The sequence below is a fragment of the Rosa chinensis genome, chromosome 2, assembly GCF_002994745.2.
Source record: "Rosa chinensis cultivar Old Blush chromosome 2, RchiOBHm-V2, whole genome shotgun sequence".
In the NCBI taxonomy this organism is placed as follows: domain Eukaryota; kingdom Viridiplantae; phylum Streptophyta; class Magnoliopsida; order Rosales; family Rosaceae; genus Rosa; species Rosa chinensis.
Window position 1 is genome coordinate 50047763 of NC_037089.1, and position 143600 is coordinate 50191362.

A 143600-nucleotide genomic window follows, 5' to 3' on the forward strand; every position below is an offset into this window, starting at 1 on the left:
ACATAATTGTGTACAGGGCAATGTCGCGAGCTACGGTTAGATGAAGGAACTCGTTTGCGTGGTTGCCAATAGTACTGTGAGTGGACTTTTGTTTTCAAACAAGTGATGCGTGCGTTTATTTATTAAAGCATGTTTTATTTTATTAACGTATTTACCGAGCATATAAAGATAATTGTGAATTATCTTATGGAATTACTTTTAAATAATGATTCTCATGAAGTATTTAAGTTTTATACTGGTTGTGAGTTTTGGTTATGAAATTGTTATGCTCGGATTCGAATTTATAAATGATGTTGATTTTCGACGAATTATTTTCCGAGGTGATTTCCGGAACTTCATATTATATTTTCATTCGTCGATTTGAGTTTTTTTAAAGGATTTTTGAAATGGGATTTCGATGGAGTAAGTCTCCATATTTATTTACCGACTTTCGGTTTGGCATTGGGAATGCCTCATTGACAACTTATTCATTTATTCAGCGTGGGACATGGGGAAGTCTAAAGGATTTACTGGAATTTATCGGTTTTTAACCACCATACCCAGGGTCGTTCTATATATATTATATTACTGGCTAGCCTATTATTACTCCTCCCTACTTACTATGTGTTCGTAGGTGAGTAGAGGAGAGCATGGGATGCTCAAGAGTGTGGGACACTCCGACCCGAGCCAATAAGGCTCCCTTCTTTCGTATGGTGAACGTCCTTCCCCATATTTTATTATGATTTGACTAGCGGGGCTATTCCGATTTATTTTATCCAGCGGGGCTGGAATGGTTTGCACGAGATTTGAGTTTAAAGAAATACGTTTTATAAACGTTGCATGCATCGAGACTTTATATTGTAAACTTGTGGGAAAGTATGAAATCCTTTTTCCTTTAAATTGTTTATTTTTGTCCACTCACGCTAACGTTTTTCGTCTACTTTCCCCTGGGCTTTTCGGTTTCTAATGCCCAGTTTGCAGGCGAATTAGTGGAGGTCGGGCGTACATGACATTTGAGGCATAGTTGTTACTACTTCCGCAGTGTAGGATCACTTGATCCTTTACTCATCTGTTATATCCCTGTGTAGTATTGCTCTGCATAACCTTGGGATTAGTATTTTTGAGTTTTGTGTTTTGTGAAAGTGGAGTTGTTGGTAATTGGGAGCAGGGTGGCTCCAGGAGTATAAGGTTGGTTTGCTTGAAGTGTTTAGTGTGTTTTACAGGTTTTTGGGTAGTCCATTTTAGAGGTGACTCTGCCGAATTTTTGGTAGAGTTATCCCTAAGGTGGGCCCCACAGGGCCACCTCGGATTTCAGGGTGTAATTCGGGGCGGGTCCTGTCAAGTTTGATAACATACATCTAGAGTACATTCCTCGCGAGCGAAATTTTGCAGCGAACGAGTTGGCCCAACTGGCAACAGGGGTAACATTGAGATATGGCGTGCGGGAAAGAATCCTTAAAGTCGAGCGTCGCACACTTCCTTCATGGATGACGAGAGAAGAGATCCTCCAGATGATACCTCAGTCGCGACCCTGGAACCCATTGACGTGGATTGGCGCATCCCTTTGATCGCTTATCTCAAGCAGCCAGATCCCACTGCCGACAGGAAGATTCGTTTTCTTACACTAAATTACTTTCTTAGAGGTGACGAGCTGCGACGACGCGGCGAAGATGGCATAGACTTCAGATGTGTTTATGGCTGTGAAGCGAAACAACTTATGCGCGAAGTTCATTCCGGCATTTGCGGTGCTCACCAAGCAGGACCAAATATGCGATGGTTGCTCAGACGACATGGATATTTTTGGCCCAGTATCTTGAAGGATTGCATCGCATTCGCTAAAGGTTGTTTGGACTGCCAAGCTCATGGGCCGGTCCAGCATGTCCCTAATGTTCCAATGCAACCCATTATTAAGCCTTGGCCAGCAAGGGATGGGCGCTAGATTTAATTGGGATGATTCACCCACATTCATCACTTCAGCACAAGTTCATCATCGTCGCGACCGATTTCTTTACAAAATGGGTCGAAGCAGAACCTTTGAAAGAAGCATCTGGTGGTGCGTTGCGACAATTCCTATTTAGGAACATCATATGCAGATTTGGTATCCCAGAAATTTTTGTTTCAGACCGGGGGTAGCTTTCATGGGTGGTGAAGTTGATAAATTGGCAAAGGAATAGGGAATACAGTTTGTCCATTCCAGTCCTTATTATGCTCAGTCTAACGGTCAAGCGGAGGCCAGCAACAAAATCATCATCACTTTGCTGAAGAAAATGTTGGAAGCTAATCCGCGACAATGGCATGAGACCCTTTATAAGACTCTTTGGGCCTACCGCACATCGAAGAGAAATCCTATCGCGACTACACCTTATGCTTTGATGTTTGGCCATGACGCAGTCCTACCTTTGGAAGTCAACGTCCAATCATTACGAGTCCAAGAGCAACATCATCTCATTGGAGAAGACTACGTTCAGGCTATGTGGCAGGAACATGAAGACCTTAGCGAAAAGCGCTTGGAGGCTTTAGATAGTTTGGTCATGGAAAAGCAACGAGTCGCTCGAGCCTATGACAAGCGAACAAGGGGAAGGAATTACAGTGAAGGAGAGTTGGTTTGGAAAGCAGTTCTCCCGCTTGGCGAAAAATTAGATGGTCGAGGAAAATGGACTCCAAGATGGGAAGGCCCATACATCATTCATAAAATCTTAGGGAAAGGAGCTTTTCATCTCAAGGACCTGGATGGAGATGTCCATCATAACCCTATCAATGGGAGATACTTGAAGAAATACTTTCTCAATGTCTGGGACTCAGAGGAGTCGTAGACAGTTTATTCGCATAAGACATGGGGGACAATTCTAGTGTTCCTACTCTTGCAAAGCCCATTCATGAAGGCCTGTTTTTGAGGCCCATAATCATTTCTTCGCTATGCCTAGCAACACTAGGGGGCAACACTATACAATACTAAGGCCATTTAGCAACAAAAAAAAAAAAAGTCATAAATACAACTCTTCGGGGGCAATTCTAAGTGTCCCTACACTCGCGAAGCTACTAAGCCGAGTCAGCGGCTCCGGAAAGTTTTTCTAGCTTTGCCCTCGCAGGAAAGGCTGAGCTTAAGGGAAATGTAAGAGCCACCACCGTGACCACCACCTCCATCGGAAGTAGTCTTCATGTTGCCAAGATGTCCTCACTTGCATGGGAAATAGTGGAAGGGTTTTAATCTCCTGGTGATCGTCCCCTCGTTGTTCCATTATGGATCCACCAACACCAGCAGAACTAGTTGACCCAAAATTGAGATTATTGGATCCACCAACAAGCTCTGATCTTTGCTTGGGCACTTGAACATCCGAAGTAAGCTTATTGTTCTTCAGCTTCTCCCGAGCCCTTTGATTCTGGAACCAATAAAAGACGTTCTTGTTCTCGATCTCTCCGTACCATTTTAGCTGGAGAGTGATCCTCTGAACCTGCTCTACAGTGGGGACTTAACTCCCTTGTCATCGTAAAGCTCCTTGAGGATTCTTATCTGATCTCTAGTAGGAAGCCACCTGGTATTACTCTGCTTGCAATGCATGTTAGGACTACTCTCGGCTGCTTTGTTGCTTCCTCCATCCTCGGTTGGATGCCGGTTTTGTGGTTCCATTGATGATGGATTGAGAGAATGTGAGAATGGAAGATTGATGATGATAAGTAATTAAGAAAGATTGTTGTTGATGAAACGATTTTGGGATTGGAAATTTGGGTTTATAATGTGGAGGGAGATATAGGCATGCAAATGTCCACCCTTGGATGGACGGTCAAAGAGAAGAGTCAAATGTCAGTAAAGTGTGATTAAAGTTCCCTAAATTTCGGAAAAGAAGGAATTATTGGCGCATGAGAGAACCGAACGGTTTTCGAGGATGTAACTATTCCATTTTCAATATTATCTTCTCACGGTGGAGTTTTCAATAGCTAATTAATGCGAATTGAGTTGGGGCCAGTAAGTGGATCCAAAAGATAAATATTTTCTCAAAACCCTCGTCGCGAGGCTCGATTTGACGCAGAACATATTTTAAAAGTTCTTATTTTTCAATATACAACTATGGGGGCCATATTTGAGGCTTTGCGAGACACAATTATTGGTTTCTCACGGATATTTAAAATAAGAAAATATTATTATATTCATAAAGTGGTTGTGCGGCCAAAAGCAGTACATTCATTACAAAGCCAAAAGTGGCTAGAATACAAAAAGAGCCATCGGATATCTTCTGAATCTTTTCTCAAGTGGAAGTAGCTATGGAATCCAACGTCAGGTTGAGCCGCGCCATTATCTCAAGGAAGGCAGACTTCAGGGAAGGAAAAAGAGGAGTAACGGAGCCCCCGCGCCCCTTTACATGGAAACGGCAGAGGAATACAACATAGGCTTGGCCAACGCCAGTATCCATGAGAAGGGGAGACTCTAGTAAAAGAAAATGGAGCCTCCAAGCCCCCTCAATTGGAAGCAGCTATGGAATCCAACGCCGGGTTGAGCCGCGCCATTATCTCCTGGAGGGGCAGAGAGTGAAGGAACGAATATCAGCTTGAGTCTCTGCACCCCTCTAGCCTTGGTAACCACCATTAGCTGGACATGAAGTACAGGAACAGCCATTCTGTAGCTTGAACCCATTCCTTCAAAGAGTCCATCCCTTCTCATCCCTCCAAGATTCTATCAAGAAGAGAAAGGGGGAGAAGGAGGTGAGAACCAAAGCCTCTTCCATCTGGAGGGCACAACACGGGCCTGGTCCAGAAGGAAGGAAACAGAGGAGGAAAGACGAACCTCAACTTGGCTTCCCTCCCTTCCCCGATTTGCTCCAAGTGGGGGATCCTAATAAAGATGATCTCGCATGATCGTGGATCTCACACTCGGAGCCCCCTCGTGTTTCTAAACCAATCTGAAGCCTGGCATTGTTGTTGCAAGATTCCAGATTGAAACAAGGGGTTGCCTAAGATTACGCCATAAGGCCTAACCCAGGCTTAAGATTACGCCATAAAGCCTAAAATTTAGAGGCTAAAGGTCATTTCATGAGGGGAAGATTTGTGAAGAAGGAGAAAGAGAAGCAAGGACTGAAAGGCCATTTCTTGAATGTTTCAGAAAATTTGTGAGTATTCCTTGCCCAAAATACAACTATTTAAAGGGACTTCAGGAAAATCCCCACCCTTGGATGGATGGTTAAAGAGTCAAACCGATGTCAGTAAATCGAGATTAGTGATTCCAAATCTCGGGAAAAAAGGACTAGTAGCATGTGAGGAGCGGTTTTTAAGGAGTTAGCTATTAAAAGAAGAGATTATTGGCATTTGAGGAGACCGACCAGTTTATGAGGGGGCCTACAAAGATTGGCCTGCAAAGCTCAATTTCAAACAAAGTTCCTCCACGTGGCGTTTCGCCTCAATAGCACCAGCTTCGGCCTGAGTGGCCCGATCTCTGATACGGGCCAGGTTGCGGCCCATTTCTTCAGAAGCAGTCAAAGGCTCATGAGTTGAGCTTCTTCTGCAACAATCGCATTCTCAACAAAGGCTAAATGGGCTTGGAGGTCCTCGATTTGAAGTCTGAAGTCGGACCTTTGGATTTGTAGTTCCCGCAGGCGGATGGATCGTTCATTTAAAATATCGCGGGAGATGTCCATTTCTCGAGAGACACTATTAAAGCCTCTTGAGCATCCCGAGCCTGGGCGTTCGCGGCCGATTGACGTCGGCGGGCCATATCAAGTTCATTCAACAGATCATCAATAGCACTAAATTGCTGCAGGGTCAATACCTTCTCCTGGCGAAGATACCTTAAGCTTCCAAGACTCGCGGGAGGATGTCAGTCTCCAATACCCGAGGACCCAGATGTTCGTGAAGCACCATCTTAGCCTCATCCACAGCAGAAGGAGGAGTTACCTCCAACACCCTCATCAATCTCTCGAATCTGGTAGGAGGAGGTGGTGGATGCGCCACAGGATCACGAACCACCAATGCAAAAGGGTGGACAGCTCTTCAGTTTCTTCATCTTCAATAGGTTGGTCTATCCCTTCATCCGCAGGGGAATCTGGAAACTCAACTCGCGGTTCACCATGGGCATGTGGAGCAGATTCAAGCACAGGCCCTCGGCTTCGACGGTTGTCTCATTTATTTGCGAGACTTGGGGGAACCCCCACCGTCAGTATCATTTTCCATCTCTGGGCGACTGTCCCGCTGATAGGACCCTCAGTGTTTGTTGCCACCTCCTCGATACAAACAGAATCCTGATCAGGTTCAGAAATGTCAGAGAGCAGGGTTGGATCTAAAGGGAAATGGAAAGTATTGGCCAAATAGTGGCTTACCTCTCGAGCTGTCGGGTCAATATCGGTACGTAGTACCAAGAGGAAGAGGCCATGCCTCATTCACCTCTTGAATCTCTAGTACCGCGAGAATCTCTGTCGTCATCAGTTCCTCATAAGCGGCAGAAGTCTCAGAGTGGCTTTCCACGCTTTCATCCTCCGAGGAGTCGTCATCAGAGATCGTTATAGAATGGTAGGACCTTGCAGATACTCTGTAGTGGGAGATGGGAGAGGTGCCACAGGGTTAGTTGATGCTTGAACTAGGAGAATTGGCTCTTTTGCAGTGGCTGAGGGTCCAGCCTCGCTCAGGTAAGAAGGATCAGTGGTCCTTTGACGGACCTGTCAAAAGATACATAGTAAAAATCCTGCCCAGATTTTAAAATTTAAATAGGATAAGACGGGGTCGGAGTTTACCAGTCGCATTCCCAGAGGTTCGTCATCTTCAAAACTCTCTTCGACGAATTGAGCTCGATCGCGTTTGCAAGCAAAGACAGCAGTGGCCTGTACGAGAAAAGAGTCATAACTCAAAAGGGGGAAGCACCAAATATACAAGTTTGGGATCGTTCTTAACCAAATTACCCAGCAGGATCTTCATCATGTGAAGACTCTCCCTCAGAAGTCTCCTCTGCTATTGCCTTTTGTTTCCCGGCCTGAACAGAGGCTGTCCTGCTCCTGGTAGTTTGCTGCAAAACACACTCAGGAATAAGAGCAGGAAAATCAACACAAGGAAATGAATGGTGAAGAAAGACAAAAACTTACTGTTGCCCTAGGCTCGTGGATTTGTATCCCTGGACGCAATAAGCGAGAAGGTAGAATAGGTCGCGGGGTTGTTCTGCAGGTTTGGAGAAGCGCTCAAGAATCTCGCGGTCCTCCGGACCAGGCTACTCATGCCACGAAAGATCAGGACGAAGAGTTCGTCATGGCAGGTCCCAACAGTTCACTGACACTTCTTTCCACCAATCAGCATAGTCATCATCGACATCGTTGAGGGGTATAGCGCTCTGACCCAAGGGGAATCACTATCAAAGTAAACTGACTCTGAAAGGGGCAGACCCAGGCGGGGCTAATCTCCGCCAAGAGGTGTAGTAATTGGCAGAATCAACCAGAGGTCAGGTACCAACTGGGCCAACCCAAATTGGCGAGCAAAGTGGTTAGGGGCGTAGAGCTCATAACTTACGATCAGTGGCAAGACGAATATCCAAGCAGGAGATGGCGCGACGAAAGGCCAGGAGGGCTCTTTCACTATGATCCCGTCCATTGGGCAGAAAGCCATCATCAAGGGGAGGAGGGAATCGCCTAGAAAGGACTATTTTTGGGTCCGGCATCTCTCCCAGCAAGTACAAGTAAATAAAACACTCGGAGTAGGGTGGAGCTCGATACCTTACATTGCGGCAAAGCCAGTTCCCCAAAAGGGAATAACTGGAGGTTCCTTTGGAATATCGCCGCGACGGAAGAGAGTGAAATAAATCTGCAGCCAAAAGGCAAGGATCCAGAAGGGCCACTAATGTCGGTATCAAATGGGCACATTACGGCTCTATAAAGAGAGCGATATAACGCACCCAATACAGGTTGCCCAAGGCCAACGCAAATACCATTGTAGAGAGCAGTGGCCAGAGAATTCCAGGGCCCAGTAGGTTTGTTGGAAGAAGTGCAAAAGATAAATTTGCAAAGCCAGAATTCCAGGAATGCGATACCTCCTGTATGGTCACGCTGGGTGCAGTAATAGTGCGCCAGAATGGGTAGGATTTGCTGTGATGCCCTCGACCAGTCATATCCATTCTCAAAGAAAATTGAATGCCATCAAACTGACCATGCACATAGGGGTCAAAGTCAATGGGCAACCCCGTGATGGTAAGAACATCCAGCAGAGTTATGCTCATCTGCCCAAACCGGAAATCGAATGTATTGCTGGAGGTGTTCCAGAAGCAAAGAGCGGCGGCTAGCGGTGCAGCGCTAGTATTATGGGGAAGACAGAAGCATAGATCGATGGTTTGGGTGATACCCACCGCATCCCATCGGGCCAAATCTCTCGCTCGGACCTCCTGATACCAAACCTTTTCCTCGGGACGACGGTAGGCCAGAAGCCCACTTTCTTCCTTGGTCCCCAACTGCTAAAATCACCAGGCACCTGCCGAAGAGCCACTATGGGACGGCGGATGGGAAGCCCATAATAGGCCATAGCATCATCTGGCAAACGATCGCGAGGTGTGGGACCCAGACTGCTTGACTATCATCGCCACCAAAGCCCATCAGTCGGCTTCTCTCCTCTCCGGTCTGACGTCTACATCGAATACTCATGTTAGTCCGCCAGTTGAATGCGGCTTTCTCAGTGATTTCATCTGCCTGATCGATAACGAATGGTTTCTTGGATGCCATTTCTAGGTCGCAAGGATTACTTCTCCATTACACCTCGATTTATAGCTCAGATATTTTGGTGATTAATTTATTAGTTGGGCCAGTGAGTGGCCCTGGTTGATAATTAATGAATCATTATTCCATCTTGAGAATCGCATCTAAGGCGACAGTGAAGATATTCCACCTTTTCTTACCACCGCAGGGCCAGCATAGTGGCTTGATGTTTTTTAATTAAAACATGATTAAAACCGATGCGGTTTTAGATGCTAAAGTTGCAGCAAGTATGGTGGTTTCACTAGGTCACACGTCATGATGTCGATAGCCATGATCCAATCATCCTCTTCGGCATAAGACTCGCAAAGGATTAAATGACAGCAAACAGTTTGCTATTTTACATCTTATGTCGCCAAGTACTATAGGCCTTGATCAAGCCAGGAAAGCGGCTCCAACTCCAACATTTGAGAAAATCAACAGAGAGCCAGCGAACAAGGCAGATACTTGTTGCTATACACATGGCGAAGCAACCACCAAGGAAGAGAAGGATCCTCATTCGCGATCAAAAGCAGTCTCCTTCACATGAGGGCAGGCTAAAGTTCTGATCTCCTACAACCTGTCCAACTTTCACCAATTCACTGCATACCAGAGATCAGATACATGGGGGCAATAAAGTTGGCAAAGGAAGCGTCAGTTCATGACAAAGGCAATTAGTAGTGGCATTCAAGCTTTATGGCCTATTTAGAGGCCTATATGGAAACAGTCAAGCAAGTACAAGTGGCTTTGGAAACAGTCAAGACAGTTATTTTAAGCCGGTACCAAGCCTGTTGCGGAGACCTTTGAATAGTGTTGATTCAACAACATTATAAGAGTAGTGCTGATTCAAGACCTCTTCAGTCAAGACGAAGACCTTTGACTTCGAGGTCTGGGGGCAATGTTTGGACCCAAAATGAGCATTTTGGCCTGACAAGGCACGTCTTGGAGAAATTGAGCCAATGTCAGTGGCTCAAGCTATATATTGTCGACAAGTTCGAAATATATATTTAGAGGCTAAATAAAGCCTACTATGGAAGTATGAAAAGTCAACTTTAGCACATTTTCCTACTTCGGCTAGGAGAAACTGAGCTAAACAAGGAAGGAGCTAAAACTAACCAAATGAAATCGAAATGAGCTAAAACTTTCCAGATTAAATCTAGAAAGCCCAATGATCATTTCTTATGAAGAGTGCCAGAGCTAGATTTGAGTGGAAGGCCTTCAAACAATCAGTCCAATCTTTTACAGAAGCAAAACTGGAAAACTGGACCTGTAAGAGGTCCAGCAGCATTTCCGGCCCAACCACATGGAAATAAATTCTGAAATTTTACCAGGATGATCTAGACTCATAGTGGAACATTTTTTATGAAGAAGTCGAAGGCTCATTTTGAAGTCTTGTTGGATAAATAATTGAAGGAATAAAGGAGCCGAAAGTGATTCAAAATCACTCCAAAATTCATCATTTTTACCTCCATTATCTCCATTTAGTGCTCCACCTCCACCTCCACTATCTCCAATTAGTGCTCCACTATCATTTGTTTAATGCCAACTGCTTTGGCATGGTGGCCTATAAATAGAGGTTACAAATTCATCACAAAACACACATTCACAACATCAAAACATCTCTAAGATGATCTAAGTTCTCTCTAGAGCAACCTCTCTAAGAGCAACTCCTCTCATTCTCTTTCTCTTACCGGTGATCACACTCCTAGTCCTAGTCTTCTCAGAAGCCGACTTTCAGTGCCACCAAACCCAAACCAGCCAAGCAAGGACAACGCCCTAGCAACCCAGCCAAGCTAAAGTCACGCTTTAGCAAGTTCTCCTCACTTCCTAGTGGTTCTCGCTCTGCTCGATCTACAACATCGAGTATCGATTGTGATTTTGAAGAAGCTCAGCAAAAGTCCTCACCATGAGGCACAAAGAATCCCACGACGAGGTTGGTGCTCTCCTCGTCCACAATCGCTTGAAAGAAGTCAGGTCAAGGGACACCCCGACGACCGCACCCGAACGGTGCTGGCACGCCCGAGCAGAAAAGGACTGTTGACCAGCTACAACAAAATTGGAGCCAAACAGCACGATTGTAAAATTTTCATTTGAATAGAAAATTAATTTGATTTTTTTTTTTATCAGATAAACAACTCAAATGTTATAACTAATATTTCATGAGTCGAACTCATAAGTTATAACTGAAAAAATGGTATTGGGTAATTGATTTTATTTTAATTATTTAAAAAATTAAAATAAATAAAATTCTATTAGTTTTTAAGATTATTTCAAATAATTTTTTATATTCCACTATAAAAAGAAAGAAGAAAAAACTCAAAAAATATTTTTTTTCATAGTTAAATAGGTTCATAAACTCGTGGAATCTAATAGGCTACTCCTTACTATTCACCATTCTATTGACAAAGAATGAATAATATTGATCTAATTCATTTTTTCGGCCCCCATGTCAGAAGTTTCTGCGTCTGTCACTGTATGAAACCTCTTCCACATTCTAGTCCCTTTCACTCCATTTTTCCCTTATTCCTACGTCATGAAAAATAGTGAAGTATTAAGAAAACATTCTGAAGATTTAAGGAAATATGTACAAATTAAGCGCTACTTAAGGAAATATGTACAAACTACAAACCTTTCGAAGAGGCCTCATGAGGTACTGTAGAAGAGGTAGCAAGAGGAACAAGGCTCGATCATTAGTTTGGATCCTACTCCTTGTCGTTTGTAGAAACAAGGCAAGAAGTGGATCTACTTCTTCCGTCCGAGGCTGGACTCTACAGATATCTCTGACGGCTTGAGTCGTAAGGCTTCCACCCTTTGGCCAATGTTTCCAGAATAGAACGAACTTGCATAGGCATTCTTCTTCTCCTTCCACACTTCGATGCTTCTTACATTTCACCTAATGATTCAAAATCACAATCAATGTTTTATGGTTGTTCATCAAATTAATTTGAGAAAACCGTAGAGTATATTAATGAGCGTGAAATCCTCACCCGGTTCCAACAGCATCATAGAAGCGGCAATTGTCGGGTGTAACAGAAACGGCGGCACACACGAGCATGCCCTCCACCACGTTCGGGCATTCCGAGTCCTGCACCTGAATAGACACAAGCCTGAACCTCGACAGGAAGTTCGTCATGTGGTTAGCTGACGTTAGGTCCTGGGCCTCGTACACTTCGTCGTACTCGTCTTCAAAGTTGCAAAACTTCACTGTTAGCCGTTCCGCACTATTGTCTTCCGTATAAATTTTGACGGCATACCATGCGTCGTCCACTCCAGACCTGAACTCCATTTCCATAGTCATCTCTCACTTCAGAAATAAAAATAATATATATATTAGGATATTTCTCAGGTGCGGACGTTCATACCGAAATTTCGGTACGGATTCCTGTTTTCGACCACTTTCCGGCCACATTTTTACATCTTAACCGTTCAGTTTTTAGGTCATAATGTATAGATCACCTCTGCAAATTTTCAGCCAATTGGTGATCGTTAAGGCATCCAAAATTGCAATTTACACAACGGACCGAATCTGTCAAACCGGAACCGTTCTATTATAATGGTAAATTGCAGTTTTGGATGCTTAACGATCACCAAATTGGCTGAAATTTTGTAGAGGTGATCTATACATTATGACCTAAAACTGAACGGTTAAGATGTGAAATGTGCCAGAAGTGGGGGAAACCGGGAAATCCGTATCTAAGAAAAGGTACGGACGTCCGTAGGGGAGACGGACTGATATATATATATATAATATTATATATATATATATATAACTCCCTTACTCACAAAAGATGCTAGTTAAACAATTGGTTTGTTCTGTGAATGGTACAATTCATTTACAGGGAGATGAATTAATAGGGCAAGGAATGAAGGGTGGTAGGTCCGAGAGGGTTAGTGGTTGATGTTCTAATTAACACTAGCAAGATCGCCCACGCGTTGCTGCGGGTTGACTATTATGAATGAAATGGAGAAAAAGTGATGATTGAAGTGAAGCAGATGTTTGGACTTCATATTGAATCAACTTCTCTATTGAGACTTTCCGGGAAGATCCAAAGGCTTTAGTATTGGACTTCATATTGAATCAACTTCTCTATTGAGATTTTCCGGGAAGATCCAAAGCCTTCAGTATTATAAGCGCAAGTACCCTTCATCGACGAAGGAGAAATTGTTACACAGAGGTCTTTCGCACCTAATCCAAACCTAAACTATCAAATCTTCAAACAACACAGAGGTCTTTCCTCTGTTCTTGCTTTCACCCTCCAAGAATACAGCAGAAAGTTCATTGGACTATTAAGTTTATGTCTAAAATAGGATTGCTTTTTCTTAATCGATTTAGATTGAATTGATTAACAATATTGTCTAAAATCATGATGATTTTTGGACTATTAAGTTTATTCAAAATTAGGATTGCTTTTTCTAGAAAACAATCAACTTGAGAGATTAAAAACAAAATAAACAGAAATTATCACGATCAGAGTACAGAACCCTCACCTGGTTGGTCTAGCACAATTCTCTTCAGTGACAAATTCCTGTAGAGAAGAAATAGTTGTATGAGGAGTTAAAAATAAAATCCGACAATGAAATTTCAATTTTTATCAGTTGATCACTACATATATTTTAAAAAACAAAGTTCAACTTTAATTTTAATAAAACAGACCTGTTATACAAAAGTGCAGCCTTAGAGCACAACGAAGTTTAGAACCTTAGCCTCTTTCGTCCTAACTTAACAGTTAATCAGCTGAACCTTCACTCTAACCAGTTGCAGATCAACCGATGACAGTTCCATACACACAGTTATCAAAACAAAAACCAATACAACAACATGAACAACAATGAAGTATTTAAAGCTTAATCAAAATAGTATTGATGTTCATAATTAGATTCCGAATTCACATATTTCAAACAAAAAAGGATCTTTAAAATGAAATGATTCATACAAAGAGATAGTTCAATTTTAAAACAAATAAAAATTTTGAAGGATAGCCCTTATAATTTTTTTGGTATTAATGCTGGCGGCTGACCTTGATGCTCTGGACAAATCCTGGCTCTTATAATTATATCGCATTGTTCAAATCACGACTCTCAGAATAAAACCATCACATTGTTCAAATTTGACAATAGCTACCTAGTTACTCAGCTCTATATACTGAACCTTATTGTTCCTATATCAATAAAATAAAATAAATAAAATAAAAAAACTAAAAGCTCCACTGCAGAAAACTAAACCAATCAAAGAAACTAAGAAATTGTAAACATATAGTTTTATCTCTAATTGCATTACATATAGGTTTATAGATGAATCGTTATCTTTTGAATGTATGATAGTAGCTTGGAGCACAGAATCCATCATTATGAAAGCTGAATCTGAAAATTTATGTAATAATGATTAAGTAATGTGTGTTACAAAAGAATTGAATTAGAATTTTCAATCATGCTGCAATAAATGGTTAGAATGTCAGCAAAGTGTTGTTTAGAGATTGCTATGAGTGAATGAGTGCATTGGATATATAAAAACAAAGGTATATAATTGAATTTGATGGTTAGTTTAAATGAGTAGATATGGAAACAGATGATGTGATGAATGATGAATATATTAGACTGTTGTAGAGAGAAGAATGGAACAGAATGGAATATCAATATTTGTAACTTGAAAATATATAAACAAAATTTAAAATAAACAGTGCAATGAAATTAAAGGAATGAAATCAGAAATATAATGTGTCATACATTGTTCGAAGAGTAAAAGACATTTTACAGACATATATTACATTGAGTTTCAACTTTGCTTAATTGGAGTTATAACAAAAATTGCTAGTTTTGTAACTTAGTCTAGCAATTACTCCAATCGTACAAAGGATTTTGACTGATCAGTTTGCTGCATTTGTCCAAAAAGTTAAATTACAATAGTTGCAGATAAACAAAATGCAGTGAATGACATTCATTCAGATGCATTGAAAACTGATCACTCTGTTGCGTGTCCAAAAAGATACAAAAGAGAGTGAAATAGGTTCACTCAGTCGGTTTTTTTTCATATTGTTCTTTCTCTGGGAATAATGATGTTGATGAGGACACTACTGTGGTAGTGTGCTTGTTCTGCGCATCACTTTAACCAGAAGTAGATGTGGTTAGAAATATTGGGAAGCAAATTAAGGAGAGAGTATTTAATGTTCACGATAAGGTACGTTATATAATTTAGGTAAAGTATTATTTTAAAGTTGTTGTAAATTTTTAATAGATGAATGAATAATAAAATTAATAATTGTAGGGATTAAGAAGGCGTAAAATAAGTTATTTAAAATTTGATAGTGTAGGTAGGATTTAATATATACCTCTTCATCCTTTTTTCAGAATCTGAAATGAACAATGCTCTGCTGCTTCCTTCAGTCATTCTCTTTCTTTGATATGAGAGGCGATCTGGTGTGGCAGTATTTGGTTCAGCTTGTGTTGATGATGGAGCAGCTTGGTCATTTGGGAAGATGTTTGTTACCAGCAATTGACCATAAGAGTTCACCTTTATCAGAAATAGGTAGGTTTGGTCAATAACTTTTTCCATTTCTTCTGGTACAGTTTCATGTGTGGGTAGAATCGTTTGTTAACCAAATTTTACAGCTGATCCCAAACAGTTGCTCTGCTTCTGTTCCCATGATCATGACTGTAGCTTGATTAGTTTTGTCATAAATTGTCATCTCCACTCTATACCTGTAAAGAGAGCAGAAAAGGTATTGTACATAAGAAATGAACGACAAAAAAGTAAAAAGACAAACAAATGGGAAAAGTATCTAGCAATTTTGTCCAGACATAATTTAAATTATAGTCCATGGTCATAACCATTCCTCACATACTAAGGTTATTTTTCAGTTAATCCTTTTGGACATCTTCACACTAAGTCAAATTTGAAAATTAATCCTTAAGCTGTCAAAAACACAACCAAGAGATCATCATTTAGTCATCACATTGTTACATAGCGATTTGTAGATTTTGAACAAAACTGCACAATATCTCTAAACATTAACAATCAATGTCCAAGAACAGCCAAATAACTTCTATTTATTTCGTTAATTAGATTTCTATACAGTCATCCAATCGTATCAGATTATTTCGTTTAATGAAAGTTAATGAGATCTTTGTTTCCAAATCCGTAATTTTCTTTGAAATTTCTAATACTCTGTTTCTAGCGCTCATGTATATATAGTATATATTCAAACTGACCAACCAGAAAGAAAAAAAAGAACATAAAAGGAATTGAAAATTTTTAAACCAAAAAAAAAAAAAAAACTGAAATCTCTATCTTTTAATTTTTCAATCAACCATCAAAATCGCAAAGTGCAGGACAAACAAAGTACTCAAAAGATCACAATCTGTATCAATCAAAAGACAAAGTCGAGAACATGATGCTAAACTCAAAACTATAACCAAAATTGGAGAAACCAAACCTAAACTCAAATTCAAGTTAGAAGACGTGACTTGAATGAATAACATGACTAAACTTGACAAAGATTGCCTCTTTGGAAACACATTGCTAATAAAAATTTTGACACACTGTAGATTGCAGATAGTGAAAATCTTTGCTTCTTACAATAGTAACAATTAATATGCTGCTGCTGCTTATAATATCATATTACCAAATATATATATATATATATATATATATAATCCCACCATCACATCCCTATACGTTCTCATTATGATCGTCATATAACACCAAAGTTGATACAAAGTTCTTAAGTTACCAAAATTGATAAAACCATTCCACTCAAATACCTATATCTCTAACCCCAGCACAAACAAAACTAAAAGAAGAAGAACACAACAGCAAAAAACACAAATTTCTGAACCTGCAATCCCTACTCTCCAAACCAAACTCATATCTATTACTCCTTTTCTTCCTCTACCATTTGAACACACCACTGAATCACATTTGGAAAAAAATTATATTGCTATTACAATACTTAAAGGCCTCAGCAGATACTAAATCTTAGCCAACTCTTGAAGTAACCATTATAATAGCAATTTGAAAACTAAGAAAATCATTTACACAAACCACCTTTAAAATCAAAAGTATAGATGGTGACTTATTTCAATCAGATTGGTTAACATTGATTGGGATTGATTTTCAATTGGCTAATGTTTAAAACACTAATATTTGAAATTGCCATAAAATTTAGACTAAGCAAATTATACCTAAAGCTTTAAAATTAAATTATGGAATCAGATTGGTTAATATCGATTGGCATTGACTGGCATATATCTACTATCTTAAACAGTAATGTCTGAAAATTATAATAGGATTACCATGGAAGAGGAATCTGTGTGTCATGGTCAATACAGCTTAATGCAGTGGCATCCTCTCTTTTTTGAGCTGTTTATGACAACTTGAGCAACCCTTGTACCACCAACCACTATGCATGGAGAATCTACGGATAGAAGCCGTACAGTAGACCTCCTTGTACAATATAAATTGAAGATTAGAAGCTGTGTGATTGTTGAAATGAAAACGGAAATAAATGTTGTCTTTTCATACCGTATATACATCTGGATCCAATGCATTGAGTTGTGAGACTGTCATTGTTGTTTGTTGTTTGGCTTGTTCTGGTGTTAATCGCTTGGTTGGAGGAGGAATTGTCTTTACCCTGTCTCCTGGCTTGGAGAACCTGGAATTTAGTGACTGAATTAAAACACTATTGTTTTGTGTGAGAAATATAGTTGTTTAGGTGTGGTCAAACAACTTACTCAGCTTGGTATTTGAAGAGAAATGGAATTGCTTGAATTGATTGTTGTATTTGATTACAAGAGTGAACAGGTATTTAAACTAGAGTACAAGCATAGAGAAGCCAAAACGCATGGCAGACAAGATTGAGATGCCAAATACAAAGTGTGGTAGACAAGCCTCATAAACATGCCGAATACAAGGTGTGGCAGACAAAAGCTCTTGGCACGTAGCTCAAGGATTCTTAAACTCTTGGTAGTCACTCATTACTGCTATTACGCCACCGCAAGCTGAAGGTCGGTAATCGAGCTATCAGATTGGAACTTAGTTGATAAGTATGCTCCGTAAGACTCTTGTGAAATATCTTAGCAAAGTTTGCTGCAGAGGAGATATATATATGATAGAGGTGGACTGAGATAAACAGACTACTGTCAGGGACGAGAAGATACGAACAAAGCAAAGTGAGGAAGAGACTTGAATAAAGCAAAAGAAAAAGTAGGGAAGAGAAACAAAAACAACAGAGAAGCAAGGGAGGAACATCATGCACCGGCTGGACAAGAAAAGGAGAGAGATTGGGCAAGCATGGACTCCAGACCCAAGAAGTACTGAAGGGAAGATTGGCAGTAAGTAGATGAGTTGCTAGTGTGCATCGCAGACGCACGAACCCAAAGGGTCCCTCAAATCTGCAGGCCACAGAATGGAGATAAAAAAGGAAATGTGAGCTCAATGAGAGTGGGCAAGCATGGACTTCCAGACCCAAGTAGTGGATACCATGAAGAGAAATGAACTTGCTTGATTAATTGATTGATTACAAAGGATAACAAATATATAGACTACAAAGCATAGAGATGTGCTAAACAAGCGTGGCAGACAACATTGATATGCCAAATACAAATTGTGGTCTTGAACTCCTAAATGTCTTTTGCATGTTTTGTCTGATCGTTGAGAGGTACTCTTATTATCCCCCGCAAGCTGATGCGGTGATGAGGAGCAAGCAGCTTGGAACTTGGAACTAAGATTTGCAAAGCAATGCTTGAGAAGTACTTCGGTAAAGATATCGGCAACAGTGGCTAGATTGGAGAGAAAACAGAGAAGAAGTAGACATAAACACAGTGGCTGAAAACACAGAGAAGAAGCAGCAGAAGAGTTGACACACTCCAAAGATGAGAGAGATTGAAGTAGTGTGCAACAGGTTGAATTTTGAGAGAAGAGTAAATCCACTGTACCGCAGACGCACAAACCCAAAGGGCCCCTCAAATCTGCAGACGATGGGATGGAGCTGGGATTGAAGTGCAAGAAAGAAAAGGGAGTCAGCTTGTTATAGTTCATCGGAGACGCTGCTCTGGCATGGCTCGGCATGGTTCATCGGGACGCTGCTCCGGCATGGTTCATCGGAGATTGAACTAAGTCATAGATGCTGCAATCAGCAGAAGAAGTTGATGAAGATATGAGGAGAAGGGTTGTTGGGATTGGGTGGGGAATTGAAACAAGATGCTTCTGCCATGATTGTGTTGAATTGAAAGCTGAACTAAGAAGAAAGATTCGGAGATGCTGCAATTGGTTTAGACCCGTGGGTGCATGGAGAAAAATTACTCCATACACCCAGGGAAGGTTTTGGAGATCAAAGGATCAAGAGCTGTTAAGCAGTAGCTCTGATACCATGAAGAAAATGGAATTGCTTGAATTGATTGTTGTATTTGATTACAAGAGTGAACATGTATTTAAACTAGAGTACAAGCATAGAGAAGCCAAAAAGCATGGCAGACAAGATTGAGATGCCAAATACAAAGTGTGGTAGACAAGCCTCATAAACATGCCGAATACAAGGTGTGGCAGACAAAAGCTCTTGGCACGTAGCTCAAGGATTCTTAAACTCTTGGTAGTCACTCATTACTGCTATTAGTATTCCTGTGTTTGTTGAATTTGTGGGTTTATCAGTATGCAAGAGTGAGTTGTACTTGATGCTTGAATTTGTTCTGCAAATTGTGAAACCAATTGTTTATGAAGAAATTGAAACAGTTTTTATCAATCGAACAGCACAAAATGTAAAGAACTTTAAACAAAGCATGGAACAAATATAAATCAGACTACTGCAACCTATAGCAAAGTCTTCTTTGGCTCTCGATCGAGGCTTGTAGAGAAAACCCTCATTTACACGCCTTGATCGAACCAAAAAGACTTTAGTATGAGGGAAATTGTTAAATGTCTCTATCAATCACTCCTTATTCCCAGACTTTCATTCCACTGTAATGACAAACAATTCCCTCCAAAGACTCCAACCCAACAGATAAACCTTAGAATGCAAAGTTTCTTCATAGAACTTATTTAGGATAAACAATTTCAATCACATACTCTAATACATTGCTAATTTGTCTTGCTAACTTTAACATGTATCGATGTAAATTATTATTTCTGTCGCCAATTAGTCTAAGAATTCGTAAAGAGTCTACACCCTTTGACAGAATTTTGGATTCACCATTCCAATTGCTGTTCAAATTTTAAAACATATGTACACATGTAAAATTTTGTTTGGTACTGACAATTCCCCATACCAGTCTTTTAAAACAATTGCTGTGCAGGTGATTCATGAACACAAAAAGATACAAACTGTCCTACCCAGTTCACTATGCACACATGTAAAACTTTGTTTGCTACTGACAATTTCCGATACCAGTCTTTTAAAACATACTCTAACCAACCCACCCACATAGTTAAACTGTACAACCATCGCAATGAAATCGAAAAGGCTAGCTTGAATCCCTTTAAATTGCAACCCATATTTCAAATGAAAAGAAATTAATATCTACATTATAACAATGTAAGCTGAAGTGAAGAAAGAGAGATATAATTGTTTTGAACACAGAGGACAAAAATTTTGTATCATGAGGTGAGATAAGCCAACCTAACAGATGATATTAGATTGTTTAAAACTAATTCGGGCATGCTCTGATGAAGAAAAGTAATGTGGTATATTAAATTCTTACGTCTGAATTTTGTCACTCTTAAGCTTGTGATCAGAGCAAGTATTGCTGAACCTGATGCTCCAATACTGTCCAGATTGAATTTTCTTGCAGCGTCACCCCATAGAAATATTTTGAGATCTTCCCTCCTACATTTTTTCAAAACATGAAGTCCACCCATCCAATGACAGAGTTGAGAAATTTATTTGTTGAAAAGATTATGGATACAATATACCTTAGGTTTTCAACAATGAGTTCAAGCTTTGATTCCATCTTGTCTGTGTCTTTTATAGGGACTTGGTATTCCGGAGTGGCTGATTTGATGCAGCCATAGATATCTACAATTAAAACAAAGAAAAAAAAAAGAGGGACAAAAAATAAAGGTTTTTAGTATGGTTTTATATTTGGCACAATGTATTAATGTAAAATAAAAGCGTTTTATTCAGTATTTGGAAATTACCTATGAGCAGTGGTTGCTGTTGAACCTGTGGTGCTAATTCATTGAACTCAAGAAGGTGGAATGAATATTCTGGGATTGGAGGGACAACGTTTTCAACCAGTTCAAATTTTGTTGATTCGTTGAAACACAGCTGGACTTCATGATTTGCAACTTTGCATTTGGAAGGATCCCTTCGTGTATGAAACACAGAGATGTCATATATTCCTCCTTGTTGCATTGTGTTGGCAATATGAGGATAATCAGATTCATCAATCTTGGCATGGATTGTATCTCCCTGTGTTAAATTAGATTGAAAGATTAATAATGATATTGGAGACGCATATTGGTTCAAATTTTCAAGTCATTGAACTAATTTTATATGGTTTGCAGCAAAGTTACCATTTCATCAATTAGAAGATAGTGGAGGCCGTCGTATATGTCACTTTGGAATCTTCTTGGTCTCCACATTCTGGACACTCGAACTCTAACCTTCAAAGTCAGGGAAAAGGGTCTTATGTTTCGGATCAACGTCGGTCTTGGATTTCCTTCATTCTGTAAAATCAAAAATGGTGCTTAATATTCACAAATTATTGAAGTTAAGGAACAAAGATAATTTAAAATGGACTTACTGCCATTGCTTCGCTGTTCTTCTTACAGCGACTTGATTACAACTGATTTGTTGTTTGTTACAATTCGGAGAAATAGTACTGGCTAACATGGTATGGTAAAATGAAACAATAAAGAAAATCAAGACCAATATATTCATAGGTTCCAACTATTTTTAGGGTAGAAAATAGAAAGAAAACAAAAAGCAAAGATAATTTATAAAATAGAATAAGTATGAACTATGAAGGTGAAGTTGATGAGGTAGATGGTTATAACAATGGTATCAGAAGATATATGATGTGAAATTTGAGATATTACCTCTTCAAGTAATAAAAAGACCAAAGAGAAAAAAAATTAAAAAATATTAATACAAATATACAAATGGTGATGTATAATGGTGGAAAAGCCGAGAGAAGGACAAAAAAATAAATGAAACAAATTCAAAGCCATGGATATGTGAAACTATCAATTATGATAGCCATAAAATGGCATGTTCAGTAAAGATAAAAATTGCAATAAACAATTAAACTGATCTAAGTAATAAGAAGAACAGCACGGCTGTCTTTGTATGTAAGAGTGAAGGCAAACACTCCGGTAAACAAGTGTATTGTAGATGATTGAAAAAGAAGGTAGATTGTCTAATAATCAAAACATGCATGTGTTAAATACAATGATGATTTGAAAAAGGGAGGAAGATATTTGTGAAAAAGGCATTGAAAGACAACAATGGTGATGGATAAGGATGGAGAGTTCTTGAACTGTGAAAACTATGGGTAGATGACCTTGCTGTGGGTTAACAGTCGTTATGGATAAAGATGGAGACTCCGAAATTGGACAGAAGTTGTGTTTGTGGTCTATATACTTGGGATTTGAGGGTAAGAAAGTGTTGGTACAGGAAACACCTTTTTGTTACTGTTTGGCAAATCTTGTTTTCTGTACCGTGTGGCATGGCTTCAGTAATCAGTATTCAGTAAATTTGTAGCATGCGGCATGGGTTCACTGATTTGTGCACATGGGTTTTACTGACTTTGAGATGATATGTGAATAGTCCTTAAACATGTTGGCCTCAATGGTTATGTATAATTCACGTCAGCACCATAATCGATCTACATGTCTGGTTTTCTGTTTGACAGCTGTAAGCCACATTGAATGTATACCATATTGTGGGTGTCCACACCAATGTGCTATTGTTTTGTTTTAGATGGTGTAAGATTTAGAATATATTTATAAATGTTTTGTCATGCTCCGCCATTTTAGCAATTGTTTATATAATAGAATAAAAACAATAAAATATAAACAAAATATAGTTGTGATGCAGACATTGAAAATTTAATGCGGAAAAAAAAAAGATGAAAAATCAAAATCCCAGATAACTTCTACCAAAGAGAAAAGGAAAATGATAATAAATAGAATAAACATGATTAGAAACACATGCATGAAGCTCAAAGTGATGGTTTTAACTTTTTCACCAATTTCATATTGTAGTCAGACAGTGAGGACAAAAAAATTTTGAACTAAGCTTTTTTATTTCTTGATCTGAGTGGCTGAATTCCAAACCCGATCCATATCCAATGCAGAGAAGAGCAAGGTCAGAAATGACCTTTCCGCCTTCTTGATATTATCCTGGAACAGTGAGGACAAATAGGGCTTTTCCGCCCCTTATAAGAAACAGTAAAACAGTATTTTTCATCCTTTATATATAGAAAAATGGTTGGATTCATTGGATATTGTTCGAATTTATTACCTTTTTTGTCCTTATATTTTTACTTCTTTGAGTGAATAACACATGGCAAAAAAGTTAACTACATAAGACCATCTCCAACGGTGGTGTCAAAATCTACCGTGGAGCTCCAACGGTAACATAAGGCCTGTGAAACCAACTCCAACAAATTTGTCAAATCCTACGTGTATTTGACATATCAACCCAATCTGTCAAATTTGACAGATCTCTCAAAACTGTCAAATGCCTCAAATAGCTCATCTTCATCCGTTCATCGTCTTCAAAGATTGCTTTTTTTTTTTTCTTCCAGAAAGGAATTGGTCTGTTCCCAAAAACCTGAACCGAAAAACTTCTTCGCGATCTCGATTTGAAATCCAAGATGGCTAGATTCGTTATTATCACGACAAGATCTAGAGCTTTCTCTCGATTTCGATATGAAATTCTCTCTCTCGATGTCGATCTAAAATCCCACATGTTGATATGTATCTGAAATTCTCTCTCTTCTCGACATTGATGTTGTATGTCGATCTCAAAGAAACTTTAGACTGCAGATAATTGAGATAGATGAGGAAGAGAAGATGGAAAAGAATTGTTGGAAAATAAATGAACAAGAACTCACCAGCCATGACGATCTTTCTGATCTCGATCTGCTTCCCAAAAACTCAAACTAAAAAACTTGTTCATGATCTCAATATGAAACAGAGGGAAAAGATGAAGAGGAGGAGTCGTTGGAAGACAAATGAAAAAGAAAAGTTGCGGTAGATTGCTGAAGTGAGAAGGAGAAAGATTGATTAATAAATAATTGATGATGGGTTGGGTTTTGTTTGCAAACCCAGCCAAAACGATGAACAAAGCAACAGTAAGAAGGGGAAGTTAAAAAAACAAGGGGTTGGGTTGGTGGGTTGGATTTGACAGATGGGTTGGAGGTGAAGTCCACAAAATGCTATTTGCCAAGTCAGCTGTCAAATTTAAATTTGACAAAAAATTTTGACATCTCTTATTGGAGATGCTCTAAAGAGGTCACGATCTACAGTCTTTTTTAGTAATGACATTTCTTTTAAGAATCAAAATAAGGAGATATGCAGCTTTTTGGTAATCACATTTCAGATTTATTATTATTATTATTTTTTTTTTTAAAAAGGAGTTTGAAACCTAGCCTAATTAGGAATTATTGTTTTGTTTATTGTGATTTTATTTATCAGCCAATAAAACATATAGGAAAAATGTTAACTGTAAAAGAGGTCAAGATATATAGTCTTTTCTGGTAATAACATTTCCTTATGAATCAAAATAAGGAGATATGCAGTCTTTTTGGTAATCACATTTTTATTTATCTAAATTAATTAGTTAAGTTGTATAATTTTTTTTTTCACACTACTCATTGAGTTAAAAATAGATGTATGTGGGGTTGCTAACTTGGTGTACATACGTGTGATGTGTATAATGTCTTAAAAATAAGTTTTGCCAGTAATTAAATTGCATCAATTATTATTAAAAGTTGTGAATTAATCTTACGAATAGAAAAGACTAAACTGAATTAAAGTTTAAAACATATAAATGAAAATCTGAATATATAGATCACGGATAAATATATTTGACAAAAACTTAGAAATACCCATAAAAATGAGGAAACATAAATAGAGAATGTGTTTCAAAAGAAACCCAAGATGACATTAAGTATTTGAAAATTGAAAATTAGGTAAACATTTTTTCTTTTTGTCTTGTGGAGAAAGGGTTCATCAATCCATGGTAGGGCTGTCAATTCCGACACGACCCGACAACACGACTCGAAACCTGCACGAAATAAAACGGGTTGAACGCGCACGATTAAAAAACGGGTTAGCCATGGGTTAACCCATTTAATAAATGGGTTGGCCACCGGTCAACCCACCAACACGAAGTGAACCCGTATAACCCGATTATGCTAAACTTCATCCTGAAATTTTAGACGTTGAGAGTATTTGATCATAGGATTAGACAATTTGAAATATTTTGCTTTATAATTATTGGATTTAATTATTTATAAATTATATATAATTATTTATATTATTCGTCTTGTAGAGTTTTTAGTGAATTTAATCAATGTATGCATTTTTTTAGTTAAATGGGTTGCATTGTTAACCTTAATTGGTCATTTTGTTAAACATGACACAACCCATTTATTAAATGGGTTAAGCGGGTTGGAAACGGGTAACCCGTTTAACAAATAGGTTGGGTTTGGGTTTAAATTTTTGACACGATTATTAAATGAGTTGGGTTTGGGTTTGTATCTTGCGACATGACAAATACCTTGACCCGACACGAACCCAACCCAACACGACCCATTGACAGCCCTAATCCATGGTCATCCCATGCCCCAAAATAGTTTAGTCATGTTAGCCAAATAGTAAAAATATCTAAACTAGATAAAGGCCGGTTCTTAAGAAATTTATTTTCCCCCAGTCGGTAGTTTGCAAATAGAAATATAGAAATTGTATTATCACAACGTGATAAGCAGTAAAAAAAAAAAATCAACAAACACAAAACAAAAACTTAATATGAAAATTCTAAAATCTTTTGAGGAACATGCACTAAGATATTATGGGTTTATGAAAGCAAGAAAAATCATAAACATGAGAGAACATGTACAGGAGATAAAGCGGTAGATATATATACCTCTGGTAAATCATTGATCCGATAAGAACAATAACTAAACTCTCCACCAGCAATAGTCATCTTCACATCTTGGCATTCCTCAAGATCTTAATTATCCGTCATGTATTAGAAGAATGAGATATGATATGTGCGATGTACGTACCAACTCGACGGTCTACGTTCATTTTATAGCTGGAGTGGAGGTTGGTGGAGGTTCTAGAATAGAGATTTTGAATATAAAAAATAATAATAATTAATGTGACATTCCAGAAGTAGACGAGATTTTGAAAACACTGTGTGCGAGTTGAAAACAATATGCGGTTTTTAAAAACATCCACATTTGAAAAAAAAAATAACTTTAAAAGAAAAAAAAACACATACAAAGGAAAAAAAGAATTGCTATGCTTTGAAATAAATAAAAGTGCCTTTGAAAATAGCCCAAGTGGTGAGAAGGGCAGAGAATTGAGTTAAGACTAGACTATATCAAGGGTTCGATCCTCCTTCAATGTTTGGGAATAGCCCAATTGGTGAGAAGAGTAGAGAATTGAGTTAGAACTAGACTATATTAAGGGTTCGATCATGCTCCAATGTAACAAAAAAATAATGGATAAATACTCATTACTACCCTAAACTTTAAAGGTAAAATCATTCAGTTTCTGCTATTCTAATTTCATTAGAAACATCCTTGCTTATTCAAAAAAAAAAAAAAATCCTTGCACTTTCAATTTTGATCCAATATGTCCAATCTGTTAGTCTTCCGTTAAGTGAGTCCGTTAACTTGCTGAAGTGACTCATGTGAGGTCCATGTTTTATGATGTGGCGATGAGATGACATGCTTAGTCAACTTAGGAGTGTACATGAACTTGATGGGCTCATTTTTGATGACGTGCTACTTTATGATTGAATGAGTTGATCCAACTACTAGAAATCTATCAAAAAAAAAAAAGTTGTCTAACAAATGACCATACCATATTCAAGTCGCAGATAAACCATCATGCTAACCTTGCATTTGTTATAAATTATCCTAAATTTTTAAATTTCAAACAAAAATTCATTAACCATTTTTTATTTTATGAGAAATAAAATACTACAAACCTTAGATTGGGAGTTGTATCTTGCAAGGCAGACATCCATGAAGATCTACAACAAATGTGTAGGGACGTATTTCTATCTTAGGACATTGCACTAAAGCAAGTCTCTTTGAAAATTCAACTCTATGAATTTGATTTCTTGATTTTCTTTCAATTTATTCATAGATATATCAGAATATATACATATAGTTCATATTTGATTCGTTGATATATTTTGGTCTATCTTTTTGTGATGTTATTTTTTGAGGATTGCACCATTACTTGCAATCCTTACCATTCATCTATTTGTCTTATATATATACATGAACAACTTTTACTTATTGAGGATTGATCCGTTTCTTACAATCTCTATTTCTAACAATCTAAGACAGAAACAACAATGGATCAATCGCTGCATGTTGTTAAGAACAACTCTCATGTTGAGAAACCAGAGAGGTTTTTAATGGAGTTGATTTCAAAAGCTGGCAACAGAAATTGTTGTTTACCTCACAACAACTTGAACTTTGCCCATGTGATTTCTCAAGAGAAACTTATGGCAGAAGAACTTCCAATCTCAAAGACCAATGGCGTTGTTAGCTAGGATTTTAAAATTGGGTGGGCTAAATTTTTATTTATTTTTAATAAAATTTTACTAATGCTTTAATTTTTTTTTTTTAATAAGTTTTACAAGTGACATGTTTTATTCTTTCCTTAAATTAAACCACATCATATATTAAATACATATCAAATAATCAAATTGCTAATTAATAATAAAAATCAATATTATAACGTTTGATAGAAATTAGATAACAAAAGTCCATGACAAAAGAACATACCTACTCAAATTTGATGCTGCACTCTTGAATAGAACTAAAAATATTTAATTATTGAATCCATATCATAATTCTCAGCCAACTCTTTTTCTGAACTAATTTATCTAAAAAAACAATCTTTTTATGCGAGTTTGCCTTTTAAAGCAGAATAGAAAAGAGTTCATTATATATAAGTGCATATTTGAATGTTTTTTTAGTCATAAGGCCACCAACTAATTTTTTCCCTCATAAGACCACTAGATTAAAAATAGTGTTATATTTTGGATATAAAAACCAACATATTTACATAAATGCCAGTAGAGTAAAAAGTCAACAACCATTCTCTCTTTTCTCTCCGGCGAGGTCTCCGGTCAACTTCGGCTGACCTCCGACCAACTTTCGACCGGACTCCGGCCGACCTCCAGCGAGTCTCATGCAAACTCCGGCAACCACAAAAACTACTGTCACTAACACCAAAAGCTACTATGGCTAGCAACAAAAACTACTCTGATGAGATTTCCGGTAACCTCCGGTGAGGTCACAAAAGCTACTATCACTAGCAATAAAAGCTACTATCACCAGCAACAAAAGCTACGCTGGTGAGATTTCCGGTGAGGTCACAAAAGCTATTATCACCAGCAACAAAAGCTACGTTGGTAAGATTTCCGGCAAGGTCACAAAAACTACTATACCAGCAACAAGAGCTACTGTCACAAACAAAAGCTACGTTGGTGAGATTTCCAACGAGGTCACAAAAGTTACTATCACCAGCAACAAAAGTTATTGTCACCGACACAAAAAGGTACTTTCACCAACAACAAAACCAATTGATTATCCATGTTGATAGTGTAACACAAATCTCAAACAACAAATGTTAGAGATATGAAATCACAACGTAAAGAAAACTGAATTTCATACAAAATCCTAATTTTCCAATTTGATAAACTATTGACATAAAAAAAAACTTAAAATCAATCAAAATGAAAATAGAAAAGCTACTGACATCAACTTGAAAAGATACTAACATAGGTACAGAAAGCTACAATCACTATGATAGAAAACCACTATAATAGTTACAAAGAGGTACTGATTTGAAAGCAAAAGCTATTGATATTAGCTTGAAAATATACTAACATAGACACATAAAGCTACTATCACTATATTGAAAAGCCACTAGAACAATTACACGGAGCTGCTAACTTGAAATAATGAAAATGAAATAGAAGCTACTAACATAGACATAGAAATATACTATCACTATGTTGAAAAGCCTCTATAACAGTTATAGAGAGTTACTAATTGCAACAAATTACATACAAGAAATGGTTCATTATTCATCAATCAAAATACATCACAACACAAGCAATACCAAGACTTCATATGCCCCCTCCCCGATTAGAAGAAGCAATTAAAAGCTGTGCAAAACACTAACAAAAAGAAAAGAAAAAGGTCTATACAAAACAAAAGCTCTGCAATTGCAATGACAGCAAAAATCAAAGACAAAATCAGAATGGTGGCCATTTGACTCCGTCTCCTTCACAACAAAATAATAAAAAACAGTGATAGAGGACCTTAGAATCCATCATTGGATTAAACTTTTCATAGTTATAGACATTAGAATCCCTCATTTCCAAGATACGTAATGCTCAATAGTTCAAGATCATATAATGAGGCTGAGACTTGGACGTCATAGATCTTGATTCAATTCATTAAATCCAGATAAACTAACTAAACCAAATCCAATGACAATTACGAATGGAATTGAAAGGCTTATCACCTTTCTTGGCTGGTGGTGTCCCAAATCTGGGCCTTGACGATCTTATCATTGACGTGGATGCTCCGAGTGGCAAACTCGACGCTGATGGTGGATATAGACTTGAGGTTGAACTCGTTGCAAAATGAACCTGGACAAGAGGTTGGATTTGCCGACGCCAGAATCACCGTTGAAGACGAACTTGAAGAGGTAGTCGTAGTCGCTGTCAGACCTATAGGCCATCTGGAAAAGCGGGAGAGACTTTTTGGTTGGGATTTTCGATTGAGGATGAAGAAGCCGAGGGCCCTATCGTTGTCACCAGATGTAGGTGAGGTGGAGGAAGAGGCGATATTGGTGGTGGAAGCCCTCATCAAAGTGCCAGAGACTGTGATGACATTGTTGTGTAGATCGCGTCGTTCAAGTCGTTACCGGCGATTGTGAGGTACGCAACGGCATCGTTTCGGTTACGACTTGCCTCTAAGTCATCTCCGGCGAGCTTGTGAGGTCTGCAATGACATTGATTTGGTTTGTGAGGAATAGTCACGCCATGCTTCCAGGTCGTCGCTGATGTCCTCGTGAGGTCTGCAACAACTTCTTGATGTGAGAGAGAGAGAGAGAGAGAGAGAGAGTGTCAGGACCCACCCCGGAATTACCCTCCTAACTCCTAGGTGGACCTGCGGGACCCACTTTTCGAGAAAATTCGACAGAACCTCCCCTAAAAATGGGCAACCCTAAACCTGCTGAAAACACTCCTCAATATAATTTAAGTTCTACGCTTGAAGCCGCCCTGCTTCCTAGCAACAATCCAAAAATTCTCCAAATAAAAACATCGAACTTCACAACCAAAACATCTTAACAAATACAACCCAGCAACTTAATCGTTCAACAACCTCCCAAAATAAACCACTCTCTTACACACATAATTATACAAATGTATAAATCCACTCTGAACAAGTATTCAGAGCAATCTAAGGAACAGACCCGGAATATAATACAATAAGTAGGTTAATCAATAACCTATTGAGAATGGATGACAAAGGTGGTACTAGCCTCCGCTCCTATGCCGGTCCGCAGCACTGTGATCTGGGCAATTTAAACCAAATGGCCCAGGGGGAAAGTACATAAAAACGTTAGAGTGAGTGGACAAAATAAATAAGTATCAATAAAGATAAATTTATACTTTCCCACAAGTTTACAATATAAAGTCTCGATGCATGCAACGTTTATAAAACGTATTTCTTTAAGTTCACAACTCGTGCAAAACATTCCAGCCCCGCTGGATAAAATAAACCGGACTAGCCCCGCTAGTCAAATCATAATAAAAGATGGGGAAGGACTTTCACCATACGAAAGAAGGGAGCCTTATTGGCTCGGGTCGGAGTGTCCCACACTCTAGAGCATCCCATGCTCTTCTCTACTCGCCTACGAACACATAGTAAGTAGGGAGGAGTACTAATAGGCTAGCCAGTAATATAATATATATATAACGACCCTGGGTATGGCGGTTTAAAACCGATAAATCTTTAAAGCTTCCCCATGTCCCACATATAAAGAAACTACGGGTACGATTCCCAACCGTACTCTGATTTTTCGTAAAAAGCCGTATAAATTAACAGCGTGTCCCACACGCTAAAGAAATAAATAAATCATCAATGAGGCATTCCCAATGCCAAATCGTAATCAATAAATAAACATGGAGATTTATTCCAACTAAACTCCATTTAAAAATAAAGTCTCAAATATAAATTCAAATCCGAGCATAATAACTTTATAACCAAATTCTCAACCGATATAAATCATAATCACTTCATGGAAATAATATTTAGAAGTAATTCCATAAGATAAATCACAATTATCTTTATATGCTCGGAAAAATACGTTAATAAAATAAATCAAGCTTTAATAAATAAATGCATGCATCACTTATTTAAAACAAACGTCCACTCACAAAGTACGGCTAAGCCTGCCGTCGATCCAAACCTCCTCGAGGAAATCCTCCTCACGTCCTGTACAATATAACGTTCGTAACTTTAATTTCGGGATGGAAAACTAAATTGGATTAATTAAAATCAACCCTAATATCAACTTTAATTGCCCAATTTCTCCCAATCTTCTTCAATAATATTATCTCCTTAATATATAGGCTCAAAGGCCAAACCGAGGAAATCCGATGGATGGATTCCTCATAATTCGTTTAATAATTTCTCCATTCTTTGAATAAACACCAATATTCATATCCAATTCACCTCCAAATCCATATCCAAGCTTCGATTAATCAACTAGACGTAAAAAGGATTAATTACAGTAACAACAAGTCGAAATTTCCGGCCAAAACGCCAACTCACGCCCCACCTACAGTGGCGGTGCGTGGGTTTCACGTGCCGGTGCCAACCTCCACCTCCGGCCACCAAATTTCAGGTGCAACACCTACTCAACACACTGATTCCACTTCATACCTACAACATTTACAAATAACAACTACAAACAGTCGAAATCGATCCAAGAACACAACCCAGAAAATTCAATAACCCTAATTCGTTCCGGCCTCTACACTTCAAATCGTGTTACAAGACCATAGGGGAAATAATCAGTGGTAAAAACCAAACCTTCGACAGAAAGATGGGACCGGAGGTGGCCGTAATCACCGGGAATCGGCAAAAGTATCAAACTGCAGCCGGAGGAGGTTTTTGCTTCGATCGGCGTTTTCCGGCCAAATCGTCCAAACCCCGGTTGCTAGGGTGCCCGGAGGGAGGAGGCGCTCCTCTGGTGACCGGTGGCACGCCGGTTGGTGGCCGGAATTTGATGGAAGAAGAAAAATGGCCGAACCGGAGGAAGAGAGATCGGGGGAGAGGAGAGAGAAAGAGTTGGGGTGGTTTCCGGAAATGGAAACCTACCCGGGTAAATTTCCTTTTTTTTATCAAAAGTTACCATGAACAGTAACTTTACAATTTTGGCCATAACTCTCGCATACGAAGTCCGATTTTTACGAACCACATATGCACGTGCTCGGTTTCACGTCCCCTACAACTTTCACGAAGAACATTTTCTCAAATTTTGACCCGAATAAAAAGTCAACTTTTAGGGCCACTAAAACATCCAAAAAGGTTCAAAATTGAAAATATTTAACAATTCACCGTCCAACACGAAAGTAACTTGTAAATTCTAGGTTCGGGACGCAACAGAGAGAGAGAGAAAGTGAGAGGTCAGAAATTGTGGAAGGGCACAATTCTCATAGACAAAATATTTTGAAGATAGAAGTGGCCTTATATGTATAAAAAATTTAGGTGGCCTTATGGCTAATTAAAGTTTCAAAATGATACTTACATGTAATTTTCTAAACAGAAACAGAAAATAAAATGACAAAAAAAAACATATATATGACCAAAAAATACTTCAAGTAAAGAAATAACATATATATGACCAAAAAAATAAATTAACATATGGGCCAAGTTTAAAATTTAGGGTGCGCTACTTTTTAATATTTAAATTTTAAAACTAAAATTAATCTACAATGAATGTTTTTTCAAAATTCCTCACTGGAACCCGTATATGTTAAAGACAACTTTGAATGCAATAGATTCATAGACACGCAGTGAGTTCTATGCAGAAAACATATCTTTAAGGGTGTGTTTGGATGAGAAAATTATAAAATCCGTAGGGCATTTATATGATGGAAACTTTAACTCCATCAATCTAAAATTCCATCAATTGCAATTTCTATTGTTTGGTTGTATCTATTTAGGATTTAAAATGTATAATAAATTAAGAAAGTTTAAAACAAATAAAAAAATAAAATAGAAAAAAGTCTTGTTTTGGAAATAAAAATTGAATACTGCAAAGGAATTTGTAAATGACACATATTTTGGTGGAAATTGAAGTGCTGAATTTAAATAATGAATTCCTTCATTTTTTTTTTCCACATAGAAATTTAAAATTTCTAATCTAATAATGCAAAACGAGGGAATTGACTCTTAGGAATTATGAAATCCTCACTTTCAATTAAATTCCATCATTTTTCCCTTATCCAAACACACTCTAATGGATTGGATGGCATCCTCTATGACATGTATCTGACTTGCAAAACTACAAAGGAACTATGGGAGTCATTGAAGAAGAAGTATTTGTCATAAGTTGCAAGTGCAGGCAAGTTCATCATGAGCAAGTTTAAAATTATAGGATGGTGGATCACAAGTTGGTTCTTACCCAAGTTGAAGAATTGCAGTTATAATTCATGAGTTTCACATTGAAGGCATGAACATGAAAAGTTTCAAGTAGGTGCAAGCATAGGAAAGCTTCCTCCATCCTAGAAAGATTTCAAGGAAACCTTGAAGCACTTGACCGAAGAATTGTTGGTGAAAAACTGGTTTTGAAGCTTTGAGTTGAAGAAGGAAATATGTTAGCCAAATAGCCACACTCAAGTATAAGGGCCAAGTTATAATTTAAGGATTATGAGTAGGGGATATCGTACCTAAGGGATTGGAAAACCCACTCTAGCTAGAGCAAACCTAAAGGGTGCTAGATGAATATGCAAATGTACAAATCACAAACAAGTGAACCAAATTCATGGTGAATATATGCAAGATAGTGTAGTGGTTTGTTTTTGGTTTTGGAGATGATTTGATTCGGAAATACTAAATGAATACTTGAAATGTAAACTAGGCTAAGCTAAAAGTTGTAATGAAATGGACGGGAGTTAGCACTTAAGGTTTTCACCTCCAACCTTTAATTCCTGCAAACAATGATGTTTCTATAGTGAATGATGATGCCATTTTAACTCCGAGGGTCGAATCCTATTTCCCTAACTTCCCTCACAAGCTAGCCAAAGAATTCAGGTCTTCTCAACACAAGATTAGCATAAGGCGTCAGCAACAAAGCAACACACTGTTGCGGCACTATGCCAATAATAGCTTCAGACGACAGATGATATCTGTCGTCTGATATGCAAATTATATGTAGTCTATCCAGCTGTCATCTCTTATGGCATCAGACGACAGATATCCTCTGTCGTCTGTTCTCACTCAGACTACAGAAGTTTCGTAAGGCTCTGTCGTCTGAACAACCCAACTTTGAAGGATTTGGAACTTTCTGTAGTTATTAATCACATACAACGACATATTAATGTTGTTGAAATGAGGTACAAACTACAGTTTTAATAAAACCTCTGTCGTCTGAAAACAAATAAGAACACATATATATGTTGTCTGACGTTACCAATATGCTCATCTGTCGTCTAAATAGTTGTAAGACTTCATTTTATGTCGTCTGTTTTGTATTCTAACCACAGTTTTAAGTTTTTATGTTGTCTGATAGAAAATAAACTTCGCATTTCTGTTGTTTGATAATCAATTGAACTTCAGTTTTATGTTGTCTGATAGAAAATATGCTCATCTGTCGTCTAAATAGTTGTAAGACTTCATTTTTATGTCGTCTGTTTTGTATTCTAACCACAGTTTTAGTTTTTATGTTGTCTGATAGAAAATAAAACTTCGCATTTCTGTTGTTTGATAATCAATTGAACTTCAGTTTTATGTTGTCTGATAGAAAATATGCTCATCTGTCGTCTAAATAGTTGTAGGACTTTATTTTATGTCGTCTGTTTTGTATTCCAACTACAGTTTTAAGTTTTTGTTGTCTGATAGAAAATAAAACTTCGCATTTCTGTTGTTTGATAATCAATTGAACTTCAGTTTTATGTTGTCTGATAGAAAATAAACTTCGCGTTTCTGTACAGTAGTCATCAAAAAGGTAGATTAATTATAAGATCAATTCCTCATTGCATAAATTAACCCACCAAAGTACATTGCATAAATTAACCCACCAAAGTACATTTCCAAAGTACATTTCCATCAGTAGCATAAATTGGATATCAGTAGCACTGCAGTAAAGAATAACCCTACATCTCCAATCAATATTCACATTGTGGGTGACAGTTGTAGGCTTGAAACTCCTGGCAACAGAGAGAAGTGGCATAAGTCCTTGTTGTGGAGCTACTTGATTCTGATTACTCATTTGAGGGAAATTGTACTGTGGGGGAGCAGTAGATGAAGGACTTGTACTGAACCAAAAAAGACAAAGGTAAAACAAGTATTAAAGAGAAAGACACAGACGCAGAATGTTACTAAAATTACTGCTAAAAGTTGAGCAAGAAAATAAAAGGAATGAGATGAAGTGAAAATGTGATACCTGTGTACATCTCCTTCCCTAAAATGTGCATTCACGGCTTCATTGAGATCGCCTCCATGTTCCTGTTGACAAGCAAAAGCATACCAGAACAACTCAGAAACTTAGTAACAAAGAAGTTACGTATAGAGGAAAGTACAATTCAATGTACACAGTGTAGAACATTAGGGTTTCATTCAGAGTACATATACATCCTGATTTTCATTCAAGGAATCCAAATGAACTAGTCTACCTCATCAGCTTAGCTCCCAACCTTACAACCAAGTCACACCAGAAGCCTTGGTGATATGACTTGGTCTAACCCAATGGTAAAGTCTATAGACAAAATAAAACACGCCACTGATGTGTGCATACTTCTACATGATGAAATCAATTCCATTTAAGTCAACCTCTAAAGTTGCCCAACAAATTCTTATACAGCCGACATATATTTAACTTCTTCTTCAGAAACTAAAATGATGATACAAAACTAGAGTAGCAGCAGCTGCAAACTAGTTACTATTTTTTTTCACACTTGAGCTGTCAAGAAATCACTCAATCAGTAAGACAATAATAGGAAGACAGTAAGCAATATTCATACAACTCTTCTCAGTTACCAATCATTCATTATTCATAGTATCATACACAAGAACTGAATACCCAGAAAGGCAGCAACTTACCAAGCTTGAAGAATTCGAAATCGAACCAGAAATCGAACCAAACTTGAGGACGTCTATGCTTTGCTGCAAATTGAACACATGAAATTGAAAACCCAGAAAGCAAGAGACCGATTGATTGAAGAATGAAGCTTGAAGAGTGAAAAAAATAAACCAGCTTGTAAGGAAACCTGGAACATGTGATTGATATAACTGGCTTACCCCTTACGAACATGTGCTTGGTTGATCATCTTTATTGCCATCATGTGATTGATATAACAGTTTTCCCTTTAAACTTGTGAGTGGTAGCATCATTGCAAACACCAACAAGCAAATAGGTGTTAGGAAACCTGAATTCAGAATTTCGACTTATAAGCAAAATGCAAACAAGGATGCCACATGGTATCAATTTCAAACATAGACATAGCAAGCACCCCATAAGGATATAGAATATCACATACAACAGCAAATCGCAAAACAAGAGCAAAAGTAACAAACCAAACAAACTTAATCCCTGCTTTTTTTTCTCTCTACTCTGCTTGTAGTCCGATATAATGCCTACAAACAGTATCTTACATGTTTCACCCTCAGAACCATCCCTATAATCTTACAAAAATAGCTTCAATGTTGTTAAAATCTAGAAATTCATACGTAATATAAAAGCAATTCTGAAGTGTGAGAAATTGATTGCGAAAAATTAAAAACACATAAGGAGCACTAGCTCCAAACCCAGCAGAGCAAAACCCATCTGCCCCAACCCAGAATCAAGAAGGAAAGAGAAAAACAAAATGATAATCACAAGGGCTTTATGTGAATACGGAGTTAAGAGTTCTTTTACATATTCCTGAACAGCATTTCATTTTCTAACACGAACAGAGTTGTCCAAACTCACTGTGAACAGTGTCAATGAGTACTCTCCAGCTCCACTAATTATGACTGGAAGCATATGGCGTAAAACCAGAAGAACCATAAACTGAAAATAATCAAATATGTAAATGTATGCTGTACATTAAAATTAGTAAAAAAGAAACAGCTATGAGAGAGAGAGAGAGAGGTGTTACAGTTATAGCAACTATACGGCAGCATAGCAAGCTTCTTGAAGAGGGAGCTGAATATTCATCATCAAGGTCGTTATTCATGTACTCAAGATCAGTAGTAACCATTGCTAGGAATCCAGGATTCTGCAAGTCTCTTCTAGAAATCTCCCAATTCCCCCTAAGATCACAATACCATATTGAAATAAAAAGAAATGCTTCTCAATTAGTTAATTCCAGAAGGACCTGTCTGTTATTGCAGCAAAATAGAAAACCTTGAAAATACGGAGAAATAAGTTGAAAGATACCGGAAGTTCATTAGAATACCACCGTAATGAAATAGAGGAGGTGGTGCCGTATAATTTGGCTTGAATTGCTGCGATTTCACATTCAAGCAAAAATAAAATTCACACTGAGTCAATAGTCAATTCATCTATTATTACCAGAGTCTTGATAAGTTCAAACTGAAAACCAGTATTCACCACCATATGAATATTGCCTGAGAAGATGATAAAATAGATACATATGAGTCAACTGACCTCAGATTCAACCTTCCTTTTGTCTACATAGAAGAAAGCTGAGTTCAGAGTAACTATCGCAAAGGCATGAACAACTGGACCGTAATCAACATCAGTCCCACGAATATTATACAAGCAGCAAACCTGCAGAGTCATGGCAAAATCAAAACCATATCTCTGTATCCTATGATGAAGTGATTAAAGTTATACAAAACAGAAACAAAGTAAACACACAGAAACAAAGTAAATATATTAATGTATTTACACAGAGGACACACAGGACACACACACACAGGACATAATGTATATATTAAGATAGCAACTTTCAAAAACTTACCTTGCACAGCAACTACCTGAGAGAAATTCACACTATCAAACACAGCAAGAATTCAAGATATCGAATCGAATTCAAGATACCCATTCCACCAAGTCAATACAATGAAAAACTTCAGTGCTATGCGCCATAAGAACTGTATAAATTAATCACAAAATTACTTCCGATTCTCAATTTTAAAGCAAACCAGCAAAGCTTTAAATAAAATACCAGTAAATTAATTTGAAGGTCAAGTCGGAAATGCAAGCCACCACGGGTTCTGATATCTCCATGCCCTTCTCTTCGCTGCTTGGAGAACTATAATTGAAAACTGAGAAAAAACCAGAAACGAAATCAAAAGCCGTCGAATTAATGAGTGTGAAGATTTTAGTACCTTCGGCATCAGCGATAGAGATGGTGGAGAGCTGAATCGATCTCTGAGAACCTCGCTCACTGGGTCGTCTTCTTTTCTCTCCATTTTCCTCTCTTTTTTCTGATTCTCTTCTTCTCGGACCTCGACTCGGTTTCACCGTCGGATCCTGATTCTCGTCGCTTACTGCGTCGGGCGCGTTTCCTCTCCCGCCACTCCGCCTTCTGTTGGACGAGAAGCACCAGCTTGCGGCCGGAGAGAGCTTGCCCGCAGAGGCGATGGCGCCGGTGAGGGGACGGAGGTGGTTAATGAGGGAGAGACAGTAGCCATGGAAATAGAGCATGAGAGGAAGGAGGCAAGAGTGAGAGAGAATGAGCTCAGGTCAGAGAGCGTGGAGGGAAGTGAGAGTTAGGGTTCGAGTGAAAAAATAACAAGTATGGGGGGAATGAAATTTTTAGTCCCCGCGTTTCTCAAAAGTTTCAAACTTAGTCCCTCGCGTTTTTTCAAAATTTTTGAACAAGACTTACACATCAGTTAATTTAACGACTGATGTTTATAATCACAACAGAAATCGATTTTTCACAAAGTGATGTTAGCATGTATTTTTTACATCGCGTGCAATTCCGACCGATTTAATAGTGGTGATGTCTTACGCCATAATTCTAGTAGTGAAAGATGAAAAAACTGAAATAGCCAAGGGAGGGATCGAATACTTTAGATTAGCAAATTAGCTATCAGTTTCCCGTTTACTCAGACTACATATGAATGTAGTCCTAATTTTCCACTTGTTTCCATTTACTCAGACGACATAATGAATGTTGTCCTAAATTTCCACTTTTCATGCAAATTTATTGGTTCTTTCAGACGACAGATATCTGTCGTCTGAATTTCTAACTTACTAAAAGTGAAATAGTATGGATTCTCATGCTATTCAGACTACAGAATTAATTTATATGTCGTCTAAAGAAGTTTAAAAGATTCAGACGACAGAAACAAAAATTCTGTCGTCTGAAATGTGTCGTCTGAAGGCATTATTGGCATAGTGCGGCATCCCCAATTCATTCAAAATCCCAATATTTGGCAACACATTCTTAGACAAATCTTGCAAGAAGATTCTCGAATTGTGCCTCAAAATATTGAGGACCCCTGACATCGGAGACCACGATTCCCTTGACGAAGTTAAAATGGCCATGTTAGACACTTGAGACTAAGTGAACCCCAGATTACTACACACAACAGTGAGGTTAATTCTATGCATTGCTGCTTACAAAAATTTGAAATTACATCAGATGGATGTTAAAAATGCATTTCTGCATGGATTACTAAATGAGGAAGTATATATGACTCAACCTGGTGGCTTTGTTGATCCAAATATGCCAACCAACTTTGTGTGCAAGCTGAATAATCTTTGTATGGCCTAAAGCAGGCCCCTAGAGCATGGAATGAAAGATTCACCAACTATCTACCTACTATTGGTTTTACCTATTCATATGTTGATCCAAGTCTGTTTGTCAAGCAATACAAAAAGTCTCAAGTACTGGCAACTGTGAAGATCTTATTCAAACAGTTAAAGTTGCTCTTCAAGAAGAATTTGATATGAAGGATCTGGGATTACTAGACTTCTTCCTTGGCATAGAGATAAAATACTTGCAGGATGGTATCTTTGTATCACAGCACAAGTATGCAAAGGACCTGACTTGTGTGCAAAGGACTTGCTACACAAGTCAGGTCTTGCAGACTGTCAGACTCATTACACACCATGCAAATCTAGTCTTAAGCTTCTAAAGGACACTAGAACAGCTTTACAGTCTCATGACATCTTGCAGTTTAGAAGCATTGTTGGCTGTCTTCAGTATCTTACCTTTACAAGACCTGATATTGCTTTTGCTGTTAACTCAGTCTGTCAATTTCTTCATTGTCCAATTGATGTGCATCTTACTATAGCAAGAAGAATCTTGAGATATGTTAAAAGTACTATCACTCATGGCATTAAGTACAGTAGAGGAAATTCCAGTGAATTGCCTCAACTTGAAGCCTTTTGTGATGCTGATTGGGATGGTGATCCCAATGACAGAAAATTCACCACAGGGTTTATGCTTCTACTATATGGATCACCAATCTCTTGGTGTAGCAAGAAACAAACAGCAGTCTCCAGGTCCTCCACAGGAGCATGGCAGACACCACTTTCGAGATCTTATGGCTCACTCATCTCTTGCATGACCTACATGTGGTACTTGCAGATGTTCCCATTCTTCACTGTGATAATATTTCTGCTATTGCTCTTGCTATAAATCCTGTCTATCATTCCAAACTGAAGCATATTGAAGTTGATGTTCACTTCACTAGAAATCAAGTCAAGGCAGGGTCTCTCAAGCTTCAGTTTGTCACCTCACATGATCAACTTGCAGATTTGTTTACTAAGGGACTTTGCTCACCCTAGCACAACTATCTCTGTAGCAGCTTGATGTTGCTTTCTCACCATCAAGCTGAGGAGGGCTGTTAGGGTTATAAAAGTCAATTCCTATGTAATCAATTAAGCTCGATGATTTGCTAATTAGCTTGTTAATTAGGTAACTAATTTCTGTTAAGCATGCACAGTTAGTTAGGTCTTGTGCTATTGATTTGTGACATGTGTCACTCATCCAGTATATTACCTCTAACTATATATAGTCTCTCCTCCTGTACATTTTCTAGGGCTGGGACATGTCGGGTTCTCGACCGCCGTTAGCCGGAACCGGCACAGAACCGATGTACTAAACTTTGGATCTGTTTGAAGGATACCAGTCTCTAGAACCGAGCAAAACCCGAACCGATAAAAATCGGTTCCATTTTTGGTTCTTCAGTTCTATTGTCTGTCTGAATCGGTGAATCCAATCTTGATCGATCTCAAATCAGTAGCTTCGAGAAGAAGAGAAACTCGAGACCAGTAGCTACAAAGAATAAGAAAGAATATCCTTGTCTTTCACTTGGAGATACCCAAGATTTAAGAGACGAGAGGAGCAGGAGCTTGAATTGCGAACATCATCGAAGACAAAATCACCATTGCCATTCTCGATGGCTGTTATTGCAGAGAAACAGAGACGAAAATTCAAAGCTAAGAAATGGAAAGCAAATTGGAATTGGATTTTGGTTAGCTTGGTGCATAAGAGAAACTATGAGATAGTGTTGACCGCCAAATTTGGTAGAGAATGGAGCTTGTTATGTTGTGAATTTGGGTATTCTTCGACATCTGTGAGCTTGGTGGAGTGGGAGGATGAGTTTGAACTGTTAAGAAGAAGTGTGGCAGAGATGGAAGAACTCAAGGAAGGTACATGTGGGCAAAAATTAAAGAAGAAAGTAGGTATGTGTGTCAGAGAAAGAGATGTATGTAAAGAAATCATAGCACATGGGCTCATCAAAGGATAACAATATAGGGAGCCCACTTAAAACTGACACCAACAAAGAAAATTATACAATATATTAGAAACCAACTCGGTTCGGGTAAAGACGAAAATTAATATGAGAACCGAAACCGAACCGATAGCTCTCAACCGAACCGAAGCAAAACAACTAAATTAAGAGATAAAACAGACCCGAACCGACCAGTTAGGATCGGTTTGGACTGGTTCCTCAGTTTTTCGGGTCTAAAGTCTCAGCCCTAACATTTTCTCATTCATTTAGTCATTAAGTCGTTGTTATTCTCAGATTCTCTTTGGAACTTTCTTCTTCTTCTTCAAGCTTTCATGGCAGCTTTCACATAGAATAGTCGACTACTCTTGTTAAATACCTGATTGATGAAAAATGGCATGAAGAAGTAATTTCACTGTAACAGGACATGGCAAATTAGAACTAACACTAACGAAAGAAAAAGAAAAATGTGAATTGAAGGCTGAGAAAAATGATTGAGAAACCTCTTTTTTGTTTAGCATTTAGAAGCTCCTCCGGAGATCAATAGCCTAGTGCTGTCACCTTTTCTTCGGTACACATCCAACAATTGAGGCACTTGGTCAAGATATTGATTTACAAACCTATAAAGTACTTTTCTGGAGTCGAAATGACAGTAGACAACTCAACTTCTCATCTTTTACCAATCCTTTCAAAACAAACTTATAACAACTAACACCTTGGGATGATGCTCTTAATCTGTTCCGCCGCCACCCCATCTTGTTCACTAACAAGCCCATTGCTTGCAATATTTTCTTCTCCGATGTAGCCATGCACAGTGGATGCAACCTGAAGGCATGAACAATATCCATGTCAGACTGTCCCACCTCCTCAAAGCCGCTTGATTTCGATTCCACGCTCCTCCTTCCCAGAAAATGCCGGCAAAGCAGTCACAGCTCGATTTCCTAGGGTCGAATCCTATTCTCTAAATCCTCACAAGTTGGCCGAAGAATTCAGGTCTTCTCAACACAAGATTAGCATAATGCGTCAGCAACAAAGCTACACACTGCTACGACATCCCAGTTCATTCAAAATTCCAATATTTGGCAACACATTCTTAGACAAATCTTGCAAGAAGATTCTCGAATTGTGCCTCAAAATATTGAGGACCCTGACATCGGAGACCACACGATTCCTTGACGAAGTTAAAATGGCCATGTTAGACACTTGAGACTAATCAATATATGGAGATTGTTCGGACCCTTTCCAATTCTCACTAGGGTTTATAGTTTTGGGTGGTCTTGGGTTTTGGTTTTGTTTTTTCGTTGTATTTTTTGAATTGAAAATGGGTGGTTCTAGTAACCTCCCATTTACTATTTAGACCTCCTCTTCAATATTTCTCCCTTAATCTTCCAGTTTGTCCATTTTTTAATATATTTTATCTTGTCAACCTCCACACCACTTTTCTGGTTCTGATTATATTCTGCGATTACATCTGCTGCCTTAGCTACATCCTTATAGCCTATTGTTTAATCGTTTGGAGGAAGGACATATAGTACTATATTCCAAGATCCAAGTTTAGATATTTAAGTCATGCTTTGGGGGTGAAGTTCAATGGGAGTATGATTTTTTTTTTTTAAATTCAATTGCAATGGACTAATGACTAATTGTCTAAACGAAGGGAATTCCTCGAATTTGAGTGGTGGCAGAGATAAAGAGAAAAACTTGGACTAGATCACATACCTCAATAGAAGCTTGGTTCTTAGGGCTGAAACTTTCAAGAACGGTGCAACGCAGGGAAGAGTTATCAGTCACATATATATCAATTACTAATCAACAATTGGGTGTTGATTATGAATATATAACAGTAGACGTACCAATAATTTGATAGCTAATAGAAACCCAGGTGAGAGAAAAAGTGAGGGAGAAGAAGATGGAGACAGATTGATTGTGATTTTCTATTTTTTTTTTATCATTTAATTTTCAACAGGGGTAAATTAGGAATTAAATTTTTACAAAAATTCATAATGAAAATTTGAACTTGTTGGAACTCTGTCAACATTTTTGTTATAAAAATGAAAAATGTTTTGTTCATGGGACGAACATTAAAAAAAAAAAAAAAAAGTACGCTAATTGCTCAAATCAGGCAAGTTCAAACAAAGGTCACCCAAGCAACAACTAGTTATGAGGAAGACGGACAAACATAGTCAACACAAGCTTGCAGGATTACAGTTTGATCAGATCTAGAGAGCTTAGGAGACGCCAACTGCAACACAGAGCACCAAATCCATACATTAGCACCCAAGAACATCTTCCGCATCAAATAATCAACAACAATAACAGATGAATAAGAACGTAGGTAGCCAAACCACAAAACAATCAAAAGGCCAAACCACCAAAAGGGCAATCAAAGGGGCAAACCACCAAAAAGGGCAATCGATCCCTTGTTGCACCAGCCACAGTCCCACTTGAACGAAGCTCCAACAAGCAAAATCGCCGTGGCTGAAGCATAGGACATTCACATATGCCTTCTGATCCGACTGAACGTCAATACCCAAAGAGAAACAGATTGTAGATAGTTACAATTGTGTATATGGTCTAAACATCATTTATAATACAGTAGGATGCAGTCATATAGTCAATTGATGGAGGTCGAATCTCTTATCACAAATAGAAATCACATATTTCTAAATCTAATGATACAATGACAGTTTCATGTTGGAGCTTTCACGAATGGCAGCTAAAACAAACTCTTGAATTGGAAAATGGGCAAGAACATTCAAATTAACAGCTTTAACTGCATCAAAGTCACCATACAGACATTGTTTCCAGTATAGATAAAGAACAAACGAAAACGTCGGGTCCTTGTTACAATAATAAGATTTTATCTTGCTAATTCATCTTGCTAATCAGATCATTGATTTTATCCTCCCGATTACCAGAGTCTCCACCATCTAGGTAACGTGCTTTTACTCCTTTCAATCCTACTTCTGGCTTGTTGAGTGTAAAGGGCCATAGAAAGCTGGCAGCCTCCTTAAAATATTTACCAGTAGAAGCAATTTCATGCACTATATCTTCTATGCATATGATATTAGACTTCCCCAGTGCCTGCCATATACAACAATGAGGAATATAAGAGAAGGAATCTTAAAACGTAGCAATTAAAAAGAGAAGACTAGGATATTATCCCAATATTGAGAAAGACATTCAAATACCTCTTCATCAAGTTGTTGTCCGTCAAAGGAACTCTTTGCTTGCCTATCTTTGCATAACCTTTCTTGTAAATCAACTCCTTCACATTCTTAAGGCTAGGATACCTAGGGAAACAAGAAAACTATGATCATTACTATGAAACCTATAATGCAACAAGATGAATTAAATTAGACTAATGAACTTTAATATTGGAATTAGTCTTTGATTAAATTTGGGAGAACCTCAGCTCCATGGTGAATGTTTGTCGACACAATGTCAACCAAACCATACTATATATACAAATCTTTGTGCAGCCAAAGTCAATATTATGCATACAAAAAGTTCTTCACAGCTAAGCATGTATTAAATCCTGTTACCCAACCTTGAACAAAATACTGCAACCAGAAATTGAAGTCTTAGAACAAAGATGCCAAACTAAGGCACGATTATTAGGGAATGCCCAAAAACAAAAGTAAGGTTCGAAACATAAACAGATCCAAAATACACAAGATATGAGAGTTGAGAACCATATAAGGAAAGATTCAAATTCTCATACAGTTGAATGCTTAAAAAAATCCAGGTAATTTTAAAATACGACTCCATCTTATACTCTTAGAACTGCAAAGTTTATAATTACTATACATTTAGCATAAGAACAAGTCCGCTTCTAGATATAGAGCTTAAAAAGTTTAATAGCAACACAAAGTGCTCATATCTAATACGAAGTCACAAACATGAGCTGAAATTGTTCTCAATCAATCAAAGAGATTAACAGTTTCTTCATCATAGAGTAATAAATGGTAAGTAGGTCCAGAGAACCAACATAACTCAATCATTAGGTGAAAAAGAGGCACTCCTTATCCTAATGTTACGCTTTTCCATTATGTGATACCCACAGTAAGTCGATTAATCCCATAAGAGGAAAGGGATCAAACGTAACACGAGCCAGGCTAAGTCATTCCACCAGCATGGCAATCAAGTACTAGACTATTGTAGTGATCATTTCAGAATGAAAATATGCCGATAGATCTTGTATAGGTTCATCCACTTGCAAAAATTAATGTTGTGGATTCACATCGCTCTTACCCATAGGTAACATAAGGCTCCACCCTCTGCAACTTTTCTAACATTGCTTCATCTGCTCTCACGAAAACAGCGTTGAAGATTTTCCTCAAGTTTAGGCTGTATAAGTTCTTCCTAACAGCAGGATGCATGTCATTTTTCCTGGAAAGAAAATATTTAAGAGATCAGAATATAGAGAGTTGAAGACAGAGATATTGACAAACAAAAATGTATAATTTGAGAAAGGAAACCCACCCCTGTATGCGAATGACCAAAGAAGCTGGGGGTTCGTTGTCTCTAATGCTGGTCTCTTTTCTTCAACCTGTGTTTCATTTGGACAAGGTCCACCTCCTGAAAAGACAGCAAATATCTCAATCAAGTACTGAATCAGAATATAGGGAAGCCCGTGAAATGAAGTCTCAGATATCAATGAACCTATGGTAACATTATCAAATTGAAAGACACCTAATAGATTACCTAACGTGTTGTTGAAAGACACCTAATAGATTACCTAACATTATCAAATTGAAAGACATCTACCATATACAAGTCTAATTATCCTGGATTACAAAAGTGTTGTTGTGATTTGAAGCTTTTATGAAATCAAGAATACAGGAGAATAGGAAAGATTAGAGTAGTGAGAGGGAAGAAAAGGATACCCTGTAGCGAACTCTTTGACAAAGTCCTCAGGTTTCTTGATAACTCTTGCTTGTTCTTGTTAAGGCGAAACTTCCTCTGCTCCAATTGCTCCTTCCTCCTCAAAGCCAATTCCTCATTACTTTTCCTCTTCTTCAATATTATCTCCGGCACGGTTGCCAACGGCTGCGCCACCTCTTCACTCATCTCTCCCCTTTCTTTTACTGAGCCACACAAAAACAGTCAAAAACAAAACAAAAAAACAAATCCCAATCCTAAGCTTCCGAAACAAACGCGTCAACTGAACACAAATCAATGGTGAAAGAAGAAGAAGAAAATTACCAGTATGGGATGCTTTGAGTTAGGGTTTAATAAAGAAAGGTAGAGAGCGGCGAATGCTTGAGAGGGTTTTAGGCTTTTTGCGGTTGCGGGTGTATATGGCAACTCGCAATAGACAGACCCCGTTAAACCTCGAATTGTTTTCCTAGGAAAAATACGAATATAACCTTTCAAGAAAAATAAAAGGAAAAAGAGATGGGCAATTTTATGAAACTCCGAAATTTGGGTCTATTTCTCTTTCTTTCTCTGTTTAATTGGTCAATAGGATCAATTTCATTACTTTCGATTAATTTTTTTTTTTTAAGGAAAGAGGACAAGCTGTATTAAGTGAAACTAAAAAGTATATTGGGTGGTGCAAGTATTGAGAAAAAATGATAAAACATAACAAGACACACTAGCGCATTTATAATTAAAGATAATCAGGATGTGACTTGATGCAGTTAACCGTAACAGTAACCGATGAGATTATCTAGATAATGCGCTCACCAAGAGTTTGAAACTAATCGAGGTTGTCAAAAACTCGAACGTTAGCAAATAAACTCCTCAGATTCAGAACCAATACCCGCACAGTCTTGGATCCAAGATTCGAATTTGGGTGCGACACAAGTCCCAAATTTGAATCCAAATCTAACTCGAATTCAGAGCTAAAACTGCTAAATCATACATGACTAAAGCCCAGGGCCAAGTGGATTTCCTTTAGGCACCTAATCTTTTGGGCCCCTAACTCTAGCATGTCTAGCAATGTTGTGGATACCTGAATAATTGGTCACCCATGCACCAACCCACCTTGAGCCAACCTGTCGACCCGAACCATTGCACCATCGAGCATCACATCGTCTGAAAGAGAACGAATCGAGTTGGGAAGAGCCCACCAAGCAATCTAGAGAAGAGAAGCCCCATATCGAATCGATTTACAAGTTTTTAAATGGGATTCCTCCCAAATTCAGATCTGCTGACCCCCGTCAGAGAAAGCTCAAACACTAAGATTCTAAAGATCTGCTGACCATCGCAGTTTAGATTCTAGGATAAAATTCACATGTGCCAAAATATAAATTCGGCTAGAACCATTTAAAAAGTTAAAGACAAAATGTCAGCGTTGGGTGTGTTTAGATTTTTTTTTTTTAATCTCTACTACTATAAATGAAAACGTTATTTTGTTGGTGTCAAATGACTTCACCAGAATTTAAAGTGTCTAAAACACCCTTCTAAAATGTAAAATGAAATAAAAACTAAGATCTCAAAATAAAATTATCTAAAGAGTTATTATTATATAAAAAAAAAAAACATAAGCATGAAATTGGAAAATTACATTGTGTTTTGGTGGACCCACCAGCAAGGAAGGGGCAGTTTTAGTGGGGTGAAATTGGGGGTGCGGTGGTGATGAAGGAAAGGTTGAATTAAGAAACACGCCACGACCACATTTTGCCGTTGATCTGTCTCCATCTCCAAACGAATCCCCAATTTCCAAACCCCCTCTCCAAATTCCATTCTCAATTCTCCAAACAAAACCACCAACAAGAAGAAGAAGGTTCCAGAAGCCTCAAGGAAGTAATCTCCGAAGATCGATCGGCCTCTGTTTTTGGTGTCGGTGGATATGGATGTTCCAAGCTCATGGGACGCGCTTCGCAAACAGGTACTCTTTTCTTCATATCTTTTTTTTTTTTTTTTTTTTTTGCTTGCTGATCATGTTTAGAATTGAGATCAAAATTGGGACTTGTCTGAATCGATTTTCGGGGATGCGTTAATTCGATAACAATTTTGCAGAACGATTCATGGTTTGAGTATAAGATCAGCTTCTGGATTTGTCTTGATTTGTGTCATTCTGTGTTTCTGATTTGAGCAACAATTCAATTGAAGCAAAAACTTAGTTGACTTTAAACTTGACATAGCGAAAGGATGTTCAAGACTTGTTGTTGATTCATGCTCAATTCACCGTGGATTTAGTATATATGATTATAACACCTGAACACGTTATTCCGTTGGCTCCGAAAGCTTTTAGGATTGTAATCTGGTGCAAGGTGTGAAACCGTTCTTACTTGAAAGAGTTTCTTAAGTTGGTTCTACGCTTCGGGGATTAGTTCCAATTTAGTTTCTTTGGGTTTGCTAAAAGTCTTACCACTGCAATATATGTGGCCTATAAGGTTGCATTAGGAGATTCTAATAATTAATCCTGACAATCAAGAAGAGCTACAACTGAGGCATCTCCTAAAAAGATGCTACACACTTACACAGTTGAAAACAACGACATCAGCTTCCTCCGGAGCACAATTTTGCATTAATAGAGCATACTTCTCCCATAATGATTATCGGTTATTAGAATATTTCTTAAAGCAGCCTCCCAAATCTAAAACAGCTACTTTAATAGGGTTTTTCATAATGCTTCTCCCTGAAAGCCAACATGCTGTCCTCCTATAAAAGCCTTTTATTAAGATCTGACATAAAAAAAAAAAACTATAGGATTAGGCGATCAGTAACCATTTCAACTTATATCTTGAAGCTCTCCATCAGTAACTTTAATTTCCAATCTTGCACAGCTTATTGAAAACTGGAGACATCAGATCTGATCATTAAACCATGATACATAGTGATATAATCCTCTAACCAAGCAATGTATTACACAGTTTGAATTTTTTGGTATACACCAAGCATATTCTATGCTAATTGCTTTCCTTTGTTGTCCTTTTCATGCACTCCTGTTCATACCAATTTTTGATACCATAAATGAATATTTTATCTGTCTATAATTTCAGGCTAGGAAACTTGAAGCTCAGTTGGATGAACAGATGAATTCTTATCGTAAGTTTGTCTCTGCAAAGGGTTCTGTCAAATTTGATGCTGCTGATAATGATCTTGAATCTGGGATAGATCGACTATTAAAGCAACTCCAACAAGTAAATTTACAGATGCAAGCATGGGTATCATCAGGAGGATCAGAAATGGTTTCTCATACCTTGACTAGACATCAAGAGATTCTTCAAGATCTCACTCAGGTATTCTGGCCTCTTGACTATGCCAACAGGCGAACTTGTATGGCAATTTAATATTTGAACTGTTCTGTGGTTTAGGTGTTCCCAGATGTTTTGTGTTACTCAAAAGAATTATGCATGAGTGGTATATATTTTATGATCTCTCATACCTCCTTGTAGTTCTGTTTGAAGTTGAGTCAAGACCTGCACATGTTTAGGAAGAAGTTTGAGTTACAAAATTTATTTTTAATTTTCTCTTTTACCTTTCTTTCAACTCATTTATTAAATATTTTGACTTACCGCCTTTGTTTTTGTTTCAGAAAAAAGTTGAATGATAACTTGAGTCTTTATCATTCTGACTTCAGTGTGAAGTTGAAGTTGAGCAGTTAAAAATGGCTGACCAATTTCACTTTCCAAAGGATAATTCTGACATGTACTTTAGTTTGATATTACTATCCCCTTTTCAACAAAATACCTAGGTTTAGAATCATGCTACATGCTGGTGAAGCAACTTTCACATTTAGTTTCTTCTCATTTTTATCCAGTCTTGTATCATTCTGCACTCTATATCAATTAATCAATCTTAATTAGAATAAGATTGAACCTAGCAGACACTAACTTGCTGTTAGACATGATTGAAGTGCAGGAATTTTATCGTCTCCGCTCCAGCCTTAGAGCTAAGCAGGAGCACGCTTCACTACTTGAGGATTTTAGGGAGTTTGATCGAACAAGAGTTGACTTGGAAGCTGGTGGAGATTCTGCAGGAAACGCTCTCCTGAAAGAACATGCTTCTGTTAGCCGAAGTACAGGACAGGTATGTAATAGAAAAGAAAAAAAAAAGATACATTTTTGTCCTTAAGGTTCGGGTTTGGCTGGTTAAAGGACAAGCAATTTTGGACATGCAGTTTGATTAGCATTCAGGTTTCTCAATATTGAAGTTCCCATATTTGTTGTGGTGATGCAGATGGATACTGTGATCTCTCAAGCTCAAGCAACTCTGGGTGCACTTGTCCTTCAACGTTCAACATTTGGCGGTATTAACTCAAAGCTCAGCAACATTGGCAGCCGCCTCCCAACGGTATAAAACCAGAAGTTCTAGTCATTCACATTGGTCTCGTTCATTCTAAAAACAAACAAAAAATTGAATCAAGTATTTCTGCTTTAGATATGAATTATATAAATAAACAAGAGTTAAGATGCGTGCAATGCGCCAGTGGTCAAAAGTGAACCACCAGTTGAGAAACTACTGAACCAGAACTTATCAAGTGAATCCTGGTGTTTAAGGATTCAGGCTGAAAGTGTCTTGCACATGTTACCCATGATAAACAGTTCCTTACTACTGTTAGAGTCTAGATTTGTCTAAGATCAGAGAGCTCTGATTGTAGGAGATGCCAAGTTCAATACCTTTAATGCCCTTGCCTTCTTGTTGATTTTTGGCATACTTTGCCTATGTGCCTTGTCTCAGGTCCAAAATGTTTGTAAGTATAATATTAATTAATTCTTATGAAAAGCAACAGGATTTATTTAAAGGGTATTGCAAGAAAAGTAAAAAATATAAAATAGGACTGATGCTTAAATAGATATATTATGTTATCTTAGTATGTCTCTACTATTAATGGATAATGTACCATGTCATGACTGCAGGTAAGTCACATCCTTTCTGCAATAAAGCGTAAAAAGTCTATGGATACCATCATTCTTTCACTTGTCGCATCAGTGTGCACATTTCTCATATTTATCTACTGGTTGACAAAGTGAGGCTGCAAGAGGAACTGGTATATGTGGGGGATTGTGTAAGTGAGAAAGAGAATTGTTACGATTTTTTTGCTTCAATTTTTCTTTGATGAACCAGTTATTTGTCTCTCAAATGATTAGGTGTATGAAAACAATATCAATCTATGCAGTTATTTCCAGTCTGTTGCTTGTTCAGTCATAGAGTTCAGTTTCAATTTCTACTTTTCAGCAGGATGAAACAACATGCACCCGCTCAATATGCAAGTGAATTGTATTATATATATCAATACATAAAATTTTCTGAAAATTTGGTTTATGTTTTTTTGAGATTAATCATCGTCTAGATTAGGGCCAGCCAAAGATATGGATTTGTGTGGTTTGCGCAAGTGATTGATAAAATAATGGGACTGAATTCTGAGGAAGAGTGGTGTTACATATTTGTTTGTTTTATCTTTAATATTATTAGAACTTTACATTGGGATATCCTGTCTGTTCTGCCACCTCGCCCTCCTCCCCCTGACATGAACATTAGACCCATATTTCCAACAACCTCCCAAGATTTTACAGTTAATTTCTTACTGGTATTTGGTATGTAGTATTGTGAATGGTGATATCTGAGTACTCTGATTGAAAACTTTTCCCATCAGAACCACCAGAGGTACGGGACTAGAGTGAGGTGGTGATTAAATTGAGTCCGAGGAAGGTACAGTAGTGGTGTGAGGTTGGGGGCATGGGGTGAGCTTTTGGGGTTTTGGGCAGGTGTGCGGTTGGCTATTTCTTCATTTGCTGGTAAGAATTAATGTTTTGGTGGTAAGGATGGAAATGCTAGAAGCTTCAATTGGTGGCTGAGTGGTCTATTTAGAGCCTCAATTTGTTTCTATTGATTCTGTTGATGGCGTGCCTGTTCTTGTTTTTCATGACTTAATATTGTTGGTTGGGAGGGTCCCCTGTTAGTTTTTCCTCCGAAGAGACAAAGATTGGCGGGCCACTTGGAGCTTGAAACAATCCCAAGCTGGAGGATGTGAAGCCCTGGATAGTGAAAGCTAGTGCTGGTGTTGGTGCTGAGAAGAAGCCTAGGAAGAAGCGGATCCCTAAGCCTCTGGTGGGTGGTGGTAAGCGTGCCTTGTAGTTGGATAGGGAGGAGGTTGAAGAGCCTCCTGTGGAGGCTTTGATGGATACTGGAGCTGAGAGTGAGCTGTAGTTGGAGAAGGTGGAGTCTATGGTAGATTCTGTGGTTGATTTGCGGTCTACCCCCATTTAGTTTTTTTCTAGGTCTTTGAATAATTTAAGGTTTAATTGTTTTCAAATTTTAACTCTACCTTGGTCAGGTTACTTGTTACTTGGTGCTTAATTTTCAGGCAATGATTCAATATTGATGTGGGAGCGAGTCATTGTGTAGTTTCATTTTAATAGATTGACGCCCTCCTTCTCAACAAAAAAAACAAAAAAAAACAAACAAAACAAAACAAAAAAACTTAAAAAATATAACTCAAGCTTACTGTAGATGATCCGCCATCAACCTACGCAGATCAGCTTGACGTCATCAATGCAGCTCCGCGGCGGCAGAGTTGTGCTGTTGTTTTCTCGGCCAGTCTCTTCTGTTGGTTATCTTTTTTTCATTTTAGTAAATTTGAAATTGGATTAATTATTAAATCCCCTGAACTGAGGCTATTTTTATTTTCACACTCAACTATTAAATTTTTGCATTTGCATATCTGAAGTTTCATTCCGTTAACATTTTGATACATTGACCATTAACACCCTTAAAATTTAAGGGCATTTCTTTCACTTCAGTGACTTTATGACTTTTGACATTTACTTTAATAAATTTTTTTTTCTGTTAGAAATTATCATATATAAGTAATTTGTCAAAATATTTTTTTTATTTTTTTTATTAATTTTTTTTTTTTAAATAATCAAAGGATTTCACTCATACTCTTATAGTGACTCGAACCCATAACCTCGATTTTCGGTAGTGGGTGTTCTACCTAACAAAATATTATTGGATGAAAAATGACTAGAATAATTCAGACACACACAGACACACACATATATATATATATATATATATATATTTGGAATAAATATGTTAAGCAAAACAAAATAAAATAAAAGAGATCAAAACTAAAATAATTAAATAAATTAGAAGCTGACGAAACAATTCAATCACAAAAACACATTGGTCTTAGCATGCATCGGTGAACAAACGTTCTCGGGTTTGAGCAACATTAAAAACAATCCCAATGAAAAAAAATTAATTTTAATTACAAAGTTCAATGAATAAATCTTAATTTTAATTACAAATTTGACTAATTGACGGAAATATCCTTGAATATTATTAAATTTTAACAATTTTAGCAGTTAAGGTATTAAAATGTTAACAGAATAAAACTTAAGGTATGCAAATGTAAAAAAGAAATTTGATTATTGGGTATGATAATGAAAATTACCTCATAATTCGAGAGTATTCTGTAAATCTGTAATTAATCCTTTCAAATTCTAAAGAGAATAAAGCACAAGGCTAAATATGAGAGTTGACTAGATTTTCTTATGAATACAATGAAGTGAAGTGAAGTGAAGTGAAAGTGGTGTCAAGAATCGATGATGTATTGGGTCCATTATTGTACTAGCATGAAACGGAGATACATGAGCCTGCCAGTGTCACACACAGAGCAAGCACAAGTTATGAGTTTACATGTGATTTTTCTCTAGTGGGGAGAAGGATTGAAAGTTTTTTCATGTGTTGAGAAGTTTAATCAATCTCTGTGGGCAGAGATAAGATTAGATGGATTCCTAAAAAGGCCACAGTTCATCATGACTTTCACTTCAAACTACATTCAAACACCCACCATCTCTACACAGAGGAACTCACAGACAGAAAAAATCTATCAAAAGATATGCCTTTGAGCTCCATTCAGATTGGATTGGACAAAGCAAGCGAAAGCCAACAAAAAAGGGAATCATACCGAAGCAAATAGACAACCTTACCAAAGCAAGTAGACAATCTTAAAGATAGTTAGTGCACTCAAATACTACTCATAGGAAATTGCATCATTTTCTTCAACCATGAAACACCCACGTTGTGCTTCATCAGTACATGTCAAAATCACAGTTGGATAATAATGCACATACAAAACATACGGAGTCAGCTTTCCAGGGCGACCACTTCTTTTTCCTATAATTGAAAGTTTTGTTCTTTTTGTGGACAAATTTGATAATTGTAAGTTAATTTTACGTTATTCTCTAAACATTATTTAATCATTTAATTACCGTCATCATTTATTCTTTTCCAAAATTAAGTTTGTCGATAAACTCATTAATTTTTTGATTGAAGAACATTAATAATAGGTTTATATATATACAGATCATATCCAGAGCGGAGTTCAACTTTGAAATTAAAATGTGAACTTTGAGTTTTGGGTAGCTTTTCGATCACATATCTACATCTTGACCGTCCAGTTTTTAGGTACTAATGTATAGATTATCTCTGTAAATTTTCAGCCAAATTGATGATCGTTAAGATATCTAACTCGCTTAAACCAATCGACGGACTGAATCTGTCAACCTGAACCGTACTAGCTTTAAGGCAGTAATTAATGCCTTAACGTTCATTAATTTGGCTAAAAATTTGCAAAGATGATCTATACACTAGTACCTAAAAACTAAATGGTCGAGATGTGGATGTGCGACTGAAAAGCCACCAAAAACTTGAAGTTCACACTTTAATTTCAAAGTGGAACTCCGCTCTGGATAAAATCTCTCTCTCTCTCTCTCTCTATATATATATATATATATATATATATATATATATGAGGGAGTATCAAGATAGGACCTCCATAAACTTTCTTTTGTTTCGTGTTTTAGCTGGTTTGATTTTTTTATTTTCTCTAGGACTATCTGCGTTTTCGCAATATGCTTTGTGCTTTGATTGTATTAGGAGGGATTCACAGAATCCCTCTAGCTTGACGGAGAGTCGTCGTTGATTAATATATAATAAAACCTGATTCTGTTTCCCTAAAAAAAGATAGGACCTCCATAAGTGAGGATGTTTTTATTTTTAGGATGTATTTTAATAATCACAACTACTCATTCTCTAGTTACCTACACACATATGAATTATACAAAAAATTAGCCAAATTGAAAAATGTTTAATCATTTTATTAGCACAATGTTCATTTTAATTTTATCTAATGGATTACATTTGTTTACACAATTTTGAATAACCAAATTATTATGGATTTGGTTGATTTTTTGTAGACATCATTCTTACATAGGAATATAAAGGATTAACAGTTGAGATCATTGAATTAGGTCACATACATATGTAAAATAACAAAAATTCTCAAATTCTTAAAGTAAGGAGGTCATCTCTAGAACGAGCATATATATATTTCTTTTATTTATTTATTTTAGAAATCATTGACATATCAAGCAACAAGATCTCTAGCCTTAGGATATTATTAAGAACATCTAGAGGCCTAACGTAGAGATATGTTTATCTTTAGGGTAAAATCTTTATATGATATCTGATCTATCACGAAATGCACTTTTTGGTACCTACAAATTTTTAGAGAATCTAGTGGTACCTGTATTATCCCTCTGTTAGCCATTTTAGTACTTCCGTCAATTATTCCGTTAAAGTATGGGTAAAATCATAAAACACCTATTTTTCATATTTCTTTTACAAATTTTTTATTAAACTAAATTAAAATAAATTAGACTAGGTTAAACTAAAGACCTAGAATTGAATTTAGTGAATATCTAGATTTACCTACCATCTCTATTGATTAATCATATTAATTGTTCGAGAAAAAGTTATCTCCAAATTAGTACATATTAACTTTTCATAAAAAAATAAAATACAATAACTAAACAAAAATAAAAGTACTTAAATTAATTGACCCAAGTATCCCAATAACAGTGAAGAATAAATTTGGTATTATTTATCTTTTTTTTATGTATCAAATTTTTTTTAAATTATAAATATTCAATATATTAAATTCTATAATTCTAATTATGAATGAAAATACTATTTTAGCCTTATAATTTTTCTCACATAAGTGTCACATGACAGCCACGTATGCATTTTTAACGGAATAATGGACATATGTACTATAAGGGCTAACAGAGGGATAGTACAGATACCACTGGACTCTCTGAAAATTTGTAGTTACCAAAAAGTGCATTTCGTGATAGTTCGGGTACTATATGAGGATTTTACCCTTATCTTTAGATGGAGAGATTAATTGCTTCTCTCTTGTGTTCTAACTAGAGGTATAGTCATTTGTGGTCATCGTATGTGGTATTATTTGTCTAAATTTTGCTCAAGATGACATTTTATCGCAACATATGATACTGTTCTCACTAGATTTTTTGGCCAAGAGTACTAAATTTTTTTTTATTAGACAAGAAGCAAGTGTTAAGTAGGGCAGTCGTATCACGTGAGAATTTCAGTGACCTAATCATATACAAGAAGGGAGTGGCGTGGGGGTATTGTTGGATTTTTCTTTATTAACATAGGGGTATTTGAAATATGTAATGTACAAATGAAGAGTTCTAATCGGTGAACACATCACGCAATGTAATATGACCGCCGTACCTTAGACTATTTTCCTTAAGGAGAATTAGTACTTTGTTTTTCAGGAAATCTTCGTATATATGAGCTTCTCCATCATCAATTTGTCGGCCACTTGTCGCCTACTCCACGTTGTAGCATAACCCATTAACCATCTCTTTTATCTTTCTAGATAGTGAGTGGCTAAACCTTATTGGCTAGGTCATATTACTTGCTGTTTAGTTGTGCACTTCTCCTGGATTTTCATCTGGATTCGTATACTTGAATTCGATATATATATATATATATATATATATATATATATATAATACACAGATTCTATCTAGAGCGGAGCTCCGCTTTGAAATTAATAGTGTGAAGTTCGAGTTTTGAGTCACTTTTCAGTCGCATATCCACATCTCGACCGTTCAGTTTTTAGGTACTAGTGTATAGATCGTCTCTGCAAATTTTCAGCCAAAATGATGATCGTTAAGGCGTTGATAACTGCCTTAAAGCTAGTAAGGTTCAGGTTGACAGATTCGGCCCATCCATTGGTTTAAGCGAGTTGGATACCTTAACTATCATCAATTTGGCTGAAAATTTGCAGAGATGATCTATACACTAGTACCTAAAAACTGAACGGTCGAGATGTGGATATGCGACCGAAAAATGACTGAAAACTCGAACTTCACAATTTAGTTTCAAAGCGGAGCTCCGCTCTGGATAGGATCTGTATATATATATATATATATATATATATATATATATATATATTTTTTTTTTTCTGAACAGTTTGAAGATTGTTATGACTTATCTGTCAAAAGTCGCAGAATTCTTTCTTAAGGCAAATGCGAAAGAAAAAAAAAGGGTTGGGGGGGGGGGGGGGGAAGAAAAGAGCTTATATGATCAAACCAGGGGGGAGGAAAAAGTGCCTATATGAACTATTATATATGTGATGTCACTGCCTTACGGCTGGTAGAGTTGACAGCGACTATATATATTCCCTATATGATAATAGGCTCTTAGCTAGGATTCTTATGCAAGAATACCTAACATTTGCAGTAGCAAATTCAACTACACCATTAGCTATACCAGTAGCCACCATGTACAATGAAGCTACTAAGAAAGAGATAGAGAGATTCATCAAGTTTATGAGAAAACTTCAATAACCTCTCTGATTCATAGCTGGTGACTCTCCGAGAAAAAATTGAAGGAGTTTTATCCGCTTTTGACTTCCAAATGTTGCAACAGGGGCTTACTGTTACTCTTCTGTTAAACTTTATCTTTTGTACTCATTAGGAATGTGGAGATTCTTATCGAAACTCCATTTTCTATTCATCATTTGGTTTTGATTAAAAGGGTTTGGGGTATTTGCAAACAATGTTATGGGGGGTTTGAATACTAATTTAGTAATTTTGTATTCATGGTCTTTTGATGAAGAAATTGAAGTTCAAAGCGTTTCCTAAAATAGGAACTTAAACATTGAGGATCTTTTTGATTCATTGATTGAGGGTTGATTCGAAGAGTCTGTAAACATGAGGCAACAAACTCATGTACTGAATGACTTGGCTTGATGGATTTAAAAGTTTACTTATTTATCCCACCATTGATATCTTCATTGTTTAGTTCGATAGAATCACCCAAATTATTATTCAATAAATAGAAGATGCAGAAGGCAATTCAAAACCACTACTTGGGATATGTTTCATGTTTCATAGTAATTCTTCTCTCGTGTTTGTGTAGGCCTTCTATTCGTGTTTAAACAACTAGATGACTATTCATTTCGTTAAATTTATCAGTAAAAAATTTGTATAGTTTTTTTAGGGGGTTTCGTTCAAATTCGAACTAATGCAAATGCAGTATCATTACCGAATACCGATATGCACATCTTCAATCCTTGGGCTAGGAACCAGTGAGATATTCTTTTGGAACCTCTTAATCTACTTACTATACCTCTCTCAATTTTTAATTATTTAATGACATAATACAAAAATACGGAAATTTTTTTTTCTCTGCAAAGATTTATAATAATGACGGCGAGCGCAACTCAAACGGCATGGTATGATGACGGCAGCGGCGCTGGCAGATCTGGGAGGATCTTGGTGGGCGTAGTTGGCTATTCGGCTTCTGGATGCTCGGTTGTCCATTTGGGTCTTGTGGCAAGATCAAGGTGTGACAGTGACGGAGAGAGGCAAAAGAGAAGAAGTTGACGACACTGCAGCAAGGATCGGCTGGCACCAGTGGAGGTCCCCGTTGCTGGGTTTCTCCCTCTAGTTTGCCCTCCTCCCTCAGGCAAAGGCGGCGCGGCTTTTTGCTTCAGATGGTAGCGGACGTCAGGTTGAAGCCAGGGTACCCAAGTGCTTGGGAGCCCAGATCATATTAAGGTGGGTTTGGGCTTTGGTCAAGTTTGACTCGTCAGATTTGACTTTAGATTTGAGCCGGATTTGGATATGTATTTGGGACCTGGGTCGCATTCAAATCCGGATCTTGGATCTGAGACAACTGCTCATGTTGATTTGGTATTTGTTCTGGTTCTTGGGAGTTCGTTTGCTAATTTTCGAGTTCGGTTACTTTTGATCTCTTGGTGAGTGTACATACATGTGCATTTGCAAGCATAATTAGCTATAATAGGTCACGCTCATTGTACCGCCAAAGGTACTAATTCCAACCAAAGGAATGATATGCAGACACACCGCCAGACGGGCTACAGCCTCAACGTCGGACCGCCTCCAGATCGCCGCCGACGCGCCGCCACGCGCCGCGCCAAGATGGCATCAGAGGCTTCTGAAAATAGGAACTGAAGCATGTCAGTCCCACATCGAAAACTAAGAGAAGATCAACCCCTTCCTCACCAATAAAAGGTTCTCTCCTCTCTCCTAATTAATTACGCATTCAATACTTACCTACTGTTACTTTGTCAACATAAATACATTGACTAACTTAGGCATCGGAGAGTTGAAGACCGCCCGGCGCGGTCTCCCTCTGACGCCCATTGTATTTTACTTGACAGGTAACGGGAGCTTCGAGAACAACACAAGTACCGATCCGCCCACCGGATCAGCTTTAGCTAAGATCCAGCTACCGCTGGACTTTTAGACATCAACATTGGCGCCGTCTGTGGGAAGAAGACAACAAAAGACCATCACATCACAATCACCATGACTAGCGGCAGCAGGAGAAACGCTGAAGAGCAGGCAGACCACCCCGCCATCCCCCAGCCCTCCGACCCAGCGGTAGGAGTTAACCGCACACTATTCACAACCCCGGCGGTGAGGTAAATCCAAGCGGTAGCCGCTCGCCGGGCCAAGATCTCGTCACTATGTACGAGCTGGCACTGACGGATCTTCATAAGGCAAACAAAGAACGTGAGGAGGAGCGCAATGAAAAGGCTGAAGGCCAAAGGCAGGTGGCTACGCTTATGACACATTTTGAGGAACTAAAGAAGACGCTGGCGGCCACCGCCCGCCCAGCACAGAGCGAGCAGTCACGTAGCACCAGGCGTAGTCGATCCAGCACCGGCACATTGGTACCAGGGCCGGTAGTACAGATGCAAGTACCGCTGAACCCACCTGAGTTGTTGGGAATGGGACTGCCGCCCATACCTCAACTAATGTTAGAGCAGGTGGCGGAATCACTCCCGCACACTAACCGCTCGGAAGCCAGCGAGAGGACTGAAGGTAATCCGCCTGTGCGGAGGTGCAGGCCATCCCAGCGGGTCATTCAGACCGATTCCGCCGACGATGCAACCGCCCAGTTATTGGAAAGGATGCACCAACTGGAGCAGAGGTTGATCCGGGCGGAGTCGGGCGTCCCAACGCCAACTCGGAATCCGCTCTTCACTTCCAGACCTGGGCCCTTCTCCGCTGCAATTCTGCAGGCTGTCAGACCAGCATATGAAAAAACCCCAAAGATGTCGCATTACGGCGGAATGTCCGATCCCTTCGTCCACATGGACACCTTCAAGAAGGTCACCAACAACAAGGGGTTCGATGACGCCACCTTATGCCACTTGTTTAGCGAAACGTTGGATGGCGAGGCAATGAACTGGTTCTTTGAGTGTCCGCCGGGGTCTGTCGGCTCATTCCATGCACTATCACACGCTTTCCTCTCCCGATTCATCCTATTGTCCGCCGGGCACCACAATACAAGTCAGCTGTTCAGCGTTAAGCAGGGGGAGGACGAATCACTGAAGGCCTTCGTCATAAGGTGGCGAGCGGTAGCGTCTCAGTGCCGTGACCTAGACAAGACAATGGCATCAGCGGCCTTCAGGAAGGGACTCCTCAAGGGACCGTTCCTCTATCACCTCAACTACAGTCATCCCAATGCGACGTATGACCACGTCATGAGTGAGGCGGTCATTCACACCCAGGCGGAATTCATCACATATGGAGAAACCCCACCGCCACCAGCAACTCCAACAAAGTCAACACAGCTATCCTCCAGTCACCAGGAAACCGCTAACAAGACCCCTCAGCACCACCAACTGACAAGAAAAGGGAGTGGCAGCAGGGCCACCACCAGAACAAGCGGCAGAAGGACAAGCATTACAACAGGGGAAATCGCCCAACTCATGGGGATAACCGCAACAAGCAGGCAGAGTCCTCGCAGCGGTATGCAATTTTCACGGTCCTAACGACCTCGGATGAAGACATCTACATTCAGTGCAAGGATCAAATACCACCGCCACCCCCTCCAAAGTACCCAAAAACGGGCAAACCCAGGAACACCAGCAAGTGGTGTAAATACCACGAGGACAGCGACCACAATACCAACAACTGCAATGCTCTCAAAACGGCCGTTGAGACCTTGAACCGTGACGGCAAGTTGGAACAGTTCAGGGTGCACCAACCACCACCAGTAATTGCCAAAGTCGAGGCCTTGGGCCGCATCAACACCATCGATGGCGGTGCTCCAATCACCAGCATGTCTCACAGGGAAAGAAAGAGCTATGCACGAGCTAATCATCCGAAGGAAGTCTACAACATCCGCTACGAAAGACCCGCCAAACTCCCAAAATTAGGATGGGAACCTATTACCTTCTCAGAGAAGGAGGAGCGCGGAGTGCATTTACCCCATGACGACCCATTCTTGGTCGATGCCATTCTCGGAAAATTCTCGGTGCAGAGAATCTTGGTGGATAGCGGGTCCGCTGTCAACGTCATCTTCAGCGGTTGCTACGACCATCTCAAGCAGAACAAAAAATTACTCCAGGATCACGAGCCACTGCTCAGCTTCTCCGGTGACATCACACAACCACTAGGGTCGGATTACACGCGCCTGGTTATTGGCACTAGTACATGCATGGCGGAGGTGTATACGGAGTTCATTATTGTCGACTGTTTCAGTTCGTACAACGCCATCATTGGTCGACCAGCGCTTAACAAGCTCAAGTGCATCATTGCCGGATACATGCTCCTCATGAAGTTCCCCACACCCAACGGCACAGGCTGTGTGAGGGGAAGCCAGCAGCTGGCACGAGAATGTTATTCAACAACTATAGCACGGTCAACACGCCGCCATGAAATTCTAACGGTGGGTAATGAGGCACCGCCACCAAACATCTTTGAGGATCCTAGAGATGAGGAGGAGAAATATGTAAAGAAGGAGCCGGTCAACCCGGGCAAGTCGTGAAGGTTGTCTGCATCTCAGAAGAACACCCTGAGCGGACAGTCCGCATATGTGCCCAACTAGATCCAGAGGTGGAGGCAGAACTCACTCAATTCCTACGTGACAGCGTCGCCATCTTTGCATGGTCCTACGTGGACATGCCAGGTATCTCCCCTGAAATTATCACTCATAAGCTGACCATCAAACCCTCCTTTTATCCTATCAAGCAGAAGCGGAGGGCCTTTGATGAGGAAAAATACCGGGCAATCGGAGAGGAGGTCGCCAAACTACGGGACATTGGATTCATCCGCCAAGTCATCTATCCCAGTGGATCTCAAATTTGGTAATGGTAAAAAAGCCCAGCGGAAAGTGGCGGATGTGCGTCGACTTCAAAAATCTCAACAAGGCATGCCCAAAGGATAGTTTCCCGCTACCTCGTATCGATCAATTAGTCGATTCAACTGCCGGACACGAGCTCCTCAACATGATGGACGCTTTCTCCTGATACAATCAGATCAAGATGCACCCCAGCGACCAGGAATGCACCACCTTCACCACCGACAAAGGCCTCTACTGCTACAATGTCATGCCTTTCGGTCTGAAGAACGCCGGTGCAACTTACCAGCTGTTAATGAACGCCATGTTCGCTGAACATCTAGGAAAAATCATCGAGGTCTACGTGGACGACATGCTAGTTAAGAGCGTAAATGCCAGTGGACATGTGGCAAACCTCAGGATCATAGTAACCATCCTCCTGGCCTATGATATGTGGCTCAACCCAGAAAAATGTTTCTTTGCAGTCACCGCTAGCAAATTTCTCGGATACATCGTCAGCGAGAGAGGTATCGAGGCTAACCCGGATAAGGTACAGGCCATCCTTAACCTGGTAGACCCTGAGTATAAGGTGGACGTCCAGTGCCTCCAGGGCAAGTTAACCGCCCTTTCTCGATTCATCTCTCGACTCACTGATAAGTGTGCCCCATTCTTTAAACTCCTCAAAACAACTTACAAGAAGGTCATCGACTGGAACCCAGAGTGTCAGGCGGCGTTCCAGGGCCTGAAGGAATACCTAGCGGCAGTCCCTCTCCTTTCTGTCCCTGTGCAAGGAGAAACACTATTCATATACCTAGCGGTCTCGGCGTCGGCGGTAAGTTGCGCCATTATCTGGCGGGAAGGTCAAGATGATCTCCCAGTATTCTACGCCGGCAAAGGCATGAACGGAGCAGAAACAAGATATTCACCCTTGGAGCAACTAGCCCTCGCACTTATCGTTGCCGCCAAACGCCTCCGGCAATACTTCCAGGCTCACACGATCCATGTGTTAACCAATCAACTGCTGAGGCAAGTGATGCAGAACCCTGAACACTCGAGGCGCCTCAGCAAGTGGGCCATTGAGCTCAACGAATTCGACATAGAGTACAAGCCAAGAACCGCTATGAAGGGCCAGGCAGTGGTGGACTTCATCGCTGAACTTACTGAGCGACAGCCGGAACCCGGTACTGAAACAGAACCCGGAACAGAAATAGTAACCGGTGAGGAGGCAACTCCCCTACAGTCAGATTGGAACCTGCATGTGGACGGCTCCGCCTGCGCCAAGGCTAGCGGCGCCGGAGTCATCTTAACAGGACCCGGGGGACTGAACGCGGAGTACACGTTGAAATTCAACTTCAAAGCTTCAAACAACATGGCGGAGTACGAGGCGCTCATCGCTGGTCTACTCCTCGCCATTGACTCAGGGGCTGACAGCGTCAACATATTCAGTGACTCGCAACTAGTCGTTAACCAGGTCAACGACAGCTTCCAAGCCAAGGACCAGCAGTTAGCGGCATATTTGGGGTACGTCAAAACGTTTCTAAAAAGTTCAAATTTCACACCATCACACAAATCCCCAGGGAAAAGAACGCCAAGGCTGATTCACTGGCGAGACTGGCAACCGCCTAACCACATCAGAGTCCAACGGACATAAGGGTAGAGTACCTTGACAAGCCAAGTATCACAAAGACCCTGGCGGAGATCTTCAACATTCAAGTCAATCCCAGCTGGATGGACGAGATCATTGCATATAAGCGCAGCGGCACATTGCCAGAAGATAAGGTCCACGCAAGACAGCTCAAACGGAGAGCAACCCGCTACAACATCCAATATGGCAAGCTTTACCGCCAGGGATTCACCCATCCCAACCTCCGCTGTCTAACCCTAGAGGAGGGAAAGGTCGTCCTAGCGGAAATCCATGGCGGAGAATGTGGAAACCACTCGGGCGCCAGATCCTTGGCCAACCGCACAATGCGACAAGGCTACTTCTGGCCCACACTTGGTGATGACGCCCGGCGGATTTCGAGGTCTTGCCACAAATGCCAACAGTTTGCAGATCTCCCACACGCACCGGCGGAACCACTGTCAATCATCATCGGCCTATGGATTCATTCCACGTGGGCCCTTGATTTGATGGGAAAGTTCCAAACCGCCAAGGGCCAGTTTAAATACATCATTGTTGCCATCGATTACAACAGTAAGTGGGTAGAGGCAGAGCCACTGACGGCAATAACTACCGCAAAAGTAATTCGCTTCCTTTGGAAGAATATCTACTGCCGCTATGGTGTCCCACATACAATCATTACAGACAACGGCACACAGTTCAACAATAAGGAACTCATCTCCTTTACCGCCAACTTGGGCACTAAGTTAAGTTTTGCATCTGTTGCCCATCCCTAAACCAACGGCCAGGTCGAAGCAGCAAACAAGATAATCAAGAAGCTACGAAAAAGAAGCTCGACGACGCCAAGGGTTTGTGCGCGGAAAAGCTTCCAGAAGTCCTATGGGCCATCCGAACAACTCCAACTACCGCCACCGGCGAAACTCCTTTTTGTATGATGTTCGGCATAGAGGTTGTCCTTCCTATTGAGGTAACTCAGCCTACCGCTAGGGTCGAAGGCTACAGCCCAGAAACCAACAGCGACGGCGTCAACTTGGACAGGGACCTCCTAGAAGAAAAAATATACAAGGCCCATTTGCACAATTTACAAAACAAACAACGGGTATCGCGTTTCTACAACGCCAGAGTCAAGGCCCGGAACCTCCAACTGGGGGACTCGGTAATGAAGGAAGTCATTCTGCCACCAACAAAACTCCTCCCAACTTGGGAAGGCCCGTACAAAATTGTGGAAGTAGTTAGCCCAGGCACCTTCTACTTAATGGACAAGGACGGCGTCACATCGACCCACCCTTGGAATACTGAACACCTTCGGTATTACTACAAATAGTCAGACCGCTACCCAAGAGCATCTTGACTTAGCTAAATTTTTGTTCAATATTAGCTAAGGGAAGCTACCCAATGGGTACTACCCCACTTTTGTACACTAATTAGTCAGCTATCAATGAAACGAGGAATTATTCAAACCATTGTTACCAAGTCTAGCACTGAGGGCAACTGGCAACGCCGGCAATCGTCAGCGGACCTCGTCCGCTACGTTGTGCACTTGGACCAATCTTAATTCCTTTAATGTTTCATTGATGGACAAAAGAAAAATATAACTCAAAATACTAGCACTACAAACACATCAAAGCAAACCAATTCAGAACTTTATTTCATTTCGCAACATTCTTTACAAACTGTTATGCCTCAGCGGCTACAAAAAAGTAGGAAAATCTCTAGCGATCCCAGCTGGCTTCAGGGGTTGCCTTCGACATCTTCTGCTTCAGCAGGCGGCGGCACGATCGATCGACTCGCTTGATCGGACCCTCGCGCTGTCGGACTGGGGGTCTCTATAGTGCCATCCGCCCGGGTGTGCGCCGCCAGGAATCCAGCACGTGACACCTCCGACGGGGTGGGGTGGGGAGTCTGCTGGGACCATTCCGTCGGATGTGCGCCACTTTCTCCGCTGCCTGAACGGGCACCTCCAGCTGGGGCAGGCACGACTTCTGTCTCCAGCAGGATACTCTCAGCCGGCGGCGCATCAGGCTGTGACGCTTTGGCGAAGTCGATGGCGCCCTTCCGCTTCAGCATTTCTATGTTTGCTAGGGCCCCAGCCTTCACCGACTCGTTCATTGCCTTCTTAAACTCCGCCGACTGCTTGAACGCCTCAACAGCAGCGGCCGCGGCGGTACTCCCTTCAGCCCTCAAGCGGGTAACCTCACCCTCCAGCCACTTCACTTCAGTCATTCTGGCGGCGGACTCCCTCTGTACAATAATGAGTTTTTTTTATCCTTGGCGGCTATCCGCTCCTGCAGCAGGGCAATCTCTTGCTCCAACTTGGAGACGCGTTCATTCCTCTCCAAGTCCCGCTCGATGGCCACGTTGAGCTTACCGCGGACGTCCGCATAGTCACATTCCGCCTTGGCCAGCCTCCGCCAGTTTCTCCTTCACCTCCGCCAACTCCCTCTGGAGACCTTGGATTTCCTCCCTGAGCTCCCCCTCAATCAGGGGCTACTTCGATGCCGCCACGAACATGTCGTGCAGTCCCGCCGATATTTGACCAAACGCCGAGCTGAAAGGCGATTGGTTAATTGCCGTGGGGCGCGAGATACCCGCTAGGCCGCCGAACCCTAGCCGTTCGCATAGATGGAAGAGGAACTCCCGCTCACCATCTGTCATGAACGCCGCATACTCGGCAAATTAGTCCAGCTCACTAACGGCGGGCACCTCTCCCTCCACCGCAACAGTTTTCGAAGGAGCTTGTCGGGCCTTCTTCTGTCGGCGGGCCCCGATCACCTCCACCTCCTCTCCCTCTTCCTCGGTAGGAGAATCAACCTGGCGGCGTTTTCTCTCCAGCGCCCTTTGGTTCCCGGCGGCTGTCCTCGTCACCCTCACCGGCGGCTCATCCCTTGACACAATGACACTCTCCTCCGGTTGCACCACCTTCTCCATTTGAGGGCCACGCCTGTGGCCAGGCATCCGCTCCTTCTGTTGCCCAACTGCAACGCTTCCCCTCTCCCCGCCGGCCTCTTGGGTCCCCGCCTGCACTACCGGCAGACCATCCTCACCAAGATGGGAGTGGTGCGGCATTGGCAGCACCACCGGAACCTCTGACTGGCTCAGCGCCAGCGTCTCGGGGTTCACCAGCGTCTGCTGGGCCGCCAGCCCCTCGGCGTACATGGCCTCCAGAAAGTTGTCTATCTCCTCGCGGTCCATCGCTTTTTCAAAAGCGTTGCGACTCGATTTGTTACCCGGCGGGGTTTCTAAAAAAAAAAAACCACTAGTCAGTCCGGATCACTTACTACAAAAAAAATGGTATGGCGGAGATTTCTCACCAATGGAGCCAGTTAGCCGCTGGTCGACTAGCAACTCCCAACCAGTCAGAAGTCCAGCAAATTGCGGTTCCGCCAGCAACCTCGGATCCTCGCTACGCGACACTCCTCTTCGCGCGTTAGAGTATACCGCAGTCCCGCTGCACAAACACAGTAATCATTAGTAAGAGTACAAGTCTGCAAATATATGAACCCGCCAACTACGTTCAGCGGAAACCGGTTACCAACATCGGATGGGTTGGAACTCCGACTTAATCTTAAATGTCGGCCCTTCCTTGTTCGACCTGGTGTGATATTCCCAACCCTCTGTGGTGACGCAGAAGGTCCCCCGCCAGTAGGACATTGAGTCCCTTAGATTCTTAATCAGCTTGGGCGCTCCCTGACGGCGGCTCAGGTTTACTTGCCCTCTACAACCTCGGCGCTTCACGTACACCAGCTCGTAGAAGTGAAGCACTTCCGCCACAGTAGGCCCCTCGCACCCTGACAAGCGCCATAGTGAGTTCATGGCCAACATCAACCGCCACATGTTGGGGCAAATCTGACCAAAGGCAAGGCCAAATTCGCACACCAGGATTTGGAGATTTGGCACCAGCTGGAGTGTCACTCCTTGGCAGAATATCGCCTCATGCACGGTCGCAAATCCCGCTGGGAGAATCGACGCCTTCTCATCCGCCGTCGGCGGGCGCAGCTTCACCGAGCCCGGCAACCGGAACGTCTGCTTCATTCGGGTAACAGCGGCGTCGTTCATCCGCCCTCCTGCCTCGTCGACGGCGGTGCCATCCTGGAGGAACCACGCTGACTCAGCATTCTGCCCCGCTGCTTCTTCTTCCCCAGCAGAGCCGCTGGCAGCACTATTGCTCGCCAAACGCTCGTCGCGCCTAGCTTTGGCAACAGCAGCCTCACCCGCCCTAGAGCTCTCCGGACGTGGACCACGACCCATAGCTACTTCCCAAGGTATGGTCTGTAGCGGCTCAACCTCTAGCGGTTCTGGCAGTGAGGTTCCTGCATGGGCAGACGGACGCAACGAATCAATAAAAATCCTATCCGCCGCGCTGAACGACACGTCAGACCCGGAATCCTCACTGCTCGAAATCTCTATGACGTTAGCCATCCCAAATCCTAAAACCCACACCAATTAGCACAAACACAGATCTAGCCTATTCTTACATCAGTTATAGCCAAGGGCATCAAGAACGACACCCAGAAAATGCCAAAATACGAACAAACGCACTCAACCCAGATTCGACCATCTAACAAATCCCTAAGCACTAACTCTTTGGCAACCACCATAATCCAACCCCCCCCCCCCCCCCCCCCCCCCCCCCCCCCCCCCCCCCCAAAAAAAATCTCATTTTACACCTCAGAATACGCCCAAGAAAACCAGCAATCATCCCAGAAAGACAAAAACAACAAAACCCAGAAAATAGCAGATCCAGTGAAACAGAAAAGAGGAAATCCAGATACCAACCTCGTTGCTGAAGCCTACGGTACGATAGTACACAGTAATCTTAGGGGGTGCGATCGTCGTTTCTCCGGGAACGGTATCACCAAACTCCGGCAACCTCTTTCTTCAGTCTCGGACGAGCACAGCTTGAAGACGACAACTCGGGTTTGAAATTTTCACAAAGTGTCAAATCTCCCAAGGTTCCCCCCCCCTTTTTATGTCAACATCAACGCGTCCTAAGCCTTCCGCTCCACAACGACATCACATACCAGCCGTACATGTGTCGTAAGTCTCCACTCACTCTCCGGATTACCCGAGGCGTTGCCTCGATTACGAAACCCATAATTATTATCATTAATGGCAAGAAGACGGACATGCTTAGGAGACAAGCCTATGCACGCTAACCCTCTACGAGTTGGACACGTGTTAACCACCACGGGGATGACTTCACAAAACCGTCCAAAGTCTCCGCTGAGCGAAACCCCGCCAGCGGAACTTCTCACTTGTCATCTTCCAAGTGACGAAGTCTCCGCTGAGCGAAACCCCGCCAACGGAACTTCTCCTTTGTCATCCTCCAGGTGATGAAGTCTCCGCTGAGCGAAACCCCGCCAACGGAACTTCTCCTTTGTCACCCTCCAGGTGACGAAGTCTCCGCTGAGCGAAACCCCGCCAGCGGAACTTCTCACTTGTCACCTCCCAGGTGACGAAGTCTCCGCTGACTGAAACCCCGCCAGCAGAACTTCTCCTTTCTCACCCCCCAGGTGACGAAGTCTCCGCTGAGCGAAACCCCGCCGGCAGAACTTCTCCCTAGCCATCCTGCAAGCTGGGTGTCTTCCGCTATACACCTCTGGCGGAACCCACTTTCATCTTGCAAACTGCGTGCTTTGTTTAAACGCAATATCGTTCAACAAAATACAGCCAGGCACGTCTACCGGACGTTGCTTCCTGCTACATTTAGAGGGGGGATATCCGCCAAACCGCGTATCCCGAGGCCACGCCTCACTCTGACAACGACAGCCACGCGGCGTTACAGTCAGACAGTCCCTACGGGACACGGGGACTAGTCAATAGTCTACGACGGCCTTGATCAGGCACGTTGACCCCCGTCATCTGGGTGCTACACATTGGGCTCGCTACCCAACACCCTCTGCTCCGTGCAGCTCCCCCTCAACAAACAACTTGCCGACCATCCGGAGGTCTATCTTCGCCGGGGAGTGGGGGACTCCTTGGGGGGCCCAACAGGGGCCCACCCGAAAGGGTATAAAGCGTTTGCTCAGTAAAACCAACGGTTGACAACGCACTGACGCTAATTATGCTCTTGCAAGTCTAGCGGAAGAAAACGCTTCAAACCGCCGAACAACTCCCCAACCAAGATTGCCTTCCTTGACTGGGGACTTGCGGGACTTGTACATACATGTGCATTTGCAAGCATAATTAGCTATAATGGGCCACACTCATTGTACTGACAAAGGTACTAATTCCAACCAAAGGAATGATATGCAGACACACCGCCAGACGGGCTACAGCCTCAACGTCGGACCTCCTCCAGATCGCCGCCGACGCGCCGCCACGCGCCGCGCCAAGATGGCATCAGAGGCTTCTGAAAATAGAAACTGAAGCATGTCAGTCCCACATCGAAAACTAAGAGAAGATCAACCCCTTCCTCACCAATAAAATGTTCTCTCCTCTCTCCTCATTAATTACGCATTCAATACTTACCTACTGTTATTTTGTCAACATAAATACATTGACTAACTTAGGCATCGGAGAGTTGAAGACCGCCTGACGAGGTCTCCCTCTGACCCCCATTGTATTTTACTTGACAGGTAACGAGAGCTTCGAGAACAACACAAGTACCGATCCGCCCACTGGATCAGCGTTAGCTAAGATCCAACTACCGCTGGACTTTTAGACATCAACAGTGAGCGAATCACCTCTTTTAGGTGATCATATCACCGGTTACGGTTACGGTTACTATTATATTTTCACTGCTCTCGTGACATATGCAGTGCAGCGATGTCGTTCGACATCAGGTCACATGGTTACCTTTGATTTCAGATGTGTCTGTGCCTCTTGCTATCTTTTATTGTTTTTCCTATTTTATAGATGCGTTTGTGCATCTGGTTATGCTTTATTGTTTTTCTTTCGGTGTTCTTACATCGCTCCATGTACTTCTCAATTTCAATTAATATAGTTTTGTCGTCTTTCCCTTCAAAAAAAAAAGGAAAATATTTTTTTTTCTCTGCAAAGATTTATAATAATGGAAACACATTATTATAATAATTATGAGAGCACTAACTCATCTTTAATGCTCCCAAAAATTTTCTTTTATTAGTAAGGTTAAGTTAGGTATATGAAAGATGTTTACTTAGCAAATTTTACTTTTTAAAAAGCAAATAGGAGATGTAAAGAGATGAGAGGTCAAATAAGTAAATATAGAGGTCCTAATAGAAAAACTCAATAAGTTAAGATTATGTGAAGATACAATTACTGTCGAGGAGAATTCTCCAAGTAATCCCATAACAACTTGATCCCCCTAGCCTTTAATCTAATTTTCAACTTCTTTGATCCCTAGGGGAAAGAACTTGGAATCTCATCCAATATTGGGTGGAGAAATTGTTGCTCCTTGTGGTCATTTTTTTGAGTTTCAGATTTCAACAACTCTACATGTGTCTAGTATCTGCCATGTTTTGGGACAATACGGACAAGAAATAAATGTCGACTGTTGGCGAAACATACAACGGTGCTGCACCGTTGTGGAAATTTTTCAATAGACAATGCTCTGATATACAAAGATGAGGGTCCAAATTAGACAACGGAATAGTGTTGTCGTGTAATGACCACCACCATACCAGCTTTCGAACCCTCCAACTTGGGGGTAAATTAAAGTTGAAGGAATAGCACTACAGTCATTCTTAAAAAAAGAAAGAAAAAAAAGGGTGCACTACATTGAGTAAATCTTTGAAGATTTGGATCTTATTGGCATCTTAAACGATAACGTACTGTTTTACAACAGATTGAGTTAATGTAGCTACACACTTGCATACAATTCAGGAATCCTGATAAAGTAGACAAGAGTGGGAGTTCTAGTCCGTCCCAAGTCATATCCAATATCCATGAGTGTATAGTATGTATGCCTAGAAAATGTTAAACCCCTCAAGACAAGAAATGTAAGCAGACAAGAGTGGGAATTAGACAAACAAAAGTTTTAAAAACTTTCTATGGGGGGTATACGTGAGTACGCAAGAAAAGAGGTACATGGATGGATGTCCCTCATGTGTTTCAATCAAGCTGCTCTCTCTCTCTCTCTCTCTCTCTCTCTCTCTCTCTCTCGTATTCCTTAAGTCTCGCTATATTAAGACCTCTTAACTGTAAAAACAGTGTAAACATCCTTCTATACATAGACGAAAACAGCACTATTATTATTATTATTATAGCATATGATCAAAACCATATTGATCCTCATAACCCAGAAGGAGGCCACGAAATTCTTTGTTTCTCCACATGAAGCCTCAAGCTTCTGACTACCCTCAGTCTGAAAATTCAAGCCTCAAAGTCTCAATAATGGAAACCCAAAGCCAAAAGCCACAAAAACAACCAGTACCAGAAGATACTAATCAACAACTCCCACAACAAGCTCCAAAACCTGCAGATATTGTCTTGGATCTAAGCCTCATATCCAACAAAATATCCGATCAGAGGTTGAATACCGAACTCAATCTCATCGACTGCGTCGATTTGAATATGTGTTCCGAGACTAGTACTGATGATCCTAAAGGTACTAGTCATGAGCCTAGAATTTTCTCCTGCAATTATTGTCAAAGAAAGTTTTACAGTTCCCAAGCACTTGGAGGGCACCAAAATGCTCACAAGAGAGAGAGAACACTGGCAAAAAAAGCAGTGGCACACAAGATTGGTGCAGTCTCAGATAACTTTAGGCTTCTCTCACACAGATTCTCTAGCATGGCTTCTCTCCCTTTGCATGGCTCTTTCAATAACAGGTCACTCGGTATTCAAGTGCATTCTACAATTCACAAGCCTTCCTGGTACCAATCAAGTCTTTATGGACATAATGGCAATTTTCTGAGACACCCCATTGATCAACAACCTGCAATTGGGCGGCTTGCTGCCGCTGGATCCATGTCATCGTCTTCTTCGAGTGGTGGTGGCATGGGAAGGTTCGAGACTAGTACTGCTCGGAAGTTTTTTCCGGTGGCTGAAAGAATTGGACGTTTCTGGTGGAATAGTAGTGTTAGCCATTTGAAGACTACGCAAGATCATGAGTTGCAGAAGCTTGACTTGTCCCTCAAACTCTAATTAAGCACTTTCCCAATCTGTTACTTTTCTATGAATTTTCATTTTTTAATTTGAATCCAAGCACCCCTTCTTTTGTTCTCATTAATTTTCAGGTATGATGAGTTGCAACTTTTGTGCAATATTCTTCTTTCTGGCTATAGTTGTCAACATTTTCAGAGAAGTTGTTTTGAAATTCTAATTGTGGGTTAGGTTGGAACTTTATTTGAAGTTGCGTGGTGATAGATCAATGATCAATCTTCGGATTCCCTCAATGCTGATGTGCTATATTGAGAAGTTAATAAAGCCAGAAAAGTCTTCTACAAAACCTGTTGGGAGGGGCTAGGATATCAAGACTTTTGTGTTTCATCGATTTCTAATTGTTCAAAACACGAGTTTTGGTTGAAGTTTCAGTTATTCAAGATGGCCATCTCATAATATGATTTTGCGGGTGAATTCGATTTGATCGCCTAAACCTTTATACCTTACATTATTGTGTTTCTTCACTTCTAATTTCATTATATGCTCTTATATTCACCATTTTTAACTAATTTCGTCCAACTCTTACTTTTTCGTCGACTAATTTGTGAATTTTTTTTAAAATTTTCGTCACCTATCATAAGAACTTGTCAATGATGCTACATCATATAGAGCGCCAACTATGGCTATATTAGTAAACTTAACAAAATTATTGATGGAAAAATTAACAATTTGAAAAGAAAATATTCTGATTTCATTAAAGTTGAAGAATCAAAGAACAATTCTCCTAAAAATTAGGATAATTCGAAAACTTGTAGAAATTAAAAGTGCACAAATGTACAAATGATTTAAAATATAAAATTTTAAAAAGTAAAATAAATGGCTGTTTGAAAAATAACAATTTCATCTAATGAAATGGTGAAATATCAACTACTCTTATATTCTCCTTTTTTTAATCTCTGTCTTCTTTTTTTTTCTTTTCTTTTTAAGCCCTTTAGAATCATATGATAAACATAAAAAAAATTAAAAGAAGAGAAAAACCTCAAAGCGATGACGACCTACTAGGCTTAGAGGCTCCTCACTGGAGTTAGGAGCATTTTTAAAGAGGTTTCTTGTTGTCTATTTGATTTGGTGGTTAAGATTACTCGCTACTATTTTATTGCATGTTGGATTCCACCATGCTTTAAAGGACGTGAGGTTAACATATTTGCGATTAGATAAAGTCAGTTTTGGTTGATTGTGTGAACTTCTTTTTTCTTTTTTAATAAGGGTCGGTGCGGTTATTCTCAAACATTAATTAATGAAATTGAAGAGTACATGAGATACATGCTATCTAAACCTAAGATTACAATATGTATCAAGAAATAATAACAAGAGTCTCAACTAAAACAGTGAATAGAGTAAACATTAACTAGCGAATAGTGCACTACTGGTTATTCCATTCACTTTACAATTGTGGTGACATTATTGAAAAGATAACTTTATTACCAAGAAGCATCATTACAAATAACATAGGTTTCCCACTATGTTGCCACCAAAATATAAATCCGATGACACTTAGTTTCACCCTACTACTAGGAGGCTGCGACCATTTGACCAAGCAAGGAACTCACTGCCTCCCTAGAGCAGATAAGACATACAAGGTGCATAGATCGGTACAAAGCCAATCCCATCCTACCAAACCATATCAGAGACTTATTATCAATTAAAAAAAAAAAAAAAAAAAACAACAACAACAACTAAGTCAAAACTGAATTAGTTTGAATCACCAATAAGAGCAAGTTCACCCGTTGGATCACTGGGTCAGATATTGTTCACTACTTTTTTATATTTGTTTTCACCTGTTGTCATTGGATTAGTTTGGAAACAGACCTGGGTCACTTTGGATCAGTTTATAGGTTAGGAAACTGATCCAAAGAGTGAACCAGAGTGACTCAGGTTAGTTTGGAAACTAACCCAGTGATCCAAACCCAACGGGTGGAAACAAACAGAAAAATACAGTGAACAATGTTCGACCCAGTGACCCTTACCCAATAACCCAACGAGTGAACTTGTTCTAATAGCACTCCCCAAACAATACTTAGCATAAAAAAATAAAAAAAAAAAGACACACCGCCTCAATTGAAGATCAAAACCTGAAACAACTTCCACCTAGGTGTTCTCTACTGTCAAACTGTTTGAGTGAGTCCATATCTATGTTAAACTTCTGAATATATTGGTCCACAAAACGTGCAAAGATTGGAATCTTGTGATTGCCATTTCTTACTTTGAATTGACAAGGACTTCACCAGAGGGTATGTAGTTTGGTTTGGACGGTCATGATCTTCTAAGGGACACCATTCTTTGACCCACCTGCAGTTGAAGTAATAGACTATCTCTATTGGGATCAAAATGTTTGGTGTATATAGCAAATCAAGCCATGTGAAAGCCACATAATCATAATGACCCCATCTCACTTCACCTATCAATTTTCCTCATTTTTAATTATGGATAAATCTGGATTCCTTAGCTACAAAATCTACAACATTAGGCTCCTCATAATAGTGGGTCCAAAATCTACCTGATGTTTACTATATCAGCTTAGTCATAATAAAACAGGATTATCCTAGAATTAAGGTGTAACTTAACTGCAATTACGTCTTTTTGACAGTTAACCATGATTGCAATCTCAGATTAGCAAAGGGTTTTGATAGGAGGTAGACAAAATGTCACACTAAGTCCAGAAAATGAAATGTGAAGGTTCAGGGGGTTTTTTAATACCCCAATTGCGGCTAATCAGTTGGGCAGTCCCATTCTTTTGTGTTACACTGCCTCATTCTTTTACCATTACACCATTAGAATACACAGAAAGCTTCCTCCAAATTAAGAAACACTTAAAAACACAGGAAAGTTAGAAAGAGGTGCATGTCAATGTGGAGCTATCATGTTGCTGAGATTAGGTGAAAAAATAATTAATTAAACCAAGAACAGGTCCTTCTCTATTGCTATTAGATTAAATTGTCGTTTTATAAATAATAGAAATCACCATCAATCTTAATTTGATTGTACCATACCAAATATCTCCTTTCACTCTCTTGAATTACTTAAGAGTTCACCTAATCTGAAAATTGTGTTTAAGTGCATGCAAAGTTACAATGTCTGTATAAGTTTATATACATGGAATGTACTGAATTGTATTCATCTGTTCTCCTTTCGTTGAGTAAATTTTTGAAAGTTAATCTAGAGAATATTAATCAAAAGCAGTTAGCAACATGACCTGTGCCTAGAAGTGTCTTAATCAGTGCTGTCGTCGTTCTTGCTCAGAACAATGTGGACTCCTACTGATAAACTGGAATTATAGTCTACACTAAATTCAGTAGATAGAGGTGACAAAATCTGATACAGACCAGCCAAGATACCCCAAATAACATGACATCAGATTTGAATTGATCATATTCGACTAAAGGGGATAAGACTTGGATCCTATCCATGTTTGACCAATATACACCATAAACATGGGTGTCAAGCAATGATCATACATCATAGTGGAATGTGAAGTTCACTAGCCTCAGATAATACTGTAAAGCATCTTCATAAAGCTTGCTAGGAGTCTAGGACCACTACTTGAAGAGTTGAAGACAACAACAAAACTTGTTAGTGTTTGCTTAATTGCAATTTAGCTTACTTGGTACACAAACATTATCATACGAACTTAAGTTGCCTATCAATATCCCTAGAAAAGAGTGTATAATTAACACTAAACAGAAGAGAGTAATGATGGTAGACCATGTAATGACACCTGCTATTAAAACATGTAAAAGTAGATGCAGACATTATATGAGAATGAAATTCAGTCCACAACTTCAGAGCAGTATGATCCAAGGAGCCGAATCTACCTACACACCACCACAAGTAGTCGTAAATCTGATTATGACCTGCAAGAGCTCATTTCAACTTTCTGAGATGATATCTTATCCCAAAGTGAATGTTCAAAGTTTATGGGGCTACACCAAAATTCAATAATTGATGTTGTTTATTTATTTATTTTTTATGTAGCACAAGCATACTTTTAACTTGAAACAATGTTTAAAACATATAAGCAGTATAGGACAAAAGCAAGTCTATTTAATGAACAAGCACAGAAAAATACCATTTAGGTGTACCAAGTGACTGAGTCGATGAATACAAAGCCAGAACGAACAAACATAGAGTGAAGCAGGAGAAAAAAAATATGAAATCTTTCCACAGATTTCAAAGAATTTCCATTTCCACAACCAGGCTTACAAGATCATAGAAATTAGCAAAATATGTCCCGACACAAGCTTCATATCTACTATCTAGCATATTATCACTGGTGACTACATGTTCAAACCTCCTGCACCATGAACTCGTAAACCTAGAGCTTTGGCTTTGGCAATTGCATCATAAAACAACCAGGATAAGTAATCTCAATGCATAACCAGCAGCAGATACTTGTTGTCATAATGCTCTCAGCAATTGTCTAGCTAGGGTAGAAAACTTCACATATAAAAAACTTTTAAAATAGCAAATACAAAGCTTACTGCTCGCAGGATATGAAGACTATATGCACTGAGCAGACCTACCCAAAATATGGTAGGATAAGAAATTAGCTCTACAATGAGCTGAGCAGATCTACCAGTAAGTTAAGCTCTACAATCCTACCATGTAAGAATAAATTCTGGTGCTAACAAGAGAAAACGCCAAAACATTATTTTGAAGATTCTACAACCAATAGAGATGTCATATGCCAAAATTAGAGGCTCATCTATTATGAAACCTGCCTAAAGAGGTCAAAATAGACACTTCTACATGCCTGGAAGTTCAAAACAAAAAAATGATTCCATCAACTGTTTTAATGCAGTACTCCAATTACAATTATCAAGCCAGTTTCTTCTCTCAATCAAATATAACCAGACAAGACCAAATGCAACGCCAATATGGCATCTAGGCTGAGTTTTCATTACCCAAGACAAATAGGATCTTAACATAAAATTCTGTCAAAGTGTTGCAGTATCAATACCTCTTCTTCTTTTCAATATATGATTTCACAGTTCTCATCCATCTAATGAACTCAGTTTTATCTTTGTTCTTCATATATGAGTGCAAGAAAATAGCAAGATCATCATTTATACCCCTTGCTTCTAAGAATTCGTAAAGCGAGTCTTGCAACTCATCATCAAGTTCCCTGCACACAACCCAACAAAACAAACATAAATACCATTTAAAAAGATGAAAGCAACGTTTAAGATGTAACTATTTTGTTTAGCCTCTAGCTCCTTTCAGATTATTATAGTTCCTCATAAGAATTAGTACAAGATATCATATGTGCTCATACTTGAATTCAGGACCCGTATAGGGCTGAGCTGGCATGTTCTCAGGTTTTCGTATGAATAGCTTGTTGATCTCTATAGTATCTGGCCATACCGAGCACATAATCTCCAACGCATTGCCACCTTCGTCCTTGGAGATATTGACAACCATAGTAATGTGAAGTTGCACATCTTCTCCAAGGCCTCCACCACCACCGCCTCCGGATTTTGTAATAGGAACAGATCCATCAAACATGGTGGCTTCAATCTTTATCTCTTCATTATGTCCAAATTTTCTCTTCAAGCTTATCCATTGCTCGCCAGACCGGTTGTCAACTGTAAATAAGTTGAATTCTAAAACTGGCTGGGAAAAAAAAAAAAAAGAAGTTCTAATCAAGGAAATGTTTGGGTCAATGATAGTCTTCCATGGCTATCTCGTATTGTAACTTATGATGTTTGTTGATTGTTTGCTATCAATGGTAATTCCACATTCTCAAAAAAAATGAAAATACAAACAAATTTCTTTCTAGAGATTAAGATAAGACTATTTAAAGTACTTCAATTCCCCAAAATAACTGCCCACCCTAACTAGTAATTGTCACATTAAGGGTCAGTTCTTGGAGAAAAAGATACATACAGCAATAACCTATGATGCACGGAAACGCGAAAATGCTCGCGTTTCCCGTTTCGGAAGCGGAAACGGGTCGGAAACGGGTTGGAAACGCCCGGAAACGGCCGGAAACGCGTATCCTAATTTGGAAACGGTTTGGAAACGTCTGTATCCAATGTGGAAACGCCAGAATGTAAATAAATAGGAAACGTGGGGGTAAAAATGACTTTTTACTTGGAAAAATTGAAAAAAAAAAAAAAAAAAAAAACAAGGAATCTAGATCGCGACCTCTCTCTCGTCTCTTTCTGTTGTTCCGCTTCTGCTCGGAGGAGACCAACGCGACCTCTCTCTCGTCTATTTCAGTCGTTCCTCTTCTGCTCGGAGGAGACCCAGACACCCAGACGCCAGACCCAGTTCGGACTTCAGACTGACGTTCCTCTTCTGCTCGGAGAAGACCCAAACGCCAGACCCAGTTCGTACTTCAGATCGACGTTCCTCTTCTACTCGGAGGAGACCCAGACGCCCAGTCTTCAGATCGACGTTCCTCTTCTGCTCGGAGGAGACCCAGACCCAGTTCTGTCGGTCGGTCGTTCTTCTGCTCGGGTCGCTCATTCCTCTTCCTGCTTCGGGTTTCTTCTGCTTCGGGTCGTTCCTCTTCTCGATCGATCTATTTAAAAATTAAAAGCAATATTTCTTTATTGTTTTGGCTGAGAATGAGGATTAGAATACAGTATAATTTTTTTTCTAATTATATATATATATATATATATATATATATATATTTAATTGCCGTTTCCTTCACGTTTCCGTTTCCTATTACATTTAAGATTTGCCGTTTCCACGTTTCCGATCGTATCGTATCCGGAAACTCGTACCCGTTTCCGTGCTTCTTAGGCAATAACACTAGGTTCTGGCAGAAAAACATAGGAAAGCACAATATCTTGAATACAACCTATTATCTGGCCTTGAAAGATTGCTTGTACAATGAGACCAAAAACTTCTCACCACACAAACCGTATTTTCTGATTCTCTCCTCAGTCCCGATTTATGAAAACTTGCTAATACATTTCGCGTAACCAGAATAACAATCGAAAGGACTATGATGCACCTTTTAGTATAGGAACCCTATTAGACAAAACAAAGTCTGAGATGTATATTAAAAATCTAGAATAACTTAACATAGTTGTACACAAGCTCTAGAGCACTCTTCCAGAGAAGCCGTCTATCCATACACAATGCATTTTTTGAATTTTTCAGATTGACCCCCTTATTCTTGAAGCAAATTCTAAGGCCTAAGCTTCATTCACACATCAAATTTCTTTTCTTTACAGTCAGATTCTAAGCAAATCCAAAATTACCGATGTTCATCGTTCTCATAAATTAAGTTGGTACCTGGTTAGGAGGAGAGCGATCGAGTTCATATTGGATTTCATTGCGCAGGAGTCTGAGCATGTTGCCTTCGAAAGCCGATTTGCGCATTTCAGAGATGTAAGTTCTTGCGCTCTGTGGTGATGGAAGATTGGGGTTTAAGAGGGGGCCTTGTTTTTCTGGTGCAAGACGCAAACTGGGTAACTGGGGAATTAGGATTTTGGAAGAAGAAGAAGAGGGACGAGAAATGGAGTTTCTTAGAGGTCGGATTAGGCGAGCCATGGAGTGAGGTTTAGGGTTTAAGGACGTCTTTGGTGAAAATGTTAAATGGAAAGAAAGGTGGAGAATTGGGGATAGGGAAGAGGAAAGCTAAAACCTTGAAACAAACCCCAACCCAACAAAAAGCCCAATTCCAGACCCTCCGCCCGAGCACACAACAGACTCAACCGGTCGGGTCAACCAGCTCTGCAAGCCTTGACTAACACATTGCACGAGTTGTGGAATCAGCTCATGTGACGTGACCGAAGTTTGCCTTGATTTCTTTTACACCCTCAAGTAAACCCAAGTCCCTTAGGCAGTGTTTGGGTAGGGGGTTTGGAGATTCCAGGAACTTCAAGGCGTCGTGAAGGGATTATGAGATGATGGGACCATCGTGAAGGGATATTTCAATGATTTGTTTGAGTCATTTGAGTGAAGGGATATAATTATGAGATTTTGTAAATATATTTATTTTTGGGTGTTAATATTGACACACATTTTTTCTCTATTCACACACTTCTTCCATTTTTCTATTACTACAATTTATAAATATTACCCTAATTACCATCTCTTGCAATTACATTTCTCTCTTTTTTCTTTTTTCTACTTGGCAAATCAAACATCCCTTCCCTTTTTCCCCATTATCATTATATCTCTCATCCTCAACGTAGGCTCGGTCCCAAACTCCATCATGTACCTCAAGCTCACCCCCATTTGTTTCATACAACCCCATCTCTGCACCTCATCAACCAAGCCTTTCGAGAAGGACTTGCATGCCATTTTAACTGCCATGGCTAACGAGCCCACACCAAAATGAATGAATAGATAACCCACATGCAAACCTCCTCACTCTAGAAAACAATGCCGCATTGATGACATAGAAATCAAGGTAGTGAATTTAAAGGATGACGATGATGAATTGGGGGACCTCAGGGATTTCAAACCTTAGGGTTAGATTTTAACCAGATGAGCATCCATCATTGAGTTACCACCCAATTGAAATTTCCAAACTTTGTTGTTGTAGATTTGTTTGCTTCTCTCTACTGATTTTGGCCTTTCGATTTTTCTTATACGGGTGGTGAGGTTTTGAGGTGGACTAACGAGGTGACACATGGCTGAGAGGCGCTATCCTTACCTGAAAACTCTATAGGTTCCATCGGACGTCGAATGATTAACTTGCTGAATAGAAAAAAGAAAAAGAAACGTAATTGCAAGCGAGAGTAGTTAAGGTAATTTGTAAAAAAAAAAAAAAAAACAATTGAATTAAAGTAATAGAAAAATAAAGGGGTTGTGTGAATAGAGAAAAATGGGTGTGTCAATAACACCACCCTTATTTTTTGACAAATTAATCTTCTTTTCTATTTTTTGAATCAATCCATCAATGATTGTCATTACTCAAGTCAGAATAGTCATTACATACCCCTCCGCTACCATTAGTCAATCGTGAGATAGACAAGAGGTTGTGGGGGTACTACAATGGTACATAGGTATAGAGTTATAGACCATTCATTATACAATCAGTGTTCACTTAATAAAGCGAGTCTATAAGCTAGAACTAGCAAATAGGTAAAGTAAAACTATACTCATTAGTGCATTAAGAACTAACAAGCATAGGTCCCTAGAAAAGTAGGGAATTATTAGAAAAAAAACTAAACTAAATAGAAAATGCCCAAAGGGCAGCCCAAAAGAAAAGCCCCAAACTCAAGCCCAGTAAGTTGGAGCAGCGAAGCCCAAGCGCACAAGCAGCAACCACAATCGGCCTCCTCACCTCTGATGCAGGCTGCCCCGATCCACACTGCCCTGCCCATGTAGCCTCACCACGACCACGTCGCTTGCACAACAACGCCAGATCACATCACATGCACCACGGTGCCAAGCCTGGTCGATGCCGCTCGCCTTCTTCAACCAATCTTTGCCTCTGTATAGCACCGCCACCGCACATCATAGGAGTCAAAATCGGTCATTGATGCCTCATCCCTATCAGAGCGTTGAGCAACAACCATTCTCCAGAATTTGCCCGAGCAATAGTCTCAAAACGTCTCCCGTTCGGCCACACTCTCCACACAACGACAAGCTAGAAGCTTGCCATGGGCTGGAGCTCTGGACTAGCAAAGAGATGGATAACGGGAAAAAAAAAAAACTAGTTTTGGCTCGACGTAGGGTTTTCCTATAGAACTATTGTAGTTAATTGCAATTTTTTTTTTAACCAAATAGATGGAAAAACAAAAAAAAATATGTATGGCTCACAAATTAATACCAAAACTTCCATTAAAATTTAAAAAAAAAAACATGAAAAACACTAGAAATTTGAAAAATGCAGCAACTGAAATTTCAAAGTTACTATCCTATTTTGGTCTTGCTTGAATTCATAGGCTAAAATGTCAACATTCTAATGAAATTATTGTGATAACATCCTAAAAGTCATAACAAAACCATACAAATTTCAAAAGTCTTGTGGCCTTGACTTTAAAACAAATTCATTTTACTTCTGAAGTGGAATCTTCTTTAATATTTAAAACTTTGTTAATTGCATTGTTAGCAAAAACTTCAATTGCTCTCAAACGAAGATGTTTTTGTAAATCAGGTATTGTCATCATCTCCTCATAACCTTCACCAATCGTCACATTTGCATTCTTTGAAGTTGTTGAAACCATACTAGAGGCCATCTCTTTGATTAGAGAAGTCATTTCAAATATCGCCATAGCAATTGTTTCTTCCACCTTGACTTTTTTGCTGTGATGGAATTGTTAAGGTAGAAAAAATGGCTTTCTTCTTCAAACTATCATCTTGAAAACCACCTCTCATTCCACTGAGGCTAGTGTTGTCTTCTTCAATGCTCACAGTCTCACTCGCATCCTCTGCATTTTCAGTCCCAAATTCAGTGGTCTATCCTTCGCACACAAGTCCACTATGTCATCGCAATTAGCAATTGTCTTAAAGTGATACTTTGCAACATCAATATATGTCTGCCATGGAAAAAAGAACTATCTTATATATATATGCAAGACATGGCAAACAGCTTGAGTTTCTAGATGTTAATAATAAAGCAAATAACTACAAACTATGTAATCAGAGAGAGACCAATAAAGGGCAGTCCCCACTGTGCTTCAAACAATTTGAAAGCATCATGCAATATTAGTACATGGTGTTTAAAATAACAGAAACCATAAAAATGGTACAAGATAATAACCATGTTCCTCTTTTATCTTTAATGTCCATATTATAACAGAAGGCATAACTAGTTGATAACAATTTCAAGTCTCAAAAAAAAGGTAATGACTGATATATGACTCAAGGTTGGTATTTTCAATACAACCACTTCAATAATAATCTATACAAACAATATGAATTGATAACCTAATTTTATCATACAACCACTCGTTTTATGCTATAAATAATCCATTATATCCCTCAAGCTGCACTCATTCAGTTAGTACCCTATAATTGAGATTGCTCTGTTCAACAAACTATGACCCAACTATCTCTGATATAACAAGCTGTTGAAAGGGAGCCACTAATCTTCTACTAGTACTGGGTACTTCCCACATAAACACTCTTATGACATCAACAAAGCAACATGGTTTTAGAAAAACAGATCCATTCAAAACCTAGTTTGCCATTATCCACAACACAAAGAGAGTTGAAAATTAAAAAAGAAACAATACAAGTGTAATGTATATGTGCACATTAGAATACTCTTATGTTTAACATGAAAATTTAGGAAGCAACAGTATGAGTCTTTTTCTCAAACCTCACAACTATTTCCTATAGTTTCAGAGAATACAATATAGAAAATATAAAAACGTTATAGCTACAGCAAGTATAATAGGACAATTCAGACTAATAAGGCTGAGGTTATTCCTAACAGGTCTAATAATTAAGACTTCGATGGTGGCTCTGACAAGGAAAAAGATTCATTAATCCGAAAACCACATAGAGCGTTCAATTTTTATCTATCTCATTATATAAGTAATTGCAGAGGAAATTGAAACAAAATTGCATCAATTGCTTTAGTCTAATAACACAATCAATTTGACAACCTAATCAAAAAATTTCTCATTTTCTTGTTATATGCAAATTAGGCTAAGAAGTTAACAGATCATGCCTTTGCATATTCATTCCATACATTGTCATCATTCACAGGTTATCGTCTTACGCTCACTATCCCAATAAGCCATTTTGGCTCAGGATATCAGAAACTGCTTCATAAGTCCTTTTTCAACCTTTGACATGATTCTTCACATTATCCTTGGTCACAATTACATTATACTTGGCTGACATCTTCAATGTAGCTGAAGTAAATGCACCATTTTTCCACCCACCATCATTTTATGGCCAGACTATCTCTCACTTTTAAGAATATTGGCCAATGAATGATCCATTTATGGATTCTAAGTCAAGAATTAGCCTCCATCATCTTCCATTGTCATACCTTTTTCTTTGTATCCATTCCTTTTCTAGCTTGCATTATACCTAAAACAACAAAAAAGGATTAATGTTAGTATAACCGAAAAAGAAAAAGACATGTCCATTCCAATAACCATAACACAAAATTGAAGCATAGATCAACGAAGTATTGAGATTTTAGCACAAAAAGTATTAGTGCAGAAGTTTAGGTCATGAACCAGTGGAGAGTATAAGTGCACAAAGAGTATTACTGAACCAATGGAGACAAAAAAAAAAACACTGCAGAAGTTTGTGAAATCCCTCTAGGTCAAAGATCTGAACCTAAACAATAGCATTCCCAAGAATCCAACCTAACCAAAAGCTACATAGGCCTCATATCTCATGGAAACCCCTTAACAAAGTTGGCCCATAGAGCAACCAATTGTTACCTTAAATGTTTCTGTCACGCCCCTGATTTTTAACAACAATAAAAATCGATATATATAATCCCATAATTATACATGCGTGAATGTTCAGTCATCAATACAAATACCTGGAACATCTTTCCCTTAAAACAAGTACTTACTGATACACTGAACCATCCAAGTTAATATACACTCGCTCCACAGAGTTATATATTACACAAATTTACGAATTTAAATTGTCATCACAAAATAAAACGTAAATGCTCCTCAGAGCTTACTGCATAGAGGAAGTCATATATTGGCAAAGCCAACAAAATTTGCTTCCTACCCGTTCTGCTGCCAACAAGCTTCCTCAGCTTCAGCCACGATTTTCCTGACCTGCAAGATTAGCCCCTACACCATTTGAATTGTGCACCGGGGTTGCCAAACAACAAACCCGGTAAGCTTCTGCAAGCTCGTATGAGTAACTCATGAACATCAATCAACAACTCACATCAAACTACTTAAGGAAACATGCCGCCATGATTTCCTTCTAACATTCCATATCCTTTCCAGAGAAAGGACAACATGAGTCACCACTATGACCATGCCCTATTTGCTAACTTAACCATCAAGTAGCAATTCAAGTCTCATCTAGACAATTAAAGAAGAATGCCGTCAGAACTCTCCTTTAAGTTGCATACCTATGAGTCTCAAGCAACCTCGACCGTTACTCCCATAAGTTATCATGGCAGATAAACTAGAACTCCATTGAAATTGTAATCACTCGTCCTACCAAGGACGTGATTATCTATTTCCTGCCTTGATCACCATCTGCGATCTGTCACCATCTGTGACATATGATTTCAGACTCCGTCTGGTCGTGAAATCAACATCAAGGTCGCCATCTGCAACTATCACCATCTGTGACATATGATCTTTAGACCCATCTGGTCTCAGCTCAACAATTGATCACCATCTGTCACCATCTGTGACTAATGATCTTCAGACCCCATCTGGTCATGAAATCAAACATCAAGGTCACCGTCTGCAACCTGTCACTATCTATGATCTATCACCATCTGTGACATAAGATCTTCTTAGACCCTATCTGGTCTTAAGGTCAACGTTAAGTAAGTCACATCCGACTTAAAAACGTTACAACATCTAGTTTCGGTTTTCCTAATCCCTGCTCACCGTTTGTGACCCTTGATACAAAAACCGATATATCTAAAATGAGTCACGCTTGACTCAAAATGTAACATCAAGCTCAATACTTTTCAAACAATAGAAAACATTTTTTTCTATAATATTATTTCCTGAAAAGTCATATTTAACAATAATATGAACACCATCATGCATATTATTATTCATCACAATCATCCACAAGGATATATATATTTCATCTAAATATATATGTAGTCATTCACTCAGGAATGCCTACTAATACCAACTATAGTTTGCAGTTAAATAAATTAACGCCAAAACAATAATGGTACTTCTGTTCATAAAGATCCTTGTGAGATTTACTCACCTCGAAACTCCTGCTGCGTCTTCAATGCAGAATAAGTAGTCAAACTACAGAATAACCGTCCAAATACTTCGTCAAGTACCTAATCACAAACGGTTTCCACTTAGTAACGATTCACATTTGATTTAACTCCGAAACCCCTGTTTTGAACTAAAATCCCCAAAGTGGCGCCAATCGAGGCGAAACCACATCCGAGACCTCCCAAAGTCTCTGGAATACGTCCACGATCGATGTGACCAAACCATAAGTCGATCGGAGGCTCGAATCCTCACGGATCAAATAAATTGATCGGTATGAAACTGCAAAAATCATAACAAATTCATTCGAACTCCAAAATTTGCATATTATATATCGAAACGCTCGTATCGACGAGTAGAAGACATATAATACCAGAAACAGTCCCATACATGGCCGGAACACAGCCGGAACGCCGCCACAGGCGGTGGCGCACCGCCGCCGGCCAAAACTCAATATTTCACAAAACTCCCAACATCAAAAAGCTTCATCTAAGCATGCTTGTGAATTTTCATAACTGGATCGAAGTCAGAAAACAAGCCTAAGGGATCGAAAACTACCTCACAAGCCGTGAACAGTAATCAAATCCGAGTTGATCGAAGTTTCACGTGAATCGATCCAAACAACCACCTAGGATCGATCGGCGAGGCTGCTCTGAGCTCAACCAAGAAGACTCAAAGCCTTGCCGACGTCGGAATAAGGATTTCCGGTCGGGTCCGATTTCTTCAACCTGTGCCACCTTATACTGCCACCGAGAAGGAGAATTGTCGTAAGAGACCACCACAGAGACGACCGGAGCAAGGAGGCGAGTCGTTCTGGGCTGGTTTCACCGGAAGAGATCGCCGGAGATGCAAGTTCCGACCGGGTCAGAATACCGGGTCCGGGTCGGGTCAGTCGAAGAACTTCGACTCTGAAGGTGTGGACGAGAGAGAAGAGAGAGAGAGGAAGGTTTTCGGAAAAGGAAATGAGGAAAAATGAAAATAATTTCTGATTTTCCCTTTATATACTAAAATGGAAACTTTTTCCAATAGCCATAACTTCCTCATACGAACTCCGATTTATGCGTTCCGCATGTCCACGAACTCGTATCGACGCGCTCTACAGCTTTCGTGAAGGAAGTTTTCCGAGAATCCCAACATGTAAAAAGTCAAACTTCACACGACCCCCTAAACTGTGAAATTCAAATATTTATACGTACGAAAATCATTCCACTCCACATAAAACCTACGAATAAAGCATAATAACAATTATTCGTACAACTAGTCCATTATTAATTACCAAAATTACATAATGAAAATCCAGGTCATCGCAGTTTCGCCTATTAGAAGTCTCACTTGCTACCACAAACATCCTCTACTGATCATGAGGCTCTTATCTCATTGCTACAAGTTCAATAGATGTGAACCAGCCACAGAGAGAATTACTTGAGGTGACAAAGGAATAACCGTGCCACCAATCCTAATCCATAAGGTAAAGCCTACAACCAAAATCAAAGTTGAGAGACACTTTCGCCACCACCCAACTTCCTTTGGAAGACCTCGTCTTGGTCACAAACTGTACCATGAATAACCTAACATTGCAACGTAATTGTTCCATATGTTGAAGAAGTGATCACCTACAACACAAGAAAAACAATCTAAAATTGTGTACTCTTTGGGTTAGGGTACCGGTATGGTACCAGCCAAAGGGATCCCGAATGTCAAGTCAATAAGTTTCTCAACTAAAGCAGCGAAAAAAATTGGCTGAGTTAGGTTAAATCTAGGGTTTTGTGATGCATACTTAATTATCAGTTTGATGGGGACATCCTTGAGTGTGAATATGTATGTAATTTATGAATGATGTGCCCTAATCCCAAGTTTTAGTAAAGGGAAAATGAGAGTATCGTACCCATGAGATTGAGTAACTGTATCATAAACTAGATTACCTTGAAAATAAACCTAGAAAACACATGCAAAGTCTACATTTTTACAAGTTCAATGGTTTTGGCCCTTTGGAAGCCTAACTACCAAATGGTGATGTTAACAATGAAAAATATTGAATAGCTTTTTGAATTGATTTTAACTAAATCAAAACTAAAGTGCCAATAAAGCAAACTAAAGTAAGAAAGTGTAAGAGATTTGATGAAAGGAGTTATAAGGCATCACACCTAACCACCTTTATGCCGAGTTTAAGCAACCAAATTTAACATTCTCATGCCAAGATGGAATCCCCCTCGGTTTTCTTGATTATTGAGTAACCAAGAAATAATCTACCTCTTGATTATCTGAAATAACTCTCCTACAAATTTCTACCAATTCATTGATTATCGGATACAAGTAGACCTATGTAGTTGCAAGCTAAGATTCCTTGATTATTGAAAACCTAATCCACACCCACATGATAAGCCCAATTGTAAGGCCATCTCCAGTAGAAGAGGGTTATATTGGGGCCAGGGCTATAATTTAGCCCCATAAATATTTTTTTTTTATTCTTGAAATAGTAAACCATCTCCAGTAAGGCAGGGCTAAATTTTAGCCCTTTCAAGTATTTTATAGTTTTAAATTATGTTTTTCAAATTCATCATTTTATTGTATTATAATAATATTTTAATTTAGACCAAAATTAATTTTGGAGACAAAAATAATTATTTTTTAAAATGTATGTTTGGATGAGGTATTTATGTGGTATTTTTTATAACATTTTCGGTTAGGATTTTTAATTGCCACGTGCCCCTTCACAAGTAAATCCCTAAATTCCCTATTAGATATACTGTCGACGTGGCAAAACTAATCATTGTAGATTTTATCAAATTTTCGGATAGTATTTGTGAATGCCACGTGTCCCATTGTGATCAACTCCCTAGATTTTCGATTAGATTTTATGCATACGTGGCTATTCTATCTTCAGCTTCAAACCTCAATAAAAAGAGGTCTTTCGATTGCATATATCACTATCTCATCTATTTCTTCTCTAATTGTTTGTTCAGTTTATAAATTTTCCTTATATTTTGAAATGAATTCCAACTGGTTTTCTCAGTGAAATGAGAGGCAACGTGAAGACGAGGAAGATGACGAAGAAGATGAAGAATATGATGCGCAGAGGTGAAGAAATACAACACAACTTATGGCAGAAGCAGTTAGCTGGTTGGCTACTAACCCAATCCATCAACAACCTCAATGGGGAGGTTCTGTTCCAGGCCGCGCTACCCGCCACCGATCATGCAAGGTAGCGAATGAAAAGTGTCATGTCCTGAACCTAAATTTATCGGTTTACTAGTCATTTGGACGGTAAACGACCATTACTTTCACTTTTTGCTCTGTTTCGATACTTTTAGTGGCCCTAAAAAGTTGACTTTTCGTTTGGGTCAAAATTTGAGAAAATGTTCTTCATGGAAGTTGTAGAGGACGTTAAGCCGAGTGCTTGCATATGTGGTACGTAAAAATCGGAGTTCGTATGCGAAAGTTATAAGAGAAAATGTAAAAATTACTGTTTACGGTAAGTTTCTATAAATATAGGAAGTTACTGTGGTAAGTTTCCATTTTTGGAAACCTACCCGCTTTTCTCTCTCCTTTTCCCCGACCGTTTCTTCCTCTTCGGTCCGATTTCTTCTTCCTCCGATTTCTCCCTTCTCCAGCCGACCCACGACGGAATCTGGGCACTGGAAAGCTCGCCTTCTCCTCCTTGTCACGCCTGTGGTGGTGTTTTGCGGTGGCTCGGCCGGAGGAGCTCGGAATTGAGCCGCGAAGATTACTGTAGCCGAACGGAGGTTTCGTCGATTTCCGGTGATATCCGGCCACCAAACCAGCGTCGAAGGTGCGGTTTTTGCCAAGGATCATTTCCCCCCTAGCCTTGAGCCACAATTTGCAGTGTGGAGGTCGAATCGACGATTTCAAATTCTAGGGTTCTTGGGTTTTTCTGGAAAAATTTCACCGGCCAATTTGGATCACTTACAGGTAAAATTGGAACTTGTTGTAGTTGTGAAAAATGCTTGGACTGTTGAGTAGGTGGTGCTGCCAAAATTTGGTGGCCATCGGAAGTGGTGGCCGCCGGCGCGTGGGGGCCACACGCTGCCACTGTTGGTGGCTCGTGGAGGCATGTAGGGCAGTGTTTTAATTTCAATTTTTAGCCCATTAAATTGTAGAAATATTGTAGAGCTTATATATGAAGTTTGGTGAAGATTGGTGAGGTTTTGAATTTATTAAGAATTCTAAAAAATAATGAGTTTCGATTATCGATTTACGAGAATCCGACCACCGGATTTCTCTTGGTTCTGCCCTAGAACCCTTAAAATAATGAATTGGTGTTATGGTGGAGTTTGGGTTGAATTGGAAAAGAAATTGGAAGTTTGATTTAGGAGAATAAGATATTAGAATCGTATTAAATTGCCGAATCGTTATTCATAATTGTATACATGGGGATATACCGAGCTATTGCTCGATGAAGGAACTCATATGCGTGATCGCCTAAATAGTACTGTGAGTGGATATTTATTTTAAATTAAATGTGCATGCAGTATATTATTAATTTTCGATTGAGGTTTAATTTATTATTTGAATTATTGAGTATTATGATTTTATGAGCTTGATTTCTTGAGATTTATTATGCTCTATGAGTTGCGGGATTTTTAGTGGATTCCTTCCCGAGGGCTTTCAACAGATTTTTCAAGCTATTTATTTATGAGTTATTGAGTTGGGAAATGATTTTCGGGAAGTGACGGATTCAGAAAATATTATGAGAATGATTGGTTTCGAATATCAGTTTATATGATGATATACGCGTACGAAGGATTTAGCAAATATTTGAACATGATTGAATTATCGAGATTTTTTGAGTTTTGAGCTCCACACTTATCAGCCTTGAGTTAGATTGAGATTTCTTTCCGAAAGCATTTATTGATTTACAGAGTATTTGATTTATGCTTTCGAGGATTTATTGAGATATTGAGATTTGAGTCAGCGAGATAATTCTGAGTTACGCTTTCGGTGAATTTTTAATGTTTTATTGAAGTAACAACGAGTTTCTTTCCGAAAGCAAGTAATTGAAAGAGGTTGTTTCCAATTTATTGAGGAGGCTATCAGTCAGCGCATGCATGCATTACCTAGTTGGCAGTCCTTTCTAGGTAATAGTCGGGTTGGCAGTCCCTTCCAGACTACATTTCGGTTGGCAGTCCCTTCTGATGCGTCACCGGGTTGGCAGTCCCTCCCAAGTGACATGAGGTAGCAGTTGGCAGTCCCTTCTCACTACCTGTGGTTAGTTGGCAGTCCCTTCTATCCACCGCCTCTTGTTCCGGTTGGCAGTCCCTTCCGATGCGTCATCTGGGTGGCAGTCCCTCCCAGATGGCATGAGATGACTAGACAGCAGTTCTTTCTAGTCATCAAACGAACCTCTTGAAAAGGATGTTTTAAAAAAGGATTGAGGATGAGATTTTAAGAGATTGCAGTAAAGTTGATGATTGAAAGTATTTCCAAGATTTTTACTGCATGCGAGGTTTTAGAGAATAACTTGGGAAAACAATAAGTTTTACTTATTCATTTGAAATTACTTAATTTTCGTCCACTCACTCTAACGGATTTTAAATGCTTTCCCCTGGGCCCTTCGGTTTTAAATGCCCAGTTTACAGGCCAGTTTAGCTGGAGGTCGAGCATACATGGAGTTGAGGCATAGCTATCGTAGCTCCCGCCTTATAAAAGTATCGGTTCTTTATCTTATATTTTATCATCTTGTACATCTGTATATTAGATTGCTCTGATAACCCATGATATTAATATTCTTAAGTTTAGAATTGTTGTAAAATGAGAGATGTTGTGATTTAGGGAGCATGGTGGCTCTAGAAGATTAAGGATGGAATATTTTAGAAGTGTAAATGTCTTTCTACAGGTTTTTGGGTTGTCCACTTTTAGAGGGAGTTCCGCCAAATTTTTGGTAGAATTTCTTCTAAGGTGGACCCCGTAGGGCCACTCTGGATTTCAAGGTGAAATCCAGGGCGAATCCTGTCAAAAAGTTGCTAAATGATACTTTGTAGCTAACCCTATGTACCCTGCCAAAACTTTCAGACGACATTACAAGATGAGGCGTGAAGTGTTCCTCCGCATGTTAGAGCATGTCCAAACGGCGGATCCATAGTTTAGGTAGTCACAAGATTGTGCTAGGCGTCTGGGCTTCTCGCCTCACCAGAAATTGATGTACGCTCTTCGAATGCTAGCTACTACATGCTCGGTTGATTCTTTAGATGAATCATTCTGTATGCCTGAATCGACCACTATTGAGAACCTTAGTCGATTTTGTCATATTATTGTCACCATTTATCAAGAACGCTACCTTCAGGCTCCTACAACAGAATATTTGGATAAGCTTTTACAAAGATCTGAGCGACGAGGATTTCCTGGAATGATAGGTTCGATTGATTGTATGCATTGGTAGTGGAAAAATTGTGCAGTGGGATGGCAAGGCAGCTTCAGCGGCAAATCAAAAAAACCAACCATTGTTTTTGAAGCTGTGGCAAGTCCAGACACTTGGATCTGACATGCTTTCTTTGGAATCCCTGGAGCCCATAATGACATCACTATTCTAGGACGTTGATAGGAGCATTTTAATGTGATATTTTAATAGTTAATTCCTCACATTTTGCTTAGTTAATTCCTTAACTGAATCGATTTTTAATTCAATTTCTATTTTTAGGTACATTGGAGTAAATGAAGGTGAAATGAGCGTTAGGTCCATAATTACCTGGAAATGATGGAGAAAAATGGAAATGTACTAAAAGATCAATTTTACACATATTCCTACTCCGGCTAGGAGAAACCAAGCCAAGCAAAGAAGAAGGAGCGGCCGCCTGACCAAATGAACTTCAAATGAGCTGAAACCTTCCAGATCCATTCTAGACACCCAAAGGATCATTTCTTATGAAGAGTGCCAGAGAAAAATATGAGTGGAAGGCCTTCAAACAATCAGCCCAATTTTCTACATAAGCAAAACCGGAAAACTGGACCTGTAAGAGGTCCAGCAGCATTTCCAGCCCAACCACATGGATTGAAGCTCTGAAAATTTGTCATGATGATCTACACTCATAGTGGAACATTTCATATGAAGAAGTCGAAGGCATATAATGAAGTCTTGTTGGAGAAATAATTGAAGGAATAAAGGGAAAGAAACTGACCTGAAAACAGCTCAACACCACATATTCATGTTTCCCACCCACATGAAGAAAGCTAGATGCTTTTCTCTTTTTCCTTGGATATATTTTTTCTACAATCTCTTTAATAGATCATCATCACTTCCATGTTGCTGCACCTTCATGCTTTGGTTTCATTTCATCATTTCTCTTTCTTTTCCATATTTTACAAATCACTTTCATACTCCACTTTCATTATTTTTCTTCCACTCATCATTTCACTCTTCTTTTTCTTCCCTATATAAACACCTTCTCCTCTCATTCTAAAACACATTCCTTCATCCATTCCATCTTCTTTGTCTCTCCATTTCCTTTCCATTTTTCCACAAATTCCTTCATCCATTTCATCTTCTTGTCTCACCATTTCCTCTCCATTTTCCTTAGTCACCAATTCCTTCATCCATTCCATCTTCTTTGTCTCTCCATATCCTCTCCATATTTCTTTTTCATTCTCTAGTTTTCTTGTTCTTCATTTTCAAGCCAAGAGAAAGAGAAGCCATGCAATACATCAATTTCCTAACCGCCATCCACCCTTGTGTCGTCCCTAGAAGATTGCTTGCTTTCAAGGATCTTCAAGTTCTTCATTTCAAGGCTTTATCATTCATCTTTCAAGGTGTATTATATCCTTTCTCTTGTTTTCTTTGTTTGATTTTGTAAGACTATGAATTCTAGTTAACAAATAATGTTAAGGGCAAAGTTTAAAGCCCGTTTATATGTTTTGAGATAAAGTTGTGATTTCTATATGTTGATTTTTATGTTGCTTATGTGGGTTTGTTTAATTAAATTTGCATGATAGAAAACTTTTGTATTTTAATCTTATGTGGTTGCAAACACTTAGGGTTTTGATATGAATGGTGCTAGGTTTAAGAACATGAAATCGACTTTTCGTTTTGTGTAAACTTGAATCAAAGTAGTAAAGGTTTTGTGCAAAGACCGAATTTAATTAAAGAGGATTGCAATTAGGTGGACTTTTCCATACTAAGTTGTACACTTGAGTTGATAGCCTTTCTCTATGTCTAATGCGTTGAACATGTCATGATTGACTAGCTTTCTAGGGCTTGATTGCATGTTTGATAGGATTAATCTAGGTGTTTTCGCTTAGGTTAATTAGCATTGAAAAGTAAAATATGGGAAATCATTTGCTTTCGAATGTTTCACATGATCAACTCCTCTCTCATGACATTTAAAATCAACTATAGGAATTGTAATTGGATTTCTTACATATGGATGTGGTTTTGATCTTTGTTCCTTGCGATCCACCCTTGTATATATGTTTTTACATTTTCTTTATTTTATTTATCTTAATTTTCAATTCTATAATTCTTAAACCCCCCTCCCTTTTTATTTTGTTACTTGTATATATTTCTATTCTTTATTTTATTTTTGTAAATAATATTTTATTATTTTAATTCTTTATTTGTTTATACAATTGTATATATTTATATTCTTTATTTTATTTTGTAAATAATACTTTTCTTTATTTGTTTCACAATTACAAGTGTACCCTCAATCCCCGGATAGAACGATCCCTATTTGCTTATACTACTAACGATATTTCAGGGTTAAATTATGCGCTTGCTTTCAGGCGCATCAGACGTTCACCATTATTTGATGCTGTAACAACAAGTGAGGCACCACAACTTAATTACTATGTCAACGAGACTCCTTACGAGTTTGAGTACTACCTTGCTGATGGCATCTACCCTAAGTGGATGACACTTGTGCAATCAATCAAACATCCTGATAATGATGCAGAAGTGTATTTTTCCACCAAGCAGGAGGTATACTACAAGGATGTGGAAAGAGCATTTGGGATTCTGCAAGCACGATTTGGAATTATTAGGCAACCTGCAAGAGGTTGGGAGCGAGAATCATTATCGACAATCATGTTGGCTTGCATAATACTTCATAATATGATTGTTAAGGATGAACGAGATGACTACTACAATGGTGAGCCCGACGATGATGATCCAAATCCAAATAGGTCAAGGAGAGCTCGGGCAAGAATATATGATGGCCCAAATTTTCCGCGTAATCCAAGAACCGGACATATCACAATGACTGAATACATGTCTCGTTACTGAAGGATACGCTCTCGTGTTGGAAATAATAATCTACGAAATGACCTTATCCAACATGTTTGGTCAAATAGACGATGCTAGGAGAATATCTATGCTAGGTGAGGTAATAATTGACAATTTATTGTCATGTCATAATCCTCATCAATAAATAGTGTTGTTTTTTTTCTTCTTGTTATTATTATTATGTGGCTTGTTTTAGTTTTCTTTTGATTATGTGGTTGCTTACTTTAATTTGTAATGAATAAAAGTTGTATTTAATTTTTCTTCATGTTCCAACCATTTTTTTTCATAAGATTAAAATTGCATAAACTTCATTGACATTAAAAAAATTTGACCGCCTACATTTCTACATAACTTGAACAATTTATTAAGAAAACATTGACCGAATTGATAAAATAACCAAACTATTCGTCATCTTCGGATGCCATACGTGGATGATAGTCGTCTTCGGTTGCCATACATGGATGGTAGTCATTGGATGTTGCGGCGGAATTAGGAAACAACTCACGTGCCCTTAGCCTTTCAAGAGCTTCCATCTTCTTCCCATCAAAATATGTCTTGCTCCTTGGAGTAAAATCAACGGTTTGCATCATTACAATGACTTCTTCCCTCTCCCTCTCCCTCTCTCGTCGATCCTCCTTCATTTTCTCTCTTATGGCTTTTGCCTCTTCTGCTTTGATGTTTTCTTCCCTAATTTGGTCTATGTTAGCCAATAATTTTTCTTGAAAGGCTTTCTCCTCCTTTTCTTTGGCCTTCAATTTATGTTTTCTTGCCATATTTTGTCCCAATGGTCTAGGAAGGGAATCCGGAGTTGAAGTTGGTGTCGAAGTAGATCTGTTTGGCTCTTCATCATCCTCCAAGGATATAGGGAGGTTTCTTTGCACCGGTGATGGACCAAAGTTTTCTAGTGGTGGATCATCAAACGTCACCCAACTATCGCTAACAAATTGTAACAACTTTGATGGCGATAATTTTTTCCATTCATATCGTCCTTGTAGAAATCTTCGGCTAAGTGTTGCTATAACAAAAATAAAAATTATACAATAACAATAAGAATAGTTTCATGAAAAAATATATATATATATATATTACAATTACTTGCTAAGCAATTTTTTTTTTTTAAATTATGTAAAAGAGGTCTTACTCTGTTGGATTGATTAGCTCTGCTATGAATCCTCCTCTCGGCGCGTTTGACGCATTGATGTCATTTGTTCATTTGTGGGAAGATGTGTTTTTTCCATCGAGATTTACAACTCTCAAAATTTCTAACATTCGGAGGAGCACCATTGAAAAATTCTTTAAACTTTTGCTCTACTTGTTTCCAAATGCCGGTCTCTTTTTGTTTCGTACCTTTGTCGGAGTTTTCGGATACTTGGATGAACACAATGCAAAGAGCTTCATATTCATTTCTTGTCCAATTAGCTCATTTGATGGACATGCTTTTCACTAGAAAGAGAATAGAAAGATAGAAGAAGTTTGTTGAAGTGAATTGTAGAAGGAAAACTAAAGGTGTGAAATTATAGAGAAATTGTGGTTGTATTTATAGAGAAAATGATGCTTTCAAATTTTATTGTTTTTGCTATAAATATTATATAAATGTGGTTGTCCACTGTAAATATTCATTAGTTATGTCCTTATGATGTAAACATTACTCCTATATAAAGGGGTCTAATTAGACAATTCTACCTCCTCCTACATTTTATTTCTCTATTCTATCACTCTCATATTCTCTAGTTTATAACACGTTATCAGCACGAATTTCCTCTTATTTTTCTTCTTCTTCTTCTTTGAACTCCATGATGATCCACCAGCTTATGGTACAACATAGTTGCTTATGACCAAGACTAATGATCTATGAGTTTTCTTCTTTCTCTCCTAGATGACTATCAATTTTCTTTATGCGATCATTTAAATATATTTGTATGTATATTTTATATGATATAATTGTTGAAAATTTATATTTCATAAACGACAATAAGAACTACATGTTTCATTGCTCAAGACTCGAGTCCTCTGACTGAGTAGTCTTAGAACCTATGGTTCTATAGACATCACACGAATGTTTTTCTCGTGTGTTCCCTATGGCATCCATTGTTCATAGTTATGAACTCTTCGAAACCTTTGTTTCGTATATGAATTTTTCATAGAACATATTGTTCTAATAATTATGGATCCTAATATATCTCATCTTTTCTCTTTGTAGAAAGATGACGCATCTAACAAAATTGGACTTTGATCCTCTTAAAATTTATGGCAAGAACTATTTGATGCTGAAATTCACCTTTTGGCTAAAAACCTTGGAAATGTCATCAAAGTTGACAATAAGTCATCTGTGCAAGATCCCGCCAAGCCTATGATTTTCTTGCGTTATCATCTTGATAAGATCCTAAAAGATGATTACCTTATGGTGAAAGATCCACTTGAGATTTGGCAATCATTGGCTGATCGATTTGCTCACTAGAAAACCATTGTTCTATCTAGAGCACGATATGAATGGATGCATTTTGAGCCTTCAGAATTTTAAATCTGTCACTGATTTTCAATTCCGCTATACATATGATTACCTCCCAACTAAAATTATGTGGAGAATCTGTTAGTGAAGATAACAAGCTCAAAGTCTCTGGTTTTTTTTTGTGGACAATGGAAAACATATTGATCCGGTAATTATTGTTATAAGTAACTATGTTGTTTGTGAAAAAATAACAAAATTATTTTTCCATCGCTGGGACTTGAACTCAGGTCTTTTTTGGTGAGAACCAAATATCCTAACCAACTACATTACAATGGATTTTCGATTATTTTTTTATAATGTTATATTAATGCATGTATCAATTATTGACTTTAAATGAGCCCCTTCTATTTTTGGCATATGGTACTCACATATTGGTATAAACAATGTTAATTATGTTTCCAACAGAATCGAGGTATGCATTTTCATAAGTTCGACGACTTCATTTTGGTTTCCTATTATTATATTATTTGATAATTTGACATAAAGTTGTCAATTTCTTATGAGATCGAAACTACATGTTTTTTGATCCAATTATATGAGGACTTGAAATTCCTCCACTGATTGTTATACAATCAAATAGATCGAAACCTCTTGTTTCTTGATTTCCAATTATGTCAGGACCTTTGTCCCTTCTCTTTATGAGTACATGTGAAACTCTGTTCACTCCACTTTTAGAACATGCTTCTAATTGTGAAGACTCAAACCAAATGTTTTGAGTATGAGGGCTATGGTTCCTAAATATATTATTATTCGAGTATATGCTTATGCCCATATGGACTACTGTCCCAGACTCAAAATTTGAGTATATAATTTTGACATTTGTTTTCAGTGTCAAACAATAATATGAACCATGTGTTCATTAATAAATTCAATTTGAACCATGAATGTTCATGATAAATATAATAACAAACATAGTTGTCTTGCATGCATATAATGCAACTATGGACATAATCCATTGCAATTGTTGATTATTTTTCACAATTGATGCTTCAAAAAGCTAAGGTAACAATCATCTCAAAAGCTGCAGATCTTGATTGATGACTCCAACTAAACTCGTATTATATTACCTATATGGAATACCATTACATATATTGGTGATGAAATTTTCACATAAATTAAGTTGTATTAATTAACTATAAGTATACTACTCTATACTATATCATGAACTAAAATTTTCATTGAGCCAAATAAATTTATTTTGGCATGACTAATGTGTCATTACTATGTCATGTAAACTCATCTATATACATACTCTACATTGTTGTATAATACAACAACAGTTGCAAACCATCCTAACACGGAAATTATAATTTATCGCATATATGCCAGTTGTCACTTTAATGGGACAATCCTCCCGCCATTAGGGGGAGCAATATATTTTATGAAAAACGACATGCATTGGTATGTAATATCTATCCACCATGTCTCATTTTAATTTTGAGAAAAAATCTCAATTCGTTATCTTTTTGACCTAAAATTTGGTTTGGGCTCGCTATCCCCAATGGATATCATAAATCCAATTTTTTTCATGCATATTTTGCGAATGGTCAAATTAGATAGTCTTCTCGCCATTAGGGGAGGAAACGCTATTGTAATAGCGTGAATTTATGTGAAATATAGCCACCAAGTGACCAAGTCCAATGTTTCAAGCTCCCTATAAGGGAAGATTATACAAGCCCTATAACACTCTTCATAAGGTTATACAAAGATCCACATTCTTGAATTAATTTGTCCTTGAGAGACAACAAATGCTAAAAGATGCATGGGTACCTGATATGAATAAGCTTATTATAGCTAATGCATGCATATATTTTGAATGTGTGATAGATCTCTAATTGATGATCATTGATGATATCTCATCTGTTGTAGCTACTAAATATCATCAAGGGTTGTATACTACCACGTTTCATTGTGTCGATAAATTATACTATTGGCCAAATTGGAAAGAGGCAATTCCAATGAATTTGATGAGAGACAACTTTTTTATAAGTACAGTGTTATATTGAAGAGAGACTTATGGCATGTTGTCTTGGCTAATATGAAGATCTTAAAGGAAAATTACTAAAAGCAAATCCCCAAATGTGTCACTATAAGTCATGGGTTCGAGTCACCATGGGGGCAGGAGTGAAACCCTTTGAACCTCTTTACAAAAAAAAAAAAAACATATTGATTAATCAAATCCTTGACCGATTCATATTGCCAAATGCAAGTCCATGAATAAAAGAGCTTAAAGCTCACTCATGGAATCAAAAAATCTAAAGTTTCATATATACTCATTCATTTACAGTCAAAGTGACTTATTGCCTCAATGAATACTATGACAAGACTAAGAAATCGAATTCGAATTCGAATCATGCTTACAATGTTGCAACATATTCTAACTTTCTCGAAGTTATGAATTTATCTAGAGCTCATATTGAGCCTATATGAAATTATCAATTACACAAATTGATACTTAGCCATAAGTATGCCATACTTAAATTTCAATGCTCGGATAAAGGTAAATGTGTCAATTATTGTTCCTTTATATTGTTATTCTTTAACTAATATCTTTATCTATAATTTGAGCAAATGAAATTGGTTCTACCCTTATCATGTCAGGTAAGATTCATTAAGAATATCATAGTTTTTTGGTAATGCCCTAATTTTTGCAGGAATTGCAATTCAAGATGAGTTCTGTTTATGCAAAGCACACATGGTCTCACCTATGTGATCGACACACCATATCTAATATACATGGTGCATATTTTTTATTACATACATGACTGAAGCTTGCAACAATCAGAGGGAGATTCTCATCAGGGGGAGCATTCAAAATATGCTACCTAGGACATATGCACGTTGTACTATTTTTCTCCTTCGACCAGGGTTGTTTTTGTCCCACTGGATTTTTGTTACTTAGCAAGGTTTTTGAAGAGGCAACATTAAGCGCGTCCAACACCATATCATTTAGTGGTGGACATCCAAGGGGGAGTGTTATAAATATTATATAAATGTGGTTGTCCACTGTAAATATTCGTTAATTATGTCCTTATGATGTAAACATTACTCCTATATGAGAATGAAATAGACACTTCTACCTCATTCTACATTTTGTTTCTCTATTCTATATCTCTCATATTCTCTAGTTTATAATAGTTTTGTTAAAAAAAAAAAAAAACCAACTAGCCATTGCGTAAATAACGGCTAGATAATATTGGCCATTGATTTGCAATTATGGTGATAATTGCTTAATTGATAATCATTGATCAATTATGACCATTTGGAATCAAATTGGTTTCATTTAAACCAATAGCAAGCTTCCACATGCCCCCCCCCCCCCTCCCTTTTTCCTTCTTCTAGCAGCCCATTTTCTCCACATTTAGGTATGCTGCTGGGACCACATATTCTGGACTAGGCCAGCCAAAAGGCTAAACTTAGCCCTCTCACCAGCCCGATAGCCCATCTTTGGCCCTTTTAAAACTTGCTATTGGAGATGAAATAAGGGCTAAATTATAACATTTGGCCCTCTAGACCTCCTTATTGGAGGCGGCCTAAGGAACCCAAGCAACTAGTCTTAGACACTTCTTAGATGCATTCTTTAGGACCTCTTGGGTCCAACATCATTGACTTCATGAGTCACACTAATGCAATTTCATTTGGCACCTCTTAGCTATGAGTGTAAGGGACCTTGTAGGTCTATCAAATGTGGGCACCTCATGGTGCAACCTCTAAGATTTCCATCAATAGTAGGCACTTCATGAGGGAAGGCTCTAGGATGTCATGAGTCCAACTCAAGTAGACACTTTGTGTATGTAGACTCTAGAACCTCTTGGGTCTTACTTATGTAGACACCTCTTGAGGATAGACTCCGAGATCCCCGTAGTTAACCTCATGTAGACACCTCTTAGTTGTAGTTTCTAGGGCCTCCTAGCCTGACACAAGTAGACATCTCATAGTTGTAGGTTCTAGGATGTCCTAAGCTTATTAATTGTACACACCTCATGGGTGTACAAGATTTAATATATTTTTGGCATGCATTGGAGGATGCTTGTGCACGCATTTAGGAAGATTGGGCGCAATCTGAGCAATATGAGAAATAGTGAATGCTTATGTTAAGTGTTTGTCTTTTGTACAGCATGAATCCGACGAGTTAGATTCTAAAAAATTATGAAAGAGATGAAATATTCCCAAAGCACGAGTGATGTTGATTGGGAGGGAAATGAGCAATAGCACGACCTAAGGTGGGGTCATGGCGGTTGGCCATTATTATCGATGATTATTGAATTGATTCTCAATTCCCGTTTTTTTAAGACCATCGTAGTTGAGTCCTCGTTAAATTCACCATTTTTACTAAGGTCAAGTTCTCATAAATGAAATCAGTGCAATCCTAGAGTAATTCACCCTATCAACATGTTGGACACCATCTCCTCAAAAAAAAAAAAAACATGTTGGACACCATTTCATCCAAAAGAGAGGAGAAATGAAGTTAGATTTATAAGATAATCTCTCAAATTAGATTTAAAAATGTACTTTTTATCCTTGTAAAACACTTCTTTTGCTTTAGTGGTGAATCATGATATATTCAATTCATTATTTGTTTTGACTTGGATTCTACTGCTAATCTCATTTGGTTAATCTTCACTCTATGATAATTAGCACTTTTATAACGAATATAATTGTGGCTAATTTGAGAGTAATTTCGGTGGTATAAAATTAGTACTCCATTAATAGACATGAAAAATGAGAGCATTGGTAAAATCGATAAATCCTGCTAATTAATAATCACTTAAACCCTGCTAAATTTGCTAATCTAAAAGCCAGAGTTTGACCTTGGCCCCGGAATTAAAACCCATAAATCCCAAGACAGACTGATAATCAGCCTCGTACTAATAATCTATTATTAATTACCTTCATGATTCATCTCATCTGGCTTTGGGTCCTTTGCCCTTTCTTTCTCTATGTTGTGACCCCCGAAAGCCAAAATTATAGTAGTTTTCTGCCCCAAAAATCATTCCTTTTCTTTAAAAAAACAAACCCTAATCAGGATTATTGTGTTTTAATATGACACCCCACTATGTAGCTAGCATAATGAGTGTACGTCACCTTCTCCTAAAAATTCAAACTCTTTATCGAGATAAGGAGGCTTTTCGCTGTAATTCCAATCAAATCGAAGTCCAATTATTCATAGATGCAAGTTTTATATAACAAAACACATCACACCAACACCAACACCAACACCAACACCAACCATAACCATAACCATAATCATAACCACAGTCTCTTTCTCTCTCCCTGTTATGTTATTTTGAAAAGACAGCCACCACCACCTTTCACTGTGTGGAACCCATCAACGAGATTCTTCTCAGTTCTCTTATCTATCTCCACAAATCAAACTCAAAATCAAAAACCCACAATTTAAAAAGTGACTTGGAACTCTGATGCAATCGATTACATTCTTCTTCTTCTTCTTGTTCTTCAATGGGAAATGGGTGCTTGTGTGAAAATGACAGTGCCCATATAAGCTTTAGTCTCTAAATGCAGCAGCAGCAGCAGCAACAACAAGAGGACAAAAATGCTGTGTCGAAAGAGTGTCTCCACTGATGACACTGGATCCATGCCTGTGTACTTGAACGTTTATGATCTGACACCTTATAATGGCTACGCTTATTGGCTTGGTCTTGGAGTCTACCATTCTGGTGTACAAGGTTTGTTCTACTTGCCTCAATCCTCATTGTCTTGTTAATAATCTATCTGGGTTTTGAAAATTTTAAACTGTGTACTCGATCTGTCAGATATGCTGAAATCTATTCGAGATGGTACTTATGTAATGTGGATCGTTTACTTAATCTTTGGACTTGGTTCAGCGCAGATTGGTAGATTCAATCTCTATTATTTTGGCTGATGACAAAAAGTTCTGGATTTTGAATGATCTGCAATTGAAAGATTCGTAATTTTTAACAGCTTTGGTAGAAATTAGTCATGAACATTCTCTTAAGATACTGTTTTGTTTTTCCTATTTTTATGGGATTTTTCTGGATAGTGTTTGAGGTTAGCAGTTTGGACCTTTATTTTGTATATCATTGTTCAGTTTTGTGGAGGTTTTGATTGGATTGACTTTTGCAGTCCATGGGATTGAGTATGCATTTGGAGCTCATGAGTATCCAACAACTGGGATTTTTGAAGGGGAACCAAAAAAGTGTGAGGGATTTACATTTAGGAAAGCAATTTTGATTGGGAAAACGGATGTTGGGCCTTTAGAGGTGAGAACGGTGATGGAACAGCTTGCTGAGCAATATAGAGGGAATGCATACAACTTGATCACCAAAAACTGCAACCATTTCTGCAATGATGCTTGTATGAGATTGACTGGGAACCCAATTCCAAATTGGGTTAATCGGCTTGCAAGAATCGGTAAGAACTTATCTGACTTTTGCATTTTCATTCTAACTCCTGCAGTGTTTGTAATATTTCATGGGAAATGGCAAATTATAATTCAATGAGCTTCTGTAGACATGGATGCACTTAGTAGTTAGAAGCTAGAACTCCTCCTGCATTAGTGGGGATGTTGTTGTCCGTTGAATCATTCTTATCAATAAAACACAGCAATCCAACTTCAAGTTGTTAGCCTAATCTTATTATTTTTCTTTGTTTAATTATTTCTCACAATAGATTATGGACCTTGTTATGAAGTCCTTCAAATTAAACTCCGCTACTCTGCATTGGATTTCTTCTTTGTTTTAATTGTGTGGCTGATTTTGTTATAACACTGGAAAACCATTTATTAAATTGCAGGCTTCCTCTGCAATTGTGTTCTTCCTGTAACTTTAAATTCAACAAAAGTTCGTCATCACAGAATAGACGATAAGGCATATGAAGGAGACGAGAAGAAACTAACAAGCCAAGCAAACAATGTGGCAATACCTTCTACTTCTTCTTCATCTTCATCATCCTCTCCATCCGGCCCAACAACCCGCAGGGGTAGAAGCCGAACAAGACGTGCTCATCCTCCTTCGTCGCCTTTGATTGTTGGTTCTTCATCCTGATCATGGTTGTTTGCAGCACAGATTTTCATTTATATTGAGAATTGCTTAAAGGAAAGAGGCAAAGTGAAAAATTCATGTTTCTGTTTCTACTATTTCGTTCATTCTTTAGCTGTGCTCCTGAAAATGCCAACTATGTACATGTACAATTTAAGCAACTGATGATATTTCGCTGCAAAACAATGAAATGAAAGCTGATCCCTCTGGTTTGATTTTTTTACGATGATAAAATGGCAACCAAGTCTGTTTTCCTGACTTGATTTGTACTCACAAAGCAGCTAGTGTGCTGTGAGAGTGATTATAAATCTATAGCAATCTATAATTGTCTATATAATCTATTCAAGAGAATAAACATTATACACATTGGTCTAAAAGTGTAGCTTTATTAAAGCAAAAGATGCACCTAGTCACATAAAGATTAAACAAAGGAAACGTCTGGGTTCTGTTTTCCTTAAAGGTTTTCCCTATTGGCTTAAAGAAAGCTATGCAACCATGAACTTTTGTGATATCATTGGACTGTTTCAGTTTGGAGAAAGGCTTTGAAAGTGTGTCTGCTTTGAAGGAATGTTGAATGCCCCACGCAATGTGCCATCACGTTCTTTCACTATTTCTTTGCTCATCATATGCCCTTCGAATTGAAAATCATGTCCCTTTCTTTATCAGAAATCTCTCAGGCCGCTCACTTTAGTCATCTCATTGCTCTCTTTTCCTCGTCTTTAACTAGGGTCGGTTATCAACTATAGAACTGCCTATTTGACCTTGTTGGAACAATTGAGGCACGTTTGTGTCTCGACGGTCCAGGAGTGTTGCACATGCACCAAAATCCGTAGTCCAAGTGAGTTACACATGCACCAAACTCCATCTGTAGGCATTGAATTGATACAGGCGAGTTCATTTCTTCAGGAGTATCGAATGCCCATGATAATTTGATCTCACGGACCATTAGTTGTTGCGCAATTCATTGTATTACTAAAAAAATAAAAAATAAAAATAAAAAAATAAAAATAAGGTGTTTCTAAATGTACCCAGCAAATTTCTTAGTGTACCTAGCAAATTTATTTATTTAAAAATATATCTAATTAAATCACATCATTTCTCAAACTAACCTTATCATGTACCCAACAAAAGAAACATGGCAATAGAAACTTCCCAGTGTTCATCATTCCTTATACCAATCCTCTTTGGTGATTTCGACTAAACAATCCTTATTTTCTGTTTTTTGAAAACCATGGATTAACTAATTCACATCTTGTCAATTGATCATGACTCTTGGGTATGTTAGTTTAACACGATTGATTTTATGGGAAGAAAAGGCCTTTTATATTAAACTCGATCGAATTTGTGGGATATATCCTAATATATAGGGAAGGGAGGGATTCCTGTAATAGGAAATTTGAAATAGTGGAGTTTGATTATATAAGAATTGGACAGATTTGTCTCCAACGAACTGCAATTGATGAACTTTGCCAACACCCGCATGTAGATTGTTATGAAACCAGAGGCTAATTAATACCCAATCTTTCTTCGTTTCCCTCCTCCCTACTTTGATCTTATCTTGTGGTGTTGTAATCTTAGATTATGAACAATGTATCTAGTGTTAAAGGATATCGACATAATGTGTGCCTCTACAAACTAGGGTTTAGAGTTGTAATAGGAAAGTACCCTAGGTATACTAATTGTATTCCGATTCTGTTACCTTTTGTGTACTCTGTAAACTCCCTATATAAAGGGCTCCTATTATCAATAATAAACACAATTCTATTCTCCTACAACACGTTATCAGCACGAGTTCTAACCCTAGCTTCAGAAAGAAAAAAAAAAACTTTTCTCTCTGCCGCAAAAAAAAAAACAAAAAAAATTTCCTTCCGGCCTCGTCCAGCCCCAAGGATCGGCACAGTCTTCCCAGGCCATCTTCTCAGCCTAACCCCGATCCTGCCGATCGATCCCAGCGCACTGCTGCGCAGCCCAGTCCTTCCGGCCACCAAACCCTCCACGATCGGCCTCCCTCTCCAGTTCGAGTCCTTGTCAGTCCACCGTGGCAGCCTCCCAGCAGCCCAAGCCTCCCAGAAGCCCAAGCCACAAGCAGCCCAGGCCGCGAACAATCAAGCGCCAGCACCTCCGACTGTGCGCTGCTTCCTGCTGCACCGCTGCACGCTCCCCTGCACCTTCCTGCTGCACAGCGGCGCGCACACCCAGCAGCCCTCGCTGCAGCCTAGCCCGTGCACCACCATCCCTGCCGCTGCATCTCTTCCGACTGCCAGCGAAGTGAAAGAAAAAAAAAAAACCAGAAAACAGAAAGAAGAAGCGTAGAAGGAGGGAGAAGGAGTGGGTCCATCAGAAGAAAGAAAAAAAAAAAAAAAAAGAAAGAAGGGCTGGGCCCGACAAAAAAAAAAAAAAAAAAAAGGGAGAAGGAAGAAAGGAAAAAAAAAAAAAAGGAAGAAAGAGAAAAAAGGAAGGGAGACGGCAGCCCACCAACTGCCAATTTTCCGACCAGATTCCAGCGATTTTAATTTAGCTACACGCCTGCATCAACACGCGCGTGTCTTCAAGCTAAGAACAATCACGTAAGTTTTTATAATTAAGGTTGCTGCATTCTTGTATTTAAATTCCTTTTATTTTCTGCAAATATTGGAATATATGTTGCCAAATGAGTTTGATATTTAACAAAGCGGAATTGTGGGGATTCACGCTTAACGAACTAAGAGTGTTCGTATGAACTAAGAGTGTTCATAATTAAACGAACTAAGAGTGTTCGTGTGAACTAAGAGCGTTCACAATACTTGGACTAAGAGCGTCCGTAAGTATCAAATTCTGACCATATTAAAACATCATTGTTGTTCTAATCCAAAAGAGATTCTTGGAAATTGATTTCTTGGTAGCATAGCTCGGAAATCTTATTGTTTTAGTTTTCGTGGAAGTTTTAACTCTGAAACTAATATATCTTCTCTTCTTATTTTCAGGATGTCGAATGAACCTAGACTCGACTTTCCCATGCTTGACTCAACAGGCTCGGATTACCACAGTTGGGTAACCGATGTTGAGAACCATCTCACTTCCAAGGGAATATTACCCATAATCCAGGCACCTAACCCGGATATTGAGTTCAACCGAACATCTACAAAGCATGCTCAAGCAGTTATCTTGATGCGACGCCATATGGATAAGGCACTCAGATTGGAGTATATGTCGATCAAGAATGCAAAAGAGCTATGGGTAGCGCTAGAAGAGCGCTTTGGCAATGTCCAAGATTCCCTCCTCCCTTACTTGAAGGTTCAATGGAACAATCTGCGCTTTGCTGACTTCAAGTCTGTTGCTGAATATAATTCAGAAGCTCTTCGCATACAGTCCATGTTGAGGTTTTGTGGACAACCTGTCACAGAGCAAGGGCTAATTGAGAAAACTCTCTCCACCTTCCCTGTTTCAGCCATTGTGGTATCAAAGCAATACCGTACTGAAGTCAACGGATCACGAGGTTCCATCAGCTTATTAATATTATATCTGTAGCTGAGAAACATGATAACATACTCGTGAGGAATTATAATTCAAGGCCCATTGGAACTAAGAGCGTTCATGAGGCGAATTATAATGCACCCAACGGAGGGCGCAAGGAGCGGTACCCTAAGAATGGGGGACAAGAGGGACGTATGGGCCCATATAACCGCCCTAACCAGGAAGGAAACTGCAAGTTTGGTGCGGATACGCGTGGTGGTAATGCCACACGTGGGAGAGGGGGTCGTGGTATCCCTAGCCGTAATGGTGGCTTAATGGGTCGTGGTGGTGGCACCAACCCTCCTAGGGAACGCCCGCAACGTGCACAACGTGCACCTCAATTAAAGGGAGGCAGCCGCAATGATGAGTGTCATCGATGTGGATCAATTGAGCATTGGTTCAAGTAATGCAAGGCAAGCGAGGAACTAGCTGCAAGCTACAGGGCATATAGGGACCTGAGAGAGCAAGAAGTGTTCCTTGTAGAAGAAGAAGAAGAAGATGGTGGAGATGTCAATCTCACCATAGAGGACTTCAAAGCTGAAGATGAAGTGCACCTGGATGCAACAGACTTTGATTAGATTAGTCCTTTTTATTTTTCCAAGAACTTTTGTAATGGAAATTTGCTTTAGTCAATAAATGACAATTGCATTAACTCTTTCTTATGTGGCAAACCCAATAAAATGTGATGTCTAGGAAAGTCATTGAGATTCTTGGTACTTAAGAGAGCCTCGCTCCACCAACATCTCTCTCTACTTTCCTGGTCATATTTGATTGGAGTTACCAAACGGATAGAGTGACTACAATGTGTCTTACTTTGATTTTATTTTGGATTAGACTTTGGAAACTTTGATGTAATCATTGGCTATTAATAAAGTGTCAATTCTTTTACTTAATGTCTTGGACATACCTTAATTCGAACTTTATTATAAGAGCCAATGGTTTTCATGTGGAAACACATTATGAGAATGGACAGAGTTCCTTTGCATCACTCTAATGACTACGGACGTGAACGAGTATTAGAGAAACTTATGTGTCGCTCTAGTGGGTTGTATGCAACCACTATTTGAGTTATTGAATCCAACTATGTCATGAGAGACGACTTATGGGATTTTGACACATATAGGCTTTGACATGATGATCCCTGTATTAAAGACTTTACACGGACATCCATTTTCAGAACGAAGAAAAGTAAGAACCAAGAATTGGTTTGAGGAGCTGCACATGCGCCTCATGGAGCCATGATTGTGCAAAGATAGGCCATACATGGCCAGTGCCGTCTACCCCCTGCGGCAAATACATGGCATTGACGCCATAAACTCCTCTATCTACTTCTCTAGTCTATTGTGACACTATGGCTTCACCAAAACCTTTATTGGTTGATTATAAAGCCCATGTTTTGTTCTGTAAAGCCTGTTATTTAGGATTGAGACCATCCTATGCAAAGGAGATGAGGAAATAATTCCATTCTCACAAAGACTCTAAGGGAATTCTATGGATTTGATCAACAAACTTGCGGACCATATAGATGTTTTATGGTGTTGGTTGATACGCAAACACGCTGGTCACGTGTTGTGCCATTATCCACTTGTAATGCTGCTTATACTACACTCCTAGCACATAACATATGGCTACGGGCTCACTACCCAGATCATCCCATTCAGTAAATTTGACTTGATAATGCTAGAGAGTTTACATCGACAGTTTTCGATGACTATTGCATATCATTGGGTATTGATATCAAGTATCATATTCCCATGTACATACCCAATTGGTCTCGCGGAAAAGCCACCATTAAACGACTACAATGGTAGCCCGGACATTGGTAATGCGCACCAATATTTCCACTTGGGTTATGCAATAACGCATGCAGCTATGCTAATTCGTCTACGACTCATAGCAGCCACTCAACTTTTATTTGCGTTACAGCTAGTGACTGGGTTCGAGTTTAATATCTCGTATTTATGCATATTTGAGTGTGCGGTTCATGTGCCAATTGCGTCGCCACAGCGCATCAACATGAGTCATTGCAACGAATGCATATATATATATATATATTTGTTGGACATGAGTCTCCAACTATAAGTCCGCTATGTAGAACCCTTGACAGGCGATCTCTATTTCGCTGGATTTGCGAATTATCACTTTGATGAGACAGTCTTCCCGTCGTTAGGGGGAGATTAGAACGTCAATGTTCAACAGAACCGACAGGAATTGTCGTGGTCTGTCCCCACTATGTCTCATCTTGATCCCCTAAAAGTGACGAGATCACATATACCTGCTGCAAACATGCCTGCAAGGATTGATGTCCCCATAAGAGGACATGGTGCCACCCAGAGAAATGGGTACTGCACCACTACCATGGATGGTAGTATGGTGACGCCACAAAGGTGGCATAATGGCGTCATAGGCCATGGGTTCCGCTAGAGAGAGTAGGAGACCCATAGGTTCGATGGATTCTCGCCCTAAGAAGAGAGAGAGTTTGGCACAACTTGATCCATTGATCATTGATACTCATAATCCGTCTCATGAGAATATTTTGAATTGTGGTTATGTCCAAGAGACATCGTTGGGGGACGCCTTAATGTTAGAACCAATTCCTAAGAATATAGAGATCTCTACGAACTACACTAGTGTACATGAGGACGTGGAATTATTGAGACCAATGACATCGAACCTTACTCCGTTGAAGAATGCCAACGTAGAGAAACTTGGGCCTAAATGGAAAGATGCGATCCAGGTTGAATTGGATTCACTAACGAAGAGGAAGGATTTCGAGCCTGAGATGCCAACACCTCCTAACATAAAACCTATTGACATTAACATGTCTTCGTTAGATAGCGTGATGAGGAAAAGAGATGGCAATCTCACCTTATGGCGCAAGGTTTCTCACAACGCCCTGGAATCGACTACGAGAAGACATATTCTCTCGTAATGGATGTCACTGCACTCCACTACCTTGTCAGTTTGGTAGTTTCCAAATAACTGAACATGCAGCTTACGAATGTGGTCACTACGTATCTCTATGGGGATCTAGATACGGAATACAATGAAGGTTCTTGTAGACTTTATTTACCCAAGTCAAGTGGCTCTAGACCACGGAGCGCATTTGCAACGAGGTTGAAATGCTCACTAAAATGACTACTTGATTGGGAAGGGATATGATGAACTATGCCCACGCGTTTCCATGACAAGTTCCGGATTTGCAATTGTCGCGGTTTATGTTGATAAACATAATTGGAACCCTTGAGAGTTAAGGGAAACCGCTGAACACCTGAACTCCGAGTTTGAGAGGAATGACCTTGGGAGAACACTGTTTTGTCTAAATTCAGAACTTGTATACCGTGTCAAGAGACATTTTTGATAAAGTCAAAAATGCACTCCCATGGTCGTCTGTAGTCTTAGCCCTAAAAGGGATCCGTTTCGTCCCAGGGATGATGACGAAGACGTGTTAATAGCGAAAGTGCTTACTTATGTACAATAGGCGCATTATTGTACTTAGCACAATACAAGACCGGACACCTCAATTATTATGAACTTTTTGGCTAGATATAGCCCCGCGCCAACGCAGCACCATTAGATTGGTATAAAGACAATCTTTCGATATTTGAGAGGTACGATTGATATGGGCTTGTTCTATCCCTACAGACAAAAGAGACGACGGAAGTGTGGGATCGGACTCCACAAGGCAAAATGCCACCTTCCGTGCTCCTCCTCCTCTCTATCAAAATGACAACAAGCACTTCTACATACTGAAGTGAACCAAATCCGATAAGAGGATAATGTAGCGGACTTATCTACTAAGTCGTTACCAAAATCCACCTTCGAGAAACATGTGCAGAGCATCGGATTGAGAAAGTTATCCGAACTCCCATGATTGTAGCAATCAGGGGGAGATATTGACATCAGGGGGAGGCATGATGTCTACATGTTCGATCTCGAAGAGTGAATGACGTGTTGTGCTCTTTTTGTCCTTCGACCAGGGTTATTTTTGTCCCACAGGGTTTTTGTTACCTGGCAAGGTTTTTAACGAGGCAACAATTAAAGCGTCATCACCAAGTTTGAGCGGCACAAGGGGGAGTGTTAAAGGATATCGACATAATGTGTGCCTCTACAAACTAGGGTTTAGAGTTGTAATAGGAAAGTACCCTAGGTATACTAATTGTATTCCGATTCTGTTACCTTTTGTGTACTCTGTAAACTCCCTATATAAAGGGCTCTTATTATCAATAATAAACACAATTCTATTCTCCTACAACATCTAGCTTTTTTAATTTAGCATACTGAGTGTATCTATTTTTGAGTCATTCCAAATACCAGATGGGGGACCTTTTTCATGCGGTCAAGCAAGCAAGCTTCCTGTATATGTTTTTATGTTCTTTTGTTTCCCTTGATTAGCTAGATAGCTACTTTCACCAAACATTGGATTCTCAAAGAAAATTCCCAAGTTTCCTGATTCTGCAGCTTCATTTTCCTGTTAACAAATTTCTTGGGGGTTGTCTTGCAATATGAGCATCTTCATATATCTACTAACATTTGAATGTTATATTTTCATCAACACTAACTGATTCAGTGATCCCTTTAATATTTGTTGGGAAATAAATATTTCCTACAATCATTCAGTAAGCCGAGAGAAACAACACCAAGCAAAACCCATATCAAATGGGAGGTCGGTCAAATTGTTCCTTCAAAACAGGGCAATTTGAAAAACAAATGGGGGCAAGAGTTGCTGACTTCGAATTCCCTCAAATGGATGTCGAAACCAATTTTATCTTCAGCCAATGACTCGTTTTCGTAAACCACGGATAACTAAAATACGGTTCAATAGGTTCGGATTCAATGCTAATTCAAAAAAAGTTTTAGCCAGAACTGGACATGTATAATTTCTTTAAGATTCAATAGTTACAATGAAATTGCAACAAGGCGCGTAAGACAAGGAGATGATTGGATTGTGTGGCAGATGAGGATACTGATTTTTTGGATTTCAAATGAGTGAAACAAAAGGTAATTTTGGCAATACAAAAGTTTGCTGGGTACAAGATAAGGGCAATTTGGAAAATGATGTGATTTAATTAGATATATTTTTAAATAAATAAATTTACTGGGTATACTAAGAAATTTGCTGGGTACATTTAGAAGCACCCTAAAAAAACTATTCAAGCAATGATTCTCGCACATCCAGTCCTACGTTGGGTAAAACAGAATGATAAAAGCACAAAAACTGCAACTTTTACTCCTGAAGTTTCTGAGACTGGTAGATGATAAAATTTGCTATCATACGGTGAAATATGTATTAAACTGAGCACAATTTCAGGATTGTTTTATAAGATGGTAACAGGGAAGTGCACCCATACCAACACATGATTATAGATTCAGACGAAACTTATTGGCAGGAAATTCATAAGTGTCTTTTATTCTATCAAACACATTCCAACACATGATTATAGATTCAGACGAAACTTATTGGCAGGAAATTCGAAAGTGTCTTTTATTCTATCAAACACATTCATGATACAATCGCTTCACACTAAGATAGCGTAGTTCAGCGGCCTTAACACCATTCGCTCAAGAAACTTTGAGCAATTAATTGAATATTCAACAGAATTAATTATGGAAGCCGCTGTGACATTTAACAAGGCTTTCCCAAGAACAATCATATCACAAACATACAATTTCCAAAGCCAAGCACTTTGAGGAAGCTATTCATATTTGGAAGAGAAAAAGAGAACCAAAATAAAATCCCTGGGGCCATCCAATGTCCTGCAAAAAGGCCAATTCACTCTAGAAATATAGGTAAGTACGTCAACGCAGCCACAGAATATTGGGCCGAACTGGGAAAAGTGGGAACGAAGAGTACTTCAGGAGGAATTGTTGTTTTTAGCAGAGACTGAAGTTGACCAAGAATCATCAGCTCTAGCTCTGCTTTTCTCGCACCCATTCAACAAAATTGTCAAGGATCAAAGGCCATGCAAGTTCAGGATCGTAGTTGCTAAGGTCTGGATAACTTATCTGTGCAAAAGATTGTGTAAAGGGTAAGCGTTAAGGCCATGGCCACCAGCAATATGCAAAACAATAAACTACAGGCATGCTTCGTTTTTTTGGAGCAAGGGATAGTTCAAATTGGCTCAGCTTAGTACATTTTGAGCGGTTTCAAATGCATTAAGGTACTAACTGTAACTACAGAATAGTTATAGAAAATCAGTCTTGCAGTTTGAACATACATGATTAGTGCAAAATTTTCATGTGTTAAAGCAAAATTTTCATGTGTTAAAGCCAAGATAGCATCAGCATGCATTATAGAACATTTTATACATTAATAACATTATAATTAAAGTTTATAGCTGTATTATATGTGGTACACTAGTAGTCAACAGGAAAGATAAGCTGGAAAAATGAACAGAAGAAGCAAAAGCAGCAATTTTGAAATCAGCAGCCAAAGTTTGAGATTACCTCATCACAAAATCGGTAAAACCCCATCCATTGATCCATGTTTATGACTTTGTAATCATTCTGAGTCTGCGTTTAGCAAACAAACACTTTCAAATTTACTTCCCATATATATATATTTTTTTTTTCTGGAAAAGGTGCTGTCTATGACTAGCCATCAAAAGGTCCACGTACATAAATGACTGCAGAATGACACAAATGCAGTCACTTACCTTTAAGTACTCTACAAATGAGTCAACCTGCGCTTGGTATTGAGATCCTAAAACAATATGTAACAATTGGCATATGCTCTCTATATCTATGCTCTTCTGTTTCTCCTCTAACAAAAACAAATCACACAAGGTTGAAATTAGCATGCATATATGAATGGTAAAAACAAAGGACACAGCTATGTTTGAAGATGAAACAACATGCCAAGATAACGATTACCTGTTAAGCAATATCTGAATGCATAGGAATAGAAATCCACAAAGTTTGATGGCCTCCTGACCTTTAAATGATACAATTAAAGGAAGAAAAAAAAAATCAGATCTTCTGTGACCTCCATCTTATATGTGGGAATCTATTAAATTATCACAATGTTCTAGAAAGAAGCTAAATTGAAATATTATACCTCTTTCTCTAGCTCTGGAAGTGCCTTCTTTAATTTACTTAAACTATCCGCCCTTAATGCTTTAAGTGCAACTCGCCACTCTTCCTGTCAAACATGATATTCATCTATCAATTACAACACATGGGAATAAAAGACTATTAACTATTAAAGTATCATCCATAAGAGACAAATATACAGTAGGATATGAATACGCCAAATACAATGATTCTTTAAAAATGTAAGCTAGATATGGCTAGAAGTGCTAACAATAACATACTTCAAGCAGATATCTTGTTATAAGATTAGCATTTCTTAATGATGGGAAAAATGGTTGTTCAAATGTGACTACACATGGCCTTGCATACACCCATATCTAGAAAATATCAGATTCTTTAATTTTCATCATTTCATATAGTAAAAGATAGGATTTACTTTTGCGACAGGCCACAAGTGACTCATATACTTGAGGATGTTTATATTTTTAGCATTTAGTTTAATAATCTTAAACCATTCATTCAATAGTTCATAGTTGTATATACACAGTATGAATCCTACAAAAAATTAGTCAAATCAAAAAATGTTTAAACATTTGATTGCTCCATGATAGTTATAATTTTATCTAACGGACTACATTTGTTTACACAATTTTAATGACCAAATAATTATGGATTAGGTTGATTTTTTGTATACACAATTTTTGCATAGGAATCCAAAAGATCAACGGTTGAAAACGTTGAATTAGGTCTTATACTAGTGAAATAGTAAAAATCCTCAAATTTAAAAGTATGGAGGTCCTCTCTAGAAGGGGCCTCAAATATATATATATATATATATATATATATATATATATATATATATATATATATAAGAGAAAACAAAGACAACTGTTCAAGTAATAAGAATACAACAAAATTGAGGCAAAAGCAACAGTACAGCACAAGAAAAAGATACTAGCCTATCAATTTCGATCAACATACTAGAAAAGGTTTTGCTTACCAGGGTAAAGAATCCCTGTTTTTCAGCCTTCATTTTCCTGGTCCATCAGTTTTAACACATTAGAATGAATCCAAATTTATGAAGTGATGTCACAAATGACTATAGATAGAACTTACCAGGCAAGCATCAAGACCCTTACATCTGTAGGGTCAACTTCCATATCTGAACAAAGACGTTCAATTCCCTCTGGGCTGTTCAGAAAAGCAAATGAAAATTAATAATAATTTGTAAGAGCAAGGCACATATATATTAATGAAATTATAGCTTCTCACATTTGAAAATATTATAAGGTGGAGTTGAAACAAGAATGATTATATCGTGGGATTAATGTATCACATGTCTATAACATGCAATTATTCAATTGTAACTTAAAATTATGAAATGATGTTTCTTTTCCAGAATATTTATAGTTTGTAGGAGCATTATATTCTGTATGTCTTCAAGATAAATTATGATTCCCTCAAGTTTCAGGGACAAATAATAAACATGGTTACTATAGGGCATAAGGTTTTTATGGACAATAGCATGGAAACCCTTTATGGTGAATAGGATTACTATGATGCTGACTTGCTGAGTTAGTTTAAAAGAATGGTGATTTCCATGCAACTTTTGCTTTGCTTCCTGAAGAAGTCCTACAGTTATGACATGACAACTGTTCAAGATCAAAATATCCTTAATTATAGTGTTCAAAATTCTGAAGTTCCTTGAGATTCATAGATGCAACAAGATCTTGACTTCATAAAGAAGTTGCTAAATTTATTCTGTCACTATGCTCTAAACCTTTCATTGACCAAAAGTACAACTTTCCACGACCTGTTCCAACAAAAGCAGAGACCAAATTCATAAATCCAAACAAGTATTCTGATGGAGTAGACTTACTCAATCAAACCAGAAGTTGTATTTGCATAGGTATAGAACACATTATCAATCCGTTCCAACTCTTTAGAAGCTGCTTTAATGGCTGAACAGTTTAAGATTGGATTAGTTATATTTAAAGAATATATGGAAGGCAAACTCAACAAGAATTCAGCAGATAATATCCAAAGCATAGGTGAATTTCTGAAAAAATTAGAAACATACTTCTACAACTACTAATATCTCGACTAAACTAGAAATATTTTCAACATAAAGCAAGATTTCATTAAGTAATGTGCTTCCTAAAGCATATAATAATCACTAGGGAGATCACAGTGATTGAGACTCCAAGGACCCTAGTGGTTCTCATCCACAAGTGCTAAAGGAAGAGTCCTGTACCAAGCGGAAAAATGCAAACACTGGCAAAGGCCTCTGTGCCCATAAACGTTTGTTTGAGAGACCCGCACCACCCATGTAGCTGAAGAAATCTAATCCTAGAATGCCTTCTCAATTGACAAGGTTCTAACTCTATGGAAGGCCATCAACAGAGGTGATTCTGGAGTTCATCAGCAGGAAATGGAGATTTAATTAGAATGATACAGCAATAACCAGGTTAATTATCTTTAAAGACTTTGTCAATTCATGGTTGAAGGATACTTGATGAAAATTTTCAAGTGGCTCTTGATTTCAGATCCAGGATAGAGCCCTCCATTAAGGAATAATTTCTGTTCATTCAAATCCACTGGGTATGATACCATCCGGTAAATTCTAGGTCATGTACTCTGCGTGTTAGAACCAATCAGAGTCCCAGTTCTCCCAGGGCAGTTGATGTTCTGGGTGAGATTTTAAAAACAAGTTGAAGGACCATGTGAATGTTTCTTAGTTGACAATACAGTAGAAGATGTTTATTCCTGCCTTCCAGCCTTGATAGTAAGAAGATTGGTGTGGAACAAAAAATTGTTAGAGAGCCAAACAGGTGGAAAGATACAACTCAGGAGCTTCCAAAGTCATATAAAATCAAATCAAGAGAAAGGCTTCAATTGAGAATGGAAATTTCACAAAAAAAAGAGATAAAGTGGTGTCAGTAAATCATCCTAGCTAGGCATCCAAAATGAATTCTAAACAGTATAGTACATCATATGTAACTCTAATGTTATCGATATTCTTTCTTCTATGTCGCTCCTCTCTTTATATCCTCGTCTTCCCATTTTTAACTCAGAAAACACAAAACAGGAAACATTCCTAAACGGCCGTAAATTATGCAATCACAGATTTCTGGTCAACCAGCTCACTAGATTGTGGAATCGAGTAATTCATCCACCCCCATTCTTCCGATCTTTCCTTTCCTTTCTTGATTTAGATTCCTATAAATTTCACTATCCACGAAACTAAAAACCAATTCCATGCTTTGCATGAACCTCCAATTCACCCTGATCTACACTCCTACGCTCATCAATTCAATTATCAACACCAAAAACAAAAACAAAAACAAAAAAACCTCGAATCGCATAAATCAAAACTACTGGTAAACGAAAATAAAGAATTATAAAATAAAATAAAAAAGAATTGAAAGCGAAATTAAACAAAAAAAAAAATCGGAATTACAAACCGGAGCGTCTCATCTTGGCGACGGAAAAAGACACCAGAGAAAACAGAGAAAGAGAGTCGAGAGCAAGCGAGCCCCAGAAGCCTCGTCGCTCAAGAGCTCTGTCAAGGATGGTCGCTCAAAGCGAGAGACAGAGAGAGAGAAAAAGAGAAGAGGTGGGATTGATATTGGGGCTCCTATGGCCTCTATTTTTAATTTTCTCCAAGTTTGAAAAGGGAACAGGTGATGACGTGGCGGTGTTTTATTGGCTGACTGGTTTGTTTTTTTTTTTTTTACTAATTTGGTGGGCGGCGTAGGATGACTGAAAGGAAAAAGGGGTCCCCCGCTGAGTTTCACTTTTTACCGTTCGTGTTTGTGACGTTAATATTTTGTTCAGGTTAAAGTTAGACACGATAGAGTCAAGCATTTATGACATGAAGGTTGGTCTGAGACAGAAAGCTGGACTCAAATGGGTATGTCGGTATCACAACAACGAAATCTGCTCGGTTCAGTCTTCAGTCTAGTTATTGCTCAAAAAAGTAATAAAAGGATTTTTTTTTTGCTTTGGGAGAAATGTAAGTGGATCCAACATTGATTATGTAAATTTCCGAACGATAAATACGAAATAAAAATGAAATAAATTGAGGTGTTTAATTAAATCTAGATTTTATGTCTGGTCCAAACTCGATGTTACTTACTCTAGTTGAAATAGAGTTAGAATTAGAGATAATCTCGGAAAATCTTAGAGATATCTAATCAATGTATGATTACATTTCCTTATACAATTCTGATTCTATGCCTTGTAATTCTCTATATAAAGAGGCCCATATTATCAATGAATGCACATCAATTTCTCTCTCAAATATCGATTCCCTAAAACACGTTATCCAAAGCCCTAACCCTGAAACCTTAAAATATTAGCCTTCAAACCCTAGCAACCACCGCCGCATATATTGAAGCCCTCAATCCCAAGAGTCCAGAACCGGTGGCGCCACTTGCAGAACCGGGCGGAAAAATACCGAACTGGCCTCCAGAAGTAACAAAAGGATCCCTGCCCGGTTCACATTCTTCCAGTCCGCCTCCGACCACCATATTTCGTCACCATCAGCGCCTTGATTCCAGATTCCGGGAACCGAAATTTTTTTTCCCTGAACCGGCCACAAGAACAGCTACACCCTTTGAACCATCGTCTGCCTTAATCCTTCTGTTCCAGTCAGCCCAGACCCAGACGAGCCCAGAGAAAAAAAAAAAAAAAAAAGGCGATGCAACCCAGCCTAAAGAAGAAGAAAGCTCGATCCAGAGAGGAGAAGAACAGGCCCAAGGTTGGTGCGGCCCACAGCAAAAAACATTTTAAAAAAAAGAAAAGAAGAGGCACTCCACCTGGCCCATTGACGCAGCGCACTAGCCACTGATGCACCAAGGCCACCTTCGATGACTTTTTCCGGCAACCTATTTCGAGGTAATTTTTATTAAAAGTTCCCGTTTTTGAAGTTTTTATTCTTTTTATCTGGGATTTGCAACCTCCCTTCTTCTACCCCCCCCCCTCTTCTTCATAGAGGAGACCAAAAAAGCCGAACTGTGGGGGTTCGTAGAGTCCTCCAAACTAAGAGTTTGTTGAGAAGTTATGATCGACCACAAACACATCATTGTTTCGATCTAATCCAATACCTCTTGGAATTGGATTTCTTGGAAGTGACTACGCTAAGAAATCTCTAATTTCTTGGAAGCGACTACTCTCAGAAATTTTTATTGTTTTCGTGGTAGCCTTTTTCGCTCCGAAACTAACCCTAATCTTTTGTTGTTTTTCAGGATGAGTAACATGAACAAGTTGAACTTCGTTCCATTAGAGACAACAGGCGCAAGATAGCACATGTGGGTCCGTGATGTGCGCCAATATCTTAAGGCTGATGGAATCCTAGATACAATCGCTTATGAAGCGAATAGAGCTACGAGAGAGGCCAATGAAGTTAAAGCCATAATTCTTATGACAAGGCACATGAATGACCCGCTCCAGAATGAGTACCTCAATAAGGAAGACCTTAGAAAACTATGGGTAGAACTCGAGCAGCGTTTTGGCAACATTTATGACTCCTTGCTTCCAGAATTAGAAGTGAGATGGCATAGCCTCCGCTTCTGTGACTTCAAGTTCGTACTTAACTACAATTCGGAAGCCCTTCGTATCAAGTCTTTAATGGAGTTTTGTGTCTAGACCATCATTGATACGATGTTAATCGAGAAGACTTTCTCTACCTTCCCCGTCTCTGCACTGATGATTGCAAAGAATTATCGGATTGATGTAAATGTAGGAAGCATCACAAGGTTTCATGAGCTTATTGGCGCCATGAACGTAGCTGAGAAGCACGACAATATCCTTGTGAAGAACTATAACTCTAGACCTGTGGGAACCAAGTCTATTCCGGAGTCTAATTATAGTCGCGCCCCCAAGGGAGGACATAAAGAGCGAAATCCTAAGAGTAGAGATAATTCTGGACGTTCAGGTCCATATCTCGCCCCAAAGAGGAAGGAAACCACCAAGATAAGCGTACACGGAACAGTGGAGGTCAACATGTGAAGAGAGAGAAACCAAGCCTCCGGCTATGGTGGTGACGCCACTAAGGAAAGAAGCCGTCCTCAACGCGCCCCTAAAGCGTCTTGATTAAGGGAGCCTAACCATAATGATGCTTGTCTTCGATATGGAGCGTCCGGACATTGGGCCAAACCATGTAGAGTATCCCCAAATGTTGCAGATGCATACAAGGCGTATCGTGAAGCAAGGGAAGCACATTACATGGAGCAAGAAGATCAAGATGACGATCTCGCTCTTAGGGTGGAAGACTTCATGGGCCAAGAGACTGGCGATTTTGATTAAGTCTTTTTATTTTCCAAGAGATGTAGACAATTGCCAACTTATTTTTTGTAGTGAATACCAATCGTTTAGCCTTTCTTCAAAGTATGCTCATCCAAAGTAAGTGTGATATCTAGGAAGATTTTGAGATTAGTGGTACTTAAACGAACCTTAGTCCACCGACATTTCTCTACTCACCTGGTCACATTTTCTTTGGAGTTACCGAAAGAAGTTAGACAAATGCCATTGTTTTGCATTAGCTAGTTTATTGGATTAGATTTTCTTTGGCTCAAAAGACAATGATGTAATTTTGTTTGGTTTATTAATAAAAGTTGAGTTCTTTTCATTAAGACTCCTTTTTAATTACGAGCCTTTTCTTTTAGGAATTGATTCTGGAGAATTGCAATGTCTTGTGGATAGTGCGAGTACGTACACCATTCTCCACCATAGGCAATTATTCTTGGAGATGTTGCCTACATATTCCTTTGCGACTACGATATGGCTAGGCCATCAGGTTTAGTTCAAGGACATGGAATGGCCCAATTCCTTTTGCCAGGAACAAAACGCGTCGCTACACCATGATGTGTGGGCTTTTTCGGGCTTTCGGGGTCATTTAGGGCCTCAAAACTGTAAATTACTATTTTTTCGAATTTTCGGTTTCCTAGTTTGTTTTGTTTTTACCCGTGGGCTTTAGGGTTTCATTGTTAGTCGCCCTAGGGTTTCTTTTCTCATATATAAGCAACCTTAAATGGCTGCAGAATCTATCTTTTATCATATTATCAATCAAAATTGAGAGTTTTCTCATTTATCTCTGGTGGACTCCAGAATTCTTGTTTTAGGTTTATTGCTTGTAAACCTAGGGTTACTTCCGACTGCGTCAGGTGGTATCAGAGCAGGTCTTCCCTGTCTTTTCTAGTTACCTTAGTAGCAATGGGTGATGTTACAAGAGCAGATCTTGATGCTCTTACTGCTTCTCTTACCACAACGTTTACCGCTGCCATCAACACCGTGAATGACACCGTGAACAATCAGATTGGAGAAATTCGTGGATTGTTGAGACTAAGGAACAACAACAACAACAACAATCGGAATAGAGGCGGGGAAGGAGGCCAGCAAGCTAGGGCTCCACGTGGTGAAGTTGTTGTTAATAATTCAGAATCTGATTATGAAGAAGAAATTGTGCTACCTGAACAACAAGGATAAGCTGACCAGATTACAAAGTCAAGGCTGAAATTCCTTTCTTTTCGGGCAACTTAGGTGTGGAAGATTATCTGGATTGGCAGCTTCAGGTGGATAGATTCTTTGAGATTATGGAGGTGCCTGAACACAAGCAGGTTAAACATGTTGCCCAATGATTGAAGAGTACTGCTGCAGTTTGGTGGGATAAGTTGTAGAATACTCGAAAGAAGTAGAGAAAGTAGGGCATTCAAACATGGCGAAGAATGAAACAACTGATGATGGAGAGGTTCTTGCCAGATAATTATGAGCAGATTATGTACAGGTTGTATATTAATTGTGTCTAAGGCACTAGGACTGTGGCTGAGTACACTGCTGAGTTCTTACGCTATTCAGAGTGTAATGAACTAGGAGAAACTGAAAGTCAGAAGGTGGCTCGCTATATCAGTGGGCTAAAGCCAGCCATTCAGGAGATAATTGGGTTGCAAACTATGTGGACTATGACAGAAGCTTCAAGCCTAGCATTGAAAGTGGAACTATTAGAGAAGCCTTCACGAACTTCTTCTTTCTAAAGATATACCTATCAAAGGAGCACAGAGTTGGTAAACTCCTCAGCTGGCAAGGGTAAAGCCATATAGCAGAATACTGAGAGTGGACCTAGGGTTTCCAATTCTCCTTTTAAAAGGACTAGCGGTTCTAGCAGTTCTAGTGGTGCTCAAAATAGGGTCCCAAATCAGAAGCCTAATAATCCTTATGTGAGGCCTACAATAGAAATCTGCTATAGATGCAACAAGCTTGGACATAGGTCTAATGTGTGTCCTGAGAGGAGACAAACTGCCCTTATGGATTATTATGATGAACATGCTTGATGAGCTGGAGGCTAGGGTTCCAAGGTGTTTACAAAAATAGATCTTCGAAGTGGTTACCACCATATTCGAATCAAGCCAGGGGATGAGTGGAAGACAACCTTTAAGAGCAATGATGGGTTATATGAGTGGATGGTGATGCCATTCGGGTTGTCTAATGCACCTAGCATCTTTATGAGGCTTATGAACCAGGTTCTTTGTCCTTTTATTGGTTCTTTTGTTGTGGTGTATTTTGATGATATATTGATATATAGCAGGACCAAAGAAGAACATTTGGTACATTTGAGGCAGGTTTTGGGTGCTTTATAGGAAAATTAATTGTACATTAACTTGAAGAAGTGCACTTTCTGTACCAACAAGCTATTATTTCTAGGTTTTGTGGTTGGAGAGAAGGCATTTAGGTTGATGAAGACAAGGTACAAGCTATCAGAGAATGGCCAGCTCCAAAAACAGTTTTTGAGGTGCGGAGTTTGCATGGTTTGGCTACTTTTATAGGAGATTTGTAAGAAATTTCAGTACCATTACTGCTCCTATTACTGAATGTTTGAAGAAAGACAAATTCCAGTGGGGAGAAGAACAAGAGAAGAGCTTTGTTTTAATCAAGGAGAAACTTTGTACTGCACTGGTTCTTGCTCTTCCCAATTTTGACAAGGTGTTTGAGGTTGAATGTGATGCTAGTGGCGTGGAAGTAGGTGCAGTGTTGTCACAAGAGAAGAGGCCAGTAGTGTTCTTTAGTGAAAAATTGAGTGAAGCTCGTCAAAAGTGGAGTACTTATGATAAGGAATTTTATGCTGTGTTCCGGGCGTTAAAGCAATGGGAGCACTATCTAATTCAGAGAGAATTTGTATTATTCATTGACCATCAGGCCTTGAAGTACCTTAATAGTCAGAAAACTGTGAACAAGATGCATGCAAGGTGGGTGAGTTTTCTACAGAAATTTCCTTTTGTGATTTAGCATAAATCTGGTACTCTTAGGCTATGTTTTGTATGGCTGAGCTTTTCAGAAAAGCTGGCTTCTGCTTATTTTTTAGAATAAGTGGCTGAAAAGAAAAGCAGCTAAGTGTTTGGTAAACTGGCTTTTTATAAGAACTGTCAGTGGCAAAAGCAGTGGCAAAGTGTTTAGTAAACTCAAACTGGCTTGTGCTTTTTGTTTGTGGAATGACCAAATTGGACATAATAGATTATTTTGCCTTGATTGTTTGATAATACAATGTTGTTCGAATGCTTAGTTATTATTTTTAATCTTTATTATGTCCTTATTAATTTTTGTCAAGTTTCAATTTTTATAAATCATGGTAACCATATGATTAATATTAGACAATATATTAGTAACATTAATAACAATTGATTTCTGGTTCGCATCAAGTAACCACAAAAAATATTATAACATATTCAAATGTTTACGTTATTACGCGCACTCATCAAACTTTGAGTAATGCTATTTCTTATTATTTCCATTTTTTGTGCACCATGACCATTCTTCTTCTTCTTTTTCTCCTCCTCCTCCTCCTTCTCCTTCTCATTCTCCCTCTCCTTCTTCGTATCCTTCTCCTTCTCCTTCTCTTCTCTTCTTCTTCTCTGTGATAACTGATAGTGGTACCCTAATTAACACAGTATATTACCAACTGACTTTCATGTCATAATCTTGAATGTCTGCATCGTTGTTTCTGGAAATAGAAGATAAACTAATTTAACAAAAACTCATCAAAGGTTTCATTTTTTTCTAGGTTCACTTGTGCATCCTACCTACCCTTCTAAAACATAAAGTAAAAAACTGGTCATGATTTTGGGGAAATTCTAGTGTAGTGGTGGGTATCTCATACCCACATTTACAAAAGTGAGAACAAATTTTGTTGTCAAAGTTGTAATTTGAGTCCTACTTTGGGTAATTTTAGTTCTAATAATGGTAATTACACATCTTACGACATTTTACAAGTTTTTGAACAAATTCGTTTCAATGTTGTAATCTTAGTTCTAGTAATGGTAATTACACATTTTACGACATTTTAACAAGATTTTGAACAAATTCGTTGTCAATGTTGCAATTTTTGTTTAACTATATCTAAATAATGTAAATGAATATGGTAACTTTTGTTCTCAATGTTGTAATTTTGGTTCAAATAGTTGTAAATTTTTGTTCAAATAGTTGTAAATGAGGGTATCTCTTACCCACCAATACACTAGCTTGTCTCAATGATTTTGGACAATAGAAGAGATCCCAATATTAAATTATCAAAAAATTTATGTAATAGAGAAGTTTTTGCATCAAGTAAGGTATCAAACCAATCATCAGCAATCATCTTCTCAAGCACAACTGAATTTAAAAGCAGAAACCTGATAAGTACTAGTTCAGCTTTCAATTTCATGCCGGAAATGTCACTTACTTTGACAACTCGCAGTTGGTCGAATGCACAATTGTGGGTATCATCTAACCAAGAGCTTACTTTTGTCCTAATAGCTCCATCTTGCTGCCGATTCTACACAAAGGTGAAAGCTTTTACAGCATCAGAATCTAAAATTTCAGAAGAAGTAAAAGTTACCAAGTTTCAAGACACCACCTTTAGAAAGCCAAGTTTCTTATCATCTTAATCTATTTCTATTAGGGGTGGGCACTTGAACCCGGAAAACCGAACCCGACCCGGACCCGTCCCGAAAATTGCCGGGACGGGACGGTTTCAAAACTTAGTTTTTCACTGTTTGGGCCCGTCCCGTCCCGTCCCGTTTTAACGGGACTGGTTTCGGTTTGGGTCGCTGGAATCCCTTAACGTCCCGACCCGTCCCGATGTATTAAAAATCATTTTGTTTCTTTGTTTTTTAGTTTGACACTTTCACCTAGCAGATAACTCTCGAGTCTCGACCTCTCGTTCATTCCTCTCGACCTCTCGTTCTGTCGTTCACAAGCCAGTGAGAGACTGAGAGTGTGAGACACCGATCAACATTAACCGAGTGAGACACCGATCAATTCACCTCCATCAAGGCACAAGGCCGAGTGATCTGCGATTCACCTCTATCAATTCAGCTCATAAGCATCACCGACACGGAGAGTCTGAGAGTAAAGCTGTGGTGGCGGACGCACCGAGCCACCGATCGATTGCAATTTCCCAAAGTTCCTGGTCATCAATTTCAGTTCACCGATCGAATTTCTGGGTTCGATTGCTCTCCAGCATCTCCTTTGCACTCCAACCTCTCCTCCTTTGCTCTCTTCCATATTCTGGCCTTCTGGGTTGGATTCTTCAACCTTCAGTCGAAGTCTTGCTTGGACGCTTGGTAAGTTGCTGCTTTGCTGGGTATTCAATTAATCAATTATTCTGGGTATTCAATCAACCTTCAGTCGAAGTCTTGCTTAGATCGGATTCTAAGGTTGAGAAGTGTTCCTCATGTTTGTGCTGGTAGAATTTGATCTTTTTATCTTTTTGGGCAGTTAATTCAATTGATCTCTGAGCACTTGCTAGATATGTTCGCAAGTGTTCCTTCTTCTAAGCTATATTTTCTCTTATGGTTTATTTCGTCCAAAGCTGCTTTCATTTTTCATTTTCACAACGCTGACCTTGATAGAATCTGTTGGAGTTTCAAGAGGATGGGGATGGAGGATAATCTTTTCTTGGATTGAGAATGTGTAGAAAACATTGCAGTACTTTCAAATTTTGGATTGATAGACTCGTAACTTGATGTCCAACTTTTAGTACCCACAAGATTTGTTCTGCAGGTGGGTAGAGTGGAATGTGAAATGTCAATGAGAATTTCGATATGAAATAACTACCGACTGTTGGTTTTTAAGAATTTTCTCTGCTTTTTCTTTTTTAAAAACTTCCCTAGATTCACAAGGTGCCCACTATATGCAACTCACAGTTGTATATTTGTTCCCTTGCATGCTGTTGTGATAGAGAATCTTGGACTGTATTGTTTTGTGGATGTGTTTCTTGCTTATATTGATACTTCGATACGTCTTATTCTAGTCTCCCAATCAGGAAGACTATCTTGATTGGTTGAAGTTTTTGTTTCATTTGAAAAGGTAGATTTGAATTATACTTTTTATTGAATTTTTTACTTGCATCTGGAAACAATTTATTTACTGGGTTATGTTTTTGTTTCAGAATTGTGTGTTTTTAGTGTGGGTTATGTTTTTGTTTCACAATTTATTTACTGGGTAATGTTTTTGTCTTTTTATTGATTTGATCTGCAAGAGTGTGGGTTTACAATTCTGATTTGATCTCTCACAGAATACAATTCAAGAAGCTGATGGCTAGGCAGAAGGCAAGGGAAAGCTTGGGGCAGCTAGTAATGTGATAGATGTTTGAACTTTGTTCAATTCATTTAGTTGTGTGCACATTTTCAATGAAGTGTCAAATTGTGGACTGTAATGGATTATTAAATTATGTAGATTTGGTCTTCTTTCAGTTCTTTGAGTTGCAGTTTGCTTATTATATCATGTTTTTCTTCTTGTTTAGGTTTAGTTGTAGCTTGCTTTAATGGAAATGTAGAAATGCAAAACAGGGAAATTGATGAAAGTGCAGGAGAGATTTTTTTTTTTTTCCTTTCGGGATGTCCCGGTCCCGCCCGATCCCGTCCCGGTCCCGTTCGGGTTCGGGATGGTCGGGATCAATTCTCAAAAAGTGCCGTCCCGTCCCGTCCCGAGTTTTATTTCCGGGTCCGGGACCGGGATCACCAGAATTTCGTCCCGTCCCGTCCCATGCCCAGCCCTAATTTCTATGCTTGCATTATGTTTGAAAATCATTTAGGTTACTAACTGTGCAGAAGCTTAAACCAATTTAGACAAGAACCAAGCTAAACATAAGAACAAGAATAACAATTGAAATAGCTTATAGTTCATCAAAGAAATTTCCATTCTTCAGTGCATCTAGTATCAACCTAATGGATAATAGCTTTCATGTTTGAGATTATGTCCCAGATCATTTTCTTGTTTTGGTTTTTCCACTAGAATTAAATGATCAGTATATATCACAACAAATGAAGCAATAATCCATTATTCTTTTAGAAAGGCTTATAGAAGCCATGTAACAAACCCACCAAGCACTAACGACAAATGGATTCCACCGACGCCTCCTTTCCTCAAACTAAATGTTGATGTTGTCAAAGTTGGGTTGGGTGGAGTGGTCAGAGATGAGAATGGAAGAGTTAAAGGGGCATTTATGCATAATATGTTGGGATGCCTTTCAGCCCACTCTAGTGAAGCATTAGCTGTTCTATTTGGTATGAGGTTTTGCTTGATGGAAGAGTTTAAGCTGAAGTGAGCTACTGTAGTTAAAAATACAAAGACAGAAATAGGCAAAGAGAATTGAGCAAATCCTCGAAATTGAGTAAAATAGATGTTTTGATCAAAGGACTTCCAGAAGTGATGGACCTCTCTCCTTCATGATCAAGGGAAAAAGGCCAAATCGATCATATCAATGAGGAGTTGTTCTCATCTAGCTAATCCTTAGTTTACAATTTTACATACATATAGTTGATTGTTTCAGAAGAAAAGGAAGCTTGGGTTATTATCAAATCAGTGTTGTCCCATATACAAATATAGTGCATGCTGACTATGATTACATTTACTATCAATAATCTCAGCAATCAAACTACTCCTACTGCCTTACATAATTGGACAAGATTACGGAATACCAATGATGACTACGTGCTTTACAAAAATTCTCGACCGTGATACCTATGCTAGTCAAGATGTGCTGGAGATCAAATTATTCTGGAACCAGATGCATTATGGTTGCAGGTGTTAAAGGGTATATATTTTTCCCATTTTGAAATTTTTGTCAGCCACAAAAGGCTCTAGAGTAGCTTAATGGTGAATTGATAAATAAACTTCTCGTCAATTTCAATTGCTACACATCACAACACCCAGTATTAAGGTTCTAAAAAACGCTAGGCGCTAGTCGGGCGGTGATCCAAGGACTAGCGCCTAGGGGCCTAGGCGGGGACTAGGTGGTTTTTATTTTTTTAATTATTTTTATGACATATAAATATATAAATAAATATATTTAAAGTCCAACAATTAATTAAAAATAGTCCTACTTTATAAAAAATAACTCCTCCATCTAATTAAATCAGACCTCTCCTCCATAATTAGGCCTTACCTCCCTTGGCCCACCAAATAATCAGAACTTCCCATCTTCCCATCTCCCTGAAAAAGCAAAAGTCAACACATCACCTCTCTCTCTCTCTGTCTGTCTCTCATGTTCTTCTTGGAAAGCTCAAACCTTTGCAGTGCCATCTTTTAATTTCCAATCCCCAACGCCATCCCAGTAGCCTACCCAACACCCCTTATCACAATTAAAACAAAACCCAATCCATATTTTCTTTCCCTCATCATAAACTTTCAATCTTTGCAGTGCTCTATTTGAAATTTCAAAAACCCAGAAACCAAAATCAAATCCCAATTTGTATTTCTTCTTTTCTGTGTTGCACAATTCAGCAAAGTTTTGATTTTGTTATCTCGGTGTTTCTGGAAGATTGAAGACTGACCATCGTCAGTCCGGCTCGGTGTCACCGTCGAAGAGAGAAAAGGCATCCATGCGGGCATGCCGGAGAGAGAGAGAAAGAAGAGAGAGGGAGACAAGCGAGATCCTGATGAGAGGTAGAAACTGATTAGAGATTTGCATGGAGGCGGTTTGAGTGGACACTTGGGGCGAGACAAAACTATTGCTAGCCTTGAGGAGAGGTATTTCTGGCCACAGTTGAAGAAGGATGTAGGAGCTATTGTGAGGAAGTGCTACACCTGCCCGGTTTCTAAGGGTCAGTCCTAAAATACTAGTCTTTATTTACCTTTACCTATTCCTGAAGATATTTGGCAGGATCTTGCTATGGACTTTGTGTTGGGATTACCCCGTACCCAAAGGGGTGTGGATTCTGTGTTTGTGGTAGTTGACAGGTTCTCCAAGATGGCGCACTTTATAGCTTGTAAGAAGACTGCTAATGCTTCCAATATAGCCAAACTTTTTTTCAGGGAGGCGGTTCGTTTGCATGGAGTGCCCAAGTCCATTACTTCTGATAGAGACATGAAGTTCCTTAGTCACTTCTGGATTACGTTGTGGAGAATGTTTGGAATAGCTTTGAACCGAAGAAGCATAGCTCATCCTCAAACTGATGGGAAAACAGAGGTTACTAATAGAACTTTGGGTAACATGGTTAGGAGTGTTTGTGGAGATAGGCCCAAACAGTGGGATTATGCCTTGCCATAGGTGAAGTTTGCTTATAACATTGTTGTGCATAGTGCCACAGGGAAGTCACCATTCTCATTAGTTTATACTACTGTTCCTCGACATGTGGTTGATTTAGTGAAGCTTCCTAAAGTTCCTGGTGTTAGTGTTGCGGCTGAGGGCATGGCTAGGGATGTGCAGTCTGTTAGAGAAGAAGTCAAGACCAAGTTGGAAGAAACTAATGCCAAGTATAAAGCTACAATTGACAAGCATCGAAGAGTTAAAGTGTTCCAAGAGGGCGATGATGTGATGGTGTTCCTGAGGAAGGAGAGATTTCCTGTTAATATCTACAACAAGCTGATGCCAAGAAAATATGGTCCTTTTAAGGTGCTCAGGAAGATCAACGACAATGCTTATGTTGTTGCACTTCCTGATCCATGGGCATTTCTAACACCTTTAATGTTGCTGATCTGCATGAGTTTCGTGAAGATGAGGTTCTTTATCCTGAAGAGAACACGGGCTAGAGTTCTTTGGAGGTGGAGGAGACTGATGAAGAACGAATGACGATCCGAATTGAAGAACAGCTCGATCGTGGAAAAGGAGGATGTTAACATTAGTGATCCGTGGGATCCCTAGTTAGCTTAAGAGAGAGAGAGAGATAGATAGAGAGATTGACACGAGATGTATAGTGGTTCGTCTCCCGCCTTAGCGGGAAACTACGTCCACTTGAATGTTACACTAATGTGTTGAGCCTTGCGGCCTAACAAGATTACAAGAGATGTAATGGGATTGTGTTTAAGTGGGAGGAGGCATTCCTTTTATAGGTGAAGGAATGCTTCTCCTTTACATGGTTTTCGATGTGGGACAAGCAACAACTATTTCTAGTCTAGAAAGCCTATTTGTGAGGGCATGTTGACAAGGCCGGAAAGGTGGCTTCCCGGCGACGGATTTGTGACTTTAGGATACCGTAGCGTAGCTTGAACATAGGGCTACAGGATGCAAGTAGCGGTTGGATCCCATAAGGGTGTTGTTTATGCTTGGTGAGGTAGCAAACTAGCCTTGCTAGTAGAGGTATCTACAAGTCCCCGAAGTCCCCGAGTAAGAGGAGCTTCTTGGTTGGGGAGTTATAATCATGAAGTCATCAAGCATAAACAATGTCCGAGAGGCGCCTAGCCCCTACAAGTCCCCGAGCTCCGTAAGCAAGAAGGGACTCCTTTAACCTACACAATGAGACAAAAACGCGCATATGTAGAATGCTTGTTGTATTGGTTACCGCTCGTATTAATGGAATGCGAAAAGAATTCGTTTTGTTGTGGACAACAAATGGTAGAAGAACTCAATATTCCATTAATGTGTATGAAAATTTAAAATATTGGTAGTTGTATATGTGGATCTTATGGCCATATAACACGCACAATAGATAGCGGCAAATGTAATGGGTGTCCATATAAATTTGTGGGAGTAGTCCCGGTGACATCGTATGAAGCGTTTGTGAACTTGGGGCTTTAAGTAAAGCATGTTGGACATGATCGAGCAAGTTGGGTTGTTCGAGCAAGTTGGGTGTAGTTAAGTGTGTAGGCGTTGTGCGAGCATGCGAGGCATGGCCTAAGCGCAAGTCGTGGCCATACTCGATACCCAAGCGAGTCGTAACCCGAACAAGTCGTTTATCCGAGCATGTTTAATTAAGTCGTAAGTGTCACAAGCTTCTAGATGCATGTCACAAGTAATTGAATTTAAGCATGTATGTGTGTAGCATGTACTTGTAGTAAAGTTGCTAATAACATTTTGTAGGCATGATTAAGGGTCATGGAGACATGTATAGTCATGGAAAAGGCTCCATTTGCAACAGCGTAAGAGATAAGATACAGTGACTTATCTTGTGTCGATTTGGAGGCTAGCGGAGTTATCCGAGAATGACGCTCCATTGTTCCGACAAAGTACCTTAGTCGAAAGGTGATGATTTCGCTAATTGGAAATGTGATCGGTGATTATATCTCCTTGAAACAAAATAGGTGATTAGTACATGAGTATGTAAAATCGACACTAGTATTTTGTATATACATGTTGCATATGTACTTTGATGAGATTTTAGGCAAAGTGTATATGTAGTAGTTGATGACAAATAGCATGCATATATAGCTATTTTGACATGTGCATGTGTACTAGTAATTAAGCTATAGCCGTGTGTAGGCGCATAGAGAACATAATCCAAGTTCAATTATGTGGCCATGCTATGATAAGTATGGAAATATGTGCATGTGGCACACAAGTATTGTAGTGTATACGTGCAGTATGGATAGGAGCACGAACGTGTGCATAGCTATAATGGTGGGTCATGTTATTTGATAACAATTAACAAGTGTATAAAATTATGGTGTGATTGCAGCACCGCCGGCACGTGAATAACCAAACATAAAGTATATGCATATCAATACATAAAAAATGTGCACAGGAGATGCAAGCATAATTTATACATGGCATGATGGCAACTTTGTGAGTATGGTAAACCATATGAGGCTACAGCAATTGACGGTGGATCTCGATAATAGTAAAAGAAAATATGTGTTGTGCCTGATGACTGACGACATGCGCTGAGTAGGCACGTGGTGTCCATATAACATTGTATATTAATAAGAAGATGAGGGATAAGAAGCAAGAGCTTATCTTATTTCGTTGGCTTATCGACGAAGAACCCAGCGCTCGGAGAGAGAGCTACAGTTGCTGCGTTCTCGAGCCCATGCAGTTGTAAGCAAAGTGGGTGCAAGAGTGGAGTTGCAGGGAGGAGCTTGAGGCTGTGGTCAGAGGATAAGCGCGGCTGCAAAGCTCTGCATAGATGCCGGCGGTGTTTCCGAGCTCAGCGGAGCGGCGGTTGGCGGTGCTGAGGTGATGGCCTCGTTGAACTGTAGCTGAGCGGATGTGGGTTTCCGCTGATGGAGATGAGCGGAGGAAGTACCGCTGACGGAGAGTTGAGCTGGCAGCGGTGCCTAGCTGCTGTGGAACTTTACTGGCGGAGGTGATGACTAGCGGAAGTCGACTTGCGAGTGTAGTCCTGCTAGCGGAGGTCATGAGGTCAGCGGAAGTGCCTGGCGGAGGTTTTGCCGCCGACGTTTCCTAGCGGTGAATTTGTCCGGCGGTGAAGCTCAGTGATAATGCTCCGCAAGTCAGCGGAGAAGCTAGGCGGAGCTTGCCCGGCGGAGGCTGCCTAGCGGTAGAGCTCAGTGGTGAAGCTCAAGGGTGCAGCTCGGCGGAGCCTTTGCCAGTGGGTGGTGATATTTAGCGGAGTTTTGGCCATGGGTGGAGAAAGGTGAGCTGGAGTGGCTAGCGGTGGCTCAGCTGAGCTTTTGCCTGCAGTTGTGGTTGGCGGATCTTTTGCCTGCAGTTGTGGCTGGCGGAGCTTTTGCCGCTGATTATGCTTAGCGAAGGAAGCAGTTGCCGCTAACGGTGATGATGGTCAACGGTGGTGGACTCGGAGTTTGGCGGATGATGTGGCCAAAATAGGCACTCAATTTAAAACCCTGTTGTCATTCGTTAGTATATAAGCAAGTAGGGATCGTTCGAACCGGGGATTGAGGGTACTCCTGCATAGATGGGTCAATTTAAATTAGTAATTATTAAAACAAGTATTAACAAGTATTTATATACAAATTTACAAAACATTTATCTACAAATTTACACAAGAAACAACCACAAAAAAGGGGGATTCAAATTTTGGTTTCTAAGTTCCTATGAAATAAAACAAAAAGATAAATATATACATGTGATCAACTTCTTCACACTCAAATCAAAATTTCCAAACCATATCAACATGTAATGAATTATTTCAATCTAAACAATCCTAAAATCGTGCCAACACTAAATATCAGAAATGAATTCGAAGTACAAGTCTGAAGAGATCGAGTACCACTTTAATTCTTCTTTAATCTCCTAAGTTAGGAAAAGTCCATAACTTCAAATATTTCATATAAAACATCACGTTAATACTGAAGAGCATCCGTCAACATTAACTATGAATCATTAAGTGCAGTTAGAATTCTGAATTCAAACATGTATGCATCCATAAGAAGTTATAAACGCACAAACATGTAGCATATAATTTCGACCATTGTACATAGCCTTTACCACTTTAATTTCTGCCCTAAAACGATTAGGTGAATCAGGACACAAATTTGGCTTTATTAGCCTGCAGATTAATATAGTTATTCAACCAAAATCATATGCTTAAAAATATAAAGGATGTCATAAAATCAGATTGTAAAGATATCATAAACAAATCAAGAACATAAAGAAACAAATCTGAAAATTACTAACATAAACTCATTCTCAACAAAAATCCAATTCTAATAATAAAACTCATAAACGAAATCTGAAATTCAATACTAAAGAGTATGAAAACAGAAATAAGGGCCATGAATTACACTTTTTGATCTTCAAGGAAGCTTGGAGAACGTCAAGAGAACACAAGGCTTGGCCTTCAAGAACACGAACAGCCTTGGAGAAGTCCTAAAGCTCTTCACGACGAGAGGCTTTTTCTGAATATTTGGAGAGGGTTTTGGAGAGAAGAGAGCTAAGCTAATGAACTGAATTTTGTATGAAGAAGTGATGATTTTGGAGTAGAGAATGACTGCTATTTATAGTGGAATTCTCATCTCTTGTGATGCAATCATGCCCAATCATCTTGAGGTGATTTCTCCTCCAAATTTGCTTGATTTTCTCATGACAAAGTCTTGATTTTTCTAATCTCTTTTCCCCTTAATGACTCATTGTATATTTCTTGAATAGTGACTTGATACATCCCTTATTCCTCTCCTTTGAATTGCACTAATTTCTTCTTCCAATTGTGCACATAATGAACTCCTACAATCAAGAAAAATCAGAATTTAATTAGTGTTATAATCAATAGTAAATAAGATAATCAATAATAAATATTGATTATAAACACTCCATTTTATCTCCTTCAATTCTTCATGATTTTTGTTTTAAGTTTTCCTTGAATTCATCAGTCAAGAGTTCTAAATGTGATGGACTCTCATTAAAATAGAAAAATCAGAAATAGAAAAGTTCAAATGAAGAAAGTTTCCTAAAACAAAATAGGAAATATTTCCTAAAATGAAAGAGGAAAGTTTCTAAAATGACTTGTTATTAATTTATACTCATTTCTGCTCTTTTTCGCTTGTTTTCTCCATTTCGATCCTTGAAGTACCTAAAAACATAAACTATGTTATAATTATTAATTTTAAGAGAACAACTTAGCCAAATGAGGGAAAATACATATTGAAAATGTCACACTTTGTGCACTTATCAGCGGAGGAGTGCCTAGTGGCAGAAACTTCCCGCCGATAGTGCCTTGTTGAAGAATACATGGCGGTGTTGGCCGCTGATGAAGTTGATCGGAAGGGAGCCGGCGGTGAACAGTGCAGCGGTGGCTCCTGGCGGGGCAGCGGAGGCTCGTGTCGGCACTTTGCTGGCGAGGGTTGGCTAGCGGTTGCAGGTTGCCAGCGGTAACGGAGCTCTTGGCCAAAGGAGTTTCGGCAAGCGGAGTTGTCCAGCGGATAAGCAGAGCCGCTGCAATGCTTGGTGTCCAGCGGAGTTTTGTTCCAGGTTTGTTGAATGGTGGTCGGCGGTGAGGCTTGGCTTGCGGTGGCAGCGAAGCTTGCTGGCAGAAGGTGCGAGTTTGGTGTTGCCGCTGAACCAGTGTGGCGGTGCCGCTGATGATGATTGAAGAGTGCCAAAGGGTGTCCAAAGAAAATCTCTGGGTGTCCAGAGAAGACTTGGCCCAATTTTTTTTTTTTTGGCAGTCCGCGTTGACTTTTTTGAGTTGGGCGTTGACCAACCTTGTAGGCGCTGACTAGCCTTGCTCAGCGTTGACCAAGCACGTTTGGCGTTGACCGAGAGTTGACCGGACCCGATGGGCGTTGACCAACCTCGACTCGACGCCTATGGGTCGAAGTTCATGGTACGTGACGAAGCCCTTGTGTTGGCTTCCCACAGACGGCGCCAATGTTAACGTTAGTGATCCGTGGGATCCCTAGTTAGCTTAAGAGAGAGAGAGAGAGAGATAGAGAGATTGACACGAGATGTATAGTGGTTCATCTCCCACCTTAGCGGGAAACTACGTCCACTTGAATGTTACACTAGTGTGTTGAGCCTTGCGGCCTAACAAGATTACAAGAGATGTAATGGGATTGTGTTTAAGTGGGAGGAGGCATTCCTTTTATAGGTGAAGGAATGCTTCTCCTTTACATGGTTTTCGATGTGGGACAAGCAACAACTATTTCTAGTCTAGAAAGCCTATTTGTGAGGGCATGTTGACAAGGCCGGAAAGGTGGCTTCCCGGCGACGGATTTGTGACTTCCGGATACCGTAGCGTAGCTTGAACATAGGGCTACAAGATACAAGTAGCGGTTGGATCCCATAAGGGTGTTGTTTATGCTTGGTGAGGTAGCAAACTAGCCTTGCTAGTAGAGGTATCTACAGAGGAAAACCCAGTTTTCTGCAACTTTGGCATTCAGTGTCCGAATCGCGATTGCTATAGATTTCCAGAAAGCAGTACTACAAAAATTGAATCAGACGACGCCTCTCACACGACGCATCATACTTTTATGTCGTCTAATTGATTTTTATTTTTTTGGACGTCGTTTTTACGAAATCTGTTGTCTGATATGGACTTATGAATTAGTTCAGAAGACGTTTAAGGACAAAACTATTGTGTGATGCTTAAAAAAATTGAGCGGCAATTTTCTCACCATGTAGTGGTGCCAAATCCCATCTCAAACCCCAAATTTCCTCCCAAACATGTATTAATCATACGACGAAAAATAATAAAACTGTTGTTTGATCAATATATTTGGCTGATGGAGGGAGATTTCCCACCACCATATTTCTCTAACTCCCCAAAGAGGGAAGTCAGATTGATAGGAGACAAATTCCAAATTTAAAATGGTAGTTTTCAGACCACATTTTATAAAATTCTGTTGTGTGAGTCTTTGTCCAAATTGATATAGCCGGACTTGAAGTCCTAACACTTGAGCAAAAGAAGAAGAAAAAATACTCATAGCTCCTCAATCTCTTGACAGAGCCTCACGAGTCTCGACACAGACCCATAACCAAAACCCATAACCATCAGCGCCCTCGCCCTCTCTCCCTCTATCTTCTACCCCTAGACCCCAAATCCATCATTTTTAAACCTTGGACCTCTCTCCTCTCTCCTCTCCCGGACAACCAAACCAGTTTCCGCCTCATAGGATTGATGGTGAATTCATCCCATCACTCTCGCTTCAAAACATATCGTATAGAGCGCTAGATTGGAAACTCTCTCTTATCCAATTCTTCGAGTCTTCTTTTTCTTACATAATCCAAGGCGGCCTCTCTATATATGAGCAGAAGAACCAGAAGCTCGAGCTCCTTTGACCCAATGAATGGGTCGATTATGGGCATTGAGTTCGAGTACTTGGGAAGATAAGGGTTCGGGTTCCTGCCTTGGGTCATTGAAAGAGGTCATTCAGGTAATCTAGGTTTAGTTATTGTTCATACTTGGATTCACATCGACCTCGACCATTGACCCCAAATCCATTAGGTTTTGCTTCGCATTCGTTAAACATTATCGTTCTTCACATCTCTACCTAATCAAATCCAATCTTCACCACTAGAGCGTGTCTACTCCATTTCCAACGACACTAGGTACTCTTTCTCTCTCACTCTCTGATTTTGAATCTAGGCCGCTCAATATAAATCAAGCCCTTGTTTGGTTTATTTGTTTGATTTCTGTGGGTTTTGGTGTGTGATAGGTACTCTTTCCCTCCGTCGCCTCCTCCGCTCTCACCACCTCTACCACTACTCGCATTCCCTTTCCATCATTACCATTCGCTGAAATTTCAAATCAGCCACTGTAAACTCCCAAGCTTCCATATTTCAGAGTTTCGTTAATCCATTCGTGTCGGGTTTTTTGTTCAAGTATATGGCGAGTTTGCAGAGCTGCAGTAGCGTGTGCTTGAGAGAGTCGACTCTCTTGCTTCCTCATTGCAATGTTAACGACAGCTACAAGAGGTTGGTTTAATCTATATCATTAATTTAACTTTTGTAGTTGATTAAATAAGTAATTATTTCTCAGATTCACAGAGTTTTGTTTTAGGTTGTACTTGACTCAAACCAGGATTCACGTTAAGTTGAAGATTGTGAGGGATAGAAGAAAAGGGTAAGGTTTGCATGCCGACCAATTCATCAAAAAAGGTTGGTTTGTGTGCGAGTATGCAGGTATTGATCACAACCCACATTTTCGATCCTTTTTTCTAGTTTAGCACTTGTAATTTACAATTGCCCCAGACTAAAGTTCTTAGGAAAAGTCTTAAGATTTATTTTGATTTTAAGTTGCTGGTGCATATTGATGGTTCATTGTGCTTTGGACCTTTGTTATTGTGAGGTTTAGTTGGGCGGTTCTATTTTGTTGTTCTAGTGTTGTTAGATTCATCAAGTGTTCTTGCCATGATAATTACTACTCATGCATGAAGATTAGTGTGCTATGTATTCTGTGAGCCAAGTAGGATAAGCAACATACCTAATACTCTGCAGTCTTGTTAAAAATAAATAATGCCTTAATGACTCTACATTTTAACAGACACAATTAATACTTATCATGGCAAGGTTGAAAGCCCTTTGTATATGAAATTGAAGCTGTATCTCTCCATGAATATGATAGTTTGTCCAATGACAGTTTATCCTAAAGTTGACCATGACTAAGCCTTTGCTGGTTTCGATTGTAACAAAGAATCTTCTGCCTAGAAAAGTTGTGATCAAGAATTTGTTAATTGCTTGACGTGTTGTATGTTATTTTGTACAAAAGAAGTTGTCCATTTACCTAACGAATGGCTACATGAAACCAATTTGGGGGATGCTTTGTTTTTGTTCTCTTTCATGTTAATTGGTTCTTTCTGCAAGTCACTGTTGGAGACATCATTGAGTAGAAAAATATGTGCAAAAATGACATACAAATGATCATTTTGAAACATGGCCGAGCCTTCTATGCCATAAAAATGCAGACTTTTCATTTAGTTTGGTTCTTTTAACACCTGTTAAAGTGCTAGTACTGTTTGTGTTATTTTCAACAAGTAAAATTTCTTGTTGAGCCATTGAACAATTTAACTGTAAATAATCATTCATAATAACACCAGAACCAATTTGAACAGAATTTTTAGAAATAAGAATTCCATTACTATCCATAACAAGTCTACAACCAGATTTTACTAAAAGAGAAAGTGAAACCAAATTCCTTCTCATGGAAGATACATAAAAAACATTGTCCAAAACTAAATTTTTCTAATCCTAAATTGAGCTTTAAGGTTCCAATAGCCTTGACTACCACTCTCATGCCATTGCCTACACACAGGTTCACTTCATCACTTTTTGGGAATCTCCTCCTTATGAATCCCCTTTTTGGCTAACCAATTTTTATAGCCAATGCAGTCCTTTTTCATGTGTCCTACTCTTTTGCAAAAGTTGCACTTGAACCTAAATGGCCTGTTTTCCTTGGTCACTGCAGTTGTTGAACTCTTAGTTATGGCTCTGATAGGCTTGAGCTTATTCTGGGGCTTTTTCTTTTTAGGCTTCTCTATGAGGTTTATTGCTGTAGCAGGTTCTTTCTCTTCCTTGATCCTAGCTTCCTCATCCACACAGATGGATATAAGTTCATCTGGAGTCCAATTTCGTTTTTGAGAGTTGTAACTGGTCCTAAGATGACTAAAACTGTTAGGCAAGGAATGTAGTGCATAATGCACTACCTGCTCATCCCTAACCCCATCAAGAGCTCCCTAAGTCTACCATTTATATTGATCATCTTCATAATATGCTCTCTAACTCCCCCTGAACCCATGTACTTCAAATCATGAAACTCCTTGGTTAGCCTAGCTGCTTCTGCTTTTTCACTCTCTTTAAACTTAACACCTATGAGTTCAAGAAAATCTGATGCTAGCTCAGGCTCTTCTATACTTCCCCTGACAGTCTTAGACATAGATGTACGAATGAGGTTCTTAGCCATTCTATTGGATCTATACTACTTCTTGTAATGGTCAGTATCTTTCTTGGTGCTCTTTTCATTCAACTCTTCAGGCTTATCCTCAGTAAAGCAATAGTCTATGTTCTCATGCATTCCCATATAATTTCCACAGAGTCTAGCTAAGCTCTATAGTTGGTTCCAGTTAACATCAATACACTGTTCAAGTTCATGTAAGAGTTACCTAAGGAGCAAAACAAAATTCATGTGAGTTCTCAGTTTGTAAAGAAAATAACTTTAAGTTTTCTGTGTTTTATTAAGCTTTAAGCAACCAAAACAAGAACATACAAAAAACCTAAATAATCCATACTTGCATTCATGTCAGTCCATAACCAAAAATAATGTTAAGCAACACTTTTGAGCAGAAGCATAACATCCTGGAGTTCTTTATCAATATGCCATGTTCAATGAAAACAAGTTATCCAAAGAAATTTATCCACATCTTTAAACAGAAGAAAAATTTCTAAGTATCCTTATTTATTTTCATCAAGCATGCATACTGCTGTTTTGTATTCTAAAACCATACTTGACCACTTCTTTGGAAGATAAACCTGAAGCATAGTTTTAAAACACAAAACACAATTTCAGTTTTGTTACTCGATCAGGTACTTGATTAGTTACCTGACCAGTTACTTGGTCAGTTACCTGATCAGTATTTTCTGCCAACATCAATGAAGAATGCTTTGTGCATCATAATCACTAATGCCAACAGAAAACCACAAAACATATGAGCTCTTTTACTTTATATTCTATCCAGATTCATCCTTGTAAGAAAATAGGCTCTTGTATCTGTCAACTTTAACAATGTGTAAACAATTTATGGGAGATTTTTGTTCTTCATATAGTTTTACACAATCACAGATACAATGCCACACAAGCAATCAATTCATCATGCATATTCAAGCACAAACAATTGTTTCGATTCCAAGAAACCATAGAATAATTAAGAAATTGTAAATTTCATCTCGTCACCATCTACTCTAGCCTAACGCACGCCGGGAATGCTACTAGGGTTCTTGAGCACAATAAAAAAAACTTAATAATTATGCTATGAATCTAAAACAATTTTCACAGAAAAACCTG

The 143600-nt window shown here is 39.0% G+C and overlaps 11 protein-coding genes and 1 long non-coding RNA gene across 19 annotated transcripts; 6 read left to right on the forward strand and 6 right to left on the reverse strand.

The window, feature by feature from the left end:
* Window positions 1-2246: 2246 nt before the first annotated feature.
* On the forward strand, window positions 2247-2792 carry LOC121051267. The gene has a single exon (XM_040513451.1). It carries the CDS (start codon window positions 2247-2249, stop codon window positions 2790-2792), a length of 546 nt encoding a protein of 181 aa, XP_040369385.1.
* Window positions 2793-11408: 8616 nt separating this feature from the next.
* On the reverse strand, window positions 11409-11952 carry LOC121051268. The gene is made up of 2 exons (XM_040513452.1): window positions 11654-11952; window positions 11409-11544 (listed from the first exon to the last, which is right to left on the reverse strand). The coding sequence occupies exons 1-2, from the start codon at window positions 11950-11952 to the stop codon at window positions 11409-11411; spliced, it is 435 nt and encodes a 144-aa protein (XP_040369386.1).
* A 3312-nt stretch (window positions 11953-15264) lies between these two features.
* Window positions 15265-22843, reverse strand: LOC112190661 (replication protein A 70 kDa DNA-binding subunit B). 2 transcript variants are annotated; one of them, XM_024330127.2, is made up of 11 exons: window positions 22158-22843; window positions 21399-21480; window positions 21169-21321; window positions 20791-21064; window positions 20566-20668; window positions 20355-20479; window positions 19277-19346; window positions 17394-17405; window positions 17185-17314; window positions 16956-17106; window positions 15265-15362 (listed from the first exon to the last, which is right to left on the reverse strand). In XM_024330127.2, the coding sequence occupies exons 2-10, from the start codon at window positions 21402-21404 to the stop codon at window positions 16993-16995; spliced, it is 987 nt and encodes a 328-aa protein (XP_024185895.1). In that variant the 5' UTR covers window positions 21405-21480; window positions 22158-22843; the 3' UTR covers window positions 15265-15362; window positions 16956-16992. The 2 variants fall into 2 exon arrangements, with proteins under 2 accessions (XP_024185895.1, XP_040369883.1); XM_040513949.1 differs by lacking the exon at window positions 22158-22843 and adding an exon at window positions 21694-21712.
* Window positions 22844-35278: 12435 nt separating this feature from the next.
* On the reverse strand, window positions 35279-38849 carry LOC112189725. Of its 5 annotated transcripts, none has more exons than XM_040515021.1 (8): window positions 38439-38849; window positions 37753-37875; window positions 37522-37589; window positions 37241-37394; window positions 37072-37152; window positions 36402-36474; window positions 36204-36266; window positions 35561-35609 (listed from the first exon to the last, which is right to left on the reverse strand). In XM_040515021.1, exons 1-6 carry the CDS (start codon window positions 38520-38522, stop codon window positions 36442-36444), a joined length of 543 nt encoding a protein of 180 aa, XP_040370955.1. In that variant the 5' UTR covers window positions 38523-38849; the 3' UTR covers window positions 35561-35609; window positions 36204-36266; window positions 36402-36441. The 5 variants fall into 5 exon arrangements, 4 of the variants coding, with proteins under 4 accessions (XP_040370955.1, XP_040370956.1, XP_040370957.1 ...); XM_040515022.1 differs by having other exon boundaries at window positions 36402-36529; XM_040515023.1 differs by lacking the exon at window positions 37072-37152.
* Window positions 38850-44558: 5709 nt separating this feature from the next.
* LOC112184455 (60S ribosomal protein L7-2) lies at window positions 44559-47167 on the reverse strand. The gene is made up of 6 exons (XM_024322718.2): window positions 47010-47167; window positions 46645-46891; window positions 46287-46346; window positions 46056-46193; window positions 44983-45094; window positions 44559-44885 (listed from the first exon to the last, which is right to left on the reverse strand). Exons 2-6 carry the CDS (start codon window positions 46872-46874, stop codon window positions 44670-44672), a joined length of 756 nt encoding a protein of 251 aa, XP_024178486.1. The 5' UTR covers window positions 46875-46891; window positions 47010-47167; the 3' UTR covers window positions 44559-44669.
* A 1209-nt stretch (window positions 47168-48376) lies between these two features.
* Window positions 48377-52013, forward strand: LOC112190566 (Golgi SNAP receptor complex member 1-1). Its single transcript, XM_024330006.2, has 5 exons — window positions 48377-48639; window positions 49757-49996; window positions 50619-50786; window positions 50937-51050; window positions 51617-52013. The coding sequence occupies exons 1-5, from the start codon at window positions 48601-48603 to the stop codon at window positions 51728-51730; spliced, it is 675 nt and encodes a 224-aa protein (XP_024185774.1). The 5' UTR covers window positions 48377-48600; the 3' UTR covers window positions 51731-52013.
* Window positions 52014-72944: 20931 nt separating this feature from the next.
* On the forward strand, window positions 72945-73953 carry LOC112190011 (zinc finger protein 1). The gene has a single exon (XM_024329423.2). The coding sequence runs from the start codon at window positions 73060-73062 to the stop codon at window positions 73870-73872; it is 813 nt and encodes a 270-aa protein (XP_024185191.1). The 5' UTR covers window positions 72945-73059; the 3' UTR covers window positions 73873-73953.
* Window positions 73954-78507: 4554 nt separating this feature from the next.
* LOC112183468 (uncharacterized protein At2g39795, mitochondrial) lies at window positions 78508-81757 on the reverse strand. Its single transcript, XM_024321846.2, has 3 exons — window positions 81139-81757; window positions 79163-79500; window positions 78508-79012 (listed from the first exon to the last, which is right to left on the reverse strand). Exons 1-3 carry the CDS (start codon window positions 81394-81396, stop codon window positions 78841-78843), a joined length of 768 nt encoding a protein of 255 aa, XP_024177614.1. The 5' UTR covers window positions 81397-81757; the 3' UTR covers window positions 78508-78840.
* Window positions 81758-90727: 8970 nt separating this feature from the next.
* On the forward strand, window positions 90728-96942 carry LOC112184456. The gene is made up of 2 exons (XM_024322719.1): window positions 90728-90912; window positions 96444-96942. Exons 1-2 carry the CDS (start codon window positions 90728-90730, stop codon window positions 96940-96942), a joined length of 684 nt encoding a protein of 227 aa, XP_024178487.1.
* Window positions 96943-104670: 7728 nt separating this feature from the next.
* On the forward strand, window positions 104671-106693 carry LOC112188896 (deSI-like protein At4g17486). Its single transcript, XM_024328124.2, has 3 exons — window positions 104671-105138; window positions 105557-105844; window positions 106226-106693. Exons 1-3 carry the CDS (start codon window positions 105006-105008, stop codon window positions 106474-106476), a joined length of 672 nt encoding a protein of 223 aa, XP_024183892.1. The 5' UTR covers window positions 104671-105005; the 3' UTR covers window positions 106477-106693.
* Window positions 106694-115403: 8710 nt separating this feature from the next.
* LOC112187604 (DCN1-like protein 4) lies at window positions 115404-120631 on the reverse strand. 3 transcript variants are annotated; one of them, XR_002931136.2, is made up of 10 exons: window positions 120459-120631; window positions 118874-118955; window positions 118111-118185; window positions 117995-118031; window positions 117020-117103; window positions 116836-116896; window positions 116619-116725; window positions 116410-116475; window positions 115817-115968; window positions 115404-115719 (listed from the first exon to the last, which is right to left on the reverse strand). XR_002931136.2 is itself a non-coding variant. In XM_024326473.2 (9 exons), the coding sequence occupies exons 1-9, from the start codon at window positions 120469-120471 to the stop codon at window positions 115873-115875; spliced, it is 621 nt and encodes a 206-aa protein (XP_024182241.1). In that variant the 5' UTR covers window positions 120472-120630; the 3' UTR covers window positions 115420-115872. The 3 variants fall into 3 exon arrangements, 1 of the variants encoding a protein (XP_024182241.1); XR_002931135.2 differs by having other exon boundaries at window positions 115420-115738; window positions 120459-120630; XM_024326473.2 differs by having other exon boundaries at window positions 115420-115968; window positions 120459-120630.
* A 7521-nt stretch (window positions 120632-128152) lies between these two features.
* Window positions 128153-129718, forward strand: LOC121051817. The gene is made up of 2 exons (XR_005807084.1): window positions 128153-128588; window positions 129542-129718. It is a non-coding gene; the product is annotated as an uncharacterized LOC121051817 (long non-coding RNA).
* The last annotated feature ends 13882 nt before the right edge of the window (window positions 129719-143600 follow it).

Excerpts from the sequence above, each read along its gene's own strand:
- LOC112184455 (XM_024322718.2), bottom strand. The coding sequence starts at position 46,874 with ATGAGTGAAGAGGTGGCGCAGCCGTTGGCAACCGTGCCGGAGATAATA. Across the intron at positions 46,347-46,644 it reads CTAATCTTTCCTATTCTCCT|AAAAGAGACCAGCATTAGAG; the intron begins GTATTCTTGATT and ends CACAGGTTGAAG. Across the intron at positions 46,194-46,286 it reads TTGGTCATTCGCATACAGGG|GAAAAATGACATGCATCCTG; the intron begins GTGGGTTTCCTT and ends TTTTCTTTCCAG.
- LOC112184456 (XM_024322719.1), top strand. The coding sequence starts at position 90,728 with ATGAGAGGCAACGTGAAGACGAGGAAGATGACGAAGAAGATGAAGAAT. Across the intron at positions 90,913-96,443 it reads CCCGCCACCGATCATGCAAG|GCGCATCAGACGTTCACCAT; the intron begins GTAGCGAATGAA and ends GCTTGCTTTCAG.
- LOC112188896 (XM_024328124.2), top strand. The coding sequence starts at position 105,006 with ATGCTGTGTCGAAAGAGTGTCTCCACTGATGACACTGGATCCATGCCT. Across the intron at positions 105,139-105,556 it reads CTACCATTCTGGTGTACAAG|TCCATGGGATTGAGTATGCA; the intron begins GTTTGTTCTACT and ends TGACTTTTGCAG. Across the intron at positions 105,845-106,225 it reads TAATCGGCTTGCAAGAATCG|GCTTCCTCTGCAATTGTGTT; the intron begins GTAAGAACTTAT and ends ATTAAATTGCAG.
- LOC112190011 (XM_024329423.2), top strand. The coding sequence starts at position 73,060 with ATGAAGCCTCAAGCTTCTGACTACCCTCAGTCTGAAAATTCAAGCCTC.
- LOC112189725 (XM_040515021.1), bottom strand. The coding sequence starts at position 38,522 with ATGGAGAGAAAAGAAGACGACCCAGTGAGCGAGGTTCTCAGAGATCGA. Across the intron at positions 37,590-37,752 it reads AAAGGAAGGTTGAATCTGAG|CAATTCAAGCCAAATTATAC; the intron begins GTCAGTTGACTC and ends GTGAAATCGCAG. Across the intron at positions 37,153-37,240 it reads GCCGTATAGTTGCTATAACT|TTTATGGTTCTTCTGGTTTT; the intron begins GTAACACCTCTC and ends GATTATTTTCAG.
- LOC112187604 (XM_024326473.2), bottom strand. Across the intron at positions 118,032-118,110 it reads AGGGTCTTGATGCTTGCCTG|GAAAATGAAGGCTGAAAAAC; the intron begins GTAAGTTCTATC and ends CTGATGGACCAG. Across the intron at positions 117,104-117,994 it reads AACAGGGATTCTTTACCCTG|GAAGAGTGGCGAGTTGCACT; the intron begins GTAAGCAAAACC and ends CATGTTTGACAG.
- LOC121051267 (XM_040513451.1), top strand. The coding sequence starts at position 2,247 with ATGTTGGAAGCTAATCCGCGACAATGGCATGAGACCCTTTATAAGACT.
- LOC112190566 (XM_024330006.2), top strand. The coding sequence starts at position 48,601 with ATGGATGTTCCAAGCTCATGGGACGCGCTTCGCAAACAG. Across the intron at positions 48,640-49,756 it reads GGGACGCGCTTCGCAAACAG|GCTAGGAAACTTGAAGCTCA; the intron begins GTACTCTTTTCT and ends CTATAATTTCAG. Across the intron at positions 49,997-50,618 it reads TTCTTCAAGATCTCACTCAG|GAATTTTATCGTCTCCGCTC; the intron begins GTATTCTGGCCT and ends ATTGAAGTGCAG.
- LOC112190661 (XM_024330127.2), bottom strand. Across the intron at positions 21,065-21,168 it reads ATCTTCTAATTGATGAAATG|GGAGATACAATCCATGCCAA; the intron begins GTAACTTTGCTG and ends AATTTAACACAG. Across the intron at positions 17,107-17,184 it reads TGGATCCAGATGTATATACG|GAGGTCTACTGTACGGCTTC; the intron begins GTATGAAAAGAC and ends ATATTGTACAAG.
- LOC112183468 (XM_024321846.2), bottom strand. The coding sequence starts at position 81,396 with ATGGCTCGCCTAATCCGACCTCTAAGAAACTCCATTTCTCGTCCCTCT. Across the intron at positions 79,501-81,138 it reads ATCGCTCTCCTCCTAACCAG|CCAGTTTTAGAATTCAACTT; the intron begins GTACCAACTTAA and ends TTTTTTTCCCAG. Across the intron at positions 79,013-79,162 it reads TATACGGGTCCTGAATTCAA|GGAACTTGATGATGAGTTGC; the intron begins GTATGAGCACAT and ends GGTTGTGTGCAG.
- LOC121051268 (XM_040513452.1), bottom strand. The coding sequence starts at position 11,952 with ATGGAGTTCAGGTCTGGAGTGGACGACGCATGGTATGCCGTCAAAATT. Across the intron at positions 11,545-11,653 it reads TATGATGCTGTTGGAACCGG|CATCGAAGTGTGGAAGGAGA; the intron begins GTGAGGATTTCA and ends AAATGTAAGAAG.